General features: G+C 29.6%; 15 protein-coding genes across 20 annotated transcripts in view; 4 read left to right on the forward strand and 11 right to left on the reverse strand.

Annotated features, from left to right (window-relative positions):
• LOC130804865 (bifunctional adenosine 5'-phosphosulfate phosphorylase/adenylylsulfatase HINT4) overlaps nucleotides 1-836 on the forward strand; it is a 16,006-nt gene extending 15,170 nt beyond the window's left edge. For all 5 annotated transcript variants that reach the window (XR_009040065.1, XR_009040064.1, XM_057669492.1 and 2 more), the window contains one exon: nucleotides 477-836. The gene's annotated coding sequence lies outside the window, so the exon portion shown is untranslated. The remainder of the gene's footprint in view (nucleotides 1-476) is intronic.
• A 13,423-nt stretch (nucleotides 837-14,259) lies between these two features.
• Nucleotides 14,260-16,271, forward strand: LOC130804866 (probable aspartyl protease At4g16563). The gene has a single exon (XM_057669495.1). The coding sequence runs from the start codon at nucleotides 14,461-14,463 to the stop codon at nucleotides 15,946-15,948; it is 1,488 nt and encodes a 495-aa protein (XP_057525478.1). The 5' UTR covers nucleotides 14,260-14,460; the 3' UTR covers nucleotides 15,949-16,271.
• A 3,678-nt stretch (nucleotides 16,272-19,949) lies between these two features.
• LOC130804867 (uncharacterized) lies at nucleotides 19,950-25,611 on the forward strand. Of its 2 annotated transcripts, none has more exons than XM_057669497.1 (7): nucleotides 19,950-20,059; nucleotides 22,176-22,262; nucleotides 22,347-22,526; nucleotides 23,400-23,555; nucleotides 24,009-24,062; nucleotides 24,216-24,362; nucleotides 25,168-25,611. In XM_057669497.1, exons 1-7 carry the CDS (start codon nucleotides 20,006-20,008, stop codon nucleotides 25,537-25,539), a joined length of 1,050 nt encoding a protein of 349 aa, XP_057525480.1. In that variant the 5' UTR covers nucleotides 19,950-20,005; the 3' UTR covers nucleotides 25,540-25,611. The 2 variants fall into 2 exon arrangements, with proteins under 2 accessions (XP_057525480.1, XP_057525479.1); XM_057669496.1 differs by lacking the exon at nucleotides 19,950-20,059 and adding an exon at nucleotides 21,186-21,361.
• A 648-nt stretch (nucleotides 25,612-26,259) lies between these two features.
• Nucleotides 26,260-26,943, reverse strand: LOC130804868 (putative lipid-binding protein AIR1B). The gene has a single exon (XM_057669498.1). It carries the CDS (start codon nucleotides 26,860-26,862, stop codon nucleotides 26,488-26,490), a length of 375 nt encoding a protein of 124 aa, XP_057525481.1. The 5' UTR covers nucleotides 26,863-26,943; the 3' UTR covers nucleotides 26,260-26,487.
• Nucleotides 26,944-34,214: 7,271 nt separating this feature from the next.
• Nucleotides 34,215-34,868, reverse strand: LOC130804870 (14 kDa proline-rich protein DC2.15-like). The gene has a single exon (XM_057669499.1). It carries the CDS (start codon nucleotides 34,808-34,810, stop codon nucleotides 34,415-34,417), a length of 396 nt encoding a protein of 131 aa, XP_057525482.1. The 5' UTR covers nucleotides 34,811-34,868; the 3' UTR covers nucleotides 34,215-34,414.
• An 8,145-nt stretch (nucleotides 34,869-43,013) lies between these two features.
• On the reverse strand, nucleotides 43,014-44,133 carry LOC130804871 (14 kDa proline-rich protein DC2.15-like). Its single transcript, XM_057669500.1, has one exon. It carries the CDS (start codon nucleotides 43,977-43,979, stop codon nucleotides 43,332-43,334), a length of 648 nt encoding a protein of 215 aa, XP_057525483.1. The 5' UTR covers nucleotides 43,980-44,133; the 3' UTR covers nucleotides 43,014-43,331.
• A 9,964-nt stretch (nucleotides 44,134-54,097) lies between these two features.
• LOC130804872 (36.4 kDa proline-rich protein) lies at nucleotides 54,098-55,428 on the reverse strand. Its single transcript, XM_057669501.1, has one exon. The coding sequence runs from the start codon at nucleotides 55,172-55,174 to the stop codon at nucleotides 54,362-54,364; it is 813 nt and encodes a 270-aa protein (XP_057525484.1). The 5' UTR covers nucleotides 55,175-55,428; the 3' UTR covers nucleotides 54,098-54,361.
• A 4,760-nt stretch (nucleotides 55,429-60,188) lies between these two features.
• On the reverse strand, nucleotides 60,189-61,062 carry LOC130804873 (14 kDa proline-rich protein DC2.15-like). Its single transcript, XM_057669503.1, has one exon. The coding sequence runs from the start codon at nucleotides 60,943-60,945 to the stop codon at nucleotides 60,457-60,459; it is 489 nt and encodes a 162-aa protein (XP_057525486.1). The 5' UTR covers nucleotides 60,946-61,062; the 3' UTR covers nucleotides 60,189-60,456.
• Nucleotides 61,063-66,252: 5,190 nt separating this feature from the next.
• On the reverse strand, nucleotides 66,253-67,182 carry LOC130804874 (14 kDa proline-rich protein DC2.15-like). The gene has a single exon (XM_057669504.1). The coding sequence runs from the start codon at nucleotides 67,092-67,094 to the stop codon at nucleotides 66,630-66,632; it is 465 nt and encodes a 154-aa protein (XP_057525487.1). The 5' UTR covers nucleotides 67,095-67,182; the 3' UTR covers nucleotides 66,253-66,629.
• A 15,362-nt stretch (nucleotides 67,183-82,544) lies between these two features.
• LOC130804125 (14 kDa proline-rich protein DC2.15-like) lies at nucleotides 82,545-83,235 on the reverse strand. The gene has a single exon (XM_057668456.1). The coding sequence runs from the start codon at nucleotides 83,153-83,155 to the stop codon at nucleotides 82,805-82,807; it is 351 nt and encodes a 116-aa protein (XP_057524439.1). The 5' UTR covers nucleotides 83,156-83,235; the 3' UTR covers nucleotides 82,545-82,804.
• A 5,448-nt stretch (nucleotides 83,236-88,683) lies between these two features.
• On the reverse strand, nucleotides 88,684-94,833 carry LOC130804040 (NADH dehydrogenase [ubiquinone] 1 beta subcomplex subunit 8, mitochondrial). The gene is made up of 4 exons (XM_057668338.1): nucleotides 94,460-94,833; nucleotides 94,265-94,351; nucleotides 94,073-94,168; nucleotides 88,684-88,995 (listed from the first exon to the last, which is right to left on the reverse strand). Exons 1-4 carry the CDS (start codon nucleotides 94,595-94,597, stop codon nucleotides 88,939-88,941), a joined length of 378 nt encoding a protein of 125 aa, XP_057524321.1. The 5' UTR covers nucleotides 94,598-94,833; the 3' UTR covers nucleotides 88,684-88,938.
• Nucleotides 94,834-95,933: 1,100 nt separating this feature from the next.
• LOC130804039 (L-lactate dehydrogenase B-like) lies at nucleotides 95,934-100,127 on the reverse strand. Its single transcript, XM_057668337.1, has 2 exons — nucleotides 99,274-100,127; nucleotides 95,934-96,582 (listed from the first exon to the last, which is right to left on the reverse strand). The coding sequence occupies exons 1-2, from the start codon at nucleotides 99,880-99,882 to the stop codon at nucleotides 96,139-96,141; spliced, it is 1,053 nt and encodes a 350-aa protein (XP_057524320.1). The 5' UTR covers nucleotides 99,883-100,127; the 3' UTR covers nucleotides 95,934-96,138.
• Nucleotides 100,128-103,410: 3,283 nt separating this feature from the next.
• LOC130804136 (uncharacterized) lies at nucleotides 103,411-112,570 on the forward strand. The gene is made up of 5 exons (XM_057668471.1): nucleotides 103,411-103,821; nucleotides 109,481-109,558; nucleotides 109,640-109,724; nucleotides 110,345-110,433; nucleotides 112,084-112,570. Exons 1-5 carry the CDS (start codon nucleotides 103,522-103,524, stop codon nucleotides 112,225-112,227), a joined length of 696 nt encoding a protein of 231 aa, XP_057524454.1. The 5' UTR covers nucleotides 103,411-103,521; the 3' UTR covers nucleotides 112,228-112,570.
• Nucleotides 112,571-115,805: 3,235 nt separating this feature from the next.
• On the reverse strand, nucleotides 115,806-118,234 carry LOC130804200 (uncharacterized). The gene is made up of 4 exons (XM_057668560.1): nucleotides 117,841-118,234; nucleotides 117,314-117,407; nucleotides 116,284-116,339; nucleotides 115,806-116,164 (listed from the first exon to the last, which is right to left on the reverse strand). Exons 1-4 carry the CDS (start codon nucleotides 117,937-117,939, stop codon nucleotides 116,003-116,005), a joined length of 411 nt encoding a protein of 136 aa, XP_057524543.1. The 5' UTR covers nucleotides 117,940-118,234; the 3' UTR covers nucleotides 115,806-116,002.
• A 3,669-nt stretch (nucleotides 118,235-121,903) lies between these two features.
• LOC130804201 (autophagy-related protein 8f) lies at nucleotides 121,904-126,069 on the reverse strand. The gene is made up of 6 exons (XM_057668561.1): nucleotides 125,776-126,069; nucleotides 124,311-124,352; nucleotides 124,151-124,206; nucleotides 123,854-123,906; nucleotides 122,383-122,501; nucleotides 121,904-122,264 (listed from the first exon to the last, which is right to left on the reverse strand). Exons 2-6 carry the CDS (start codon nucleotides 124,345-124,347, stop codon nucleotides 122,170-122,172), a joined length of 360 nt encoding a protein of 119 aa, XP_057524544.1. The 5' UTR covers nucleotides 124,348-124,352; nucleotides 125,776-126,069; the 3' UTR covers nucleotides 121,904-122,169.
• Nucleotides 126,070-144,179: the final 18,110 nt, after the last annotated feature.

Raw genomic sequence — 144,179 nt, forward strand, 5'->3', positions numbered from 1 at the left:
CAAAGCCCGGCCCCGCCTATTAAAATTATTGTAATTCCCATTTATCAATTTATAATAATTAAACTATCATTTATAATAAATAAATTGAAAAAATATTATTAATTTCATTAACATTGTCATTTATAATATTTAAATTATGCATTAATTATGCTATTTACAAAGGCACTTATTGAGCCCTTTTATAGCCCGTTTCATTTTAATTATAGTATAATCCGTTTTCAGTCTGACCCATTTTCGGCCTGGCCCTTACAAAGCCCTTCTAAAAACGGGCTGGATAAAGGTTCAAAATGGGGGCCTGACCTATTGAACACCCCTGCCCTTGATAAAAAGGAATAAGCTTTTAAAACAAATTAATAACTCGTTTTTTTAATTATTCCTTCCTTGGCGTGTTTGTGCTTGATTAATCTTTTGATTATTCTTGCTTTGGCTCTTGAATACATCATGGGTTCTTAAGTATTTGTTTATAATACATGCAGAGAGGCGAGCAGTAGGTGGTAGGAATCGAAACTTTCGTCAAGGATAAGATGCTGAATGTTTGGTAAGCTGCTTACTCGACTTCATAATACTATTTAGTACAACATTAAGTTTGACAAGAAGAGTGGAGGGTGTCTTGCCAATTTACTAATTATAGTCATGGAGAAGTCAAAACTGGTGATTTGTTTATGGGATATTTCTTGGCTACTTTAGAGTTGTCAATGTTCTGGAATCAGTCCTTTTCATTACAATTATTTGAACTGGCTGTAGTATTGTCAAACATCAAGTACAGCTGGTTCTCTCCCTTTTTTTTAATAAAATGAACACTTAATGCATTTATAATATCTATTTTACTCCTACTCTATTAAGTCCTTCCTGAATCCTGATAGTCCTGGTATTTGGCCTGTTAATTGCTTGTTGCAATAGAACATTGTTATGTCCTATGTTACTTGGACTCGGGTACTAATGTTATATATTGGTACGTGTCTAAGTATCGGATATGTCTAAATATTCAATTTTACGTCTAAAATGAAGCGTTTAAGTGCCACAATGTCCGAGGATCAAGGATCGGATACGGGTACGTGAAACAAAATGAAAAGTCCGAGTAACATAGGTTATGTCTATATGTAATTACAATGAAAATTGTAATGCAGAACTTCTTATATACTTATGTACCATTCCCTCCAAGAATGTTGGAGCGCATTTTGGTGATTATAAAAAACACCAATCCGTTTGCTCGAGGTTTCATAGCAAGGACTCCTGTGAGACTAGGCTATGTCAAATGTCTGACTTGGTTATTTTGTGAAAATTTTCGGTATTTTTAGTCTAAATTGAAGTCTCGATAACCTAACATGGGGCCATTAGAGCCACATTTGCTGAATAAAACCAGTTTTTAATACATGTTTTGAGTGTTTTTTTAAAATTTTTTTTTATGGAGATTTCATCCATGCGATTAAATAATGTTTGGATAATACACTTTGTCTAAAGATTAGTAGCAAGGGGAATGATAAGATTAAGAATTGTATTTTTTTTCTTTTGCTGGTGGGTGGTGAATGGTGATCATACATTACTATATTATTTTGTATCATCTTTTTTCATGAATTGATTATGGTTCCTTTACTCTTAGCGGAAAATGCCGCTTTTTTAGCCGAAAGCAGTTGGTATCATTGGCCAAGTAGTTAAATGTTTTATCCATTTTCGCTTTTTAAGATCTCTCATAAAAAGTGATAATGAGGCAAATTCAAAGACTCGACTAGTGAGTCATAAACACGACTAGTTGATTCGATATGGCATATCGAAAGACGCCCAAGTATATACCCCATTTTAGCCGAAAGTGGTTGGTATCATTAGCCAATAATTAGTTAAATTGTTTGTTTCATTGAGTTGCCCCACTTTATAGGAAAGAACCTATACTTCTTTAAGTTAGAACGAGGCAAATTCAAAGAAACTAGCCATTAAGCCGTAATGTAAAGCATGGAGCTCGACCCAAATAGCATACACTAAATAATTTGATACAATGCTTTCGTTCGTAAATACGAGTAGTCGATTCGATATGGGCATATGGAAAGATGCCTAAGTATGTACTCCATTTGGTGCCATCATCAGCAAGTACAATTGTATGAGGCCAGAGGCAAGAAGCCAAGAATGTGGGGTAGGGCAAGTATTGTGGAGTTTTGTAATCATTTGTAGGGTCCCTTATTTTGGAAAATTCCAAAGGTATTTGTATTAATGTTTTGGTTGTGGATTGGGTCAATTTGGGGTCCTTTTCCACATCGACGTGTGACGACTGAATACCTTACCAGCACCAGCCTTATCAATTTTCCTGCTATTTGCTAGCTATATCGCACTTTTATTCTTTATTCATCTGCATTATTTTCGTGGGGGAAATAGATACGTTCATTTAGTCCTTTGCTAATGTGGTCCTTGAAAGATGGGATTGGAGAGACCTTATCTTTAGAGCCATTTTTATTCTTTATTCTCGTCGTAGGAATCTCGCTATCTCGTATGTCTTGAGCCGAAAGACTTTTTGATTGTATCCTTCTTTATGGATATGAGTTATTTTCTTTTATTCTTCCTAGAGCCTGAGCATAGTTTCTATGAGCGGGATACACTGTGTATGGTGATGATCATGATGTTTCCGACTCAAATAGTTTAGGTAGTAAAGCCATATCTAGATAGTAATTATGATGTAGAATTGAATCTCATCTCCTAATATTGAATTGATAATTGATCTTGTATTTCATCTGATATTTTGAATTTACTACATTACATCTCAAAAGTTTTTATTTCAATTTACGTAATACAACAAATATAAAGGGATTAATGAGTTTCCCAAGACTACTTGTTTCCGTTCTATAGCTTTGATAGTACCTTATATCATTTAGAGTTGCACAAAAATGAAGAAAATGGAGAAAGATTGAGAAATAAGTTTTTTTTTTTATTTATCAAATCTCATTATCGTAGAAGGATTCATACTAGTTTTTCCATTTATTCATTTGTTCTTAATGTGAGCTTTTTATGGTCAATGGAACTGCCGCACTAAAAATAAATATTCTTTTATTTATTTAGGATAGCAACAAAGAGAAAGTGAGTTGTTTTTAAAAAAAAATATAAAAATTTAGTAATACTAATGAAGAGAGAGTATGAATCGGTGGAAAAAACTTAAAGAGGGTTAGAATATATGCATAGTTTAAAAAAGCGGTAAATCATTGTAGCAAAATAAAAATGATATAAAATGAGAAAATAATTCAAAATGAAAAGTAATCTCGTTATAATTCAAAATAAAAAGTAATGCTTAATGAGAGTACAGTGCTAGCACAGGGGGTCTGCGAGTGGGGCCACTCATGTACCAATTATTGTTGAGGCCTGAAATGATCCTCCATGGCAGCAAACCAAAAGCATATCCTCCTACTCTTAAGGCTTTTTTTTTTTTTTTTTTTTTTGGTGGAAAGTTGTAATGTTAATCCGATAGAATTCCAAAAAAGCAGAATCTTTGTTAGCTTTGTTGGTTGGTTAGGTGGTCGTAAAAGTGGCAACACTGAAGAATAATTGAACAAAGTTGGTGGCTTGTTTTTGGTTCATGCAAAATAAATCCAATATTCCAACTATTCTTGCAGCTGGAATGATAGTAGTAGGTGTAGCACTGGTTTATGTGCACAATTTAACTAAGGTTTATATAAGCCAAACAAATTTTGTGGATCGTTGATTAGTCCGTGGTCCATCTTGGTAGGCACGGTGTGTGCGGCTCTTCTATCCTATTATTTAAACTTTCAAATTTTGATTGCAAATAGCTTTTTAGTTAGCTTAGCTGGCAAAAATCCTTTGACGGTGCGACTCTAACAAAATTTCGAATTTTTTAAGTGTGTTTTTTAAAATTAAGAAATTAAAATATATTTTTAAAATAAATGTCTTTTAATCCGAGCTAGTGATAAGTCTTATTTGTTGTTAGTAATAACGAACAAAAGTTTAACTGGTCAAAAAAAGTCAACTAACTTGTTCGCTGTTGGTAATAGCGAGCAATGATTCGACGATTTATTTTGACCAACTAAATATTTGTCCGCATTTAATAACAATGAATAATTTCATATCTTAAATTCGAATAAGAAGACGTTTATTACTGATAGTAGATTTACTGGAAGTTTATTTATATACGAAGTATATGGGGGTGTTTGGCAATTGGCTGTTGGTCGTTGACTTTTTAGTTGGCTTGTTTGTCCAACTGAAAATATTGGCTGTTTTTATTGGCTTTTTAAGTTAGTTAAAAAATAGCTGTTTGCGGAGATGTTTTGTAAATTTGAGTATCGGTTGTTGGCTGTTTATTAGACAAAAAGTGGACCAACAAGAAAAAAGCCAACTAGAAAAGCTAGCTGGAACAATTTTTTCATTTTGTCTTAAAAGTCAATATTTCAGCTGTTTTAAAAGCCATTTATCAAGTACTTTTTTTCGTTATATGACCAACCAACAAACCGAAAGCCAAGAATTTTAAAAATCGGAAGAATTTGAAGTAGACCAAATTTGACTGGTGTGGAAGAAGTAGAAGGGAGAGGAGCAAGGGCCCATGAATAGGACAAGGTTAGATTTTTAGCGTCGCCTTACGTGGCACAACCTGACATGCCCGTGCGGCATCCTCTGAATGACCTAACTATTTGGACTCTTGCAGATGCTAGCTGTTTTTTTGTTTTTCTTTCATCAATTTCTTTTTTTGTTTTTTTTTTTGCTTTATCCTTCTTTTTGAAATTTTTTATACAAAATTAAATATTTTTTTGGAATTAAAGGGTTGGTGGGACATGGGAGTGGGACTGTGGGAGGGTGTTGGTGAACCGAGTGGAGTGGAGATATATTAAATTCCCTTCACTTCATATTTTTATGTTAAGTTTAAGCAAACTATGGTTTAAGAGGTTTTTGACCAATAATTGGTTGTTGATACTTGCACTAAACGAATTTTTACACTATTTATTATTTTATAGTAATTTATATATTTCAGCTATTATACGAGAAAAAATAGTCATGTGGGATCTTGTTTTATTCGTCTCATCGCATATTTTCATAATATTAAAATTAAAAATTTTTAGGTGTATAAGTCAAGATATAAACGATCCGAAAAACGCATTGAATTGCGCAAAAGTTTATTTATGCAAGTAATATTGAACGGAGGAAGTACTTGAGAGGAGTGACTAATTTGATTAACTGATTCAACTAGTAGATTTTAAACACATTGAAACAACTTATTATAAAAATAAGTGTTTTTTCAACTAGTTACTTTACCAAATACCAAATTTAGATGATTTACCATCCAAATTTCAACCTTTTATTTATGGTAAAATAAGTTAAAATTGTCTAATAAGTTAAAATTGATTTATTTTGCCAAACACTATTTTAATTTTTTTCATGAAATATGATACTCCCTTGTTCCACAGAATGGAAACCAATTTTTTATGAAGTGTTAAAGCCTACAACTCATAGTCAAAAGTTAATTGAAATGACTGATTTAATTAGTTGCTTATAAATATAATGTTAAGAGAGCTTGTTGTAGATATTTGATGATTTGACCACACAACTGTCATTTTATACCTGCACAAGCTAAAATTAGCAAAATAAATATATTTTGCCAAAAAACCCTATAATATCATTGTTGATTTTAAAAAGATGTGCTTATCTATATTCACACCATTAATAAGATCAGATAAGAAGTAACTATTAAAGAGGAAAACAAGATTGAGACAATAATTGAGGTATAATCTTAATCCGGTTTGGTTGTCATTTTGTGGTTCAAATTGGTGGAGGTCTCACTTTGGCTTCGTCTTTTATGGGGCACTTGGCATGCTCAATTTGGACTAACTTAATCATGTTCATATTAAATAAGAATAATGATTTGACTCCTCCAATGTTTTTTAAAGCTATATTTTTAGAAGTATTTCAATTTATTTTTAGTTTACTTTAATTATTCTATAATATGTACATAATTTTGATTTAGTTTATTCTAATTAAGTTTAATTCTTTCTACTCACTCCTGCTATTCTGATCAAATTTTTTATTTATTTTTTGGCATTTTTTATCAATCATTTTAATTTGCATTATATTCTCAAATCTCAATCTATAAGTCAAAATATAATTAACTGTAGTCTTATTTGATTTTTTTAATGTAAATTATATTATTATTATTTTTTATAATGTTTAACCAAACACAATATTGGAAAATATTTATAATTAAAATAGTGGTTCGAAAAGTTGTGCAAAACAAAATTGTTGAATAAATTACAAGTAAAAGAAAAGAAATGACTATTTGAATAGGAAAAGGATAACAAAAAACATTTGGTTAGTTAGTTGTATTAAATAAATATTTTGTTGATGAAAAGAAGACTTATAGTACATTTTTGGATACCAAGAACTATACTACTTTGAGTACCAAGAACCATACTATTTTGCATCAATTGGAAAAGGTAGGTTTTTAAGGGAATATTAGTAGTAAATGAATTAAGAAATTGAACTGTGCGAATAATATCAAAGGGAAATTGAAATATATGGATGGATGACATTACAAGATTAAAAGCATATGAAATGTATCATTTTTAGATAAGAAAATGGTACAAAATGAGTAAGACAATACAAAAAAGAAAATAGGCAAATTTAATGGGATAAAGGTAGTACAAAATTTGAATTACGCTCCCTTCAACTCAAATCAAATGTCACGGTTTGTTTTTTTTTTTGGCATGTTCATATCAAAATGTTTCATTTGCTTATCTAATAATATTTTATCCTTATTTATACCCTCTTGAAATCCAATTATTTACACAATTGAATATATATACATATATATATATATATATATATATATATATATATATATATATATATATATATATATATATATATATATATATATATATATATATATATATATATATATATATATATATATATATATATATATATATATATATATATATATATATATATATATATATATATATATATATATATATATATATATATATATATATATATATATATATATATATATATATACACTAATAGGAGATTGAGACGATACACAGGGTTGAAGTAAATGATAGAGAAATATAGGTACCAATAAATTGACAAGAATTGAACCCAGTCCAAATTAAATGAACATTAATACTTTATATTATTTTATTTTTATTGTCAGATTAAAAATTATATGTAAAAATTGCATGTAATAATTAGTCCTATAGTTTTTTTGCAAATAATTACCTCTGTAAGTAGAGGTTTTCCTATGGGTGCAGTAACCTTTAACTTAAAGAAATTTTAACCATGTTAATCAATATATAATTTTTATTAAGGCTTTTAAGAAAAAAGTAGACTCAAAATATAAAAATTGACTGAAATATAGTCGGTCGAGACTCAATACTAATGTGAAATATTAAAGTTGACAAATTAAAGAAAAAAAAATTCAAACGGTGGTACTTAATTTTATTATGGTTTGATTTGAATTTTTTTTAAAAAATTTGATTTTTATTGAAATAAGTATTAGTTTAAATTTTCGAAATGATACTTTTGGTTAAACATCAAAATTTAGAGCTGTTGTGCATCGTGCATGCATAGCTCTTCTTTGTAGGATGAAGTAAAACGTACGTCCCTTGAAGATTTATAGTCTTTGATAATAATTTTTAGATTATAACTAATTATATTAAAATGACATATTAAATTATAAATCGAATTTTATTTTAGTTGAAGCGATTATTTTTCTTATGTAAAGTTTTGAGTTTCACTTACCCCTTCAATTCCTTCAATTATCTACCATTTAATAAAAAGACTAATTAAATCATACGCACTTCTTAATTGTGTGAGGTTATACATTGTATTTGCTATTAGGGGCTAATTAGAAATGACATTTATTAGTGATATCAAATATGTTTATGGTATCGGTAAAAAAGTTAAGATTGCTTACATCCGCTTCAAAACTCATTTTAAATAAAAATTACTTAATGATACTGGAATAATATAATGGAATGTAGAGAGTAGCAGACTTGAAGGAACTTGATAATTAATTTAACCAACCTACCGAGACTTAATTACTTTTCGTCGTTTCTTGCTGTACTGGTTGCTTGAGCTGATATTGACACCTTCTTAGAGTTTTTTTTTTCTTTTTTTCTTTTTTTATTTTTGTATAGGCAGATGGTAGGAAGATGAGTAAAAAAAAATCAAAAAAAAGTTGTACTTAGCGTTTTAACTGAGACACGATACTTCATTCTCTTTGTTTATGAAATACTCCCTTAATTCCTCTTAAAAAAAGCATTATATAACTCAAAAAACTTTTAGATATATAAATACTATAATAAAATTAACTTTTTGTGACATTAGATTTAGTGGCATTAAAAAAATGCCAATGATTCAAATTTTTAATGTAATAATTATTGGTTTTTATTTTAAGTTTCACTATAAAGTAATTTATCGACACTTCATTTGGTCTTTAGTGACATATGTAATTGTTACTAAAATCTATAATGTTATTTGTGAAAAATGTAACTAAATCTTATATCACAAAAAACTTTAGTATTATTTTTTATAATATATCTCACTAAAAACAAATTATGTTGTAATGAAATTATACTATATTTTTTCGTGGGGATAGAGGTAGACTTTTAAGAAGTCTTTTCTATTTTTTAGGTATCAAACATGGCGGTCGTTGGGTGATTAGACATAGCTTTTTTGGTGTTTACATAAGTGATTCTAAGTCAATGTTTTAGACCTAAAACAATTTCAATGAAATAATTGTCTTAACTTCTTGATTGAGATTTGAGAGGTTGGAACTTGGGAAGTGTTAATTGTATGCATGCTCCTGCTCTGTAATTCCTTAGAGGTTGGCTTATTAATGCTCTAACTCCTAAGTAGGTTTGCGTGAGGGCTCAATTTTAATTTTTTACAGTATTAATTTAAATTATTACTAATAAATTCAAAATATTTGTACTTGTTACTTGTACTTCAATTCATATGAACCTAATACTTGTGTTAATGATAAAGTTAACAAGTATGATCAATTTTACCTTGTTATATAGAAGTATACAATCAATTCGATGCTAAACTTTTAATCGAGTCAATATTATATCATTATTAATATTCTCTTTAATTTTATTTTTCTAAATAATTATAAGCCGATAGTCGTTGAATAGCTGAGGATTTTACGATTTACCTCTATAATTATATTACGATTTTCATTACCTATAAAAGAAATTAATTCCTGTTCTCTTTATATGTAGACAGTGCATCAAGAAATTGACCAAACAATAAAAAATAAATTTATATCTTGATTCTTTTAAGATTGACCTCGGAGATAGTAACCTCTTGTGTAAAACGAGGGATTTGTACATGATTTTGAAGTATTGGAACAGTGACTAATTTTAATTATTGAAGGGTGCAAATGATAATACAATTATGTGTGGGTGTCAAGTTGTAGACTCAAGGGTATGTACCTATGAGTTATCACAATATCTTCCCATAATTATCTTTGTGGCTCGTTTTGCTCAAAGGAAAAAATAAAAGGCAAATACAAAATTAATGGTCAAATTGACAAGGAAAGTCATATGTGGCAACCTTAAGACCTAAGCGTTCTTAACTTAAACCATCATTATCCCCAAAACTTTGTTTACCCACTAGTTAAATACTAATCTAAGGTATTATTGAAGATATAATTAAAAGTTATATTTATTTATAATTCATCAACTATTAATTAAAAGCATATTTAATTAATTATAAATCAATTATTAATTGTCACTTCAAACGAGTTAATTATGGATAGTCCAATGTAACCAATTTCATCATTATCCTGTTATTGTTATTGGCCAATAAAATAATGTTAACCATTTTTATCTCGAAACTCAAACACAAATAGAGTTATTGATGGCCAGTTATTACCTCCTATTATAGAACCAATTATGTAGTACCAAGTTTGACATAAAATAGCATGATACTAGGTGATTGCCTGTGCTAAGTACGGGTTATTTAATACTTTTACATAAATAAATAAAAAAATATCAAAAAATATGAATAAGATATAAAAAATTAATATTGGTATGCAATTTGAAATATAGGTTTGTGTACCATAATATATATATTACGACGGAAAATAAGATTAAACGATATATAAACTTAGTGAAATGGATACATTTATAAGAACTTTTATCAACTATAAATATTGAACCACTTTTTTTAGAAATATTGTATGTTAAAGTATAAATATTGTTATAATCATCACATATTAAAATTTTTAGTTTTTGCCTATTTTTGACCTATAAAACAACCACATATGATCTATCACGTATTAATAAATATTAGATATCGCCCATCTCTAAGCATGACTTATTTCGCCTCAATTTGAATAAAGAAATCTATTTTACCAGCTAAATAAAACATCAATAATAAAAGAATATACATCAATCAAAACTGCCAATAAATCAAATCCAAGCAATTCATATTCATAATTTAAATTTAATTATTTAATTAATAGTTAATAAAATTTAAACTTAGTATAAAACCCATAGAAAAATATCAATTAAATATATTTGGTGTTGTTACTTGAAATTTAATGTTTAAAATGTCCTTCATTCATTGTTAATTAACTTGGATTGGAAAAAATTTAGTTTTTAAGAAAATGCATTAATTTAAGATTTTTATTAGAAAAAGTGATATTTAATATTTGTAAAGAATATAACATATGTGATATTTTATATTTCCTTACATGCATATACTATTACTCAATGTAAATAAGATAATATATTTATTATACAATAAATGTTTAAATTTAATAAAACGATGGTAACAATCAATTTCCCAAAAGATTTAATATAAATTTCCTTACATGCATATACTATTACTCAATGTAAATAAGATAATATATTTATTATACAATAAATGTTTAAATTTAATAAAACGATGGTAACAATCAATTTCCCAAAAGATTTAATATAAGAAAATTATAATAAATAAAGATACTCCTTTTATATTAATAAATCTACATCTAGTGTCTGTCTTAAAAGGGAGCATGAGGGGCCTGTGTCCCGGGCCCATAAAAAGTTAGAAATAAAAAGTTAGAAAAACAATGGTTTTAATATTTAATAGTTAGGGGCCCATAATAGTATTTTTAGTAATTAGGAGCCTATAACAAATATTTTACACCAAGCTTCTGAAATCTCAAGGTCAGCCCTAGTTACTTTCACAAAACTTATGCTAAAAACACAAAAATTAGAGTATATATTGTAAAAAAAAAATTATTTGTAATATATTGACTTTTTGTAGCTAAATTCTTTTGCCGCATGTGTCTACGGTATCATCTAATTTTTGCTCCAAGTTCTATTAGGAGATGATTAACCTATATTAATCTAATTAACTTTATTCTCAGGTTTCACCTAGTCTTCCTATCTTATTATTATCCACTTATTTGAAAATCACAAAATAGAAAAACCATTATAAATGTAACGCAATTATACCAATTTTTAAGAAAATAAAAATATTTGATATGGTGCAATTAAATAAATAATGACAGTGAGAGTAACATTACAAAAACTTTGAAGTTTCATTAATAATAAGAAATGTATTTCAATGACAGTGGAAGTAAAACATAACACAATTATATAAGCCCACCAAATATTCTATAGAAAATTTCAAAAAATTCAACTTTATATTAAAAGAGCACACTCATAAACCCTAAATAAATTAGGAAAAAACATAAGATTTAAAAATCTATCAAAAAGACTCCAATTTAAATGAAAAAGGGCTCTAAATTTTGTTAAGACTTATTTTGGATATCTCATATCTCCCGTAAGTAGTAGTGTCTCCCTTTTTGACTTCTTATAATCAACTTGAACAAATTTGTTAAACTAAAAAAAGAAAGAAAGAGATCCATATTTGATCAATCAAAATAATAACAATAAAAAGCAATTAAAATCTAATTTTCTAAATAAATCATTCACATGGAAAGAAGAAAATATGATATCAAAATCAATAAATAAAAAAATTCAAGAAAAGAAAAGAGATAAAAATGTACTAATGCATGGGATATGGCCCATTCATCGAAATTGATTACATGTTTTACTTCTCTCTTTCGTTAGAATTAAATAAACCAAAAAAATCTACAGAGAAAGATAATCAAAATAAAAAAACTCAATTTTTAGAAATGAAAATAGAAGAAAGATAGAAAAATTTTATTAGAAAAAGATAGAAGTAATCTTCCACCAAAAGCTGCAATGATCTTCAAAAAATGTGAGAATTAGTTTAGTGAGATAGAAAAACTCAATAATATTACAGTAATTAATGTCTTAAATGTAGGGATTATTATAGTAGATAATCTAGTATTAAAGACTATTTCAGGTAATAGCGTATTCAGTACTCTAATTATTAGGTGTAAACTAAACTCATAAGAAAGTGACATGTGTTCTTAGGTGGTCTCTGTTTTAGTATTAGATATAGATAGATTCACCTTTTACACTATTTACAATAAAGTTCGATGCCAAATGTTGGTTTAAAACATTATTTAATTACATTTTATTTAATTTATCTCATCACCTAATTTTATGACATTAATTTTTATAATTTTTAAATATATGAAATGAAAACATTTACTTTCAAAATTAAGGGCATTAAAAATTAAGAAACTTCAAATTTTTTTATGTGGGTGACTCTTGAGCAAAATTCGCAATTGTTCATCGCGTTGACCGTGACAAATTTTATTTAAAACTTGTTGAATCTAATAGAAAAGTAAATTTTTTTATATTTTAAATTTATATTGAACTTATTAACTTTTTAAATATTCATTTTGATTATAGTTATCAATTTAGTGTGTCGTAATCATAAATTTTATAATTAGAGTTTAAGAATGGATAAAAGACGGCAGATCAATATTAGAAGAGGTTGCAGACTTACAAGTTACAACCAATAAGACCCTCATTTTTTAAAAAACCTGCATATGACAATAAAAACAAGATAAGACAAGGCACATAGCATGATATGATAAATATAAAAGCTAAACCCAAGAAATTATATAGTCTAAGAAAAATGAAAAAGCCCAAACAGTATAAAGATAGCAATTGATAGTTTTTAGTTAGTACACCAATAAGGCCTCTCCAACTAATATTATTTATAGTCAAGTTTTTAAAAAGATTAAAACTTTGTATGTCGTTCCTAAATGTGTACTCTCCCACGTTTCTAAGATCTACCACTTCTTTTCCATCAACCCTAATATTCATCATCCTTCTTACAAGTGGTTAGTAGTCTTTATTATTTGTATAATAATTAATACTTTCTCCTATTCAATTTATTTAATTTATCCCATTTGCTTTATAATTATTATTTATTAATCATTTTTAATTTATATTTTAATTTTAATTTATAAGTTAAAATATAATTAAATGAAATTTTGTTTTATTCGTCTCAATGTAAGTATTATTAATATATAACTAAAAATATTAGTTATTAAGTAATGTTTTAATAAGTGTAAAAAAGTAAATGAAATAAATAGGTTAAATAGAAGGCAGTAATATTATTATGATGCTATTGAGTATTCACCAATTAAAAAAGTAAAGCGTTGTTATCTGAAACTGAGACTCAAACACAAACAGAGTTCCCAGTTACCACCTCCTGTAAAACCAACCACATTGTACCAAGTTTATAGCAATATTACCCCACATTTCTGTCTGCCATCCACTTATACGGAATGTCTCGTTTTTTCCATTTCTTTTTTTTTTTTTCGTTAAAGATATGCCTTTCAAATTTCACCATTGTAATCTGTACTACTTTACTTAAAATGCTATTGCTAAATATCTCATTGTTGTAATTGTTCATATCACTCTACCCCTTTTAAAAAATAATTCCTCTTTGTTTCTTAAAGCAGTTGTGTTGTTTTGAGGTGTTTTTTTAAAAAAAACTTTTTAATTATATTATAAATTTTAGATAAAAATAGTCTTATTTATTTTATTTTAATATCTTAATAATGTTTATAGTCTTTATATACTTTCCACTAACTTCATTTTAACATTTTTATATTTCTTACATTTTCCACTAATTATAAAAAACATTTATTCAATAATTGTGGTTCGCATATTTTTTTCAATAACTTTCTTTTAAAATTTTTTTTAATATTTATAATCTATACTTTTCTCACTAAATTTATTATTCAATAAAATAATATATTTACTATTTAAAATATTTTATTTTTTTTAATTCTCATAAATATTTGTTATGAAAAGATTGAAAACTTTAAGGATTGAAAAATATACCTCTTTAAAAAAAAATATTTCCTGTGAGATATATACTCGTACTCATAACTCCTATTATGAACACCAAATAGCTTACTTAGTTCATAAATCTACGAGAAACTTCCATCCTATTTCAACCTTTTTCTTCCCCTTCCTTTAAAACCCCGTCTTCAAGACTCCAAACTCCAAACTCCAAACACACCACAAACTCAAACCATCTATCTTCTAAAACCAATACGCTGTTTTTCCCCCTTCTAAATCAATGTCTTCCTACAAACTCATACAACTACTTCTACTATCTATAATCATCTCTTTATCAATTACAATTACCCAAATAACAGCAAAACAACACCTATATCTCCCCATGACTCACTCCCTTTCAAACTCAAAATTCAAATCCTCCCACCACCTCTTAAAATCCACCACCACAATCTCCACAAAACGACACCGTCGCAACACCAACCAACAAGTCTCCCTCCCTCTTACACCTGGCAGTGACTACACACTTTCCTTCACTCTCAACTCTCAAACTCTCTCTGTTTATATGGACACAGGAAGCGACGTCGTTTGGTTCCCCTGCTCCCCCTTCGAGTGTATACTCTGTGAAGGAAAATACCAACCTGGTACTCTCACCTCTCTGAACGTCTCCAAATCATCTCTCATCTCGTGCAAGTCACGTGCGTGTTCCACTGCTCATTCTTCTCTCTCCTCTTCAGACCTCTGTGCTATGGCCAAATGCCCACTTGAAGATATCGAAACTTCGGATTGTTCTTCCTATTCTTGCCCTTCTTTTTACTATGCTTATGGGGATGGAAGTTTAATTGCTAAACTTCATAAAGATAACTTAAAAATGCCCTCAAATTCAAATAAAAACCCATTAATTTTAAAAGATTTTACATTTGGGTGTGCTCATTCAACATTAGGAGAACCAATTGGGGTTGCTGGGTTTGGTAGAGGTTCTCTTTCTCTTCCTGCACAATTAGCTAATTTATCCCCTGATTTAGGGAACCAATTTTCTTATTGTTTAGTTTCTCACTCCTTTGACTCTGCTAAACTTAAACACCCAAGTCCACTTATTCTTGGAAAATACAACAAAAGAGATGATTTTTTTGATGAAATTAATGATTCTAAGTTTGTGTATACACCCATGTTGGATAACCCAAAACATCCTTATTTCTATTCTGTTGGGTTAGAAGCAGTTTCTGTTGGGAATAAGAGAATTACAGCACCTGTGAATTTAAGGAGAGTTGATAATCATGGAAACGGCGGCGTTGTGGTGGATAGTGGGACCACTTATACTATGTTGCCAACAAGGTTTTATAACTCGGTGGCTGTTGAGTTGGATCGGCGAGTTGGGAAGGTGTTTAAGCGAGATATGGAGACTGAGTCAACAACTGGGTTGAGTCCGTGTTATAGGTTGCATGGTGGGAAAGGGAGTTTGGGGATGGTAGTGCCGAGTTTGGTGTTACATTTTGGAGGGAATAATAATAAATCTAGTGTGGTTCTTCCTAGGAGGAATTATTTTTATGAGTTTTTGGACGGTGGGGATGAGATCAAGAAAGGGAAGAAAGTTGGGTGTTTTATGATGATGGACGGGGGTGATGATGCTGAGAGTGAGAGTGGACCCGGTGCGACACTTGGGAATTATCAACAACAGGGGTTTGAGGTGGTTTATGATTTGGAGGAACGTCGGGTGGGGTTTGCTCGTAGAAAGTGCGCAACTTTGTGGAATAGTCTTAACCAGCACTAATGTGCGCTGGTGGAAATGAAGAGGTAGAATAAGTTTATTTTGGGGGTTGACTTTTGAATATTGGTCAACGGAGGTGTTGACCGCACGTGAGGATATTTTGATAAGGTTAACCACAGTTTGTGCATAGAAGAAAGTACTACTTTAAAACTTTAAATTTAAATATGGTGGTTGAAAGGGGTGTAAAAATTTGGCCTCATTTGTAAGTTGCAAATATAGTTTTTTTTTTGACAATTTTGTTTTTTATTTTTTTTTCTAAAGCTTAATTGTGTAAAATAATAAAAAATATTATGGTATATTTATTGTATTATTAATATTTAAATTTGTACATTTTGGGTGTTTAATAATTTAACTTCACCCCTAGATATGATTATGGGGTGTTTAGTTAAATAGCTTAATGGATAATTTCAGTTTATTTTGGCATAAATAGAGAGTTGAGTGGTTAAATAATCAAATTTTAATGTTTAGTAAATGATCTGGTCAAAACAATTTATTAGTATGAATAAACGGATTTTTAATAAGCTTTTCTTAGAAAATCAGTCAATCAAACCATTTGATAAAATTAACGATTAAATTAACCACTCGAATTTACTATTAATTAGTTAGCTTATCAACTATTAATTACTTGTGAAACACTTCTATGTAAAACTTTGTATTTGCATGAGAAACCGGAGAAAAGGGGGAAAATATGGAGTAGGACAAAAGAGTGAGTTCAAGAGATGAACCATAAGTGGGAAAATGTTAAAGAATAAATGTGAAATATATAAGAAATACAAAGAATAAAATAGATCAAAATGGAGAAAAAGAAAACAAATTAATGAACTAAGATGGACCATTTGACAAATTAAAAGAATAAAACAAATGAGAATTAGGAATGTTTCGCTTGAGGGATTTTAGGAAGGAAATGTGATTTTGTCTCAAAAATAAGTCTAAATTTTTGTTTGTTTAGAGGTAATGAGACTAGAGAATGGGAATAAAATGGAAAAAAATCTCCAAGAAAAATATCTTAGGGGAGGGTAGGTATTTGGGTTGAGACTTTCATTTTAGTTCTTTCTTTCAAGTTCTTACCATGACAAATAAGAGATGAGACTTTTTTATCTTCAATGTTTCAACTTAAAAGTCTCACAAGTTTTATGCCCTTGTGCGAAACACCCCATAAAAGTACTATTACAAAGATTTCAAAAAACTGGTAGTATAATAAAGTATAGATATCAAATGAACTATATTATAGAACAGAATTATTCATTGACTTGTATAGTAAATTAGTCATACACTGAGACTCTCTATATGTTTACTATTGCAAAGATTTGTGCATGTGCTAATGCTCAATGAGCAACCTTCATACACTATGTTTGAGCCATCAATATGCTTGCATGCATGACCTTATTGCTTAATTCGGTACTAATCTAAGATGCTTGTCCGAACGCTTTATTACTCGTATGAGCGCGAGTAGATCTGAAAAAAATGTAGATTACACATATTTCTTTCATTCAAGGCACACTCTTTTTTCTTTTTTTTTTTTAACTTGGTAAGATGAAGATCACGCTAATAATTTGAGGGGAAGGTAAAAAAAATGTCTTAAAAGTGTGCTCACTGCAATTTAGTTTTATATTATTTTAATTCAATTTTGTTGAACTTAATTTATTATTATATTCTCTCTTATTATTCGGTTTAAGTTCATTATAACTTATTAAATTCAATTTTTCTTTTACTTCTATATTTTTTATTATTATTCTTTTTCATTCAACCTAACTATTTTACAAATATTAAGATATAAATTCTTTTACACTCTTATAAGATCTACAAGTTAATTTAAATTTAGATTTTACTTCAGTTGGAGTAAGTATTATCTTTTTCAAGCAAGATCTTGAATTTGAATCTCACTTAATTATCCCTTTCTCTCGACCTACATTATAATCCAAAAAATCTACTAGTAAGCAAAGATTTATAATCATGAAAAGATCAGTGATATAAATGCAAATTAAATCTACAAATAGTCCAATATAGTCTAATTCTAGATGTAACATAAGTATTTTGTGACCAAAATCAAAGGCCCTCTTTTATTAGGGTCCCTTTGGAATCCATATTGTAGGCAATGGACCCAAAGTTGGTACCATTTGCCTTGAAGCCAACTAACAATGTATGTACAAATTTGATTACCTGGATATTGTCCTTCAAAATGTCGCTAGCAAGTTCATAGATATTTGAGCGCCAACAAATATGATAATAGATTCAAATTATTTTACATGATACCATCTTTCTTATAAATTATAGTTTTATATCTTAGAATTTTACAAATATTCAAATGAAATACTTATTTTACAGTTTTAATCACTACAAATCAATTATAATTTTTAAATAAAAATAAGTTAAAATTAGTAAAAATCAAATAGAAATAATAAAAACAGTTGTGAATAATAAAAGTCAATTTCAATCAGCAAAAACCAATTAAATCAGTAAAAATCAGGTGAACTAAACAAGATTTATACTCCTCTTGCACTTTAATTTTATGAGTTCTTATTTTCTCTAATGGAAATTTTTTAATGAAAATTTATTTTTATAAATAATTTTGGCTAAATCAGATACCGATTTTCATCATAGTCCTTTGCAGACCAAGTAACATTCTTTTCTAGATTGGTTATTTTCACCGACATTTTACAACTTCATACTTCTCATAAGAAATATCATACAAACTCTCTTGTATACTCAAAATAACTATACATAGAGATATTTTATTGTGAATGTGAGGGTACCAATTAAACATTGTGCTAAATATTTCTAGTGAAACTTAAGGGCGTTTTAACAAAATAATCTATTAGATAATTTTAGTTTATTTTAATATAAATAGATGATTGAGTAGTCAAATTATTTAAGACTAGTATTTGTAAATTAGGGGCTTGAAACAACTTATTGTTATGAATAAACTGTTTTTGAACAAGCTGCTCTGAACAACGTTTTTAAAATCTTGTCAAAAATAGTTAGACAAATCAACCAATTCAATCAGCTATCAGTTATACGCCATTTGCTAATCAACCCAATATACGCTCTTTTTGCTTAATATAATAAGACGATGGTCTCATGCATGGTAAGACCACTCATTTTAGGTTAACCAATGAATACTTTTATTCTTAAAGTTATTATTACTTATAACTTCACAAAGATCACTTATAAATTATAATCTTAAAGTGACCAATTATAGCATAAGTGATCACTTATAATTTAAAAGTAATCACTTACAATTTTCAAGCAATAATTATAACCTTAATGTGATGACTTACGATTTTAAAGTGATCGCTTATAGTTTTAAAGTGATCAGTTGTAACCTTAAAATAATTATTTACAATTTTAAAGTGATCAATTTGAGAAAATGACTACTTATGAACCCGTTCTCATACTAGATTTACTGTAATATATTTAACGTTATGATTTTTACCAATTCTTTTATCTTGTTTTTGCTTCATTTAATACACATTTTCCCTAAATCCCATGGTCTCAAGGTGTAAATTTTTTGCACGAATTATTTTTTTACGCATAGTTTTCGCCGATGTAGGACAGTATTTTTTCTTGGATGGGTCAACCGGTTAGTTGGGCGGGCTTCGGTAATGGATTATTTCATCTTGTTTTGGGCCTAACTAAGGAAGAATTAATTAATTATTACGGAGCAATTATTTTATTCGATAAGACGGATTTATAGTAACTTTTTAAAACATTTTTTATGAGTGTTTTAAACTACAAAATCTTAATTTTAACATTCAAAATATCATTAAATATGAAACTACTAAAAGTTAGTATTTAAGTCCTAATTAAAGATTATTTCAATGAGATCATCTTAAGAATTTATTTAATCATTGTTATAGAAGTTCTTATAATGCATTTGGTTTTTTTAATTATCTTATAATCTGTTTTAAAAACCCCCATTAATCTTGAACACAATTTCCTTTAAACAACCACACGTTGAAGGTAATCGTTAAAGTTGACTATTAATTTGCAGACATGAAAAAAATTGAGTTTCTTGAACGAGCAACCAAGCTGATCAAACGAGCAACTAATTAAAGTGTTCATGTGTTCAAGTGGCAGGCGAACCTTTGGGGAATCATCTGGTCGAGCAAACAACGTAAGTATTCACACAATAAACTTTGGTTCGAGTAAGCATCTACGAGTAATTGCTTACTGTTGAAAAAAAAGATGCACTTTGTTATTATAATTAGTCTATTAATCCTTTTTAAAACTCACATTGGGATATCACATTCAACCCATTTAAGAATGTAATTACTCCTTGTTGTACCTTAGTTTCAGGATTTTTTCCTTGCAAGGTGTAGTGAACCGTTTGAACACACTATCAGCCACGGTCACGGGGTTGCATGGATACCCCTTGTAACACCTTAGCCCAATAGGACTGACAATGACTATTCATAAAAGTTGTAGAATGATCCCACAGATCAACAGAAGTCTTTTCAGCTCACGTGGAGTTCTTAGCAAATGGACTTTCTTAACTTGAAAAGAAGATGCACCTTATTGTGTGGGTAATGTACAAAATCAGTAATAAATAGAAGCATACAATAATAATAAGAGTCCAATTGAATTAAGTGTAAATATTTAAGTGATAAATTAAAGTGAAAATAGAAAAGCAAATTTACTTAGATAAATGACTAAAGGAATTTGATTGTTAAAGAGGTGGAAAAATTAGTTAGAAAGTAATAAAAATGGATAAAATAACAATTAGTTCCCTCATTTTGGAGTATAAATTTACCTTAGGGGAGGGCAGGGGAATTCTGTTCCTCCAAATGAGGGAAATTATCCTCCTTTTTTGTTCATTTTTTTTAGTTTACTCTCATTCTACCTCTTTTACAATTATTTTAAGTACTTTATCTGCATGATCTCTTATTACTTTATTATATTAATTTGACTTTTTACCTATTAAATATTTACACTCAATTTAAACGAGTCCTAATCGTAATAACATTTAAATTAAGACCTACCACGTGAAAGTTTTGGAAGATAGTTAGTATGAACAAAATCCATACACATTAGTCATTAATAATAAAGGAAAAAGTATGAATGATATCAACAAAAATGTGATGATTTTTGGTAATATATATGCAAATAAGGAAAGAAATATAACATCCCATTAATTAGTTACCATTTAACCTATGTGAAAAAGGAAAGAAATCATGAACAGGAATGGTCTTTGGCTATATATACACACATGAACCATTAGCCTCAGTAACATAACATAAATTTTGTATCATCATAAACACAAAATATGGAATACAAAAGACAGGTTATAGAGCTAATGACTCTCATTTTGGTTTTCTTAGCTACAAATCCAGTGCAATCCTTAAGATTAATATCACCTAGTCATCAAGAAAGAATGCTTGCAAATTCCATTAATAAATCTGTTGTCATGAGTTTTCAGGTAGATATATTTATCTCCCAGATAATTTGAATGTTAAATTTTTATGTTATGTTTGAAAATTATAATTTCATTTGAAAGCTTAAAATTGTCTCATATTTAGTTTTTGACGACGCAAATTAAAAAATTCAAATTTTGATTTCAGTCAATTTCATCATTGCCTTGTTGTAAAATGGTTTAGGTTAAAAATTTGAGAATGACTTCTCAATCTTTATCATTCTCAAATTCATATCATTTATGATTTTATAATTAAAATTTACAATTTGAAATGAAATACTTGTTTCCAAATATAACCATAAAATATACCAAACTTTTTAAAGTGTAGATCATCACTTATAATCATTGTTATTAAAATTAAAATTTTAATATACAATCCTATGATTCCAAGATCCAAAAACAAGTGGGCGATCCAGATCATAGGTAAAATCATAATATTATTAGAACCTTATGATTCTAATTGGAGTAAATTTTAAGAGGAAAAATCATAACACGATTCTAAGATTATACAAACTTACAATCAGATCCCATAAAAATCTTTATTATTAAATTTTCTTAAACGCACATATATTTCAAATATTTCGTCACCATAATTCAAAAAAAATAAATTTCTTTGTTGATATGGCGTTATTGTAAACTAATTTTTTAAAATGAATAATTATAAATAGAAACTAAATGTTTTAGCATAATTAAGTTTATATATAGGATTGTATTACGTTTATGATCCTAAGATTTACCTCTTCAACGATTGCAAGTAGAATCCCTGTTTTATCAACTTTTCTTATTAAATATACTAACATGAAATAATATTTTTGAATAGACAAGTTATGGTGATATATTCGACTGTGTGGAAATTTATAAGCAACCCGCTTTTGATCATCCTCTTCTGAGACATCATTCTATACAGGTAAAATTAATTAGTACAATATTTAATGCTACAATCTCATTTTTGCTAATAGCTCATAATTTATATTTTGTATTTTTTTTGCAGATGGAACCTTCGGTAAACATTACAAAACTTATAAATCGTGCAGAAAAAAAGACAACAACACAGGTTATACCAAATAATGTGGAGTGTCCTTTAGGAAGTGTTCCCATTAAAAGGGTTCCAAAGCAAGATTTGTTACAAACAAAATCCTTAGTCATGGATGGAGACGAAGAACTTGAACAAGTAAGTGATCAATAACCTTCACTACTTCAACTAATTTTTGAGAATCGGCCGAGTCTTGTAACTTTCTTTATGTAAGGTTCTGAGTATAGTTTTCGTTGTCCTTTTTAACTCTCTTTTTTTTCTTTTCAGCCTACTCTGTATTAAAAAAATTAAATATTTAATAAAATTAAATTGATTTTAAGAAGTGACCAATGTTTTTTTTTTTTTTCAAAAATAAGTGTTATGATTATTTTACGAATGACCACACACGGTTTAATTGTCATTGATTACATAATAGTTGAATTTAAAAAAAGTTTCAAATAATTCAAAATTGATAATGAAATTTTACCAAAAATTTAGTTTTATGTGGTGTTAGACAACCAATAGCCAAGTATGTGCCTTCGCGGAGTGGAGTTATCAATCTGAAAATTTATACTCCCAGGCGTATTTCATATTCATATTATTTGTTACATTTAGAATATTTTATACATGAAAATCTAAATTTTAAAAATGATTTTTCATTGATATAAAAAAGTTAAAACATATTCATATGAGATATTGTTAAATTCATTTAAATATAGGAAAAAGTGTTAAAAATTACCTAACAATTTTTTTTTAAAAAAATACTTAATAAAAAAAGTTTTGCTAAAAAATACCTAATAAAATTTTTTCTTTTCCAAAGAGTATCAAGTAACGTTTTCCTTCAGTTGACCGTCAAATATAACGATTGACTAGTCAAAATAAAAAATTCTTCTTCCTCGTCTTCAATTTCTTTTTCAATTTAATTTCGATTTTGATTAAAAATTAATTCGTGTTAGTAAACGGCGATTGGTAAATGGCAACAGTACAAGTAGCTAGAAAAGCTAATACATATTTGTCCATTATATTGTAAAGATCGCAGCTCTTCTAGTGCCCGCAAACATTTCGGAAATTCACGGAAGATTAAATGTCTGGCAACCAAATGCACAAATGAAGCAATTTAGTGCGGCTTATATTTATGCTGCAAGTCAAGATGGATCTGTTAGCAACATTGTGTCTGTCGGTTGGGCTGTAAGTCCTTTTTAATACCTTTATTATTTGTCTCTAGATATGGTGTTAGTGCTATATATTGTCAAAACTTATAGTTTTTTGAGACTGAATTATTAATTATTTGCGTTTATTTATATACTTATATTATCTTTATGTGTAAATTTTGATAAATTTGCGACTATACTTGTATACAATAATATATACATAAGAGTAAAGTTGACTGCATACAAATTCGATAAGGCTTCATCTTAAAACCAATTGTTAGTATGACGAATAATTAATCAAGTTTATATCTTAGTCAACCTTTCTGCTAATTCATAGATGTGAGATCGTATATATGAGTTATTTTCAAGCAAATATATTCGACCCTTTCAATATCACTTAAGTGTGATCCTGTAGTAACGTATGGTAATAAGCTGTTATTTTTACTTGAGTTCAATTGCTAATTCACTTCTCTTTATTTATTTATTTCAGGTGAATACATATGATTATACAGAAAACTATACGCGACTATTTGGATTTTGGACGGTAAGATCACTCGTTATAAAGTATTCATAAAAAACAAACAAATAATGTGATAATAAATTAGTAATAGCAATAATAAAAATATTTACTTAAGTTTAGTTAGTGTTTCTTTTTAGTTTTTGAATTTTCATATTTAATAGAGAAATTATAATGCAGAAAGACAGTGAGAAGACTTCTGGTTGTATTGACGTACGATGTCCAGGGTTTGTACAAGTTAGTCGAAAAATTACTCTTGGGATGAGAATACAAGAAGTTTCAACTTATGACGGACCCCAACATGACATTGTACTTGACTTAGCCCAGGTAACCCAATATCTATCTAAAATTACTATTTTCTTCAATGAAAAGAACAAATATTGAGCGTGTTCGGTATAACTGTTAGTGATTAAAACATTGCTTTAAAAAATATCACTCTTTCAAAAAGCAGTAGTTTATTTTGTAATTAGTGATGCAAATAGCTATTTTTTAGACGTTACACCATAACTTGTAATGTTCTAAAATGATTAGAATTGTTTTAAAATTTTGTTAACAAATATACCATAACCGCTACTTTTATTAAAAATAATAATTTACACAATTAATTTTATTATTTAAATGTCTTTAACAATATAATTATACAAGTACAATTACCACTGCTATACGCAAATAGCTACTTAGACACGTAGAGGCTATCCCACATTTACTTTACGTCGAAGAAGCTTATAATTAAATTGTGAATGCCAAATATTAACAAAAATTATTGTTTTAGTTGTCATATTGACATAACATACTTCATCCCTTCCACTAACCTTCTACATTTGATTTTTTATGCAATTTAATACGTTATTTTTTATCATTTATAAATTTATAACTATACACATTTAAAAATTATAAAAAGTTAACATTAAGAATGCACGCGATTATAAGATTAAAACAAGTCTCATTTACGCGATTATGAGATTAAAACAAGTCTCATTTACTTATATTTTTTCTTACACATTAGGCGCAATATATAAAATTAGCTTCAACAATATATAAATAGTATCAATTACAATAATCTAGCAAGTATTTCAGAACGAAGTAAGTATTAAAACTTTATATGTATTTTTTTTATGATGCTTGGATGTAGGATCATTCAACAAGAAATTGGTGGGTTACGTTCGGAACAGAAAAGGTGGGATACTATCCCAAGGAGCTGTTCACAACCTTAGTTAATGGAGGAACTAGAGGTGGATGGGGAGGTCAAGTTAACACACCACCAAACGAGTCTTATCCAGCATTAGGAAGTGGTCATTTCCCGAATGAAGGATTCCAAAAAAGCTGTTATATAAGTGACATGAAAATGGTTGACATTTCTGGAAAACTAATTGATCCTGACCAGACGAAACTTAAAGAATACAATACAAAACCTGAGTGTTTTAAAGTTTCTTATATTGGATATTCTGATCCTGGTTTAGGAAATCATATGTTTTTAGGTGGGCCCCCTACTTGTAAGCCATAAGATTTCTTGAGAAAATAATGTATTTGATGAATCTATATGTATAAACAAGCTATGAATCGGGTTGAGTCACATGATATTGATTGTGGTCCAATTTAATCGTGTGAGTGTATATATATTGCAAATTTAATCGTCTATACCAGTTTTCTTTCTTTCTCGATTAGAGTTTTCGATCACGTTTTTTTTATGGGTATGAGCTGTCGCTTTTTTTTCTTCAGGCTCTAAATCTTGATAATAGTTTTTTATGAGTAGAATACTCTGGATATAATGATGATGATGGGAAGGGTAGTTGGCTATAGCTATATGCTTTTCAAGTGAAAGTGTGTTTGCTTGCACAAAATTATATGTAATGCATGGATTATTATAGTGGAGCATCAAATTATAAGTATTTTGATTTAGAAGGTGTTTCACAATGCTTTTTAGCTTTTTTAGTTGGCTTTTTAGTTGACTTTTTTTAGCCGATTTAAATTTTGAATGTTTTTGTTATCATTTAAATTAAGTTGAACAATTTTTTAGAGAGAAATTTGATAAAATTACATATTAACGGTTGGTTGTTTATTAAAAAAAGTAGACCAATTAGCTAAAAGTCATTAGCTTTATTTTTGCCAATAAAACTAATTTTTCAACCGGTTAAAAACTCTTTTTATTATATACTACTATATTTTTAGCTTTTTTCACAAATCAACAAATCAAAAATAACACAAATAGGATGAGAATAACAAACATAACAAACACCATCTTTATTAATCTCTTACAAATCACATATCAATGAACACCCGATTAAATCATATAAGAAAGACACAATAAGAAAGACACAATTCAGCAACGTACTCGCCCTCATTTTGTAAGATATAAAAATGAAGGATATATAATGACATAAAAATTAATTAAAACGAACAAACATAAAATAGTGAATTTTTTTAGGAATGAATAATCAAAGATCGAAAATAATTAAGCGTGAGGAGCACATTTGAAGCCGGATGGAAGCTTACAATCACAACGGTTAACAAGAAGAGAAAGATCAACGTGAAGATTAAGCTTAACTATGTCTAATATGTTTGCATGAATTGCCGTGCAAAGGCATGCTGCTGCATCTGCCTTAATTAGATTACCGATTAACTCACAACATTCCTTCTTGGGTGATCCCACACGAAGGTGCACCAGATCAAGCACATCTGCGCATACGCTTAACTTGAGTGTGTCTGGTGGGCACGTTTCGATCGGGGGTGGAATAATGTAAGTTGAAAACCCTACATTGAATAACAAAACTAAGTTCAATGCAAGAAAAAGAGCTGCGCCTGATGACCTAATAATTTTGGTGGCCATTTTAGATATGCTTGATTGGGTGTTTAAATTAAAAGTTGGAAAGAATTATAATATGTTTTGATGTTTGAAAGTTTGGATGAATGTGGTGGTATTTATAGATGGAATTCAGTACGAATATTGTGTTAAACAAATTGATGACAGAGTAGTTTGAGTTGGATATATACTTGTTTTGTATCATGCACCATAGATCGTCACCGATATTCACACTTTCTAAGATCATAACTATTATCACGTCATCATCCAATATATTTTACTCATAGAAGCTATAATTACGCTGTGAAAAGAGGCAATTATCAATCGGGTGATGATAGCAAATATAGTTTATATTATATAGCTTAATTTATTTTTATACAATTTTGAAATTTGCAAACATTTTAAAATTTAACAATCCCAATGATCTGATAATAATATTTTGAAGTCTCAACATTTAGTTAAATATTTTGGTAATTAAATTGGTTATTTAACATAATATCATAACTTAGGTAGTTAGGTCACAAGTTTGTATCCCTTCTATATTCATCCTTACAAGTTAAGTTTTTGATAAACTTCGGAAGACAACTCTCGTATAAAGGAGCGTGATAGATTATATAAAATTTCTTAGCGCCTTAAAGTTTTTGGTAAATTTATTCATTGACAATGGGGTATTTCGCAATTGGTTGTTGGCTTTTTAGTTGGCTTGTTTAACCAGTTGGAAATGTTGGTTGTTTTTAATGTTGGCTTTTAAATTAGCTGAAAAAGCTAGCTATTTGTGGAGATGTTTGGTAAATTTAAGTATTGATTGTTAGCTGTTCATTAGAGAAAAAGTAACAAATAAAAAAACTAGCTGAAACAGCTTTTTCATTTTGTCTTAAAAACCAGCTTTCAGCTGCTTTAAAAGCCATTTACCAAATACATTTTTTGTCTGTTTGATCAACTAACAAACCAAAAGCCAAAAATCAACCAAAAAGCTAAGCAACGGCATTTAGACTCTGGCTGAAAGTACAATGATTTGAAGTAGTCAAAGACAGCATCCATATATACCCATAATTCTAGTTCACATTATGTAAATTATCAGATGAGATGCAACAAAGAAGTATAATTTATAGTAGAGTTTATAACAATTTAATTTGCAATTTGTCAACATTTTCAGAGCTCATATTTGATCTTTTATTCATCACCGCAATTATATAATGCGTGGAGTAATAATTATTTGTACATTTTAATTATAATTATTGCAATTTGCCAACGTTCTAAGATGCCTTCTCCACTGTTTGGTTTCGATTATAATGAGAGATAACAGTCATCTATCTGCATGACTAACCAACATACCATTATTTATAGGAAACAACTACTAGAGTTTAGAAATATATATATATATATATATAAGACAAAATAGTACTCCTTTAACTCTACTTAATTTGCACCCATTTTTATTTGGAATTGATTGACTTATTTTGATTATTTTTTTTATTAGAACTGAATTTCACCACCTTCTTAATTCCTCGACTATACATTAAACTATTTTTTTTTTTAATATTATCAACACAATTTATTCTCTTTATTTATTTAATATTTAACTTTCCAAACTTTTTAAAAAATCACCAATATTCTCCTTTGATTCTTTCTTTTATATTAGGAAAAATTACCTAGAATTATCTAACCTTTTATGATTTTCTTACAATAATCCCACCTATTGATTAACCTTGAATAATCCCAACTTTAAAGGGTATTTACCTAGAGTAAACTTGAGTAACCCGATGACCTGTTATAGTAAGTAATTCACCAAAAGAATAAATTTAAAATTAATTTAAAAATAGAGAAAAATTTTCAAAATTTACTTAAAAAATTCTACATAATAAAAAAATTATAAATTTTTTTGAACAATTTTTAAATTTTTTTTTTGACATTTTATTTTAATTTATCTTTTTATTTTTTTAAAAAAACATGCTATAGCAAGTTATCCGATCACCGGGTTTACTCTAGGAAAATACCCCTTAAAGTTAGAATTAGTCATGGTTAATTAATAGGTGGGATTATTTTAGGAAAATCATGAATAGGTTGGATTATTTTAGGTAATTTTTCCTTTATATTAAATGATATATAATCCTTTGACTTTGTAAATATTATGTTATATATATATATATATATATATATATATATATATATATATATATATATATATATATAGATATATATATATATATATATATATATATATATATATATATATATATATATATATATATATATATAAGTTTGAATTTTATTGTAGTTTATTTATTTTATATTTAGGCTTTTTTTTGGTTGTTAGGATTTTATTCTATTGTAATCCCTTCAATTAAGGGATTTGCTTGTATATTTCACTACAAAAAAAACCTTCATATTGATGACCCAAAATAATCGGAAATCAGTCAATATAGGCTAATATCGACTAATTTTCGACTATTTTAAACTGTCAGAATATATGTAGTCAGTAATTCATTTTAGTAGAAATTAGTAGGAATTTTTGACTAACATCTTATACTTTTTTAAATGATATATTACCCTTAGACTTTGTAAATATATTTTAGTTTGAATATTATTCTAGATTTTTTATGTATCCTATGTAGGAAAAAAGACATTTATTCAATTGTGATCCCCTCAATCATGGAATTCCTGTGTATGTAATTTTTTCATTCGTTCTTAAAAGTATAGTTTTTGATAAACTACAAAGGACGACTCTCGTATAAAAAAACGTGATAGATTATATTAAATTTCTTAGAGCGTTAAATAGTTTTTGTGAAATTTATTCCTTGATAATTTTCAAAAAAAAAGTACAATGATATTAAGTAGTCCAACACACCATCCATATATACTCATATGCTAGTTCCCATTATGCAGTACGATGGCCGGTAAATCATCAAATCAGATGGTAGGAAAAAAGTATAATTTATAGTGCAGTATATAATAATCAGCAATTTGTCAACATTTTAAGAGCTCATATTGAACTGTTACGGAATTGGCCCACTTTTTTACATTGTTTCTTTATTTAAAATGAATCTCACCACCTTCTTAATAATACCTCAATCATACATTTAAACTATTTTTAATATACATTATCAACCCAATTTATTTTCTTTATTTATTTAATATTAAACTTCCCAAACATTTTTAAAAATCACCAATTTTCTCCTTGATTCATTATCATTAATTTCTAGTTTATTGTATAGTTAGGATTTTTTTTATTGGTAGTTAGGATTTTAGTCTATTGTAATCCCTTCAATCAAGGGATTTATTTTATATATCACTACAAAAAAAAAAACTTCTATGCCGATAACGCAAAATAGTTGAAATCAGTCGGAGTAGGTTTAAATCGACTAATTTCGACTATTTTAAACAGTCAGGATAAATATAGTCAATATTATATTTAATAAGAAATTAGTCGGAATTTCTGACTAACATCGTATAGTCGAAATGTAAGTCGAAAATTCCAACTAATGCGTTTGACAGAAAATAGTAGGAAGTTTCTACCTATTTTCTTACTATTTATTAGTAAAAAAAATAGTAGAAAAGAAATTCTTGAATTTCATCCCAAAATGCCAAAAAAGCTGGTTTGAAAAAATAGTCCTTACTAGTTTCCGACTACTTAATATCATATTTTCCGAATATTTATTAGTTGGAAAGTAATAGAACAACATTTTTTTCGAATTTCATTCCAAAATGCCAAAAAAAAATTTAGATAAATTTCCGACCATTTTTACCACTAATAACATGTTGATTGGAGAAAAAAACTTTTTTATTCAAGAATGCCCATACCAACCAAGCAAACCCATATTTAAAACCCGTCTTCAAAACTCAAAAAACGAATCAATTTCAACCTACACATAAAATTACCAAAGTTCAAACCCCCTAACTTCCTACACCAAGGAAATCAAACAGCATATCAACCATTATGACACATATGTTACTTGATTATTCTTGTTGTCTTGCATGCCTTTACCACTACAAATAATAGTGAAAATTATAACATTTAAGGTATCAATATTATGACATTTGTCAATTGAAAATATTTGATGATACTTGTATGAAGTGTCATAAATTATGAGTAATTTCCCATTAAACAAACACTAACCATGGACATGAACACATACACTTATTTGGAGAATTAAATGTTTCAATTTTTTTTTATTTAAATTTTTTTTCAAATATTTATTTTATTCAGTTTTTCGAGTTCTAGTGCATCACGAAAATTTAAAACAAATAGGTACTTTTAACAAAAGAAATAAAAAATGAGTTTCGGGTAAACTTAATTCCAAAAATAAGCGTTTTTATGTCCAAGCCTATAGTCAGGTATGTTCGCGGTTACTAACAGCGAACAAAAATATGGTCAAAAATATTTGTTCGCAGTTAATAACTGCGAACAAAAAAGAACCAATGTCATAATGTTAGATGGGACAAAACATAGAAATCATGTTCTTCGTAATTAGTAACTGTGAACAAATATGACTTCCTTTTGTTAGTCCCATATAACGTTATGACATTTCTCCCTTTTGTTCACAGTTAATAACTACGATCAAACAATTATGACTTTTTTTGACCAATTTTTTTGTTCACTGTTAGTAACTGCAAACATACTTAACCTTATACCCGGACATGGAGTCGCTTATTTTCAGAATTAAGTTTAGCCGAATTTTTTTTTTGTTTTTTATTTTTGTCAAAAGTACTTATTTGTTTCAAATTTTAATGCATCACCTCTGTTTGTGGTCCAGAGTAGAATTTGGGAATAACTTTAATGTGCCCCATAAATGTACTTTGGGCGTCAAATGAGTCCATGGCACAAAGTGTGAAATAATATTCGATCGTGTATCAATATTATTTTTAATAGTGCGGCCTAATTAGACCTATGAAATTCTGATCTCATCGGAAATCGTCATAACATGATAATTTCAATCTGTTAAAAGTCGAAAATACCGGAAAAATTTGTGTCAAATCCAACCTGTTTTTTTTTAAAAAAAGTTTGTCTAACTTTTGACCCATCAAACCAAGAATACCCAATTTTTAACATGTTTTCTTGCATTTTTATAAAAAAAACATTATGTAGTTCTTTTGGAAAAAAAATTATTAAAAAGCAAAAAAAATTAAAAACTTTAACTTGTTTAGTCAAGTCAAATTTAAATATAATTCAACTTGAAATTAGTCTGGTTCAAAAATTATGAGTCACTGTTATAATGCGTACTCATAAAATGCAATAATATACTTTTAATTTTTAGATCATTTTTTCATGGAATAAAACAAGTTTCAATCAAACGACAACTAAGTGTGACAAAAATGACAACAATAATACACAAAAAGAGCAAAACATTTGCTTGTATAAACATTTAACTTAAGTTTTAATGTAAGGTCCTTGGCGGGATTGTGGACATTGTACGTAATTTATTTATACGTGTAGAGGTGGAAGTGCTAGGTTGTATGCAATTACTTCATATTTGATGGTGATAAGTTGATGAGGTTCATTGTAGAGATATCACAAGTGGTACTCCAATTATGGTGAAAATATTTATGATTGAAAAATTATCATAAATAATACAAATTTTCGTTAATTTCTTAATAAAAATATCAAACTTTGATTAACCATAAATAATACTCTCTCCTATTCATCTTAAGTGTCCCATTTGATTTATGTACTCTATCCAATACACTTACTCAGTCCTTAATATATCGAGTTATGTATAATTAAAAATTATAAAAAGTTGATATTAATAATCTTTACATCAAAACGAATCAAATAAGATTCCACATGACTATGTTTTAACTTATAGATTAATAATAAAATGCAATTTAAGAGTGATAGATGAATAGTGTCTCAAAAGTAAATGGGACACCTAAGGTGAATAGGAGGGAGTATCAACTTAGAAGAGTGTTACCTAGAATAATACTCTCTCCTATTCACCCAATGTGTCATATTTGACTTTTCACAAGTTTTTAAGTGGTCAAATGAATCACATGTGAAAGAAAAAATAGAGTGTTTTTAAATTTTAAAGGTATAAAAGTAGGGTTAGTATGTATGAAGATGCGAAAAAGTTAGGTTTAGTAAGGGTAAATTGATAAATTAACATACTCTAAATAAAAATGAGACATTTAGAATGACTTGACCAAATATAGAAATGAGATACTTAGGTTGAATAGAAGGGAGTACAAACTTTTGTTTGAATATTAATTTTACCTTTATTTTTTTGTCAAATATCTACTATAAATAAAAGTTGGTATTATTCTAGATATACACACCAGACACTTCTAAGTTAGTACTCTATTATTTATGGTTAATCAAAGTACAACATTATTATTGGAAAATAAAAAAAGTTTATATTATTCACAGTAATATTTTCATTAATATATGTCTCATGTAGGTCATCATATTCAGTGTATCCCGCTCATAGAAAATTATAATTAGAATCTAGGGAGGAAAGGATGACGGCAACTCATACCCATAAAGAAGAGTGCGGTCAAAGAGTCGCTCGGCTTAAGGAAAATCTTCAAAGAGTGTCGGAAACTGCAATTACTCGAAAAGCGTGCAACTTACACACATGATGGCCATTAACAATAAACAATAAATTAAAAATAAAAATAAAGATAGAATAAAAAAAACATATAAAGAAAGAAATAAAAAAATCAATAAATAAAAATAAAAATAAAAATAAGCATAAAGTTGAATTAAATTTGAATACAGAATACAAAGTCGAAGTATAGGAAAGCTTAAAGCTGAGTCAGCTTTAGGGTTCTAAAATTTTGGTTTTGCGATAGAGGTTTTAAGCATGGTTAGCTTAAGCATTGGCAACTTCAAAGATAACTTGACTTCACAACTGTTAAGCTGTTTTCATCGGCGCTACACTATTCTGATTCTCAGACTAATGTGCATGTAATTGGGGATATTATCTATAATGTAGCTCCTGAATACATTGGATGAACCGTACCTTATTAAAAATTGGAAAAAATTGATGTTGATAATTGATTACATTGTTTTACATTTTTTTGCATTGAAATCCCTAATTTTTTATTTTGTGCTTTTCCTATTAGGATCAAAGGTTTTACCATTATCTTAATTTGGCAATAATATAATAATATAACAGTCCGTTTTGTATGAGACCGTCTTTCCGTGAGACGACCTCATAACAAGAAGCCCATATAAAAGTTTTTATTATTGGACTATTAAACCCAAATATAAGACATATTTTACGGTGAGACGGTATCATACAAGAATTTGTAATTAAAGATTGGTTGCTTAGCCTTGAATTCTCAAATAACAATACCCACACTAATTTTAAGCATCAAGTAATTAATCAAGTGTATTGATTTGAAAGTAGGGTGTTTAATTAAGTAAATGCAAAATTTGAAGATAGATACAAAACAAATAAATTTCCATTCCCATAATCAATAAATCAAACATATTTTTTGAATCAAAAAGAATCATGATACAATCATACAAACAAAAAACCATACACACTTGATTTATTTTCTAACCTCAATTAATATCCCATGCACAAATAAACTGAATCAATCAAGGAAATAAAAAACATAATATGGTTTGTTTGATAACTTAAGGACACTGGAAACCATTAGGAAGTTTGCATCCACAGTAATTAACAAGCAAGCTAAGAGAAACAGGAATATTCAAGTGAATGCCTAAGATATCTGCCTTAATGGCCGTGCATAGACACACAGCGGCTTCTGCGTCAATAAGCCCTTGGACTAGAGGGCAGCAGGGCTCCTTTGGAGGGCTACCAATTGTAAGGTCTACCAAACCATTAAGCACATTTGCACATACCCCTAACTTAAGGGTATCAAGTGTGCATGTCCCTCCAGTTGAAGGGGTGGGCTTTGGCTTGGTTTTGGGCTTCGGGCTTCCGCATTCGCCACAAGCGGAAACGAGTGAGAAGAAGACAAGGTTAAGGACTAGGAAGAGAGCAAGGGATTGGGATAGTTTTGAAGCCATATTAGCTAACTTTCTAACTAAGCAAGTATTTGGTGATGAATAAAATGGTAGGACGGAGATGAAAATTTATAGGTTGCATGGAGAAGGTTAGTGTTAGAGAATATAAGATATTGTGAGGCCTTAACCATCACTCTAAGTTTTTACTTCATGAGTTGGTTTCTTGACATGATATCAAAAGTTAGTGTAATAGGAGGTCACGAGTTTTAATCTCAACCACCCCTTAAATTCAAGTGGAATATTACGCATCAAGTATGAGGTGGGCCTATGGAGTGACGGAGCTACGTTCGAGCACACAGGGTCACGTGCCCCTAGGCATTTTTAAAAAAAAATTCAAAGTAGAATTTTCTATTGGTAAGAGTAAAAGTATAAAATTAATACTAAAGTCTTTTCATGATAAATACTCTCTCATTTTGGTAATTTTGTCATTTATTTATTTATCTCATTTTTTTAATTAAGCCAGTTATTTTATTTTGTTTCATTTCCTTTTATGGTATGTCGTATTTAAAATTTTAGCAAATAAGGGTAAAATAATTGTTAATTTTACAAATGAACCTCTGCCGAAATTTCGTCCATTAGTTGGTGCCGTTGAGACTCCGAACCCTGGATCCGCCACTACTTATGTAGCTATGTTGCATCCAAACTTTTAGTCCAAAAAGCTCGTGCGAGGGGGTGAGTAAGAGAATATAACATATCCTAGGGCTTCAAGAATACGACAATGGTCAAGTGGTGTGATTTAAGAAGATGTTTGAATCTACACCGTCACTATACCATGTGAATGCTACACTGATTTTAGCTGGCGGATCATGTTGAAGGTGGCAAACTCTTGGATTTTTCTCACATATTTGCCTTCTTTTTGTATGCATCTAATTGAATGTTCTGTGAGTTATTTGAACAATTTGCTTATGTATAAGTTAATTTAACTGGAGCCCTAAATTATTTGATTTTTGTCTGCATAATTTATTTGTTAAATCCTCATACTGAATATTAGAATGTTGATTATAGTTATGGGTTAAGTATATATTATTCAGTAGAACTAAAAGTTGAGTACATATTTTAGATTAATTAAGAATAAGAAATCTCGACTATGATAGACTACATCATGTTATTAGCGTATAATAATAAGTATATAGCCATTAATTTGAGTTTTGTGATTTTGTTCAAATTAGAAAAGAGAAATATATATAAGAGGAAAAAGATAAAGCAAGTTATAAGAAAGAAGGTGATACTGATGATGATTTTAATTATGAATAGGTTAAAGATATTTTTTTAATTTATTGGATGATAAAAGTAAGTTTTGGTTTTCAAAATGATCGGGGAATGCCATGGGTGAAGCTACACCCAGGGTTGAGAGATGCATAACAGTCTGATTGCGAAATGATTGAAATTTTTAGAAAAATTATTTTAAATTTTTGTTATTTTAAGACGTTAATATTACAGTAATTCAAGAGATAAGCAAGAAAATAATTTTAACAGAAGAATTTGATCTTACAAGACTTTAGATTTTTTAAATGATGAAATATTTTTTTAAAAAATGATTAAGTTTAAATTATAATTGGAGTACTACCGTTCATGTTCTTTTTTAATAACTAAAGGGGGCTTAGTCTCAAAAGTGATGGTCAAGCCTATTATTTTTATTTAAACAACATTTCAAATAACAGATAACAGAAACATCTTAATAAATAATGGTTATTTGTGAGGTTAATAAATTACTCTTATTTAGTAGAAATATAATAGGGTGAGAGTTTTTTTATTTTAATTTATCTTTTTTAATTTTTTAATTTTAATATTATTTCTTTTATCTTTTTTGGTGATTTACATGGAAATTTTTGTTTAAATAACAATTATTAGTTCAGAACAGATAAAAGTCAATCATAGTACGCATTCAAGGCAAGTAAATGCCCTAAGAAACCCTAATCAATGTAAGTCATGCTAAGCCACTAAAAGCAATTCCATACCATGACAAAGCATTCTATGATTTCTAACTCCAATATTTATATTAGAATTCTCTCTTCATATTCAAAATCTTCATCTAACTTACGTATTGAAGGAACGTTTTTGAGTGTCACCCCATATTATTAACTCCTTTTCCTTTTCTTAAAGCATTGAAAAATCTTTAACCACCTTCAACAATACTAAACTTATTTGGAAAATGTTAAAAATCTTTTACAGAATATTTCTGTCATATTTAAACCAAATCATCTATTTTATAATCTAAACCTTAGTCATAGATTTAAAAAATATCACAATATTCTTCCCAAAAATTTAAAATGTTCTTTTTATTTGAAATTATTTATTTTAATAACAAATATTATTTGATGACAATATTCCGCTTTTACTCTAATCTATAGGAATTATCTTATCTAATCAAATTTTCATATATCCAATGTTATTTAATGACATTATTACATCTATACAATAATCTATAGAATTTGATTTTTTAATATTATTTTGTTCGTCACTAATAATATCTAATATGTTATTATTATTTGTCTTAATACATTCTATCTAAAATTTCAAATGAAAAAGTACCCAGAATAATCTCATTTATAAGTAGTGTTTGTTAAGAATGCATCAAGTTAACCTCCTACCTATACAACAAGTCATTTTGCATAAAAAGTAGAAAAGTTAATATAAATTTAAATTATAAAAAATTGAAAAATTAATAAAAATTAAAATGAGAAATTAAGTAAGTTTATTTTTTGATTTTAACTTTTAATATTTTTGACTTTTTCTTTTTTGAACCAATTAACCTGCAAAAATCGGTCACCATTTAGGTAACAATGTCCTTGGATAAATGACTTTGAAATTGGGATTATTTATGGTTAATCAAAAGTTGGTATTATTATAAAAAAAAAAGTCAATAAAAGATTGGATTATTCTATATAATTTTCCAATTTCAAATTGGAAGACAAAAAAAGATTAGTAATTACTCCCTCCGTCCCATTTAATTTGCAACATTTTCTATTTTCATACGTCTCACTTAATTTGAATTATTTCTATTTTTAGACTATGGCCCACCACTCCCTTTTAATCTCATCCATACATTTTAATTAACTCTCTTTTGATAAATTGAAATTCAAGGCTCCAAAAAGTTGTCTGATTTCATTGAATGAAGGCTAATTTATACATCATATGAGAATAATTCTAGAATATAATTCTATATAAAGAAATCCTAATAATAACCATAATTGAGCCTATAATTGAGGAAAAAGATATTGTAAATATTCCTACAATATTTATCTTCCAAGAATAGGATATCATAATCCCAATAATATCTTAACACCCCCCCTCAAGTTGGAGCAGGTGGAGAAAACATGCCCAACTTGCTTAGTAAGTAGTCAAATTGTGGTTTCCCCAGAGCCTTTGTGAAGATATCAGCAAGCTGTGTATGTGTAGTAACGTATGATGGATCAATGAGGCCGTCAGAAATTGCATCACGAACAAAATGACAGTCTATTTCAATATGTTTTGTTCGTTCATGGAAAACTGGATTACGAGCGATATGCAGGGCCGACTGACTGTCACAAAACAACTTAATAGCCTTAGGGTGATGGACGCCTAAACTCAAAAGAAGGCCCTTTAACCATTTTAACTCACATGTAATAGCCGCCATGGAGCGATATTCTGCTTCTGCGGAGCTGCGCGAAACTGTGGTTTGCTTCTTTGTCTTCCATGATATAGGAGAGTGACCAAGAAAGACTAGCCAACCAGTGAGAGAGCGGCGAGTAATCGGACATGCCGCCCAATCTGAATCACACCACCCTTGCAAACTCAAATCACTATCTGATCGTAATAGAATTCCTTGCCCTGGAGTACCCTTTAAGTATCGGACTACCCTGAGAGCCGCTTCCCAGTGCTCAGACTTGGGCTCTTGCATAAATTGGGATAAGATATGAACTGAGTAGGCCAAGTCTGGCCTAGTGACTGCTAGATATATCAATCTGCCAACAAGCCTTCGATATTTTTCTGGATCAGGGAGAAACATCCCTGTTGCTAAACCAAGTTTATGGTTCTGCTCAATTGGAGACCCAACAGGTTTAGAGCCTAATAAACCTGTTTCAGAGATTATATCCAGAGTGTACTTTCTTTGACAAAGAAATAAACCTGATTTACTTCTGGCAACCTCAATCCCTAAAAAAAATTTTAAAGGACCAAGATCCTTCATATGAAAGCAGTCACTGAGATAGGCCTTAAAAGCCTGTAAATGCACAGAATCGTTCCCTGAAATAATTAGGTCATCAACATAAACCAGGACATTGATTTGTACAGAGCCTTTTGTGTATGTGAATAAAGAATAATCAGAGTACGATTGTAGAAAACCATAGTCCTTCAATGATGAAACAAGTTTTGCAAACCAACATCTAGGCGCTTGTTTTAATCCGTACAAAGATTTACGAAGGCGGCATACCTTGTTTGGATGAGATGATTCGAAACCAGGTGGAAGCTTCATGTAGACCTCTTCATGTAGATCACCATGAAGAAAGGCATTATGAACATCCATCTGATGTAATTCCCAATTTTTTGAAGCAGCAATAGCAAGGAATGCTCTAATAGTGACCATTTTGGCAACGGGAGCAAAGGTTTCTGTATAGTCAATGCCCTCCTTCTGATGATTACCAAACACAACCAATCGGGATTTCAGACGTTCAATACTACCATCAGATTTGTACTTGATTCTATAGACCCATTGACAGCCTAGGGCCTTCTTACCCGGTGGGAGATCCTCCATTGTCCACGTTTCATTTTTCTCAAGGGCTTGTATTTCATCACACATGGATTTTCGCCAAGACGTATCTGTCATGGCTTCCTTGAAAGACCTAGGCTCTTTGCTGGAAATAATGGCTGCAATAAAATTTTTGTAATGCGAAGAAAAACTGTTACAATTTATATAGTGTGCTATTGGATAAGGAGTACCTGAGGGATGGTTTGGAGACGAGATGTTAGAAGCGGAGGTAGATGGACTTGTAGCCACAACTGTATGAATAACCGGATCAAGAATAAAATCCCGAAATTTCACCGATGGAATTTTAGTCCTAAGCCCACGACCCAATTCCGAATTTTGAGTATCACCATGCTGTTGATTTGGGTTGGTATTAGAAGTATTTATGGTGCTATTTTGAGAGGTAGGCTGTGTTAGGGAGTTATGTGGCGGTTGTTGAAGATTGGGCAGGGGTGCAGAGATGGACTGTTGACCAGCGCTTGGTGGGAAAACAGTGTGCTGATCTGAAATTTCGTCGCTGATGGCAGCGTCTTGATCAGCATCCACTGGATGTCCGTTGGCGTGGTCTGGTTGGGTTTGGTGTGTTTCTGCAGCACTGGTGTGCGGATAAGTGCTGTAATCATCATCAAAACAGTCCATGAAATCGTAATCAACATGGTCACGTATAGGTACAATATTATTTGGGTCTATGTTGGTGGAAATCGGGTCATAAAAAGGGAAAATCTCTTCAAAAAAAGTAACATCACGAGACACAATAAATTTCTTTAAGTCTAAATCAAATAGTCTCCAACCTTTCTGTCCGAAGGGATAACCCACAAAAATACACTTTCGACTTCTGCTGGCAAATTTGTCGCCTTTGCAATCTTTATTGTGAGCAAAACAAAGGCAACCAAAGGTACGTATGATTTCATAAGACGGTTGGGTATTAAAGAGAATTTCATAAGGAGTTTTATTTTGAAGAATTGGAGAAGGTGTTCTATTAATGAGATGAGCAGCGGCTAAAACACTTTCGCCCCAAAAATATATTGGCAAATTTGCCTGAAATCTCAAAGCCCTTCCTACATTAAGAATGTGTTTATGTTTCCTTTCTACCCGACCGTTTTGTTGAGGAGTCCCAACACAAGACCTTTGGAACAAAATACCAGTAGCATTGAAGAAATCAAGCAAGCAATTAAATTCAGTGCCATTGTCACTTTGAACTATTTTAATAGTCTGAGAAAATTGCCTATCAACCATAGCAACAAATGACATAAACATATGGAAAACTTCAGTTTTATCAAGCAATAAATAAATCCATACGGCACGGGAAAAATCATCCACAATAGTCAAAAAATATCGAGCTCCACAAGAGGAGGGATGTCTATACGATCCCCATAAATCACAATGTACCTTTTCAAAAATCCTAGAGGCTCGGTTTTCACTTAAACTAAATTTATTTCTAGGATGTTTAGCACGAAAACATGTTTCACAGGCTTTATTTAAGCTTCCCTTACAGTCACTAGCAGGAGGGAGGAGCTTCACTACCCGTTCCGATGGATGTCCCATTCTTTTGTGCCACAATTCCAATGTTGAAGAGACAGCATTAACAGAAATATTTCGAACTGGATCCACACCATCGAAGTAAAAAAGTCCGTTCCGCCTAACACTCGTTCCAATCACCTCCCTCGACTGGTCCTGTATAGTACACGAAGAGGAGTTAAATTGTACAGTACATTGATTTTCATCAATTAATTGCGATACAGAAATTAAATTGCAGCGTAATTCCGGAACAAATAAAACGTTTTTAAGTATTATGGCATTTGTTAATTGAATAGAGCCTTGTTTTGTGGCTGTCAAGGATTTCCCATCAGGAAGTGTTACTGGACAGACCACATTGTGAACATCCAAGAACCAAGAATCGTTACAGGTAACGTGGCGCGATGCTCCGGTGTCGATAATCCACATAGTATGATCAAACTCACCATTCAACCTGTCATCTGGTATTTTGATATTACCAACAAAATTTGCAAGCGCCTTCCATTGATCGGCCGAGAAGGCAGAGGAAGATGGTGTGGAAACTGACCCACGATCTTCTGCCACAGCATTAGCACGCACAGGGATATTACCTTTGCCAGAGGGAGGTGGTTTGCCACGACTTGCTCCACCACCTTGCGACTTGGGCGCATAAGGCCACCATTCGGGATAACCAATAAGCTCAAAGCATCCTGATACAGCGTGACCCCGTTTCTTGCAATGTGTACAGAAGCGATTATACTTTTCTGCTTTGTCCTTATGAACGTCAGAATAGCTTGACTTACCAGTACTAGTAGTACGAACCGCGAAGCCAACGATATCAGAGGGTTTGTCTTCTTGGGTAGTTTTCGCAATGCGTACCCGTTCATCTTGAGCAATTATTTGATATGCTCTATCAAGAGAAGGTAATGGATCTTGGGAAAGAATGTTAGCACGAGCTTGGGCATAATACTCGGTATAAAGACCCATTAAAAATTGATGCAACCTCGTGTTGTCTTGCCTTTTCTCGTGTTCCATTCCGGCAGTGCAGGAAGCACAACAAGAGCACGTTATTAAAGGTTCATAATTGGCAAGTTCTTCCCACAAAGCTGTTAATTTACCAAAGTACGTGGCAACGGACATCGTTTTGGATTGTTCACAGCGAGAAATTGAGGTTTTTAATTGCTGAATGCGAGGACCGTTCACCACACGAAAACGAGCCTTCAAAGTATCCCAAAGACGCTTTGCATCTTTGTATTTCGAGAGTGTCTGCTTGACCTCAGAATTAATAGTGTTCATAAGCCATGAAATCAACATGGCATGTATGGTGTTCCAATCTTCTTGAGTGCAAGGAAAAACTGGCGACGTGATTTTTCCGTTTAAGAAACCAAATTTACGTCGGGCTTCCAAGGCTGTTTGAATATCGCTTGCCCATTCATCGTAATTATCACCATTCAATCGAGTTGGGGTGATGAAATCGCCAGGACGATCATGGGGACCAAGGTAAAAAGGAGATGTGTTATCCATACGGGGAGGAGGTGGTGCAGTTTCTGTGTTATCGCCAGCCATGGATAACTACTGTGTTTGTAAGTTTCTGTTTTTTTTTTTTTTTTTTTTTTTTTTTTTTGATTTTCCTAAGCGTCTGATACCATGATAAATTGAAATTCAAGGCTCCAAAAAGTTGTCTGATTTCATTGAATGAAGGCTAATTTATACATCATATGAGAATAATTCTAGAATATAATTCTATATAAAGAAATCCTAATAATAACCATAATTGAGCCTATAATTGAGGAAAAAGATATTGTAAATATTCCTACAATATTTATCTTCCAAGAATAGGATATCATAATCCCAATAATATCTTAACATCTTTTAATTTCATCTACACAATTCATTCTCTCTCTTCAATTTATTACCATTATTCATCTTTTTCTTAAAAAATAAATACTTTTTATTTGATGCAAATCATATAAGACAGAGGAAGTAGGTAACTTAGCATAGAACAAAACTAAAATATTAAGAGCAAAACAATAATCAAATGAATGTCCATCAAACATAATATTCTTAGCAAGGTAAATTAAGACAGTTTACCTTACATTACAAATCAAAGAAGACTATAATCAATTAATTATGATTAAGCCTCAGAATAAGAAAAAAGTACGTAGTTATTCCAAATAACTACACCATAACAACAAATAGGAAAAAAAATATATAATCAATGGGTATTAGAAATCAACAGTCACCACTAATTAAAGCACACTCCCATACTTATTTTTGACGTCAATTTGGCACGGTTTGAAGACTTAATTAAGGACACTGGAAACCACGAGGAACTTGGCGACCACAGTAATTAACGAGCAAGCTAAGAGACACCGGAATGTTCAAGTTGATACCCAATATGTTTGCTTTTATGGCGGTGCAAAGGCAGACAGCCACCTCGGCGTCGACCAGCCCGCCGAGAAGTGGGCAACAAGGTGTTACTGGTGGAGCTCCTAAGGTCACGTTTAACAAACCATTAAGTACATTTGCACATACTCCTAATTTAAGGGCATCCATTGGACAACTTCCTCCAACTCCCGGGCCGCCACCGCCAAAAACAGGGCCACCACCTCCAACCACCGGACCACCACCTCCTATGATTGGGACACCGCCGCCAATGATTGGGACACCACCGCCACCGCCACCGCCAACGACCGGCCCACCACCTCCGATGATGGGGATGCCTCCGCCGGTAGATGGAGTACTTCCGGAACCAGGGTAACGACCACCACCCCTGCTACCACTACCTGGGTATGGTGTGGGCCTTGTTCCGGGCTTGTGTTTGGGCTTAGGCTTGTGTTTAGGCCTGGTGTATGGGCTACCACCTCCACATTCTCCGCAAGCGGAAACCAGGGAGAAAAAGAGAAGGTTAAGGAGAAGAAGAAGGGCTAGCGTTTTGGACAACAAAGTTGCCATTTTTGATCTCTACTAATAAATTGATTTTTAATTAGTTAGAGAAGTTGTTTAAGTGTTATGGGATGAAAAAAATGGGGTTAAAGAGTGCTGAGTTTTATAGGTTTTATGCATGGGAGATAAGAACTTATAAGGACAATGAAGGATTGTACGTAGTAGTTGATAAAAAAATGTAAGGATTGCATCTTTACCATGTGAACGTACATAGGGAAAAACTACATTTCAAAATAGGGAAAACTATTTGTATCTTGTGACTAATTGCTGGACTTTATGTACAAATTGCTTAGTTAATTCTTCAATATTATAATTTATACTCCCTCTTCTCCATCACAACACTCATTTATTTCGGCATTATTCAACAAATGTGAACTTAGTGTGAATGTGTATGAATTTTATTGTTATTCATTTTTATAATTTTTATTATGTACAGTTAAATCATTATATTGACAAGTGCACAAAAACAAAATAAGACACATGTGAGTCTAAGCATACGTAATAAAAGATTTATAAAATAGATTAAACAGTTGAAATAAATAATAGAATTTATTATTATTAATTGGAGGACGTACTACATTTGTAATTACTGTAGTATTCAATAAAATTAAGTTCTTACATATTTTCTTCGGTTTGAATTAGTTGCATTTTTATGGATGTTAAAATTAAGAAAAGTTAGTTTTAATGAATTTTTGTCTATTTTACCCTCCATTAAATGAAAGTGACAAGTGAAAATTAAATAGAGGTAAAATAAAAAATTATTAAATAAAAATAAAAATTACAAATATTGTAAAAGAGCCAAAAAATAATAAGTGCAAATATTATGTTACAACAAAGTGAATTACGGCAAATTATCATGAGAAAACAATATTGTCTAACAAATGGATCGGAGAGGCATATATACGTACAAGCACTAGGTAAATAGTCAGATTCAGGCTTGTGCTTAGTCACCGACTTAGCTGATACAGTATGAAATTAATAATATATCAGGGATATTCGAGTTAACCAAGAAATAATCCAACTTCAAATTTCCAGAAAACGCACACAAATTTCTAGATTCTTTAATACTTTCTCTGTTTAAATTACTTATAACATTTGCATAGTAATACTATTCATAATGCTTTTATTTACGTAATATTTATTAATGTATAAGAAATAATATAGTCACGTAGAATCTTATTTGATTCATCTTAAAATATGATTTTTTTAAATATATGTTTCATAATATTTTATCATAAGGAAATAAAGATAATTCGTATCAAATTATGTTTATTTAAATAACGTGTAAAAATTAATATTGCCAATAAATTAAAATGGAAAAGTATCAACTCAGTCGAATATTGAGGCTATGGCTATTAGAAATTTGAATAACATAATTGTTTTTTATGTGTTTATTCTTTTATTATAGGATGATAAACAAAGAAGTACTTAAAATCAAACTCAAAATTTTACTTGAAAACGTACGTAAACTGTCCTGATAGAATTAAATCAAAGAGAAAGAGGAGGAATTTTGAAAAACTGATATTAAATGAAGAGAGAGAATAAATTACGTTGATGAAAATTAAAAAAGTTGAAATGTATAGACGAGATTAAAAAAAGTGATAAGTCATTGTCTAAAAATAGAATTGATACAAATTAAGTGGTACTGATCAAAGTGGAAAGTGTTTCAAATTCAATGGGACGAAGGGAGCATTTATTTTAACTGAGACAAGAATTAATTTTTTATTTTACTTTTATTGCTTTAATAATATGTTTGATTGTGTATATTATATTGATATGAATGAATTAAAAGGAAAGTTTTCGTTGTATTAAAAAAATATGTATATAAGTTTGATAAAATTAATGGAAAAATAAAATTTTAAAGTCTCACTTTTACCGTATTCAAGAATAAAAATACCCAATCTTTAAATATCGCCACCCTTTTCATTTTATCGCCACCCCCATCCAAATGAAATTACGAATTTGCCCCTGATTTTAAAAAAATTACAATTTTACCACTCTCTACAAATTTCTTATTTATAATAATAATAATAATAATAATAATAATAATAATAACAACAACAATAATAATAATAATTAACTTTTTTATATTCTTCAAAAAGAATATAAATAAAATTAATAATAATAATAATTAAAAAAAATTAAAATTAATAATTATTATTCAAAAAGAAAAAAAAAATTGAATCGCCCAGAATCGGGCGATTGGACCCCGGTTCAATCGCCACTTTTTGGGCGATTGAACCGGGGTCCAATCGCCACTTTTTGGGCGATTGAACCAGGGTCCAATCGCCCGATTCTGGGCGATTTAATTTTTTTTTCTTTTTGAATAATAATTATTAATTTTAATTTTATTATTATTATTATTATTATTATTATTATTATTATTATTATTATTATTATTATTGTTATTATTATTATTATTATTATTATTACTGTTATTATTATTAATTTTATTTATATTCTTTTTGAAGAATATAAAAAAGTTAATTATTATTATTATTATTGTTGTTATTGATATTATTATTATTATTATTATTATTATTATTATTATTATTATATAAATAAGAAATTTGTAGGGAGTGGTAATTTTGTAATTTTTTAAAAATCAGAGGCAAATTCGTAATTTCATTTGGAGGGGAGTGGCGATAAAATAAAAAGGGTGACGATATTTAATAACTCCCTAAAAATATCACCTTTTGATTATATAGACATGATTTATGGCTATTTGATACAACTTATAAGGAAAATCCAAAGATCATAAGTCAACTAACAAGCTCTTAAAAAAGTCGGTTACCAATGCAAACTAGGCTAGCTAGAGGTTATTTGTAGTAGTTTGACATAAGAGTCAAAACATTTTTAGTTACAAATATTAGTGTTTGATAAATAGTATTTGAATTAACGTTTAGCGTTTTAAATACCGTTTTATAAAAGCGTGTTACGTGTACATTGTTTGTTCTTTTCTAATTCCACAATTTTATGTTTTAATGTAATCAAATGCGTTATTTCAAAAAAAAAAGCGCTATTTCAATTTGTCACATTTAGATTTATGTATAACTAAAAATCAAAAAAAATATTAATTTATGAGAATATATATTTAGATGGATTGAAAAAAATCCTACTGAACTATATTTTTTCTTATAAATTAATTACAAAACACAAAATGATAAGATTATGTAATTAATCATGATTATTGTACAAATGGGGAAACAAAAAGGATCCAAAGAAGTAACTATATAAATTTATTTTTTCAAAAAACTAAATTATTATCATTATACTCATGCTTATTAAGTAAATTTGTATATGGAAAGTGATATAAAGTAATATATCGTACCCTTGAAAAGAAGGATATGCCTAATAAGACTTTCGTACGATGAGCGGACTTGTAAATACAAACAAAGGCAAGACAATATAAGAAAAGACACGTAGTAAGATAAGACATGGCAAGACACGTATTATGACTAAATACATACAACAAAAATAATATTCCATAACTCCAAGGCCATAAGGCTAAAAACATAAAGTGAAGAAAAAAAAATCATCAAAGTCTAAACAAAAACAAGGCAAAAGTAACCATTAATGGTCGAAGACACAAACTTGGCATCTCCGGTTAGCTTTTTTTCTAGGTAAGTCCTTAAATAGATGCAACGCATTTATTACATTTCTAATTTGCGTCTCTTGTGTTTTTTATACCTATCACAACTCTTTATTTTCATCAATCATGATGTTATCTGGCCATCGATAGTACAACTCCTAACTTTTTTTCCAATACAAAATACCAAGAACTTACAAATAACCTTAAAACAAATAAATAATAGTTTATATTTACCCTACTACTCCCTCAACTAACAACTACTCTCAAACTTACCTTTTCATAACAAGCGCAATATCCTTTCATATTCAACTAAAAAACTTAATTAAAAGTAACAATTTAAATAATGAGAATTAAAAATGATTATATATATACAATAAAGTATTGGTAAAAAAATAATACATACTCAAAACCTAAAAGGATTAATAGAATTACCACAATGTACAATGTACTGTCTCTTGATAGTTGTTTTGCAATTTGCATCCAACAGAGTCACGGGTAATTTAACACCAGTTTTTGCATGATTTTAGTACTCATTATATAAAGATGAAATTGCAGAGTAAAAAGTGATGACTGAATTCTAAATTGTTAGCGGACGTTATTATTGGTCCCAATCGCAGCTGTATCTATTTGCTAATACGAGTATCCACTCACATTCAGTCCAAAAATATACGGAGTACAAAATTAGACCAATTTTTTAAGAAACGTTTTTGTTTATTAAAATATAGTTAAAATAAAAAATAATGATAAACTGATTAAATTTGAGACCATCTCTTACAAGAAATTGTAAAAATATAGAGATATAAATATTAAAATACTACATTGTCCCTTTAAGTTGTCATGTTGACTATTTTTTAGAGCTTTTTTTATTAAATTAATAAGACAAATTCAACGAGACTAAAAAATACAATTCACTCGGTCATAGCCGTTTAATAAATTACAAATAGAAATCTTTCTTTTATAGCCATTTTTTGTTGGAAAAAATTAAAGAAAGTAAGTATGAGAGAGTAATAAACGTAAAACTAATAATTATCTAATTAAAACTAATAATAATAATTATCTTTCTTTTATAGAAATCAAAAAACGTAAAACTACTACATTATTTTTTTTGTTGTTGTTAATGAAAAGTAGTTAGAAAGGGATCTAAATACAGTTGTAAATAACTAAATTTACTAAAATTAAGCTACTGACTTGACTTAGTGCTACCGTGGAAAGTTAAATAACTCAATAACCCACCACTACTAATAATTATCTAATTAAAATAACTCCTAAATAATACTCCCTCCAATTCACATCAATTGTTTAGTTTTTTGACACTATTCATCGATCACTCCTAATTTGTATTTTAGTAGTAATCTAGACGTCAACTGTAGTAAAGTGGGATCTTGTTACATTTGTCTAAATGTAAAATTTATTAATTTTAAATTTTTATAATTTTTAATTATCCATAATTAGAGATATTTGAAATCGAATTAGTGTATTGAATAGTATAAAAAACTAAATAAGACAATTAATATAAATCGGAGGGAGTAGCTATCTTAATTTTAAATCAAATCTCAAACATTTTTTTTTATCAAAACCTTATATATAAAGCCATAAAATATGGCATTTGGCAATATGAATATAAGTGATGGAGGGACGAGAGAATGTTGTGATGAGAAATGTTGTAGGAGACATTAAAGATACATACGGTTGAAAGGACTTTAAAAAATTGAAAGTGGTAAAGCCAGATAGTTACCCTTGAGTTATGGAGATGCCTAAGGCTAATTAGAGTTACTTAGACAACTAATTTATTCAACAAAATTTGGAGAAACAAAAAGATGCTCAACCTACATTTTCAATTATTTCTTTTGTAATTCATTAATCTTGCATTGTTTTAACATTTTGATTTGCTAATTAATGTTATACATGCTTCATTTATCCATTTTTTAAAGTAATTTTCTTAGTTATTTTATTAAGAGAACATATGAGACTGATTGATGTATTAAATTTTTTAAAAAAGTTTAGATTGTTTTTCTAATAATGCAATAATTATAAAATTTTGTTAACTATTCTTGTGATAGTTGTTTCTGCTGAAAGAAGATTTTTATAATTAAACTTGTTGAAGTCTTATATGCTATCTACCATGTTACAAGATAGGCTTAATGTACTAGCGTTGATAGCTTCTGGAAAATGGTGTGTTGGAGACCATCCAATATGAATATTTGGTTAATGAGCTTGCTTCAAAAAGTTTTAGATGGATGGCTTTTTTCAAGTACAAAGTTACTATTAACTTGAATTGTATTAGAGTATACTTTACGTACAATTACAATAAAGTAATATAGGTTTTTAATATAAATTTTTTTGTTCTTTTTTATTGGCACAGTTTTAAAATTAGACCAGATCCTCCAATTTGTTTAAGAGTTAAGACAACCCTGCCTCAAAAACTTAAGTGAGACCGAGTTATTATTGTATGAAGGTCGAACTTAGTTTGCCCTAAAAATATTATTGAATATGTTGTATACTTGTATATATATTTGTCATTTACCTATCACACAAAATATTTAACTATGCGTTTAAATCTCAATATTAAACTATTGATGATTAGAATTTTAATAAGGATATAACCGATGTGAAATTTTATTTAACCGCAAGCACACGGTGTACGTGTAGATGTGGGTCGAGCACAAAAAAGTTAGGACAAGAAACTTGCTAATTTTGATTAATTATATTGCTAAAAGAAGAAACATATGTGGTTGGTTGTTTTCTAACAACTACAACTGCGATAAGAAATATGGATTAAACTATATGATAAAGAGACCTAGCATGTCGGGAATCCCCTAAAGTCTTGTATGATTAAATTTTCATTAGTGTCTATGAAATGTCGGATTGATTACGTGGTTAAACATGATCTTGTTGATCTCAAACTCTCGCTCTGTTGATTAATTATTAGATTTTTAGGCCCTACTAATTCAATTCTCACACGCTAGTTTTATTAAACGAATAAATAAGAATTTAACTAAAGTTTACTCGAAAGCAAAGTCGATCCTAATCTCACACGCTAGTTTTATTGACTAGTCCGACAAAGCATATTTAATTTAGGGTTATTAGCACAATTCAACTATTTTAATTCTAATTTCATAGACACTTTCAATCATCAGATCATACTTGACTAATAGGTTCAAACCCTAACCCTAGAAAATAAATCTACTCACTATTCATGGTGGAAACAATGAACACAAACCCTAGAATGAAACTGAGCATGATAAAAGATGATAATAATGAAATTTGCAAGGAAAAACAATAAATAAAATATGAATGACACAAATCCAAGAGACCAAAATATGAAGAACAATACTACTTTTAATAAATGATAATTTCTAGGAAAAACAATTAAAGTTTAACAAGGAAAGATTAAACTAATACAAATTTGATAAAGAAAGACTAAAATACTGATAAGAAAGTAAATTAAAGACAAGAAATTAAAAGCTTACAAATATTGAAAATGGAGCTCCGTTGAGAAAGGTGATGAAGGAAGGAGAAAGAAGGGGTTTTTCAATCTCCCCCCTCATGCTCCTTCTTAAGGAGGCTTCCTCTAATTGCCCCTTATTAACCACTAAATAAACCCTAAGAAATTAATTAAGAAAAAAGATAAAAGAAAATGTTACAAAATTAAAGTATTGAAAAATAGGCTGCACGGATTCTAGAAGAAAAAGCCTAATCAGCGGCCTCTTCCACGACCACTCAACCGAGTCGGCTTTTTTGGCTGATAATTTCAGAAAATTTCAAACGATCGTTATTTCTTTCTCGGTTATCGGAATTTGGCATATAATATACCGTTGGAAATCTCTTGAAGTCTAGTTTCCAATGCCGCAAACCTTGCATTAATGCAATATTCCTATCAAAATTATGACCAAAAGAGTAGACATGTATCAAATTTCACCTCATAACTTTTGCCTTATAAACACACTTTTACTCTTTTGCTCATTTTCTTTGTAGAACATCACCACCCGAGCTAAAATCCCCTTAGTAAACTCCGTAATCATTAAAACAATAAGAATTATGCTTAAAACAATCAAAACCATTCAAAATCAACATGAATAACCAAAACGAGTAAAGTAGCATAAATCTTTAAAATAAGCACGAAATTATTAACAACGACCATCATTAAGAAGTATAAAAAAATATAAATAAGTGCAAATAATTACACTTATCAATAACCAACATTAAACTTTTATTTTTTTAAATTAAACCACTACATTAAAGTTAAAAAGCTTTCTCAATATCAAGTTACTTAAGCTCAATGAAGCAAACAAGACAATATTAAAAAAAGTTCCATCATTGATGGGTGGGCCATTATCAGAAGTACAAGGCAGATAGGGTTTGGGCATTTGTAGCACAGTGCAGTCCGTGAATCTTGAGTTGGAATTAGTGGAAGCATGTAAATCAGTGGATCACGTGGACTAAATCAAACGTCTATGAATACTTCATCAGATCAATACGTCTATAAAAAGCATAACACCAAATATTAATCATATTTATATGTATCATTATTGTTCTTCTAACCACTTTTGTCATGGCTCATTCTGCCGTTAGTTAGTCATCCATCTCTAGACATTTCATAAATCTCTTAGAGTAATATACTTTGACAAATGATTAATAGTCCCAAATCACACAACTAATATATGGGTAACAAATTGATATCTTAACTCAAATGTAGTTAATAAAGTTGTTGACATAAATTAATGTTTATAATAACTAAATTATATAGAGTTTGATTATATGAGGAAAAAAAATCCTAAATATCTATCGTGGTTGGCTAGCTTAACATCTCTTTACAGACTGTATGTAGTTTTACAAACTATGCAAATAATTGTGCATAAGTTTTACAAGCAAAGATTGTGTTTGGAAACAAGTAATTCATTTAAGATTGTAGATTTCAATTTTAAAATCATAAAGGAAGAAATTGAGAATGATCGATAAGTTTAGGAAAATTATTCTCAAATTCTCAATCTTACCTATTTTCATAACAATGATGAAATTGACTCAAATTCAGAATTAAATTTCATTGATTTGAATCAATTATAGATTTTCAAAGCAAAAATTTGTAACATTCCATGAACAATCAAGATATTGATTTGAATTAGATGCATTACGGTAAAGGAGAAATTGGTAATCTCTTACTATAACTTATAAAACACTTCTTGATGATCAGACATTAGTGTCATATAATTGCCAGATCATATTCCCACTTGCCAGCATCATGCATATGAAGATTGTTTGACGAGTCATTAAACAATTAATTATTGTATAATCAATCATAAAACTATTCCCTCCCGTGAACCATGTAACTTTGTCATATCTTAAACAGCATTTAGTGTTATTAAATTATGTGCGCTTAAAATTATTAATATTTTTTGTCTACTATAAGAAAGATACTTGAGCCTGAGGGTGTGTTAACTGCTATATTTAGTAGTTATCAATTATCAACTTTTCTTAAATAATAACATTACGTGGGAGATAGGGTGGTGAGACGGTCAGTATTCCAGTAATGCAAATACCATATTATATTAATTATTATACTCTTTTATCACCTTAAATTTGCCTCACATAGAGTTTAAGAAATTGGTTTAGATAGTTTTTTTACTTTATTTTGTGAAAAGAGAGTGTAAAACTGTGTTAAAGTAATAGGGTATGTCTCAAAATAATAATGAGGCAAATTAATTGGGATGGGCTAAAGTAAAAAGTGGGTCTACTGGAGAGAAACCGATGGACTATATGGCACTTAGGAATAATTAACATGGGTTGGATTTAATTAGATTCCAACTAAGACCTATTAATTTTTGGTGAACATATAGACATGGACTCTTGGGGCCTAAAAATTTTGAACTAGAATTAATACGGACCTGATAGGTCAGATACGTGAAGGGTCTTAAATGTATCCTCAATGGGTATTACTTTAATAATTCATACGTAAATTTTTTTATACATATTTTAAACATTTCATTAATATTAAAATGTGTTGTCATGTTGTACATATCTAAGTTGAGTCCTAATAAACATAAAAATAGGTTTAGAGCGTATTTAAATTTTGTTTTGGATTGTGTAATAGGTCATGTCTATAAAGGTCATGTCTAAAACGAATCAGGATCTTAAATGAGTCCAAAGAGAAGGACTAGATTGGATTTGGGTTTAAAGACCCTAGACCCAAACCCATTATTTTTATGGACCTGAACCTAGATCCAGATCACATTTCTTTACAAAATTACTTTTAAACTTAAATTTATTCTAATTACATAATGGAATTCGATAAATTTAATATCCTTAATTTTTTTTTAATAGTATTGAATGAAAATCAAATATGAAAAGTTGATATAAAGTAGTATATTATAGCTAAATATAGGGCAAGGGGATATGAGAGAGGTCAAGAGGGTATGGGGCCAACCGATTAATTTTTGGCGGGTAAGATCTATTTGCTAAAGTTTAATGTGACGCAGTTGCTTGAAAATAATCATCAAAGAATTACTTATATGGAGGAAGTAATAAAAGATATATTTCATGCATAAAATAATATTAAAAAAAATTAGAAAAAAAAAAAAAAAAACTTCCGACATCCACATCCTTAGCCATGAACTAATAACTAATTTGATAAAAGCACAAGTTGCTACAAGCAACTAAGAACCACTAGTAGTTAACATTAACAAATTCCACAACATAAAAAAGGTACAATAATGTCTAAGCACACTTTTTTCTCCCTCGTTAGGAGATGATCATAACCCAACATTGATAATACACAATTATCTTAAGATTTCAACTAAAATGATTAAGAGATTGGAGGACAAACAAAACCAGGAGGTGGGGTCAAGCCACAAGTAGCAAGAACAGTGAGAGCTAAGGGAATATATATATTCAAGTTAAGAAGCTTTAGCCTTATTGCTGTGCAAAGACATAATGCTGCTTCTAACTCAAGCAACCCTTGAAGTACAGGACAACATACATTCTTCACTGGATCTCCTAACCCTATATGCACCAATCCTCCTAGCACATCTAAGCATAACCCTAGTTTTAGGGCATCAATTGGACATGTTTTTATTGGTGTAATTGGTGGTGGGGTTATTATCCCTCCTCCAGGCGGACCGCCCCCACCACCTTTCGGAGGAGGATAGTATCCTCCTCCGCCATGACTACCACCACCACCTTTCCCTGGCGGAGTGTAACCTCCTCCGCCATGACTACCACCTGGGGAACCAGGTGTTCCTGGAGTACCAGGTGTTCCTGGTGAACCAGGAGCACCCGGTGCACCTGGAGCTCCAGGAGGACTAGGGACATAAGGAGGAGTAACTATCACCGGAGGAGGTGTTATCACCGGAGGGGTCGGAACAATTATTGGTGGCATTACTATAGGAGGCACGACAACCACAGGTGGCATACCACCATGATGAGGCGGTCCCTTTCCTTTACCTCCACCATGATGAGACGGCGGCTTACCGCCATGATGAGAAGGAGGACGAGGAGAAGGCTTAGAAGGAGGGTGGTGAGGTTTGTCACAATATCCACAAGCATAAATGGGTGGCAATGAGATAACCATGCAAAACATGTAGATAAAAAACAAAGCTATAAATTTTGTTTCTCCCATGATATTTAATTTTAATTAGCTAGGGCATACAATCTTCCTTGAGACATAGAAATATAAATCATGGGGAATTTATAGGTAAATAGTTAAAGAGGAACCCGTGACTTAAAAATGTTGTGAATTGCATGCAAATGAACAATGTAGAAACACGTTATGGAAAATTTTCAAAGACTAACACGTAGGTGTAAGTTCCTGAAAATGTGTACGAAAATTGATAGTGGAGGACACTTAAGCTTTTTTTGGGGATTGAGAGGACACTTAAGGTTTCATGGAGATAGAAATGTGTAAAAATAAGAGTTATTGAATGTGATTTTTGCTTCCTCTTGCTAAGTTCGATGTTGAATGTTACAATCCGTGACTTTGGCTTCATCAATAAAACATTACAATCCGTGATACAAAATCAAAGCTTAGATTTCAGATTTTGTCAGTTTTGATTTACGTTTGCACAAATTTTCATGGCTATAAAAGTACTACCTCGGTTTTATCATATTAACACTGATTTTTTTGAGACAATATGTTATAATCGAGCTCAAGTATTTTAGATAAGAATAAAAATTGTGCTAATTAAAGAAGATAAAAGTGGATAAATTTGTTTGATACAAGAGAAAGTGGAAGAAATGTGAATAGATAAATGTGGGGATGAAACAAAATAAAAATATAAAATAGGATAAATAGATGAAAAGAAAAATATAAAATTAAGGTAGAAATATATGAATAAGTTGAAAAGATAAATAAAAAGACAAAATGTAAAAAAAATAAAATTATATGAGACGAATCAAAATGAAAAATATAACAAAATCTGAGAGTACTACTACATTTCACAAAAATTCATATTGTGAGGCAATTAAGCATGAATTAAGTGTGATGATTCGGACATTAATGTTTGACTAATCGTTTAAGAGAACAGAACACAAAATATAAGTCAGGGATAGAAGATAATCCACAAATTCGAATACTTGCTTGAACAATGTAATTTCATGGGTTTTGTTTGTTGTTGTATTAGAAGAAATGGTCACACATTAGCCTACTTAGTTGGTAGATGGGAAATGGAGTTAGCCAATGAAAAGATTTGTATGGATTATTTCCTTTAAGGTCTTCAAACCTTGACTAAACTTGATTTATACTAATTGTCAGATTTATCTCAAACAAAATGTAATTGTCCGATTCACTGCACAATGAGTATTCTAATTTTCATAAATTTTTAAGATAGCAAATGATAAAATCTGTTTTTCTAATTAAATTTGCAATTTGAAAAGGTTGATTGAAAAAATGATTAAAAAAAATAGTGCTTAATTCTACATCGGAAACAAGTAGACGAGTTAGTTAAAATTAGATATCAAAGATGTCAAGAAACCATCTCAAATAAAAATCTAAGGTAGTGGTTGAAGCTCTAATTTCTAAATATATTTTATAATAAGTTTATCGGTTTTACCAAAATAATTATAAAAGATAATTTATTGTCACTCTCTTTTATCCAACATATGTATCCTATAGCTAGCCTCTCGAATACTAATATACTATCAATCATTCACTGTTAATATATATTTTATTTATAATATATAAGTTAAAATATATATAGCTAAGTTGGATCTTGTATAATTTGTGTTAATGTAAATTTCATTAAAATATTTTATTTAGGAAAAATTACCTAAAATAATCTAACTTTTTCATGATTTTCCTACAATAATCTCACCTATTGATTAACTATGAATAATCCCAACTTTAGAAGGTACTGCCCTAGAGTAAACCCGGTAACCCGATGACTTGTTATAGCAAGTTTTATTTTTTTAAAAAAAGATAAATTAAAATAAAAAGTCAAAAAAATTTGTGAAAAAAATATTTTAAAAAATTTATGATTTTTTTAATTATTTAAAATTTATTATGTGAATTTCAAAATTTTTCTCTAATTTTACATTAATTTTCAATTTACTTTTTTTGGTGAATTACCTACTATAGCAGGTCATTTAGTTACCACAACTCTAGGAAAATAACATTAAAGTTAGATTATTTATGGTTAATCATTAGGTGGGATTATTATAGAAAAATCATGAAAATGTTAAATTAAGGTGATTTTTTTTTTTATAAATTTTTTATGTGTAATTGGAGAGATATTTTTAATTGAAAATTACACTGATAGAGTGAAAAAAAGTAAACGCAAAATGGAAAGGAGTATTAATAACATTAAAATACAGCTTTTGACAAAAAAACACCAATTTTTTATGACGATTCTTAAATATCGCCACCCTTTTCATTTTATTCTCACCCTTGCCTTAATAAGTTACGAATTTGCCCCTGAACTTAAAATTTTTTATATATACTCCAACCTCACTAAATAACACCCTTATCACAAAAAAAATCATTGAGGTAATTTTCATTCAAATTTAATTAAATTTAATTTTTAAGAAAATAAATAAATAAATAAATAAAAGTGAGTCGCTGTGCGACTCACTTTATTTTTTTATTTTTATTTATTTGGAAATAATATACTTAATAATAATAATAATAATAATAATAATAATAATAATAATAATATTATTATTATTATTATTTTTTTTTTGTTATTATTGTTGATGTTATTCTTATTATTGTTCTTAGTTTTTTTTAAATATTAATATTATTATTATTATTATTGTTTTTAATTTTTTTAAAATATTATTATTATTATTATTATTATTATTATTATTATTATTATTATTATTATTATTATTATTATCATTATTATTATTATTATTATTATTATTATTATTATTATTATTATTATTATTATTATTGTTATTATTATTATTATTATTGTTGTTATTATTGTTGACGTTATTATTGTTATTGTTCTTAGTTTTTTTTAAATATTAATATTATTATTGTTATTTTTTAATTGTTTTTAAATATTATTATTATTATTATTATTATTATTATTATTATTATTATTATTATTAAATTTTTATTTTTCTTTTAAAAATTAATTTTAATTTATTTTTTAAAATATTATTATTATTATTATTATTATTATTATTATTATTATTATTATTATTATTATTGTGATTATTATTATTATTATTATTATTATTATTATTATTATTATTATTATTATTATTATTATTATTGTTAATTTAGAAAATTAATTACAATAATAATAATAATAATAATAATAATAATAATAATAATAATAATAATAATAATAATAATAAATATTTTGTTAAATTATATTTGTTGATAATGATTAGTTAAATATTTTTGTTGTTAAATTATATTTTTTGATAATGAGTAGTTTAATATGTTAATTAATTATTGTCTTTTGTTCGTGTGGTTAATTTAACGTAACGTTTGATTATTTTTATGTATTAATAATAGTTAATTAAATTATCAAAATTGTAGTAAATGGGTGGTAATCAAAGGAAAGGAAAGAGTATTTTTAATTTAGGCACTTGCTGAGCGGTAACAATTTTAGGCCTACCCTACTCAGAGGGGACCCTCATGAGAGGGGGGTTACGGGTTCTGTTAGGAGGGCTAGGCAGGTTGAGGCTGCCAGACACAGTGAGGCCCAACGGTCGGGTACGCTGCACCAAGTGCGCACTCGGTTTGATGACCAGGCTAGCCTCCAGAGTAGTTGGGGGGTTTCTAGTGATGATGATGATGAGTATCAAGGCTCTGTTTATCGCCCAGTGGATTGGACTGTTGTCCGCGGGCACAACAGTAAATTCACGCGTGCCGGCCCTAGTTCTGCATGCGCATCTAAGCATGCCGGAGATAGTCACGTTGATAATGAGCCGCCACGGGGGAGCAAGCGCTCACAGTCCGCTAGAACAGACTGATTGATCACATCGCCCCAGCCCGGAGGGCCCACTGATACGCGCTTGATACTCAGCTATGGGGGGCACATAGCTAAAGTTATTTTTTAAGTGATAATAGTGTTATTAAGTGAGATTTATGTTTGTTAAACAAATTTAAAATTTAAAGGCATTTTCGTCATTTTATTGAAGTAGGAGCGACGATAAATAAAAAGGGTGGCAATCAATAACAATCCTTTTTTATTTCGTCCTATTAACGAATATCATTTCGAAAGGCTATGTTTGTCAGACAAGGAGGGTCTAGTAGTGCCAACAGGTACTAGCTTTATTCTCTAAACACAGATCCCCCTATCCCCAAATCCTGTTTTGGCATAATTAATTATTAGTTAGTCCTACTATTGTTACTGTAGTATTGACTGTTACGATTATTAACGAGGAATCTAGCTAAATTATGGTTATTTAAGAGAATTGTAAATCATCACTATTATTTAAGAGAATTGTAAATCATCTGGCCTAATTTTATAGGGGGATTTTTGGCATTTTGTTTTATCTTTTTCTTATTATATATATTTTATTATTTTGTCTTTTTTTTATGGTGATTTATAAATCACAGTTATTAATTACGATATTCTTGATAATTAATTACATATATTCCAAAGATTTAATTAGGTTTAGACTTTAAAGTCTTATTTTGATTAGGGTTTAGTTAAAAGATCTATATAAATTCCTCTTAGTCAATTGATTTGTGTTCTGTATTTGACTGCTCGTCTCTCTTCTACTTATTAATAAAATTTGTTTTCTTTGCTTGAGGGCGTAGCTAACACATTATTAATGAATAACGTTAAATTTATTGTAATATTTATTGTTTTCTATGATCATTCTGTTTAATTCAAATCATTTGTATTTGGCTACATGCTCGGATTATTTTCATACTAAATTCAATTGTAATTCTCATCTAGGTCATATTTGATCCAACTAGCTGATCCCACTAAGACAAGATATACAAAGACAAATCACCAGCTGAGCATCTCCAACATGCAATGTGGCATTTTTTTAGTTTTTTTTTTTGGGGGGTGGGGGCTATAGCCCATAAAGGTCCTTCTCAAATGTCGTATAATAGTCTTTCTAATCTGTTTTTTTAAATTTGTTATAAAAAGTGATATATGTTTTCTTTTATAATATATTATTTTCAGTAGTAAATTCAAGACAAAAGAGTAGATGTAGCTAGTGAACAACTTAAGTTATTAACTGTTGGATACATAGATAATTATTAACTCCAAATTCAACTCCAATAAAATAAATCAATACATTCAAAAGAAGTTCAATTAATTCTTTTGGCGAAAACATTACATCAATCAGTAGATAATGATATTGATTACATTAAATAACAAATCAAAAAGATCAGTAAATTAGCCGTGAGCATACGTACATTCTTCACTCATACACCAAAAAGAAATTACAAAATAATCAATAAAACTTCTTTTAAAAAGATGTCTTTAATTAATAAGGACACTGGAAGCCAGAGGGCACCCCTTTGCCACAGTAGTTAAGTAATAAGGTCAAAGACAGAGGAACATTAAGATTAATGCCTAAGACATTAGCCTTAATGGCAGTGCAAAGGCAAATAGCAGCCTCTAGGTCTACTAACCCTTCAATTAGAGGGCAACATGGAGTTTTAGGTGGGGTACCTATAACTAGATGGATTAAGTCATCTAACACATTAGCACACACTCCCAACTTTAGGGCATCAATTGGGCACTTTCCTACACTTGGTGGTACAACCGGTGTTGTGGGTGTCGACGGGCTTCCACCATGGTGACCACCATGATGGCCACCACCATGATGGCCGCCATGGTGTCCGCCATGGTGGCCTGATGGTGTTTTGGGTGGTGGAGGGCAAGGGACATAGTTGGAGCTTACTAAAGTGAAGAACACTAGGTTTAGGCATAGGAGGAGGGAAGTTGATGCTAATGCCTTTGAAGTGGCCATCTTAGGAGAACTCTAAAAGTTAAATTACTTTTATTAGATGGGTTTTGATTGGAGAGATTGTGGTGGGAATTAGGGAAGTGTGTTTAGGGTTTATATAGTAAAAAGTATTGATTAAGTTAAGAATAAATAAATACTCTATTGTCCACTAAATTAATTTGTTGTTTATATAGTGGTAGTTGGCGGCGCTTTATCCACGTTTTAGATTACTAAATCCGTCCCTTTTACCCATCGTTTGTTATTGTTCGTTGGATTTAATTATTGCTCTTTACATCCTTCTTTACTTTTATCTTTATTTTTAGTTATTTGTACGTATTATATTTATAAGTTGTAGGTTTCTCTATCTTTGAAGACCTTTCTCGAGCCAAGGGACTCTTTGACCGCACTTTCCTCTATGGATATGAGCTGTCGTCAATCTTTTCTTTTTAGACTTTGATCATAATTCTCTATAAGTGGAATATACTGAATATGATGCTTATGAATTATAGCAAATAAATTGTGTGTCAAAGTAAAATGAAAAGTGCAACAGAGTATAGAGGAGTAAGTAAAATCAAGATAAGTATTTTATATATTTTTTTAATAGTAATCATGTGTGTAGTGGGTTCAATCAATGAGTACTAAGCTGGAATTTTAGTAATTCTTTATTATCATTATTGCTAAGTTGTCAATTCCTATTTGTCTTTGGTCAAGAACTTGAATGAAAAGCCAATGGTTTGAGACAATACTAGCTAGTAAAGCTCAAAATAATGAAACTTCAAGGTCTTATTCTTTGGATATATGTAGTATTTTTATCCTTTATATGCATTGATGATTCATGGAAACAGATCTAGATGAAGTAATATAATTATTATAGATATTAGATCTATTATTAAAATATTTGATTGTTAATATGTAAGGAATTACCAAATCAATAAGTGTCAAAGATTAATTCTTAGCTAAAGTTACCCCTTTTTTTCTTTTTACCTACATTTATACCGAATTCGCAAGAAATTTGAAGTAAATAAGGACAACTAAAACAAATCAAGTTAGTATTATGCTCCAATATTTTTTCTATTTGGACTTTTACTTTCTCTCATTCTTTTTTCGTCTCATATTTTCCATTTTTAAATTTCATAATATTTTCTCATTTAATATCATTCTATTTCAGTAATTAATAGAATTTAAAGATATTATTCCACTTACACTATAATCTATCCCTCTCAATTCATTTTTTATTTTTGTTTATCCAACTGTTTGCGCCTTTTCTTTTTTATCCACAAATTTATTTTTTCTATCTATTTTAATTATTTATTTCTATCATTCACTTTTTTTTTGTCTTATTCTTAAATTCTATTTCAACCTTTTCCACTAAATATCAAGCAAAATACAGCTGGTGAATTTTGAGAGAGACAAATAAAATAATTACTTCCATTTTAATTTAACAATAATTTGCTTTTATTTTATTTAATTAACTTTATACATCCATAAAATTTAATAACATTATTAAACTTTACACTTTATTAATCAAATAATAATTAAAGAATAAAAATGAAATTTCCAAAGTGGAAGTAACAAATAAATTTTATTTAACGTAAGCTATCTTTATTGAATTGGACTAATCAAACCAATAAAGTACTCCTATCAATTACTTTCATTATTTTGCATACTCCTTAATTACTATTTAAGCTAAGCATTTACCACTTAATTACCATGATGAATTACGATTATTACTTTCCACTTTCCAGGCAGTGCTGACTCAAAAAATACAAAAGCTGGACCAGTAAAGGAGTCACAAAGTTTTACTTTTCGTGTAATGTACTAATGTGAGGAAACAGATGGAGAATAGCAAAATCAAAGCAAATATTTACCGAAACTTATTCTACCCACTAGTACTTTTTTCCCTGCTCTTAACTTGCAAATTATTTAGAATAATTTAATATTTTTATAATTTTTTTTATAATAATTTCACTTTTTGATTAATCATGAATAATTTATATTTAGAGGATATTTGCCTAGAGTAGCAATTTTTTTTAGAAAAAAGGTAAACTAAAATAAATTGTTGAAAATAATGTAAAATTAAGATAGAAATCCGTGCAATGAACGAATTTTTAAATATGTTAATATTTAAAAAAAATTAAGACTAATAAATATATTAAATGCCGGTGAATAGTAAAACAATTACATATATGCAAATTGTAATTGGAACAAAAAATTAAATTCAAAGAAAAAAAATAGGTCGTTTATAAAGAGTTATAGATTTTGAAACACCTTTATATACTACATTCTAAGTATAATAACATATTTCACTATCCTTATCGCATATGAAAATTCTCAGCTAGTCACTCTAGAAATGCGACCTAAAATTATCATAGCTAAGATATATACGAAAGTGAGCATATTTGGAAGTATATATATATATATATATATATATATATATATATATATATATATATATATATATATATATATATATATATATATATATATATATATATATATATATATATATATATATATATATATATATGTATGTATATATATATATATATATATATATATATATATGTATGTATATATATATATATATATGTATATATATATATATATGTATGTATATATATATATATGTATGTATATATATATATATATATATATATGTATGTATATATATATATATATATGTATATATATATATATATATGTATATATATATATATATGTATATATATATATATATGTATATATATATATATATATATATATATATATATATATATATATATATATATATATATATATATATATATATATATATATATATATATATATATATATATATATATATATATATATATATATATAATGGCAATTTAATGGCATACCCCAAACTTAAGGGAATTCATTATATTAGGGCAATTAATATTGCTGGTGACTGGTGTTTATGGTAATGTTAGCATCCCTCTGTGGTGGCCACTACCCCCCGGGTCTAAGATTAGAGCCTTAGTGGTTTGTATCATATTAGCTAGGCTGGGGACTTGATCAATACTAAACTATTAAATCTCTCCAGTCATAATCAAAATAGCTAGCAGTTGAGACGATTCATGAATGTATTAATATTCATGAAGCTCTTGACGCCATATTTTAAGTGTTGTTAGAGGTGTTCATTTTGGTCATTAGGATCATTTCAGGTTAAGTGTTTCGGGTCGGTTTGACCTCGGGTTTTGTGTCCATATTGTTTTTTATATAATTGCTAATTAATTTAAAATTCGGGTCAAATCGAGTTCGGTTACAACGTCGGATAAATTTCGGTTCATCAGGTCTGATTTAAACACCTCTAAATGTTGTCAATTAAAAATTAAGTTTGAAGAAGGACAAAGGTGCATGCAAAATATAAGATAAAATTGGATACTTTCTTCATCTCTCTCATTTAGCTTTATTTTCTGTTTTGGCTTGTCCTTATTATAATGCATCCTTCCTATTTTGAAAAATAAACTTATCATTTTCTTTTAATCTAATGCATACAATTTAAGTAATTTTATTATCATTCACAGAACTTGATTTCTATTTTATTAGGAAATATCTACCTTTTTTCTATAAAAAAAATCATTTTCTTTCTGATACTTATTCAAGGTAACATATAATTATATTTTTGAAAAAAAAAGTATATCACTATACATTTACAGAGTTTGGATTGATAAGTTGTAAAGCTTTAAGTTGTACTTTAGCCTTGTGGTGAACATGTCTAAGTTATTGTTTCCTAATTTTAGAAGGGTCCTTCCTATAAGGTTGCCCTATAAATTCTTAGCTTAAGGGTAGATTTTAAATTTTTTTTTTAAGGATATATTGTTCATATATAACAAAAACATTTGTTTTATACGAGAAGAAATTTTAATTTACATATGATTATTTTTCTTTTTTCCAAACCAAGCACACGAGATCAGCACAATATAATATAGAAGTTATGAAACATGCATGTACATGTGCCAAGCCTGGATAAAAGTAAATATTCATCCTCTAAATTTGAGGTCATTTAAATAAAAAAATTGACAAATTTTGCCTACCATTTATTATTACATTTATGATCGATACAAATATATACTACAATCTCACTTAAATACACAAATCAATTTTTTTTGAGAATGATTTTACTTGATTTTGTGTTTTTTATGAAATTGATTGATATCCATTGTAAAACAATATAGTGATCTGATGTACTCGTGTCCTTTTAAATTGAAAGTAACATTTCATTACAAGATAATTTGATTTTTGTAAGATATATTTAATGACATTTAATTTAAATGTCACTAATATTTAAATTTTTAATAGTATATATATTGTGGATTTAATGAAATTTATTAGACCCTTTGGCAGCATAATAAAAACTCCTACTAAAACTTTTTGCGACATAAGATCTAGTGACATTTCTCATAAATGCCACTATAGACTACAGTAACAATAACATATGCCACTAAAGACCAAATAAAGTGTCATTAAATCCCTCTATAGTAGCAATGGCATTTTTATAATGCCATTAAATTTAATATCACGAAATGTTAAATTTAATTCTAGATTTTTTTTCTTATAATATATCACTTTCTAGCAAATTAAAGAAATGTTAAAAATATAGCACTATACATGCGTTTATTCTATTGTGTTATTGCAACGTACTCGGTACTCCTACTTTATAAATTAAAGAAATATAAGCCACACGTATAGTGAGTATTATTGATTACTCCTATGAACGTTATTATGTACATGAACGACGTACAATTATCTTGCAACTCTTAGGAAATATAGGCCAAAAATAAAAAAAGCATTAAATATTCAACTTAGATCGTTTTAATTGGTCGAGAAATAGAGTTGTATGTAAAAATTATATTTAGTGTATTAACTTTTTTTTTATTTTACATATTCTTAAAACATAATATTTCTACTTTAAAATAAACATAATTGAAAATGATAACTTCAATATACAATAAAAAAAACACATATTTTATTTTTATCTTTTAATACTATTAACCAAATACAAGGCATAAGGGTGGTAAACTAAAATTTACAACTAATAAATTTGGTTAGAATTTAGGTTTGGATAGTCCTAGGTCATAGCTCCAATTACTGAAAATATTAAAATTAATTGTATGACATATATATCATAAAAAATGACAACCAAATAATATATGACGATTAAGTTCGCATGCTGAAATGAATATTTATCAATCGTGCAACACTAATAATATTCTAGATGCTACTTAGTACAAGGACTTTTCAACTTCTTAAAACTATATTCTTTCCAAAAAAAAAAAAAAAAAGAAAAAACTTTACAAAATCATATCAAACGACAAAAACATAATGTTATTCAAGAAAACTCGTGTATATATATTACAAACTAAGACTTGACAATCATCAACAGCAGCAATGATCACCTTCAAAAGAAACTCTTGAAAAAAAAAAAGTATTCAAACATGTATAAATCTGTATTACAAATATCTTCATTCACTTTTAACTTATAATCAAGTGTCTCCCGTCAATAGAAACTATGATCAGGATTCATAAAGGGACTATGATCAGAATCCATGAAGGGAAAAAAGACGCCAAACGACAACTATTTAAATATATAATGAAGAATGCGGCCAAAGAATCCACAAACTTAACTGAAATATGGAAATACTAATGATTGATAATAATAATAATAATGCCATAAAAACTGATCAAGGGCATTGGAAGCCAGATGGAACTCCTTTACCACAAAAGTTAAGTAATACACTTAAAGAGACCGGGACATTAAGGTGAATACCCAAAACATTAGCTTTAATGGCAGTACAAAGGCAAAGTGCAGCTTCAAGGTCAGCCAACCCTTGAATTAGAGGGCAGCATGGAGATTTTGGGGGTGTGCCAACTACAGCTCCTAGCAAGTCACCTAACACATTGGCACATACTCCTAACTTAAGGGCATCAATTGGGCACTTAGCTTTTGTTGATGGTGGGTGTACCGGTGTTTTTGGTGTCTTGGGCGTCTTGTGCGGCTTTGGTGGGTGGTGGGTCGGTGTCTTTGGGGTGGATGGTGGTGATGAGCAGCCACAATTGGCATCATAAGTGGAACTCACCATGGTGAAAAATAAAAGGTTAAGGCATAAAAAGATGGCCATTGATGAGAACGGTCGTTGTGAAGCCATCTTAGCTAAGTATAGCCTATTGGTAATAAAGCAAGGTTTGCAATGCTTAAATGACTTGTTTGAGAGATTGTGGTGAGAAATAAATAATTGGTGTTGGGTATTTATAGTGGAGGTTTTAACAAAAAAATTTGGATCAAAAAAGGATTTTTGATACTCAGATTAATATACCCTCCATTCTATATTAAATAAATATCCACAGAGAATATTCACGAGAATAAGAAAAATAAAATATTTTAGATAGTAAATTTAATATTTTATTGAATAATAAATTTGATGGAAGAACAATAGAAATTATATATAATAAAAAAATATTAAAAGAAAGTTAGTGCAACAATTATGGTGACCACAACTATTAAAAAAATATGTACATAAAGATAGAAAATATGTGAACATAAGCAATATAAAAATATTAAAATAAAGTAAGTGGGATATATGAAGTGACCATATGCATTATTAAAATATTAAATGAGAATGAATAAGGTTAATTTTGTCCAAAATTTTTCATATAAATAGAAAGACTTTTTATGGGAACAACAAATAAAATCATCTAAAATGACAAATAAGAACAATTTTAAGGAATAGAAGAGTACACTCTCTATCCTCTTTGATTTGCCTCAATGAGAAAAAGAGTAGTTTTTAAGGATGGTAATAAATGAAGAGAGAGAATTAATTATTTAGATGAAATTAAAATAGACTTAAAATGTATGGATGAAATTAAAGAAAGTAATGAGACATCATCTAAAAATAGAAATAATACAAATTAAATGGGACGGACTAAAATGAAAAATCCTACAAATTTAATGGGACGGTGGGAATATTATTTATTTAGCTATTTATTTCCGTAATAAAATGATGGCCCATGGCCCATGTGATGCTTGGGTTTGATTAAAGGTTCACATGTTGGATTATCTATCTAATCGTTCTTTCTTTGATGATTATTTATGAGCTGTATTTCATATTTGCCATCCTCAAATTCACAAAATACATTCCCTAGACCATTGTTTTCGTGTTTTACTATTTATCAATTCATGTTAATTAATAAGTAAAGTTAGACTAAATTGAGTTTATAATCATAGATGGATCTAGTTTGTAATTTCCGATAGCACGTATTACGGTAAAAAACATATACTGAAACTTTACGTTTATAACAATCTAGCGGTTCAAAATAAAGCCCTGTCTACCCTATACAAGTTAATCAAATATAAGTATGATCCGGCAAATAGCATTGTCATGAAGGCTACTAAACCCACTCATCTTCTTTTGTTTGTTTCTAGTGTTTACCTTTATACACCTAAATCGTAAGTGGAGTTTGTTTGCGATAATACAACAACTAGCTTAGATCTATATATATTACGTAATATCTCGCTCATTTGACGAACCCCCTCAAATCCATAAAGTTCTTAAAAAAATTTATCAACTCAAATTATTCTAACAAAGTAATACGAGCTTCTAGATAATAATGTTGAGTACATGTGTTAACGTATGAGTTGTTGATTTGAGGGCTTTATTTGATGAGCTGGCTTATATAATTTAACTGTTTGTCACACTTTGAGTATTTTAAGGCTTATAATTATAATTTAGCTATAGTTCAGTATGATACGGTTGTCGAATCATAACATATTAATTGAGACTAATATTTTCATATACATGCACATTGGTGACTTGATACTACTGATATAATTTGGACCTCGATCTGCCAATATTATTAATTTCATAAAAAACTATTAACTTTATTTTTACGTCAAATGAAAGTATGAAATTCATTTTAATTTTATTATGATAGAATTTCCGAAGAGTAGATCAATTAGGACCACGTAACATAAGAAAACGTTGAACAAGTTGCATGGTGGGTTTTAAATTTTCGTTTTCTTAAATCTTTGTTTACATTTATATTCTAAATATATGGATTTGGATAAATATCTTTTAGGGGGACAACAAATTACACGTTACAATCAACACCAATCCTTTTACTGTCCATTTCCTATCATGAGGGTAACAAGACAAATTCGGAAAGTTGAATTTAGACGAATTAAGAAGCTATGTAATTTATTCAAGCAATTCATTTTGATTTATATTTTTGTGCAGTTTCTTTTGACATTAGAGGAATATTTGGTGTCGTTTGATATTAAAATCAGAACAAATTAAAAATATCATTTATAAAAATTTTAAGGCAATAGATGTGTAACAATTGGCTAAGATCGATAAGATTTGAAGTACCTTGATGAATAATAACAAATACAATGATCTTAACAACGTTTGAAAGAAATTAAAATGCAAAATTGACACAATGATTTAAGGAGGTTCACCCAATGATGGTTATTAGGGATGGTCATGGGGCGGGTCTGAAGCCGGTTTAGCCAGACCCTGACCCGGACACTTTCAGTTTTTATAGATCCAGAGCCAGATCCGGACCCTAAGGGTCTAAAATTTTCAGACCCAGACCTAGACCCTTCGAATCTGATGGGTCTAGGGTCCTTAATGGGTCTAAAAAAAATCTATTTGATTTGTCACATTTGAACTTTTTGTAAGACATTAGTGTGTTTTACAAATATTAAATACTAATTATATAAATATATATAAATAGAAAAGTCACAAAATAGTAAGAATGTAAGACAATAATACTAATTTTGTACTAATTAGCATATATTTATATATTATAGATATAAATGGAAAATAAATGGGATATTAGAGTGAGGTAGAAGTCAGATTAATAGACAAAAGTCACAAATTACTATAAGACAATTTAATAATTACAAGCGTCTGGGTCCGGGTCGGGGGGCGGGTCCAGAGTCCAAGTCTAGAGGTAGGGTCTGGGTCCGAGTCCGAGTCCGGGTCCGAGGATCCGGGTCCTAATCCTCGGACCCGGACTCCCCAATTATTTTTTAGATCCAGATTCGACTCGGATCCGGTGGGTCTCAAAAAATAAGACTCAATCTCTTAAAACAGGAGCGGATTCGGGGCGCGTCTAACAGGTTTCCTGGACCCATGACCATTCCTAATGGCTACGTCCTTCGTGGTGTATAGTTTCCTGTTTATATTATTTCAATGGAGTAAAAACTTGCTCTTACAAACAAAGTATTACAATTGAGTAAGAGAATATCAAAGACTAGTTTGGGCTTAGGGGTTTGTGTTTGGATGAACAAATGAGCTCCCTATTTATGGGGAGATCACACTAATCAACATTCAATACATTAAAGCTAAGAATTAATAACAATGAAACAGCTGCAAGGACTTGAGGAGTTAAAAACAGCACCCTAAGAATGTCAGAAGGTCCGTCGACCAAAGCGGAGACTCGCTCGGTCGAGCGGCTTTCAGAGGGCATTCTGACAGCTTTGCTCGACCTAGTATAGTAGAGCATCTTTTCGATTTCTTAATTAAGCCTCATAACTCCCATGATTAAGTCCTACTTCATTACCTTCATAACTCATGATAGTCATGAATTAATCCACACTTTAACCACCATTATAAATCACAAACATTAAGTCACAACTTAATACAACCATTCAAGTCATCTATAGGATTTCATCCCAATACTTACACATATGAATGCACACATCAATTGTGCACTCAAGTTACACTATTCTCAACAGAATGAAATCGTAAACCATTTTCATTCGATTTGTTCTGATGTTTTTTTTTTTTGCAATTTTTCTTTTATTCAATATTATCGCATTTAAATACGTGTAGATAGTAAGAATAATAATATTCTAAACTAAAATAACATAAAAAAAAAAGTCTTAGACTAAAATATTTGATTAAATAAATATTTCAAAACTAAAATTATGATAAAAATAAATAAAAATATTATTTTAAAAAAATATTTATAATAATATATTAAAAATAAATATATTATTTAAAAAGAAATAAGATAATCGTAAGGCACATGCCATGACAAGGGAGGTTGTTAAATTCAAAAAAAGGCGATGGATCGGGTGACGAAAGGGTGGCCGGTGGTCATCAACATATGTACGTTGGAGACGGGCCCCTATTTATCGGTCCATGGCTAAGGTGATTTAGTGGAGGTAATATCAAATATCGCTCCTATTTATCAGTGTTTTTGTAGTGTAAAAGCAAACATCCTTTAATGCGTAACTTAGTAAGTGCAATGATTTTTCTTAGACACAAGAATAGAATTCACGAGGAGCATGTAACTATTCGGTATTCCTCCGCATTAATAAAGTGTTATGTTTTTTGTGAGATAATTCAAATGAGTAATAATGGATTCTTTAATATTCTCATTAATATATATGAATTTTCTTATAATTTTGATTGATTGATATTTCATTAAAGGCTAACGTGATGGAAGATCACTGATTTATATTTTAATTTAAGTAAAATATTTAGTATTATATATTAATGAGATATGTGCTATATCATAGGCGGATGTAATATATAACCTTGGGTAGCACATGTTACCCATAATTTGAAATAAAAATTTGAGAGGAAACTTCTTTCTTCGCTCACACATAATTAGAGAAAGTGATAATAATTGTGTTGCGTTATTAATGACGTTTATTTCCCTTTAATATATTATGGTGACATAGTCTTGAAATATATATAGTTTCTCTTATTATGTCCATGTTATTGTTACTTCCTATGCGTGCATGCAGTAGTGCAAGGCATACTTTTGATCTTGCCTCCTATAGTAAGGTAATAACTCTATGTACTACATGCATGATGAATCATATATATATATATATATATATATATATATATATATATATATATATATATATATGTATATATGTTATGAATGCTATGTGTGACTTGAGTGCACAATTAACGTGTGTATTTATGTGTGTGACTCTTGGTTGTTGTGGAATCCAAAAGGGTGTAACTATGTGGAGAGTATTCATGGGAATTATTGGTGCTAATGAAGATTAATGAAGAAGAAGAAAGGACTTGTTTTTGGTAGCTCGATCAGAATTCTGACAGAAGTAGAATGGTCGCTCGACCTACCCGCTCGACCGAGCGAGCCTTATTGGTCGGTCGAGCGGTCAGACAGAAAGATCCAGAATGCAGCTGATGCTCGCTCGACCAAGCGAGCTCCCTGTTCCGGTCGAGCAGATCCTCTGATGTGCATGGGATGCTGTTTTTCGACCTTTCAAGTTCTTGGAGTTATTTTATATTATTCATTACTCTATATTAATACTATATTCAAGTGAGCTATTGACATTCATGTACCTAGTACTATATATAGAGCTCTCATACTCACACATCAAACACATCAAACACAACCCCTAAGGCAAACACATAGCCTTTTGTTTTTATCTCTTACTCAATTGTAATTCTTCATTTGTAAGTGTTGTTTATACATTCTTGATATAATATAAACAGAAACTACACACCACGGAGGACGTAGCCATCATTGGGTGAACCTCCTTAAATTCTTGTGTCTCTTTTGATTAGTTTACATTGTCAAATCTTGTTTTGTTCATTGTTGTTTGTATCGTTCTTAGCATCGTAATGGTTTTGGCAAAAATTTTCAATATATATATATATATATATATATATATATATATATATATATTCGCCACTGTGCTGCATACCTGTATCCACACTTATATAAGCCTAAGTTCGATTATCATTGCTCGAGCTCTCCCTTTTTTCAATAAAAAAAAGCCACTAGTTAGCAATATAGCAGTACTACGCTACTACTGTTATGTCACATGCAACATCGATGTTTATTATGCTCTATCAAAGGAAAACCTTCAAATCTTTTCAATATCACTTAGGGAGTACTTCTATTTAGTAAAAAGAAAATAATAAGTAAAATAGTGTTACTCTTTTTGTTTTCAATTTTTTTTCGTAGATTCTATTGCAAGTTTTAAAATTAAATAATTTTAATTTGTGAATTTTTAAAAATTCTAAAACGTTGATATTTAGAAAATATATATTGAGATGAATCTACAAAAATCACATGAATTTGTTTTTTTATAGATCAATGAGAAATTATAGTCAAAATTTAACACTAAAATTCATAAATTCTATTTAAGAAAAACATATGAAAATGAAAGGAGTCTAAATTAGATAGTGACAGTTAAAATAAAATTAGAAAATTGTCAATAAGTTTATAAATGGTAATGGTTTAATAATTTCGGAGAAGTTTATAAATTAATTTCAAATAAGTTTATTGTTTATATAAGCTATAACAAGGTAAATTATTCTCATATATTTTCAATACTTATTTGAGGTATTTAAACTTTATCAAATATTTTTTTCACTAAAAAAAGTTTAGAATAACCCAAAGATCTCAAATAAGTTTATATCTATTCAATAAATTCAAATTTATAAGTTCATATAAATTCAAATACATAATTTCAAATAAGTGATTTAAAAAGGGGTCTTATGGCTAAATTGTCGCCAAAATTTTGGCCATTAGAAAATAGGTACTTCTATATGTTAGTGAACTATATACTTGATTCTAGCCTCTAATTTTTCAATTCTAGATTTCATATTGCCTTTTTAAAAAATTTGATTCGCGTAGCACATTATTTCAAGCAAGAAAGAAAAAAAATGGAAATAGGATCATGGATTGGCAAATCATGATTGCCTTCTTGATTGTGATTGATGCTTCATTGGGATAACTATATCCTTAAAATATACTATTATGTAAACTTTGAATTTGCTTACTTAAAAATGGCAGAGCATAAATAGACAAATTATTTAAAGATCCTGAATAATTTTAAAAATTATAATATTTTTCTATTAATTTTATATCTTTAAGCACTTAACATATGCTACGTAATTTAATATTAAGGCTCTCAAATTTTTAGAATCTAGTGCGATCTAACATGTTAAACATACTCAAAACCACCCCAGTACTTAAATCATTTTTTTAAAACTTTTTTAGTCATAAGTATTTTGAAATGCTAAATCAATCAAACCGCAACAGTTCACCTTCCATTCACTTGTGTAGAGAGAACTAAGTGCTTTTTGAGAATCACAAATTAAACTAATAATAATATAATTTTCCCCTTTGAAGACATTTATTCGGTTTCAAACCTCATGCACATATTTTATTAAAAAAAAGGATTATAAATCAATTTCCCCATTGTACGTTATACTTCTTCGGTTCTTCAACCAAATCGATTTAGCGTTATTTTTTTATTTGTTAGAATTTTAATTGATTAGTAATTTGATTTTGTATAAATTTGTTAATTAATAATTGTATTTTACAATTTGAAAGAATGGGTATTTCAAAAAAGTGACTTAACGATTTTTTTAAACATCAGTTTAACATTCAAAAAATCACCTGAGTTTTCTTGTTGATAACACTCAACATCAAGATTCATTATATTTAAAACATATACCTCATTTTCTACTCGGCATGAATAATTATCATAATTAAAACGTTAATGAATGTATTTTTTTAATTTATATTATTAACATCATTTGATTTTATTATGGATTCGTCGTCCCTAATTTAAAAGATAGGTAGTTTTATTTTTTAAAAAACATAAGTTAAATTATAATAAAATATCGAAAAAAATGTTCAAAAAATGTTTAAAAAAATTTATGATTTTTTTTATTATTTAAAATTTTTTATGTAAATTTTTAAAATTTTTCTCGAATTTAAATTAATTTTTAATTTACTTTTTGGCAAATTTCCTACTATAGCAGGTCATCAGATTACTCAAGTTAATTTAGGCAAATACCCCATAAAGTAAGAATTATTCATGTTTAATCAATAGATGAGATTATTATAGAAAAATCATAAATAGATTGAATTGTTCTAACTAATTTTTCTAAATTTATATAAATGTAAAAAATAGTGAGAAACAACTCTTACTCCAAAGACTAAAGGCATTAAATTATTTTAAGACTTAGTAAGTTTTTAGTTGTTTAATTTACCACACAAATACTTCAAGTTCATAAACACTAATATGTTCAATGAGTTGCCCTTTATGTAATTTAACGAGCTAAAATTATGCCATTAAAACATTTAATGCGTAAAATTCTATCCAAATTACACGTTTTTCAACATCAACCTTCGGTGTCGGAGTACACTCAATTGGGAATTTGGGATACAATAATCCAACCATTTTTTGGCATCAAACATGCAATTTGGCAATGTCTTCACTTTGACCAGCATAATACTTAAGCTGTGAGCCACTCAAATGACTGAGAAACGGTTATATCCTATGATATTTTATTTTCAAATCTTCTAGTACTTTGCTAGATTACAAGGCCTTTTTATTCAACAATTATAGAAATTGAAGAAGCTTCCTTCTTTTATTTATTTTGAGATCTTAAATAATTTTATCGAAATATTTCATCATTATATTTGGTATATTCAGCTATTATAGCTAGCCAACTATATATAATTAAGATCTGAGAGACAGGGAGAATTAGATGACAACAGTCAACAGATTATATTTATAAATAGAGATAAGAAGGTTGCAACCATTGGCTGATGCACATTATGACAATGGGTAGCATAGGCTACCCATGTTATTTTTTCTTAAAAAAGTAGATTTTTTTTTGTTACCTTGTACTTCCTCCGTTTCACTATACTTGTTTCACTATATATATATATAAAATAAGCTTGAACAATAGATAGTGTCAATAACCGTAATGCAAGAGTATTTTAGAACAGAGGAAGTATTTCACTAAGTCAATCTTTGATTTCGTTGTAACTTTTAACTTTTAACTTTTAACTTTATACGATGCGGTGTGGATGACGTATATCGCCTTCTTTGGCAGTGACATGAGATTATTATTGCGATATTTTACTCACGGGACAATTTAGAGTATTGAAAATTTTTTTGAGTTGTTCTAGTTCATTTACAAATAAGACTCTGCCAGTTTTTTTTATTTGATTTACTTTAACACGTTGGTGTTACCATAATTTTGAGTTCTGAATCCGCCACTGTTTGCAACCCGTTAAACACTTAGGTAGAAAAAGACCAACAAATAAAAGCAAAAAGTCCGGAACACATATACTAATGGCCCGTTTGGTAATCAGTACTAAATGGTAGGAACGAGAATGATTTATAGTGTAAATTTTCATGATATTTATAATGTCATTCCCATTGTAATATGATTTTGAACACAAACAATTCTTTATTGTCACCTAATACCACATGTTCAAATGGTAATGTATTAGAATGAATGTTGAATGAATTTTGTGTAGAAAATAAAATTGGTGAAGGAGTATAACCATGACACTTAAACTTGTCTAAAGATATTCTTATCAAAATACACTAACTTTCCATTATCATTTCCAATATTTAGTATCAGTTACCAAACAAGCAAGTAAAAGTTAAGACAAATAGCAAGATATATAAATTGAACGTCATTTCATGATTTCCACCTCTACAAAGTTTAAAGAGAATGCATTTACGTTGACTTCACCTTTATTATAAAGAGGTTATTTTTGATAAATTATATGAAAAAATTAAAATTAATAAAATTAAATAGTGATAATTTTGGCAGTATATCATCAAATATGTCAACTTATATGCCACTAATAGATTTGCTTATGGATGTCGCTATTACTCCTATTGGTTAGCTTAATTTTGATTCTCATCAGCCGCTTTCATACATAATTTAGGTTTTAGCCTCTGATTTTAATCGCACCCAGATTCAGAATTAGGAGTTTTGCTACAGACGAACTACCAAAATTTTTTTATACGTAATTGAATTATTCTATGTGACCCTACAATAATTGCATTTGTGATTACGAATATACAAAGAGATAAAATAAAATCTCAAATAGTCTCAAGTAGAATATGGGAGGGTCCCTTGCTACCAAATTTGTTCTTGGAGCTCAATTGTATGAACACTAATATTGTAACTTTTATGTAAAATATTAAATATTTTATTTAAGATTTGAATGTTCACATATAATGAATCACGTATTTAAAGATTAGTATCAATATGAACCCGATCGGATCCCAATACAACAAGATTTAAAATTAATTTGATTTGAAAATGATTTAATCTGAAAATAATTCGTTTTGAAAAGTCTTTCTCATCACTCATCATCATCATCATTCTATCCATGTATCTCACTCATAAAAAAATTACGGACAGGGTCTGGAAAGGGAAGGACGGCGGCAACTCAAATAAAATAAATAAGTAGGACCAACTACAAAGTAAAGGAGGAGAACAAAAAAACTAATAATATAAAAAAACGAGAGAAGTAAGATGGCAAGAATATCAAAAGGTAATCTAATAGGACATCAGTAGTCTAAAACATGGATATAACGCCTCCAACTATCCCTATTCTTAGTCAGGCCCTCAAAGAGGTTTAATTCATGTAAGTCAACTTTTATTTGCTCATTCCAAGTTCTTCTGGGTCTTCCTCGACTCCTCTTACCCTCTACTATAATGCTTTCTACGCTTCTCATAGGGGCGGTGAAAATCTTTCTCTACACATGTCCAAAGTCTTTCTCATTGTAGACTGTTTTAGAGATGGGAACAGCAACAAGAGGGGTGGGGTGAATTGTTGTTTTAATAAGTTTAAGAATTTAAGCCTTGTTTTTGCGGAATTAGATAAAAGAAATAAAACTTAAACTTAGAGCGAAAAAATGAAAGAGACAACACAATTTTACGTGGAAACCTTCTAGGCCTAAATAGAATGAAAAACCACGACCCCTCGGGATTTCAAAACTCCACTATGTTTAAGGCAGCTCGTTACAATTACATTAAACACCTTGCTTCACTCGAAGCGTTCTCCACTAGGCCAACTTGTCTCTTTTCAATTGCTTCACTCAAAGCAACTCTCTTAGTTTTATTCCAAGCTAATCTTTTCTCTAGCTTCACTAGAAGCTATCTAATCCTCCCCTAGACTCACCCAAATCTAGTTACAATAATTCACTCAAAAACCCTTTTACAAGGATAAAAATTCTCTAAAGATAAAATCAAAGAGTTGCACAAGAAAATATTATAAGCTAATTGGCAATTTTTGAACAAAATATTTCTTGTTGATTTTTCAAAAATAACGTATGAATTTTCAAGGCTCATACGAATACATTTTTTGAGGAACAACCGAATCCTCTATTTATAGAGTTAAAATCCCTGATAAAAAGGAGGTAAGTACCCACTATTCCCTTATCCCAAATAATAAGGAGAATAATATGGGTCTCAATTAGTAAGGTCAAAACCCACGGTTTCCTTAACAATAGCTATCGTTCCCTTCCCTTTAACTAAAATTAGCTATGGTTCCCTTTTCCAATAATAGGTGCGGTTACCTTTAACTAATAATAGGTGCGGTTCCTCTTTACTAATAATAAGGACGGTTACCTTTAACTAATAATAGCTAAGGATCCCTTTACTAATATTAGCAGCTGTTCCCTTCACTATATTTAGCCATTTTAGTCATTCACTAAATATAGATCCGAAACAAAAGCCTAATAAAAAAGATTTAGAAAATCATACGTTAGGTGGTTAAAAAAAATATTTTGCCAATTAACTTTAATAATTAAATAATGCAACTAATTAATTTTACCAATACATAAACTGAAAATCAGAAAATATAATAAGCAGAATTTCAGCAGACGTATTTTCTTCAGACGCCAGTCTGGGATACTGCACTGTTTTCAAATTTCAGTTTTGTTAGATCATCAAAATTTGGAACAATAGACCTCTTGTCTACATTTGACATCCTAAGCGAAATGCCTTTTTTAACTTCTTTGGATTCCTTTGACGAGTACATGTTCTAAACTAAGTCATAGGTACCATCAACGATCTTTAATCACAACTGGATATCAACTTGCAAACAATCTCTAAAAAATACATTTATTTATATAAAGTGTAGTCATCATCAAAACCTAAGAGAGTCAACACTCATCACTAACAATGTAATAGTGAGAATTTCAAGACATTAGAAACAAGAAGGATGAGCCTCCTAGCACGTCGCACGACACCTTGAGCTAGCTAGATCGCCTGTGTTTACTAGAACAATCATCGAGCAATCTCTTATTTAAGCATACTAGAGACAAAAATTTGAAACAAATAATCAATTTTAATAAAAATAAATAAATTTTGGATAAACTTAATTTAAAAAATAAGCATTTCTATGTCCAAGTCTAAAGGCAGTTATGTTCATAGTTATTAACAGCGAACAAAAAAATTGGTCAAAATTATTTGTTCGCAGTTATTAACTGCAACAATATGTAAGAAGGGACAAAAAAACAAAAAAATGGTTTGTTAGTAGTTAGTAAGTGCAAACAACATGATTTTCATTTTTTGTCCCTTTTAACGTTATGACATTATTTCTCTTTTATTCGCAGTTATTAACTACGAACAAACAATTTTGACTTTTTTTAACTAATTTTTTTGTTCGCTATTAGTAACTGCGAATATACCTGACCTTAGGCTCAAACATGAAGATGCTTATTTTTGGATTTAACTTTACCCGAAATTTATTTTTTAATTTTTTTTTTGTTAAAATTGCTTATTTATTTCAATCTTACACTAGAGACTTGGTCGAGCCCAATAATTTTACTTGTGATTCATATGCTTTGATTAAACCATTAATATGATGGGTAATATGTGACCCAATAGAGCTAAATCAACACCAAGTTGGGCTCGTAAAAGCCCATAATTTAGCACACATGAACAAGGGATGGTCACAGTAGGATTAGAGTCGGAGTCGTAATCATATTTTACCTACTCTATTCTATATTTTTTTAAAGTCTGACAAGGTCTTAGATGGAACTATATCTTTTATCATAGGTTCAAATCAAGAAAATGATGAAATTCTTGAACCATCAAGGTTTGATTTTGTGAATTTTATACCGCATCCACCTCAATTGATCGTACATAGTATAAATACATTGGATAATTGATGAATATGAGTATAAATCTGTTGGGTGGTCGATGGATATGTAGTTATGAATATGTACAATGTGTTTAACTATACAGTCCAAAATATTAGGGACTGAAAAATTAGTTTACATTTATTAATGAAAGTAGTACAACCTAAAATTTTCAAAATTAAATATATGTACTGTGTATAACAAAACTCATATATGTAGATATTAATATGTGTAATGTGTTCGAGTGTACATGACCCTAAAATATAAGGGTCATAAATATTAGTTTATATTAATCTTTTCCGATTTTAAATTCTTAATTTGAACTTTAAATTTTCACAACAATACAAAATGAATAGCTTCTAAATATATTAAGCATTTTACTTGGATTCACCCTCGTTGAAAATACAATAAAATAGAAATAGAATTATTAAATTATTGGAAAATTTACTCAGAATAATCCAACCTATTCACGATTTTTCTACAATAATCCCTACTATCGATTAACCATGAATAATCCGAACTTAGGAGGGTCTTTGCCTTGGGTACACCCGGGTGACCTGCTACCCATTGTAGCAAGTCATTTTGAATATAAAAAAAGATAAATATTTTAAAAAATGAAAAATTTACCCAGAATAATCCAACCTATTTACGATTTTCCTACAATAATCCCAACTATTGAGTAAATGCCAGAAAATTACCTGTTGCACCGGTAAAAACAAGAGCAACAACAGCACAGGTTAAGTGAGTCAATAGTTGGGATTATTCATGGTTAATCGATAGTTGGGATTATTGTAAGAAAATCGTGAATAGGTTGGATTATTCTGGGTAAATTTTCCTAAATTATTTATTTACTAAATTTTAAATGGCATCTTTAGTTAGTTAAAGAAATATATCTATAACTATTAATATGAAATTAGGTTAATAGTCTCTATTATAAATAGAGATCATTCGATGTAGATCAATACACAAAATTACAAGGAATAAAAAATTATTTTTTCAAAATATAAACTTATTTTGTATCTATCATACTAACTAAAATTGTAATATGCCACCTATCACTTGGCTTTATTTGTGTATCTAAGCACCCACAAAGCACCTAAAGAAATACTTATTGCATCAAGAAATGATGATTAGGTGGCTCCATAATATTAATTCTCACAATGATTTGGTATTCTTACCAAATAGAAATAATTAATAAATAAATTACTATACTTAACACAAACTAAATCATTCCATGTACACACCATCAATTGGTTTTATGTAGTCCACTAGCTGGGTCGTTCGTTATATTGTTGAAATTAATTATGTGATATATAATATATCAAGAATTTTAATCAAGTATTATATGCTTTTTTTTTAATTTTATATACTTTTATGACTTTGATTGCTTAACAAAACTGTGGATATCCTTTTTTTTCTTTTGTTTCTAGTTGTTCGGTCCGGTTGAAAATAATTATTTCTTATTTAAAAGTTTAAGATAATGGTTGAGGCTTCAAAATAATATATTATAACACGTTACACGCTTCCTTACATAAGAGCCTTTAGGTTAGAAGTGTGAATACAACATAAGTCATCCTCATACATGGCGCTTAATATTCCACTTTAAATGAGGGGTGATTGAGATACGAACCAATAAATTCTTGTCACGCTAGCTTTGATATATACCATGTCAAAGAATCAACTCAACCAAAAGCTTAAGATAATGATTGAGGCTCCAAAATATCTTATATACTCTAACACATATTCGACGCATGTTATTTTTTATATTATTTATCAACCGCTCTTAATTTGTTATACACTGGCTATAATGATGATGATTCATCAACGACTCTTAATTTGTGTTGTATTCTTAATTCATATGTTAATATATAATTAAGTAGAATTTTGTTGATTTGTCTTAATTTATTTTATTAACATCTATTTTGAATTGGCAAGTGTACAGTACTGAATAGTAAATACCACGCATGTGCTGAAAGAGGGGGAAGTATTATTGTTCTTTATACTGAATTCCATATTTCACTCAATATTTTTTTTCAAAGGTTTAAAATATATATTTTGGAAATGTTAAATATAAATATTTGGTTTTTAATATAATTAGGATTGGCTATGAAGTATATGCATATTGATAAATGTTACGATATTATGGAGACAGTTATTTTTACACCATCTAAGAAACTTTTTTAAAATTATGGATGGATATAAATACCAATAACAGTATGTAAAATGCAAAACGGCATAGAGTCTCACATGCATTCTAAAGAGAATTAACTAAAATTTGGACTGTTAATTTCTGTTTAGGTGTATTATTTCAAATTCTTGTAATTGGTGTATAGGAAGTAAATTTGAATATGTTAGATCTTATGATTTATATTTTACACTTACTATATTATTTTTATTTTCATTATTTGGAGTCTAATTATGAATCATCTACATCAATAAATCTTTGAAACATTCCTTTTTGAAAGTATAATCTTGTTATATTTTTTTATTTGAAAATATATTAAATTTTTAACTTTTTATCATTATTCAAAATTAAAAATAATAATGAAAAATATTAATTTACAGTGTTTTTTTTTAGTCTTATCATTAATAAGGATACAGTAAAATTGTGTATAGTTAACTCTTTAAAATTCTATTTTAAGTGGAAGGCAATTAATAACTTTGAAGTGATGGAAATGAAAAAAAATAATGTCAAATAACTCATGTATAGCACTATAAGACCAATTTCACACAAAGTGTTGTATACCATAGAGGAACATATATAAATAACAAAAACAAACACAAGAACTTTCTCCACTATGAGAACTTATTACACCACATTGAAATCAATCAAACATAAAAGCATTACACACACACTCACACACTTTTTAAGTTTTTGAGGCACATAGCCAAATAAGACAAATTAAATACCAATAAGCTTGATTTGTAATATGTCCTTCTAGTTTAAGGACAAGTGAAACCTTGAGGATATTGGCATCCACATTTATTAAGAAGCAAGCTTAGAGAAACAGGAACATCAAGATGGAGCCCTAACACATTAGCTCTAAGGGCAGTGCATAGACAAACCGCAGCATCGAGATCGGCTAGGTTTTGTAGGAGACTACAACATGGTCGGCTTGGAGGGGTTCCTAAAGTTACCTTAAGCAAACCATTAAGCACATCGGCACATACTTCAAGTTTAAGAGTATCAATAGGGCATGTCCTCGGCGGGTATGTCGCCGATACGACCGAGAAAAATGTTATGTTAAGGGCAAGGAAAAAGATAAGGATTGTGTTGGTGATTTTGGATGCCATTTTTGGAGCAATGGAGTTGGATATTTTACTATGTTTAGTAGGGAAAGTGTATGTACGTATTAATTTACTTGTTATGAAGGTTGATGAGAAATGAAATGAGATTAATGGGTTTTTATAGGCTTATTAGGGCTTGTTTAGTGCAATTTTATTATTATTTTATAAGGTTCAATGGCCCACATTATATGGGCTAAATTTTTATGGCCACACGTCTAAGGGACTAGGATGAATCCACAAAATCTAACGTCATATGTTGCTTGTAACGCTTTAACGGCTTTGACTTTCAAACATTGTATACGTTTACTCTCTTCTAATTGGTGATAATTTTCGGTGGGTTTGCATATTTGTCTTACAAAAAATATTATTCGTTGCAAAACATATAATATTATTTACACCATACATTTATTATATTATATCTGGTCTAGACAGTTATAAGCATGTGATTTGCAAGAAACAAATTTAATTTTTCAGAATATAATAGGGTTTAGTTACATTAAAAAATATCATTTATTTATATTTTTAGTGTAATAATTATTAATTTTTTTAAGTTCTACAAGTGATTTATTAACACTTTATTTGGCCTTTAGTGACACATGTAACTATTACTATAGTCTATATAGTGACATCTATGAGAAATGTCACTAGATTCTATATCACGAAAAGTTTTACTATGATTTTTTATTATGCTACTAAAGGGTTTAATAAATGTCACTAGTATACTATATATACCATTAGAAATTTAAAATAATGACATTTAAATTAAATTAAATGCTACTAAATATATATTCCACAATATTATTATGTAGTGTATAAACAAAAAAAATTAGTAAGTCTTTTAGTAAAAATATCAGCAATATAGTATTAGGAGGAAACAAAAAGAACAAGGAATTCATCATTCTTTAGAATTTACACAAACAAATTGAATGTCAAGTTGAATGTGCATTGCTTTGATTATTATGAACAAGATTATCAAATAAATATACGGCACTTGTATTATCACATTAGATCAAACTAAAGTTGCTTTAAGATTGGACAATGTAACTGAAGCAAAAAATTGTGAATCTAACAAGATTAAGAGACAACATAATCAACAACTCTATACTCTGCTTCTATACTTGATTTAGTAAATTAAGTCTTCTTTAAAAAGACTGTGAGATAAGATTATCCGCATCAACATAAGACAATAAAAAAGAGACAAAAAATTTATATAAATGCTTGCAGGGGGCAGACCATAGTCAATAGTACCTTGAATAATATAATGAAAAATAGAGCGTAAGATAGCCATATATTCAACTATTAAATCACACGTAGAGAGACATACTTGTTGAACATCATATGAAATATCTAATTGATAAAGATCGATATTGAAAAGCACCAGCTAAGCAAACGATATAAGATGACATCCTCATATGGAGCAAACGATATAAGATCGATACTGAAAAGCACCAGCTAAGCAACAATGTAATAGGACATACAATCTAACATGTTTGTACGTGCTGAGATCTCAATGTCGTTTCTTTTGAGAAGGATAATGTCAGAGGAATGAGGAGTCATGGAGATAATAACTAAGTAGACCTAGAATCTCAATTTAGCTATGAATGGATAGAGTCGGGGAAAGCAGTGAGAATATTGTTATCTATATGCATAGACAATAAGATAAGTTGTACGTTTGAGACCCATTACGGTAAAAAATTGTGAATCACCATCCCTATTTTACACTACCTTCCATTATTTGTGTATAAAAGTATTACTCTATCTCCAAAATATTCGACACAAATATTAAAGAGTAGTTTAATTATAAAAAGAACAAGGCAATAAGCCAATAAATTAAAATTGTGTAAATGTATCAAAAAAACTTATGGATAAAACATTTAGAAAACTTATAAGGACCTTTTACGCTAAAAAAATAATAAATGAAAATAAATACTTATCCCTTTCTTTTTTTTTGTCCCACTTGTTTTTTGCAGTTTTCAAAGTATATATTTGAGATTCAATATCTATATAATATATTTTATAAAATATATTTAATAAAATTTTATTTTTTAAGAGTTACAAAAATATATTTTAACATAAAAAAAATCTATGAAAATTATGTAAAAGTTTCTCTCCTACAAAATATTCTAAATTAAAACAATTAAAAATAATATAATAAATACGCAAATTCATGAATAACGCATTACAAAACTTAAATACATCGAGTTATTGAGTATGGTTGTTGGGCACTGAATTTGAAGTTTGAATGGCACGTTCATTTCTCAACGGAAGCAAATTGAGATTAAAAAGTATAAAAAATAAAAAATAAAAAAAAACTTAATCTTCCATTATTTCCAAATCTATCGATTTTCAACACTTATCTTTTTTCCACCATTTTGAATGGAGTCTCGTTCTCTTGATCTTCCATCATTTCCAAATCAATAGATTTAAGTTAATTAGTTAAACTTATTTATAAACATATTTTTGTTGAGTTAAATAATTTAAATAAAATAAATTTATTTTATAGTTCTTTTTACAATATTAATTAGGATTTTAATTTATTTTAATTAAATTAAAATTATTTTTGTTAAACCAAACTAATTATTATTAAATATTGTGTTTTAAACGTGAAGAAAATTGCTATTTGATCGTGGATCCTAACCAAACCGATGTATATAGATATGAAGGTAGAATATTATGTGATCAAGCCTAGCTTTTTAGGACCTAAATTTGAACTATACATTTAACCTAACCTATTTGTTTATGATCATATTTAGTTAAGTTGTTAGTTAATTTTTAAGTTTCTTATATAAACCTAATTAGGAGTAGTTGATAATTTGTATACAATATTTAGTTGTTTGTATACAATAAATTTCTATTCTTTTTAACATCTCTATTGTATTATTTTAAATTATCGATATCACTGATTTTTTTCAGGAATCACAAACATATTTTATGAACACAACGATTAACTTAAGTTTTTCATACAATATATGATTTCCTTTACACAATCATTAACATGGGAGATTCTAAGCATGTTCAACCACACAGAGTTCCGAAAAATTAAAGGTCTTAATATTAAATTACTTAATATATTTTAGATGTTTGAACATACAAAATTATTAAAATTTGTCAATTTTTACTCTACCCTTGACGATTAAAAATTGCAATCAACTATATAAGAAATAGTGTACGTGTAGTATATGTTAACATCAACAAATGTCAAAATCCCACTAATATTTGTATGGGGTGAATGTCACCCAAGTAAACATCTTTATCAAAATCCTATACCAATTTCTGCTGCCCCGATGCAACCCACATTCACACTCCTTTGGACTTTGATTCCTACTCACTAGTCTGATAACTCAACATCAACGTTTTAGTTATCTACAATGTGGTTATATGACTCTTTGAACTAAGGGATTTAAATATTAGTTTATTTTACTTTTGCTTTTGTTTCATTACTTGTGTGTTTTAAGATATTATTATTAATTTATACAACAAAAGTTCAATAAAAGATTGGAAATTGTTTAGAAGAGGTGAATAGAAAGTTTTTTCTTTTGAAAATCATTTCAAAGGTTTGAAACAAGTTTTAAATGAATATTTTATGTGGTAGATTGTATGCCAATAAGTTGAGCAATAATAAATTGGATAATACACATAAAACTGTTGTTAAGGTTTAACTACAAATAACCTAATTTCGACCGATTAAAATTCTCTTAACCTGCTAGGTTTAAACCTCTTTCGTTATTTCAGAGCTATGATCACTATAAAAATATCACTATCTTTTACGCACACATGTTCTTCCTTGAAGAGCAATCTAATTATTCCCTTTTAACAGAAAATAAAACTCAACACTAGAACAAAAATAACACTTTAACAAGTGTTACATTAAGACTTTAATTAAAAGTAGATCTCTTACTTAATACAATGTGAAACCAGACTAAAGTAATAAGAGATGCATAAAGAAGAGCTTGAGTAAATGATGATTAGAAGACTGATTCAAAATTCTTAAACGAACTCTTTATTTTCTAGGAAAGCTTAATTAACCTAATAAGCACATGTTAGACATTAGAGTTATTAATAAATCATCTTTTATAATACTAAACAAGTTATCCAAGATAATTTATTTGATAAATTTACCATAAAAGATAAGATATATTATTTTAATAAAATTAACGTCAATAATTTGAAAAACATTTAAATTTTTTTATTTATTATATTGTTGAAAATTTCGTCATTCAAAAGAAGTTGAGTCTTCATATAACTAATAGAGTTTAAAAGCTAATGTGTATTTTAGGTTCTAATAAGTAATACTCTCTCGGTCTTCATGAGTTTGCCAACATTTTTATTTTGGTTTATATCTTTCATTTTGCAATATTTTTTATTTTCTGTAATGTCATCATTATTTTCTAACTCTTATTCATACATTTTCTTTCACTTTTATTATATCCACATAATTTGATTGTCCCCGGCATTTTTTAGAGCACCATGTAATAGTGTGGTTGCAGAATCCAAATTTCTTATCATTTGAGCATTTCTTATTGGGATAAACAGATACTTTCTCTATTCTATTATATTTGCTATTGATAGTGATATTTATCCACTAAATATGTTACCATCAATAACAAATAGTTCAGAACAGAGAAAGCAAGACAACATCAATCAGCATTCATACATCGATCATCAAATTAATCCTCATTATAGTAGTGGAAACCCCCAAACCACAGATTTATATATATCAAATTCAGCTTCATTAGTGGCAAACAGACGCTACCAAACGCTTCAAGGGTATAAGGATTAAGGCCCATTGTGTTCATCAATAATATAAAAAGATACAAAATAAAATGAAAAAAAAAAATGAAGTTGGGATTTAGGATTTGTTATTTCCCATGTATTTTGTGTTCAGTTCAATACCATAATATTTGTCCATTATTTTCGTTAGATTTTCCAACAACTCTTGATTGAAATTTTCTCACCATGAAATGAATCATTTAATTAGTTCATTTCTTAATTGATTATTCTGATTGTTAATGATTATTTAAGATTATAAGTGATCACTCTAAAATTATAAAAAATAATCATATTAAAAATATTAATAATGACTTTAAGAGTACAAGTGATCATTTTAAAACAATGAACCAGCCCACTAAAAATTGATCAAGACAATCTCATTTGAGAATATGTATAGACTATCGATTAAGCACAGTAGATCAATTCATCCAAGATAGCATATTTATGTGGCCATCTACAATCAATGAGAAAAAAAAACACGATGTTTAGGGATGAGGTACATTCTCATAAAAAATAACTATGACTTTCATAAAAATTTACATTATACAAATCGTAAGCATAACAAACGCATTAAGCATAATAAAATTCTTGTATGAGATGTGGTCTTTCCATGAGACATGCTTTATATTTGGGTTAAATAGCTCAATGATAGAAACTTTTCGCTTATAGGCTTCTTGTTTTGAGATCCTCTTACCGTAAAATGGTCTCATACAAGACGGGCTAAGGAATTTGTTCCCCAGGTAGTTAAATTAGATACACCAAGTAAAGGAAAACCGAAGATGTTGGAATTTTATTATTACTACGCCAATCAGCATCCATTCACAAATCACAACAAAAGGTGGTCTCACATCAACAGAAATGTTGCCAAGAATACCCATATCAAATTTTTGAAACAAAACTTAAAAGGAAAACTAAGCCATTATTTTAAATATTCCAGAAATACAAAAGGAAATGGCATTTGAATGTCCAGGCAATGTAGCTGAATAACATTTGTGATACAATTGTTGGTACACATCCATTTATGGCTCTCCGCCGAGCTCTTCCCTCAAGTTGTCATATGGAAAAACCTTAGGTGTCTGTTCAGTACAAAAATAAGTAACAGTGAGTTAGCTTAGAATGAAATTCTTCAAAATAAATAATATGATATCAACATTGGCAATTGGCATGATGCAAAATGCAATTAACATGAGGAAAGTGATAAATGCAAAATGCAATTAACATGAGGAAAGTGATAAATGCAAAATGCAATTAACATGCGTAATTGGGTAATTGTGGTGATTATTGAGTATATTTGTGCAAGAAATGTGGCTAATACAATTGCAGGGCACTATGGGAAGGAAGAAAGCGGTGTACTAAGAGTTGAAGAATGAAAAGTAGTCACAAAATTATCCTAAGTACAAGGTATACTCGGCTTTGGGAAGTAATGCCCCAAAGCCGAGTCGGCAAAAGTTGCTGGAAAGATGATTCGTGAAATGAAAGAAGCCGACTCGACTGTTCTATCAACAAAGTCACTGCCAACTCGACCGGTAAGGTTCTGGAAAAATGTACTTTCATCAGCCAAGAAAGCTGACTCGGCTCCTGGTCGTGCAAGTGGCCGCTGAGTAGGCGGTTTGGCACTGGAATCATGTGTGGCAGTTTCTTCCCACTACTTCAATAGTTAAATTCGTTCTAGAAAAACTCTCGCAATTGCATAAAAATGCCTATGCGAGATATGTCAATACTGGGGAGAGGAAGTCTTCAAGAAAAATCTATTAGTCCTGATTAGGCTAACCTTCAATGAGAAAATTCTCATATGCAAAGGTTCTAGTTAAATCAATATGCAGCAAGGATTTCCAGAAAGTAGCGCATTTTATGGATGAGATGGGATCATAAGAGATCATGTACGTCATGAAATAAACAATGAATGGAGAAATATCATGTGCATCGCATGTAATGGCAGGAAAGAGTATGGGTTAACCAACCAGCAGATTGAGAAGTCAATTGTAACTACAACATATGAAAAACCATTTGCTGTACTGATGACTGATGTTAATAACTTCAGGATTTTTTTAGATACCTCCATACCTAATACTGATGAGTGATGAGCTAATAGAGAATGGAAATAGAAAATAGTTATGATTTACATATTAACTGGAAATTAGAGGACTTAAATTAGAACTTCAGGTGACGAAGTTCATCTTGTCATGATACTAGCCTATTTGGTCTTCTAGAAATGAGTGAAAGCTTTCTCTAGGGGTTTTGTATTCATCTGTGTCCTGGATATACACTTATAACAATGTGGCTAGGAAATAGTGAGTACGGAGTAGCATGGAAGGCCTACTGACTTCATAGTAAGCATTCTAAAATGTGCTAGCCAGGACGCTTATTCCTTACTTGTCCCAATGCAAATGATCCTTCTGGTGTACACTTGTGCACCTATGAAATGATAAGAATGATTTCTTTGGAATGTGAAAAACTTCCTAGTTGATAATATTGAAAGCATGGAATACTTTAGTTGACTTAAATGCCCAAACCAAACCTTGATCAGTGAGACAGCTCAACCTAATTCGTGTATAAATTGCAATTTGGCAAAAATTAGACCATAATGGCCTAAAGTTTGCTTGGTTCAGTTTGGAATCTACAGAGGAATTAGTAAATCAGGTAACCACTGAAAGGTTACCAATTTTGTAGAACGAAGGACATGAAATGCTATGACAAGTTATAGCTATGGGCAAGCTAGGTAAACATCCTAGGATCACAATGGAAATCGAACTAGCATTTTGCCAATGACATCGAAATGATAAAGAAAATTGCAGCTGAGACTTTAGTCCTACAGAATGGTAATTTGGTCGACCTAGGTCACATGATCACTAGTATCATTGCAAATTGCAAATCGAAAAAAGCAAATTATGGTCTATTTAAGGCTTTTGTGAGGTCATTTTGAGCAAATCGTGAATTCAAAAAGTAAACTAGCTTGCGAATCAAGTTGCACACTTACACTGTTGACGACTCCCCAGATTTTTTTAAAATGTATCCAGAATTACTCATCATAATTGATTAATGGTCCAAAGCCTCACGAGTTCTTCAGATGTGCTGCAAGGCTCTTCAGTTCTTGCAATTGGTGAGAAAACATTGTTTGAGTGATATTTTGGTCATATAACGTAGATATTCCGTAAATACTCGAGTTGAAAGGTCATCCGCGTTATTGTTAGGTCAAGAAAAGAATTCAGATATTTAACCCATTTCAAGAGTCTTGCAATGGGTTTTATTTTTTAAGAGTGCATGCAAAAAAAATCATCATTTGTCCCACTTCACCAAAGTGACGGTGAACGTGAAAGACTATTCTAAAAGACTCATTGTAAGACTTGCATTTTTCAGACCCTATGGCTCAAGAGATCTCCAAATAGGATTAACATGATGCAAGATAGGCATGGTAATCTACTCATTGAGCCTACACAATTCCATCATGCTGCTATAGAATTTACAGTCAAATGAAATGCTGCGCTGCAATATTCAGAACAGGATAAGGGTCATAATGGTTAAGAAAACGGAACCATGTCTTTCTACTAATCAACAAGGTTAGCTAATGTGGGTTGAATTATGTGACATTGGGCATGGTTGTTTGTCACTAGATGGGTTAGGGAATTTGTAGGAAGACAGGCTACGTGGGGTTAAATTCACAAACAAAATATTGGATTGCAAATGGAACCAAAACGATTTGGGGAATTATGATTTTATTTGAAAATATAGAATTGACTGAAATTTAGTGTTTGACAAAAAAATTCCTTCGATAACGACTTCTCATGCCTTGTCGTTCTCAAATTCTTCATTTATCATTTCATAATTGAAATCCACAGTTTGAAATGAATTATGTGTTCCCAAACATGACCATAAGAAGATTACAAATAAAGATCAAGGCCCATAGAGATCGCATTTCATTTTTTATGTAAAAAAAACCACATGAGCTCATTTGGAGGAGCTAAGGCTAGCATTGGTATACGCAACACCAGAAACTGTGGGTATTGGATAGGGGACTCATAGTGCAAAAATAAGGTTACAACAACACATCGTAAACATATCATAAAGCAGTTAGAGTTTTCCACGGTCAATGCGCCTAAACATCTGCATTAACCACAAAATTCATTTCGCAACCACTATTATGACTGTGACTGAAACTTTATTTTTGCACTATAATATGGTATACGTTAGTTAGAGAGAGTGTTCTAGAACAAAATAAAGTTAGAGAGGGAATAACTAATATAAAGGAAAGGGGGAAAAATGAGGAGAGCATCACACATTTAGCATACACAAATAGTGAGTTCCATACTCATGTCCTAGGAGAGTGCAAGCCTCTTGAATGTTTGTATTTATATCTTTCATCGTAACACTTTGGATTAAACACGTTACATTTACATTTCATCTGATACACATCAATTTAACATTTTTCCTATTTACTAGTAACAATGTTGTTTTCAACAATTCCTCACTGACATGGTTGGGAATCTTGTTACAGTATGAAGCAAGTTGGATGATAAGGGAGAAAAGGGAAAGAAGGATATTGGGTTGGAAGGGGAAAAAAAGAAAGTTGCGGAGCAGCAATTAAAAGACTAAGAAAAAACTTTAATTATTGATCAAGTTAATGGAATAGAGGTTGCACAACATTTGGCCAACACAGAAAATCACACGTAGTCAAACTGCAATTTAGCGATTCAGGTGCAACAATTTCCAATTTTTGGTTTGGGTCATATAGAATGTAGAGTTAAGTCCTTCAAGATATGCATCCTTATGAGTGTTTTTCATAAACTTGTAAACCATAATGAGATGATGAATATCCCAATAGTGAGATCATTGTAGTGATCATAACGTAACGATTGATCTTAGGCTTCTAGAGGTGAATTCAAATTAGTTGAGTCTCTAGTGTGATGTCTAGTAAAGGTAAAACCAAATACACTTGAGTCAAACACATTTAGTGGTCATAGGTTTACGGGAAATTGTAATTTAGGATCGAAGTTCAGAAAAAAGAGAGCATTACCCTAGTTAGATTAGGTTTATACTTTATAATAGTGGTGAATTGGCCTAAATGGCTAATTTTATTTAAAATCAATGGAATTTAAAGTCCCAAGTGGTTTAATTGCTTTTTCCTCGCCCGAAACTAAAACTTGTAAACAGATTGTTTATATTACTACCCTTAAATATATATAATTGTTTATAACAGAAAAATTATAAAATATTTTTTGATATTAAGAAAATGTACATTAAGATAAATCAAACGAGATTTATTTGGCTACATTTTAACTTATAGATTATTAATAAAAATTATAAAATGTACATTAAAATAAATCAAGCTTTTAGTTACAAAGGAAGTACATACTAAGAACTAGTATTGATCAAAAAAATTTAGCAGTATTGTTGCTTATTTAGGTAATTCTAAGTAATTTTTATTTGGTAAGAGGACCCCTTAATATAGAGGTTTGATTTGTTGCTTAATTCGCTCACATTACTGAAACCTCGCCCCCCTCAAAAATTTCGTCAAGATCCGCCACTGCTTGTTAAACAACCGTCTTTTGCCTCCAATACTACCATGTTCCATCATATAGTCCAGTCCATTAAAGCACAATTTTATTGAACCAAGAATGTATGTTACTATTAACATTGGTCCGCTCAAAGTAAATATTGTAGTATAACCCCAAACTAACCATCATTTCCCTTATGTGAGTAGGATCATTTGTATAACAGTGTCATGTATTGCTAATCAACCTCAAAACATTCAAACTTCAATTTTTGAAAAGTTCTGGTTTTGCTAATGTTCCTAGAACTCAAGTAACGAAAGGTCAATTTTTCTTCTCAAATTAGGAAATTGACAAAAATGTGCTTCCACAAGGAAAAACACAAGTGTCTCCATTGCAAGCATATACCACAATTCAAGAAAACACCACTCCAGTAACTTAATTTCTCTTCGGATGGTTCTAGAACTGGAGTGATCAAGTATCAGCAATCGAGTCCTAGATCACTAAACCAACTATTATCTACCCATATTACGAAAATTGACAAGAAAGCGATTTCACAATTCAATTAAAGATGAACAAATTAAGAATCCCAATCCTAGATCACTAAACCAACTATTAAGAATCACAATTCAATTCAAACCCTAGAAATAGAATAAATTGAACTTACAAAGGGGTACTTAGAAGCTTTATCTCTCCAGACAGCAGCCAATCCAATCGTAGCAAAGAATCCCAATCCTCCACACAACCAAGCTAATGCTTCATACTAAAATCAACCAATGAACCACATATAAAATATCACAATTCAAACCCTAGAACCAAAACCGAACAAAATCAAAATTGATTAAAAGAGGGGCAAAACCTTTCCGACAGTATCGGCGATTCGATCGATGCAAGGTTCAGGAAATGGAGTGCCGTTATCCCATACCAGCTCATCGTTAACCGGAAGCTAAATATTTTCCCAAAATAAAAGAAAAAAAAAAAAACGGTGAGTTCAGATTGTAAATGTATTGGCCAATGGGAGAAAGAAAATGAGATGATATGAGAGAAACACAACTGGCTTGTCGGGGACGATGTGCTTGCCGACGGGGAGACCCATTCCGGCACGTTGACGGAGAGAAGTACCGACCGAACGGGAAACGATGCCGTTTCCGCCTAGTATGTTTGAGGCTACTTTGCTTAGTCTTCCTGCCATTTTTGTTTCTTTCTTTCTCTTTCGTTTGATTTACTAGTCTATATGAAACTCTGAATCGTTCGTATGTTTAATTTGTTTCCCACAGTGAAGGTCTCCTGGGTCAGGGGAGTCCATTGAGCAAAAGCCCCAATATAAGGATCTGGACCATCTGGTTTCAAACTTAAAAATTCCAAAGTGCGTTTAGGGTCCGTTTGATTGTATGCAAATGTTTAACAATGAAACACAAATTTTTGTATGAGACTATCTTGTCGTGAAACGTGTTTCATACTTGGGTTAAATAGCCAAATAATAAAAAAATTTAGCGTAATGGAATTTTTGTATGGGCTCGTCTTCAGTGAGACGGTCTCATACAAAAGGGGCTAGCGTGGTAATTAACCTTGAGCTTACAACTTTTTCATATGGTAGACAAAAATGTTAAGTTTTTGGTTAAACTAAGTACTTATTACGATTGAATTTCGAAATATGTGGTCAATTAGGTGATCAAAACGTTTGTTTTTTTTTTGAAAAAATGTTATTATATTGGGTAAAAATAGCGTAAAGTTAACAAGAAAAAACTTCTATTTTGTCTACCACATGAAAAAGTTAGTAGGTCAAGGTCAGCACTTGTATTTAAAAATACTCTCTCCGTTCCTATTTGTTCTTCCTATTTGGGTATTTCACAAAGATTAAGAAAAAGAGAATCTTTGGTGGTAGTGGGTATTATTTTAATTATATAATAGTGGGAAGTAATGATTGTATTGGAAGTATGAGTTTGTAGTGGGTATTATTTTAATTAAATAGTAGTGTGAAGTAATGATTGTATTGGAAGTATGAGAGAGAAAATAATTATAAATAAAAGAAAATGGATACATTAGAAGAAAAGGGAGATTTTAAGGGGTAAAAGTGAGATAAAAACTTTCTAAAAATAGAATGTATTCTAGAGTGGAAGAACTTTTGAAACTACCCGTTATAGTAATGTGGAAGATCAAAAAGGAACGGAGGGAGTATTTGTCTAACACGTAAAAAATTTGAAAAAATTCAAGATTACACATAAAATTTCTCAAAAATTTACTATTAAAATGTCAAAATTAATTCTAAAGATTTCACCTTTCGCTCCTCCACTTTTAAAAATACAATCTTTGCATTTTCTTCTAAAAATCCCACATTTGTGTTGTCGGGTTATTAGTATGTGACATTATAAAGCTCTCAGATCAAAAGATTCAATTAATATATAACAATAAAATATAGCTTTTGATTAACTCTTTAAAAAAAAACAAATCAATCAAGCCCAACCATTGTTGTGGCCATTCCACTAGGCACTAGACCATCAAAATTATACAAAACGACAAGTCGATAATAAAACAGAAACAATAAAATGTTAAAACTAGATATATAATCATACAACTAGTATTTTGAGAGATCTTTCACGTACAACTTATTAAAACTTAATTAAATAAAAAAATAATAATAAACTTGCTGAATTAGAAATTCTCTCTAAAACTATCTCTCTCTGACGTGAATTTGCGATAATCATAATAATTAATCAAGAAAGGTGAAGTAAACTAAACACCAAGCTGATTTTGCAATTCCAAAATAGTACGAGCACTTTTCTTAAGATGGTTAGTTTCTTCCTCAGTGATTGGAACATTAATGACTCCTAAGACTCCTCCTCTTCCGAGCTGAGCAGGCAAGCTGAGGAATACTTCTCCATCATCAATGTCATGGAACCCCTTAGCTAGAACTGAAACTGGATGAATGCTTCGTTGATCTCGAAGTATGGATCGAGCCAAGCTGGCAACCGAGTAACCAACGGCCCAGGAAGTGTAGCCCTTAAGCTGGATCACCTCGTAGGCACAGTTTATAACTTCCTTGTGGATGTGCGTAAGGGTTTCTTTTTCGTACGCAATTTGTCGCTTCTCTAAGAAGCTCAAAATTGGTACGCCTCCTACGCTTATACTTGACCATAGCGCTACCGAGCTATCTCCGTGTTCTCCAATTATGTATGCCTGTTTTCATTTTTAAGGCATGTATAATATGAATATTGTGATTATAAAGAGGAAAATTGGTGCAATAACTGGTATACCTTCAATGGTTGTATATCGTAATGTAACAAGTGTAGAAGTTTAAATAAACTATAAAAAAATTGCTCTTTACACTGTTCTTATTCATGATATTAGTGTATAAAATTGCTCTTTTCGCAGATTTTCACTGTCCGGTCAAGTCAAGTTAATGTCCTCGAAATTTCTAATTAAAATTATTGAATTTTCAAAATTTTAGTCAATATATGTTGTCATTGTAAAACATTATTTCTCGAATTTATAATTTATATTCCATCTTAAATTTATTTCATTTAAAAATAATTAAAATTAAAGAAAAATTACCTAAAATAATTCAACATTTTCATGATTTTCCTACAATAATTCCACCTATTGATTAACCATAAATAATTCCAACTTTAAGGAGTATTTGCCTAGAGTAAATTTGGGTAACCCAATGACCTGCTATAGTAGGTAATTCACCAAAAAAAATAAACTAAAAAATTAATTTAACATTAGTAGAAAAATTTTTAAATTTACATAAAAAATTCTAAATAATAAAAATATCATAAATTTTTTTTTTAACATGTTTTAACATTTTTTTCGACATTTTATTTTAATTAATTTTTTTTTTATAAATAAAACTTGTTATAGCAAGTCATCCAGTCACCGGATTTACTCTAGAAAAATACCCCTCAAAGTATTGGAATTATTTATAGAAAATCACAAATAAATTGAATTATTCTAGGTAATTTTACCTAAAATTAATTGTTTACTTGAAAAATTAAAGAAATCGCCTGATACACTATACCCAGGCATGATAGACTTGATCATTATACTTCCTTCATTTCAATTCTTTATAATATTTGCTTTTTTACATACTCTAATAAACTAATTGAATTCTTAATATTCCTAATTATGTATAATAAAAAATTATAAAATTTTAATATTAATAATCTTTACTTCGAAACCAATCAAATAAGATTTTACTTGATTATATTTTAACTTATAAATTGAGAATTAATTACAAATTAAAAATGGGAGCGTAAATAGTAGAAATATTACTAATGCTACCGACTAATTTGAAAGAGTACGTATCAAGTAAACTGATAAAGATGCATAGGAACACTCAACCAATTAAATTAAAATGTCTTTGGAATTTGGATGACATAATAGCAATTTGGTTTTGCAACTTTAGTGCACGTGCGCGTCACATGTGTCTCTTACACAACATTCAACCGATAAGTGATGAGTATTGAGTACTGCCCCAAGTCCTACCTCCTAGGGTGGGACTCAAACCCAATAAATTTGGCCACGGTTTCAAACATACGTACAGAATCCAACATTTCTTAGTTTAAAGAATCTGATTGCATTTAAAGAGATTGAAGAAAAGAAAATCGCGACAGAGACAAATAAGAATATGTACATTCTTATTTGTAACTAGTTTTAGAAAAAATCAAATGGTCAAAAAATATCTATCTATCTATACTATATATTAAAATAAAATACAACTGACATAAACAATTCAAAAAATTGATGAGTTGTCACCTTTTCATGAGAATATAAGATGATTAATTTGACCATTATTAAAACCTTTATAGTTGGTACTATAACACATACGATTAAAATTTGAAAAAAAATGTAATAAAAGTTATATGTAATATATATGCACAAATTATTATCTTTGATTTTTAATTTACAAAGCACCATTGATCCATATTTATTTAAAATAACATTCATTCATTTACAAATTAATTATGTTATTTTTAAAAATACTTATAGAAAAAAGTTCACTAAAATACTAATTATATCATAGATACAAATTACAATGGCTCACTGCTTAATCATTATTATAATAACTATAAAAAAATTTAAATTCCAATTTTTATGAATGTAATAAAATGTGTATTAAGAAATAATTAAGATTAAAGTAATATTATGTCGAACCTATTCAATTTATTTGTTTTTTACATCAAAATGAAAAAAAACAGTGCATCGCATGAGAATTATCTAGTTATATTTAATGCTCTAAAAAACATGCACATAGTAAGATTCAAATCTAATAATTCTATAAAATTTATAATAGCTTAACCAACACACATACTAATATCTTTAAATATATAATTTTATATATAAATTTAATACTCTCAATTAACAATGTGTATTTTAATATTATTAATAATATAAAGGCACAAAATGAAGTATAGCCGATAAAAAATTTTGAATTGATCAAGTTGAAAGAATTGGAATAATTAAGCTACACATGATGAATGCAAACAAAATAAGCTATTAATATAAAATTAATGTTACGATTATCATAAGATCAGACTGAAAGTGTTAGGTAAATATTGTGTTTATTGTAAAAGTATTTTTGAATTAGCTCGAAACGTATACAATAAAGCAAATTAACCTCTTTCAATTTAATCAAAGTTAAATTTTCTGATGTAATTTAACTGACATTAATAATGTTATTTAATTTCTTGCGTATTTAAAAAATTCATTATTTTACAACCAAAAGTATGTATTATTACTACCTACAAATACTTCAAAGATCAAACACATAAGGAAGACTGTAAAACGACAACAACAAAGTGTTAAACGGCATTCCTTAAAATATCAGTAAATGCAGAATAATTAATTTAAGAATAGGAAAATTATTACCTGAACATCCTGGGCATTAACATCAAGATGATCAGCAATCAAGAACCGAAACCGGGAAGAATCAAGATTAGTACCCGACCCAATAACCCGATTAGAAGGAAACCCAGACAACTTCCAAGCAATATAAGTCAAAATATCAACAGGATTAGAAACAATCATCAAAATAGCATCAGGAGAGAATTTAACCAAAGGAGGGATAATCTTCTTAAACAAATTAACATTTCTTTGAAGAAGATTAAGTCGGGATTCGCCTGAGATCTGGCGAGCCCCAGCCGTAACAATACAAAGATCAGACGCCACAGTGACGGAATAGTCCGTGGATGCGACGATCTTTGTGCGGGGAAGAAAAGCGGCAGCGTGCTGTAAATCGAGCATCTCCCCGCGAAGTTTGTCGGGGAGAGCGTCGACAAGAGCAAGCTCGTCGGCTAAATCTTGTGTAAGGAGAGTTTGAGCAATGGCCATTCCGACATTGCCGGTGCCAATGATGGAGATTTTAATGTGGCGTTTGGTTGGGGATGGTGGAGCTGCTTGTTGGATTGGTGCGAAGAATGCTCCGGCGATGTCGAGTCCTGCTAATGAAGTGGCTGATGCTTCTTTTTTCATTGCCATTTTTTGATTTGGTTTGATTTGATTGTATGATGATCTTTGATTGAAATATTGGGTTTGATTTGGGGGAAGAAATTGTGGGGTTTTTATAGAAGGATCGGTTTGAATTAGGAAAGGAAATTTTGGAAGTGAATAGTTAAATGGAAGGGATTTTGTTTTTCGTTTTTGGGTAATGGTCAAAGTTAAGAAAGGAATAATGATAAGTTATTATAGCCATGTATAATAAGGTGGTTTAATTGGGAAAACAATGTTGAACGGAGTAGCAAATACTACGCGCTTGTCTGCTGCTGACTTGTTACCCAAGCAAATATTCGAACTTTCTATATGAGAAGTGTCTAATAGAGTATTCAATTTCTTCGTAGATTGTTGAAAATAATATTGAGGTTTTCAATAAAATTAGTCTAGAAATCGAAAGAAAACATAGTAACTAGTAAAAAATGTTAAAACTTACGATAAAGGAGGAAAAAAATAATTATGACAAATAAAATGTATGTATTTATGATATTTAGTAATGTATTAGCTAGCTAGTTAAATCTAGCACGATTGAACGATTTAAGGCTAGAGTATTCATTTTGAGTTATCATATATTGTTCGTCGTATTCTCTTGAAACTAAATTATCAAACGAAACTTACGTGAAAACAATTGTAAAAAAAATAAGGTCATAGATAATGTGTTAAATTGAACTAACCTAAACATAAATTTAAAAACACCATATATATTTCGTAATCCTAGTCATGATTCCTATTTCCTCATAGAGAACATTCCCATACAAAAATTACAAAGTTCAATTATTAAAAAAAAAAATTAAAATTAGTTTAACGTCATTATAGTGAAAATTAAAATTTGTCCCACTTTAAGAACACATATCACTTTTTTTAAAATAATGAACTCAATTCTTATTTATCCCTTTTTTTTTCTTTAATTTTTCTTGTTTACCTTGTATTTTTTAGTTTCATTATACTTGTTATATTTGACTTGTTACGTAATTAAATTTGTTAGTTTGATTATTTATATATTGAATTATACAAATCTAAAAATTGTAAAAAGCTAATATTTTAAAAGTATGCAACTAGACGATTCATACAATATCCTACTTGATTTTTTTTTACACATTAGCCGCAATATATAAAATATATGTCATATAATTAGTGCCGGAATATATAAAATATATGTCATATATTTAGTGCCGCACTTATCGTAAAAGGAGAAAGATCAATTGAATGGTATTACCGTATTAGCTAATTTTATAAATCTAAACTATGTGCCATTTTCCAGCTATCAAAAACCAGCTTCATGATCAGCCTGCCATATATCCAAAGCCTTTATATTGGGGAGCTACCTTTCCTTGTCAAACTACTGGTATTGGACGAAAATCCTCATGAATAGGCTGCTTAAGCTTCATAGTGTTATCTTTTAATTGTAATAAAATCAAAAAGAAAATAATTATTTTTTTAGTTAATTAGATTTTGCTAAAAGTTAGCAAATATAATTACTTTGTTAATTTATAGTTTAAATAGAAGAACTATACAAATAAAAAATAAAAGAGAAAGAGTTCGTGTAGAAGATTATAGAAGCTATCTTAATACTATTTGTACATGATTTGTGGTTTTGTTTTAGGAAGAATAAACCAATATTCAAATTTTGTGTATATATATATAAGGGATGAAAAATAAATCAAAAATATCAATAAAAAATTGACAAACAATCTTCTAAAATAAATGGATTAAAAAAAATTATTGCAAAGTCAAAAAAATGAAGTTTTTAGTTTATTCATTGTCTTGTGTTCATGACCACATTGGCCAAGCCTTATAAATTCGAATTTATAAGACAATATTATGGTGAGAAATGTCAATATAATAAGTATAAATTTAAAAATATAATAGAGTAAGTTTTTAATATTCAAAGTGTGGGTTTAAATATCCAAAATGATGTGTTAAACCCAAAATAACTAAAAATGGGCATTTTATATACAAAAAATAAATGTTTCAATTAGTTGCACTATATAACCCACAATGTTAAATGAGATTTTGTGTATATATTCCTGCTTGAATTATAAATTATTGAGAAAGACGATTTCTTTAAGAGATTATCCCTTTGGATCGGTTCAAAAACAAATTAAATCTAATTCACACAAGAAATAAAAACTTTCAAAATAAAAAACACATACTTCTCTTCTTATGAAGTTATTTATAATTTTCTTATTTTAAGCCTTAACTTTTCTTCATCACTCATGAAATATACGCCATTTTCTTCCATAAGTCTTGATCTATTTCTTCAATTAGTTGTTTATTATTCAATCTAAATTTACATGTAATGTTTATTCTATTCATTTTGAATTTTAAAAATGTTTTATCATAATGATTAATACATGTGTTTATAGAACATGCATATTTTTATATAGGTTAAATTAGGTATTTACAAATGTTAAAGTTGGTGTTTATGCATGATAAATGTAGTAGGTGTTTTATGTTATATGCAATTGGTGTTTACAATTGTTAAAGTAGGTGTTTATGATATATGAATTAGGTCTTTATGGTATATAAAGAACGTGTTATTATTTATGGTATAATGAAGTAGGTGTTTACAAGTGCTTAAGTGTTTATGGTATATGAAGTACTTTGTTAATAGTATATGGAGTAGGGTTTTATGTTATATGGAGTAAGGATTTATAGCGTATGAAGCAAGTATTTACGGTATATTAAATAGGTGTTTATTATATTTATAAAGTAGGTGTTTTGGTGTATAAAAATAGGCGCTTAAATGTGCTTAAGTAGGTGTATGATATTCAAAAACTAATTTGAGAGCAGTTTTAGTAAAAGGAGGTTTGAGTGATGGAGTAGATTCATTATCTTGGAAACCATACATTATTTTCAAAAGGCACAAATTTTCAAATCAACGGTTACATAATTGAGACCATCTCTATTGAGTTGATCCAATGTACATTTACGGTCCGTTTGGTAGGTGGTAATAAATGGTGGTAATGGAAATGAAAAATTAGTGTAATTTTAGTTGAAAAATCTCTAACCTTTATGGTCATGCTTGTTCAACTTCAATCATTTCATTTTCTTCATGAAATTCATTCCAATGCATTACCTTTGGGAGATGTGGTATAGGTGGTAATGAAAATTTATAAACGAAAAAACTTTTTTGTGATCAAAGTTTCATTACCATGGAAATGATATGAAACTTTTGATGAAATTTTACACTATAAATCATCCCCATTACCACCATTTAATACCATTAACCAAACGAGCCATTAATGTCTTAAGACTTGAAGTGATCACATAATCTTAAAATAATCACTTACAAATTTAAAATAATTATTTTTTATAATTTTTTGATCAATTAAAAAATACAATAATTAAATTGAAGTGCTTAGGATTAAATGTTAACACGACCAACTTTTTTTTAGAAAGTTTATCCAAAGCTTTTTTTTTTTTTTTTTTTTTGTTAATTTTGATAATTTCTTTCACATTTTCCTCACAAGACTTGTTAGCTAGAAATTCTTTACTTTCAAAAGCCAGGCCCAAAAAGTACAACTATCAGGCTTCAAGTTTCCAACAACGTACCTCGCTACGACTGGCGTGCGGATACCTTATCGGCTCTTCCCGGTTCACACGCACAGATAACTCTTCAAAGTTATGGAAGTGGGCAACGAAATGGAGGAGTTGGAAAGAATTCAAACACAAATCCTGAAAAGAGTAGCAGACGTTGAATTTCAACTATCTTCTTCTCTTTCTCTCTATTCCTCTGACCACAACGACGCCGACGCTTCCAATGACGCTACGGTCGAACGTCTCTCCTCAATCCTGCGTTCCAATGGTGTCAAGGATTTCACTTTCAAGGTTGTTCCCTCCGATTATTATGATCGTCCTCTTGAATTCAGAAGAGACATTCTTTCTGCACCTTCCATTCATCATCTTTGCAAAAGTATTGTTTTGGTATGTCTTTCCTTTTGAATCAATAATAATTTTTTCTGGCATTTTTAGTTGATTTTTGCTTATTTTTTCAAGGATGCAGATAAATATTAGTCAGTGTGGTATGGATTTGTATTGGTTGGTGTATGTTAAGCGTATAATACGGTGATTGTTCTAATTTTGATTTTTTCTTTTCTTTTTTTGGTTAAGTTTGGTTTTAAAACTTGCTTTGCAATTAGAATCTGGTTTTTTGGTATAGAAACTTTTTTGGTTATAGGATAGTCCGGGGAGGGATCAATGAGAATCGAATTCAAGTCTCCTGAGGAATATGTACTTGCCACCACGGAGGCTAGACAATTTGGTTAGGTTGACGTGAGTTATTGATGAAAGTACTAGAATGAAGAGTATGTTTGGACAAAAAAAGATGAATATTAAGAGGATGGGAGGGAAGTTTGATGAGTTTTAAGTTCAAATCTCTCAATAGTAAGAAAGATTTGTTTCTCACAAAATTGGAATGGTGTCGACCCACCAATCTTCTCCCCTCCCCATATGCTATCTAGATGGAGGAAAATCCATCTCTTCATGACTCTAGTTTCTAGAATCCAAACAAAACATAAATTTTTCAGTCGACTTTGAGAAAGCACATGTGCTGATATGTGGCCTGGAAACCGTTATTTCAGCTCATTGGTCTTTAGGTTGAGCCTTGAGGATTGAAATTGCTATTTGCACTTGAAGAACTTGTAATAGTTGCAAACACCCCTCCTTTTCTTCAGTATCTTTCCTAGGGAAGTAAGCTCGATATTGTTGTGTTGTAAATGAGATGAGCCTAGCTAGACTTAATATATAAGTTTAAAAATTCAGAAAGAGCAAATCGATATTAGAATGTTGTAGTTCTAAACAAGGTTCATCTCACAAGTCATAGCCTGAGTTCAACTTGACCTTGACATTTTTTTATTGATATCTCATGTTGAGATCAATATACAAGTATGCTCATTAAGCAAAAATGTCCACGCTTTAGAGGAGGAATTCATCATGTAAGTTGTCTATTGAAATTTGATTCAATAATCACTGTTGATTGAACCTTGAGTGGTAGCATAACCGGTTGAGCTCTGGGATTATATCCTAGAGATTACATGTTCAAATCCCTTTAGGGCCACTATAAGTTTTCCTGATTGTTAACTTCAGGGTCTCAAGGAATAGTTGGTGTGCGCAAGCTGATCCAAATACCCGAGTTGACAAAAAAATCACCGTTGAATGTTGATATGGAAGCTTGAATATGTATTGGATGAATGAAAAAAGATGTATGGAAGAGTTTAAAGTGTATGAAAAGTGTTGTCTTTAGCCGTCGTGTTGTCTACTTGATTTAGCAAAGGAACTGCTCCAACAAGTGAAGGATTATCTAAAACCAAGCTTGAATGATTTTGGTTTATTCACGATTTTGCATATGGTGTTGTTACTTGTCACAATTACTTATTGTGTCTAGGTGAGAATTGTTGAGTGGTGACTGGAGGCGTGAATGCGTATCGAGTAAATGAGGAAGATATATGAAGGAGTCTAGTGTGTATGAAAGTGTAGTGATGTTGCTTGTTTCCATGCTCTTTTTTCAAATAAGCTATGGAATTACCAAGTGCTTCTAGACTAGTGTTGCTAGTATGCTTGGATGAGCACAACCTTTGCTTGTTCATTCATGCACCTTGTTACTAGACGTTCGACCTTGCTTTAAGTGCTCGGTTGAGTACACCTTGTGTTCGAATGAAGATGATGCCCTTATTTTGTGTGAAGATAGAAATAAATCGATTCATTTCTTGCTAAACTTAGGTTTAACACCACAAGAGAGGAAATTTGTAGAGAGATTGGAGAACTGAAACTAGGACTTTGAGTGAGAGTTCTCTCTAGGAATCCTTGTCACCTTGTGCACTTGTGAATAATTAGTAAGATATTCTTTTTATGTGACCTTTAGTAACTTTTACAATTATCATTACAATTGAGTTTTTTGTTTGGGTGTATTTTGTAGCATTCAAGTGAATTTGCTTGAAAGATTTTCTCACTTCTCAAATTTGTGTGTTCTTGCGCTTCATCTTTAACCTTAATTTCTTTATTAATTTTTCAATTGTTCATCTTCATGAGCTATAATCCTAATCATCTATCATATTCTCTAGGTTAGCCCATGGGCTGCTCTTTTTTTATCGCATAATGGCATATTTGCATCTTGATTATTTTTTGTAAAAGTTTGTTATTTGCCCATTCACATTATCATAAATGTGTATGTTCTTATATTTTCCTCCAAAAATGGAATTTTTTTCTCTCGCAGTTTCTCGAACAAACTGCCTTGAGAAAGGGGAAGAACTGTTCAAGTACATGTATATTCAAGAGCCTATTATAGTAGTTGATTGGGTTTTTAAGTTTTAACTCTTCCCTTCTTGCAATAGAGTTACCCCAATTTAATCGTGATGCTTTTACTAATTCCTAAGGATGATGTTTACTATACTAAACAAAATGCCTCCTGCCCAAAACCACAGTTTGGCTTCAGATTGACTTGAATTCTAAGTATCAAGGTGCTTCCTTCCCATAGCTTGTAAGATGGGCACCTTAAAAGTTCAAGGGCTCATCATTTGAGACAAGTTTAAGAAATAGGGTAAAGAGGAGATTCTTAGCTTTGGTTTGATCTCTTTTCTCTAATACGTGGTATAAACTTAAGTTAGCTTGAAATATAATACTCGCCTGACCAGGGGGTGTGTATATATTTTTTCTCAAATAATTTAGTAGATAATTTCTAGTCTTACTTAACCAACAAAAACTCTTTTCTATTAAAAATATCGACTTGAAAAGATCTTGTTAGCTTCCCCCTTTTGTTCTAAGTCATTACCCCAAGTCATTGTTTCTCGATGTGTTGACCGGCATAATTGATTTAGCACATTGACGTCCAAACCGATTGATGCTATCTTTTGTAGTTTATGTAATGAAAAGCATTAAAGAGTGAAAATTTAGGAGCCTCTTGAAAATTGCTTAGAATCTCAAATAAGTCTCTTTGTGAGCTATATCAAGACTTATTTCTTAAAGAAAATTATATTAGTGGAGCAAAAAAGGTACAACAATAAAGATGAGACGTCCAAAAAAAAAATTAAACACAAGCTATTACAAGAACTCCAATCGTTCTCGCATTAAACATTAAAAGAATAATGCTCAAAAAACTGATAGCTTTAACCCATAAAGTTTCTAGGAATTCCGCCTTGTTTCAAATGATATCCAACGATGGAAATCAATCACAAAAGATTATTTGTTTCTTTCTAGCCAAATCGACCGTAAGATCGCAAAACTTCCACACGCATTAAATGCTTAAGGTCTCCCTTATACCCTTGATCACGATAGAAGGTATAAAGAAAGTCATGTATGATTATGTTTTTTGAGTGGCAACATTTGTCCCAAAAAGTTTTCTCAAAAGTGGACCAAAAAAATTGATACGAAAAAAGCAGTCATGAACTATGGAAAGGCAATGAGAAAACACAAATTCTTAAATGAGACGGTCTCATGGTGAGACTATTTATATTGGGCTCACCCATGTGTATATAGTGTGTTAAAGTGATTATGTGCAATTTTAAAGTGATCAATTGTAGAAATGGGCTAATTAGAAGGGTCCATCTCATGGTGAGACGATCTCATACAAGACTACCATACTGGAAGGTAGGGAGAAATACCAGCCAACAACATTCAGCCTTGCTATCCAGTATGACTTGACTATTTAGCATAGATTTTTGATTCTAGAAACAGACTGATCATGGTCCAGTCATGAATTATGTAATTAATTACACAGGCACAAGAAAAGTGGCTAGGGATTTCTGTAAAAACTCTACCTCGTTGAGTTTATAATAAGAAAGTTTTTATCCCTATTCTAGTCCATTGTCCAATGAAATCATCAACTTAGGCCAAGCATTTGACAATTAACCTGTAATCAAGTATCAACCATCCTATCACAGCCATCACTCAAATTTTAAGGCATCCCTATTTTTGACTCCTAAAGTTTCCTTCAATATATAAACAAGTTTACCCTTAATAAATTTTTTTGTCTCCCATGCACACATCTAATGCAAGCACGGGAATGTAGATTTGCTAACCATAATTGACAATGTGAAGAATTCCCTAAAATTTTAATGTGAATGCTTCGGTGGATGTGTGGGCAAACCTTGAGTGATAGAGTTCGAAATGAAGATATAAGAAAAGGTTTAAGAGTTGAAAATATATAGGAAAGATGAATGAAAATCGTTTAGGATGATTTGGGTATTAATGAACTGGTAAAGTTTGAAAGACTCAAAAAAGAGAGCGAGGAAGACCGAAGATAACTTGGAAGACATGAGTGGAAAAAGATATGAAGGATCTAGAATTATAAATTGAGATGGTAGACAATCAAAATGAATGAAGAAGAAAAATACATATGGACGACTATTGGAATTGATATATTGGTGCATGTAACCAACCCAAATTTTTTGGATTAAGGCTCTGGCATTGTTTGTTGTTGTACAAACTTTTGGAGATCCTGTGCATTTTGGCCTTGCTTATGTGGGTCATCTTTAATCATTTTGAGCCATCAGTGACATACCACATCTGTCATTTGTTATCCAACAATAAACTGTTTTGCAGCTAATACTTGAGTTTTGCCTTGCTGGTTAATGGTACTTTGGAAATTTTTATGAACCTATCCTCTTTCTCTTGCGAAGTGCAAGTTCTATATTTCCATACTAGAACTTATTTGTGGTCCATCTGTTCCAATTATATTGGCAAGGGAGATCAAGCTGAAGGAATTTAAGCAAAATGGTGTGTCCTCTCCAGTCAAACAAAGAAAAACGGCCTCGTTAAGAATATAGTTGAGCTTCTTTACCTGAATGTTGGATGGAAAAATGATTTTTCTAGAAGTCGTACGTATGGTACTCAACAAATTGAAGGCAATGGGATATCCCTGGTTGGTTATAGATGGACATTTTATATTGTTTAACAGAGACAGCCTTGTTGTTATCTAGCTGCATGCTTTCTCATCTACAGAAGGTTATCATTTGTAGAGGCATAAGGAAAATTTTAAACTTGATGCTTGTGTTGATGAAAAACCTTCTTTGGAGTGATATATGATTTCAGTAAAGACTATATTGTTGACAATCAGCTGCTTTCATATTCTAGCTCGTACCTGTCCATTTTAGAGTCACTGGCTCTTCTAAGTAAAGGGTTATTCCACTTGAGGAAATATGCACACACATTTTTATACATCAACAATTGCTTGTTCTATTTTGTTTTTTGGGAAAGGGGGGGGTGTGGGAGAGGGGTGGTGAAATTGCTTTGTTGGTACTTTCATCTAGCACAAAAGATCCTTTTGCTGCTAAGTCTGCTACCATAGAGGGAAGCTATGGATGCCTTGCCACTGCCATTAAAAATAGTACTTTATGTTCCGTAAGGAAGTGTAAATTCACCTGTTGGGAGATTTGCTTTTTCGTTTTATTTTGAGTTTATTATCAATCGATATCTTTTAAATCCAACTCAGGTAGCTTATTTTTTGTTTTGTCTTGCATATATATGTTGTTCTGATGCACATAGTCAATGTAACCATCTTTTCACTTTTATTCCATTGAGTGGCAGTGCATTTGACTCAAAGTACACTTCTGCTGCTAATAGCTCTCACCAGTTTTGATTTTTTCTTTAGGTGAATACTCAAGCCCAGTCTCATGTTGTTGATTGTAGCAACCGCTACAATTCAAAGTATTATGTTGTTGTTGTACAGGTGCTCATCTGTGTTGACTCCTAATATATCTCTAAAGCGTATGAGTTGGTGGTTCTTTATTCTTATGATTTTTATTTTCAGTATACTGCAAGATTCAATGCCGAAATGGTCAAGAACTACCTATATACACTCAATGAGGGCAAAGTGCCAAAAAAGAAATTCAACCGTAAGTAATTCTTTACTCCAATGTAAATCATTTTATCTTGACTGTAGAAGGGCTCTATTCATTGAACTCAGTTTATTTCACAAAATTTGGTCTCCCTGCAAGATTCTAGATGGCTTGATTTGGAAATGAATTTGTTTTGGTTGCTGACAGTTGAAAACTCTGTTCTGTTACAAGTTTTTTTATGCTTGCATGACCTTTCCTATTGATTCCAACACATACCCAACTCGTAATACTAGAGTTCGACGCATATTTCGGTCAACACTCAACACTCGATTCAAGTGGTGTTGACCCGAACACTAATTTGACGCTCTTTGTTAACGAGTTGAATCGAACTCTACATTGGGGTAATTTAATGTAGTGTGATTAGATAAGAACAAGTTAAGAATTCAGGCTGCAATTTAAATGAACTCTTCCTAATATCAATTTCTTGTGGACACCTAGATTGATATTGGTTTTTCTTAATTCTCTGGAAATAAGTTGTTTTGAGCCAGAAGAATCTTGTTTCCTTTTGCCTTCAGAAATGTGTCAGTTGCAGATATTACGCTTATCATAATGAGTCTGTTTTGGTATGCTCCATTTCACTTTCAATGCTTAATATCTGAATCTTATTTGTTTGGCAGTGAGGCTTGCTCCAGAGGAGATTTCAAACAGCTTAACTGGCTTTGAGCATAATGGTGTTACATGCATTGGCATGAAGACTGACATACCGGTAATTACTGAACTTAAAAGTCTAGAAAGCTTATTTTCAGCTTTTAGTCCTGAATGAAAGTCGTAGGAATTATTTCATCACGGATTAATCATGGTTTCTTAATTACTATATCTCGATTAGTGGTTGTTAATATGTCACTGTCTATTGATTTGCTTTTTAATGCATATCATTTGGCTCAATGATTATTTTACTAAAAAACTGTTCATCATTCCAAAACGTGTGCACTTGGTATCAGCTGGTCTTTCTGATATTTGCATGTGATTTGCTTTCTCTTGCTGCCTGTACCTGCAACAAATAAGCCCAGGAACGTTTTTTGTCTGGGCAAGCAATCAAATTTTGTTGTCCTGTTTATGGTTGTCTGTTTTATTATATGGTAGATATTTATGGGTCCTACGTTTGCCTTGCAATCAATTCATCAGACTATCCTTGGACCTCACCACTTGTGATCTCTTCATGTTGAAGCTGGAACCTATGTTGGAATTTTGAGTTTTAGAACTCGTACTCTGCTGTAATTTGGTCTACTTATCCTGTATGTTTGTGCACAAGCAGTCAAAAGAATCTTTCCAGCTTGTCATGTTTCTGAGTTTTTTTTTCCCTTATGAGAAGTCAGTTTTTTAGCCCAAATCCGCAAGTGTAAATATTGTTGACGAATTGATGTGATAGTCAGTTCACAGAGTATATGCAACTTAAGCTGGAAAAAATTGTGTTATAGTAATATACAACTACCTGATCGTTAACCTTTTAAAAGCTCTGCTGAAAGGGAAGCATGGTTTTTATCTAATATTTTTGCATAGCACTCAGATTTAAACTTTAGTTTGGAAGTCTATAAATTTCTTATCGGAACGTATAGCTTCAGTTCTTAGAGTTGGAATACTTTGAATCATGTGATAAAGATAAATTCTATTACTACTGTGCTATCTCCACATGCATGGTTAAACCATAGTTTCAAGTTGTTGCAGAATCAACTGTAAAAGATGCTGTGCTCACTGTATTACTTGTGAATTATGTGCATTCAAAGTGAAAACTTGAAACATTTTGTACAACAATTGCCTTGATTTCTTTAAAATATTTTCTATCCAGCGATTTGATGGATGATGAATTTTTTTTACACTATGTTTGGATAAGATGAAATGGAGAGAAAGAAAGAGGAGGGATTGTTTTTCCCTCATTTGGATACAATTAGCAGAAGCAAAGATTGTATTCCCATCTTTCCCCTCCCCTTCCTTTCCCTTCGCTTTGTTTCCTTCCAATAATGTTATCCAAACATAGTGTTAATGTTTGTTCATTAATCTGGAAAATAATTCTTGAAATAAACAACCAAAGAAACATGGCAAAGCCTACCTTGAAAAGACCGTCTATTCTCCCCAGGCAAATTGCCGTGAACCTAATATGGAAGTCAACTCTCTGGACTCCGAGTAACTGTGACATGTCGGCTGTCATTGTTAAATAGCCCCTTCCATTTTCTTGTTGTAGTGTGTATTATACGAACTTAGAATCGTAAAATCTTTGCTTCTGCTGTCTGCAGTCACCAACAAGGAGTTAATCTACGTCATTATACTTAGTTTACATAATTTTCCTTTCCTTTCATTGATTTATTCGGTTAAAGCTGCATTGATGTTTTCTTTACTTCCGGCCTGTGTCTGCTCTCAGGTTATATTGGACGAAGCAATTGTAAAGCTTTCCCCAGAGTACTTCTGGTTGGGGGGTGGAGAAGTGTACTTAAAATTGGGGATACAGACATCCGAATTTATCAAATTTGTGAAGCCCTTCATTTTCAGTTGCAGCTCTACTTGATTCTTCAGGATCTAACCAATATCCATTCATTTTCTCGTCTTATTATTTCATGATCTAATACTCAATTTATTGTTTCTTCATTGGAGATACTTGTCGTCGTTTGAACGGTAAAACCCTTCAACTCGTATACACTCTACAGGAAAAAGCATTCATGAAGTAATCACCTCCTTGAGTATACCAACATTTCTATTTTAGTTCATCTATTTTACTGTGTAATATTTTCATTTTGGGAAATATTTCTATCATTTTCTCTAATTTTTATTCGTACATTTTCTTTTACTTTCGTACAGTGTTAACGTTCCTAATTTTTTTAAAAAAAATTTGTGCAATTATATTATGTAGCAAATAGCAATATCTTGGGACATAGGAGGGAGTATCATTTGATTTCAAAATTGTCAAAGATGACAGGTTACAGAATTTGTCCTCCTGAAACATGTTTCTTGTTCCAGTACACACATTGGTTCAAACTTGACAGATTCAGAGTACTTGAACACAATGTTATCAATTTTTCCTACTAAAGTCCAAAGATAAAGATATATGAAATATTGAGAATTTGGTCTTGTTTCAGTCGGAGCAATTATTATTTTTTTCGAATGGGGTCTTGGGATTGAATATCACCTAACCCTCACCTTACCTTAGTCTACCATATAATTAAAAAGAAAAGTTTTATCCAAGACTAATCATGATTTCTTGATTTTTTTTTTTCGGTTTGATTATTTTGCCATCTTTGTTTTCTATAATTTATTGGAACAAATGCTCGTTTTGGCTCCTTTTTTCTTGTTTGTTGGAGAGAAAATTTTGCAACAATCATATTGAATAGACTTTTGAAACTTCTTTATTCATTCCAAAAGCTTTTGCTGAATATGACCTTAAGTAAGCAATCCATATTATCCATCAATTGAATGTTACTATAAAAAGAGAATTTTCAATCTTTTTCTCTTAATTGACAACGGTGAAAAATAATGATATGTTAGTTTGTTTAGAACGGCTATACATATTGGGACAATGCATATTGAATGTCCATGCTTTTTATGTTAATATTGTGTTTGAATAGGAATTTAAATGGAAAAAATGAAAGGAAAAGGTAAAAGAGATGAGAGATTAAAAAAATACTCCCCCTAACGGTCCGTTTGGTAGGTGGTAATAAATAATGATAATTGGAATGAAAACTAGTGTAATTTTAGTTGAAAAATCTCATGTCTACCTTGAAAGCCATGCTTGTCCAACTTCAACAATCTCATTTTCTTCGTAAAATCAATTCCAATGCATTACTATTGGGAAAGGAGGAATTAGGTGGTAATGAAAATTTTTTTGTGATCAAAGTTTCATTACCATGAGAATTACATGAAACTTTTGATGAAATTTATACTATAAATCATTCTTATTACCACCATTTAGTACCATTAACTAAACGGACTGTAAAAGTAGGGTCTATATACCATTTGGAATTCCTCCCTTAAAAGTTGGTATTTAAATAAAGATGAATACACCATTCAAATCTCACCTTTTTTTTTCCCTTCAATCTAAACAAAGATTGGAATAATAGTATAAAACTTTGTCTCAACATGTTTGCTATATATGTAAAAGTTTTACTTTTTGGATGGGTTTGAAGAAAATAAGATGAAAGGTTTAAATGGGTTGATAAGATGAAAATTTATTAATTAAATAGATAAAATAGATTAAAATGATAAATACTTTTTCTGTTTTTTAATAGTTTTTATATTATTATTTTTCACGCTATTTAATGCATAATTTTAGTCTTTAATATCTTTAATGTCTTTATTTTCATATGATCAAAAATTCTAAAAAGTTAATATTATGAAAATATGCAATAAGAAACAAACAAAATTACACCTGAATATGTTTTAGAATATACATAAAGATATATATACGAAATAAAATTAGTTGATAAACAGTAATTGGTAAAGTGACTCTAACAACTACTCCTATTAACTTCCAGGAAGTATAATAAATTAATAGAAACAAAGCAACATTATTTTCTTAGAGAGCAGCTATGTCTGGGGACACCGACCAACCCATGAAAGAGCTTTTAGATACAATTGTGCCACATGGTAGACTTGGGCACAACATAATAACAAATCTTATTATTTATTATTTAAATTTATTTTATATACTATAGCAAATAATAAATATAAAAGATCAATAAAAAAAATTTAATTAAAAAATAACACATTAAATTACGTAATAAAATAAAAAAAATATCAAGTGTGATCCAACGGAAGAAGTACATAAAAAGCAGAGAAATATTCTTATATCCTAGGCAACGTACTCCATGACCATGCACCATTTCACCAAACTAATAAGTTGACCATGTAAAGTACATACGCTCAAGTGTGATCAGTAAAATAAATGAGTTAATTCTAATTACTCTCTTATTCGAACAAAAGCATGGGAATTAATATGCGCATAATCATAATTCCAATACATCTGAGTCAAGTCATACTTGCACCAAGCCACCAAGCACAATAGAAAAAAATGAATATATATAAATAATACACAATTTTAAAAAGTATGATAACGATAATAATTATTAAAATAAAATTCGAACGGTTAGTGGGAGAATGGTAGTTGAGCTCAACTGAAATAGCAGTTATTAACAGATATAACTGCTCCCAGGATCACTCTCATGTAATAAAGAAGAACCGCAAGGACCATACGTCCCAAACATGGCCTCTTGATGTTATTTATTTTGTTTCTTTATATAATATATATTTTCTCTGTTCCAGTATATTTGCTAATTTAATGTGATATTTTAATTATTTATATATTAAACTATAAATATCTAAAAATTATAAAAACTTAGTATTATCAAAGTATGTGATTAGACAATTTAGACAAGATCCCACTTGACTATATTTTTTCAACACATTAGCCACAATATACAAAAATAAGCTTGAACGATGAATAATATCAAAATCGTTATATAGCGAGTATTTCAGAACGAACGAAGTAGTAAACTAGTAATCAAGTAATCATCCACATAAATCTTTTTCTTTAGATACAAAAAGATCGCCTTTTCCGTTACCTTTTGCCTTTTTATCGAGTTGACAGATTTTTTGGTCACGTTCTCTTTTATAAGTATGACTCTAGTCGATTTCCTTCCCTCTTCAGATCCTACTCATTTTTTTTATGGGCGGAATACATTGGGTATGATGATAATGATAAACTTAAGAAAATTTTTTATTATGGACTTAGTCCACAATATTGTAGTGTGCACTAACTTAAAAATATCAAATATTTTATAATGATTGTACTTCATGTTATACTTGTCAAGTGAAAAACATACTATTTTTATCCATTTTAAGGTTGGTGCACATTAAAATACTGTAGACCAAATTCATACAAACATCTCAAAACATAAATATATAGAAACGAAACTATATAGTTCTTAAATTTCAAAATAATTCTCTACATTTATACTTCATATGATATCTACAACATTGATTTGTTTAATGTGATTTGAGATTTTGTACGTAATAATTAACAAATTACTAAAATACAAATTATTTATTTAAAATAGAAATTAATTAAATAACTTTTAAAAGATTTGTATTTTAACACACTCCATAAAACTTAATCATAAAAGTATTACAAAATTATATTTAATCTAAAATGTTATAGTGATAAGCTTAGAAAAACAAACATTGTAAAATTTTCCTTATAGGAATAGAAAATAACCCTAATCAAGTTTACAAGTAAACTTTGTTTAAGATATGAAAACTATAAGATCAATATAATAATTAAGATTTAAGCCTTAATGTTGATTATGGATTGGAAACTTGCGATGTGGCGCAACATAATCCATCACCACTGCGTCTTCAACGCCTTCACCTTCATTTGCATCACTTGCCTTTTTGGCCATTTTATCGTGAGATGACTCAGATTCTAACATTGATCTTTGCTTTCCTATTAAACCCTATCAATAATACAACATAATATTATAAATAAATATAATTTTGTTCATAATATAATTTATGTTTGTAATTATTTTTTAATTTCTAGAAGCTAAGATAATAATATAGTATATATCAATACCTGCTTTTTCATCACTTGGCTTGTGCTCATGTCCAAAGTTGCACTTGATGTGATTTCTGTAAGTTATAAATTAAAATTATTTTACAAAACTAAATCAGTTTATATAAGAGAGCTCACATCTTCAAAATTGTTGTCTTCAATTAATACATAATAAGTCTATTTGAAATTATTCACCATAGCATGGCCCTATCGGATAAAAAATATATAATATATCTTAGGGTTGTAACAATCGATCAGCATAATCTTTTGGTTAAATTGATTTTTTGATATGATATTAGAAGTCAATGTGACCGAAGAATCATTGTTTTGAATCTTATTCAGCTCATGTCAATTAAGATATTTGCTTCTAACCTAAAGGACTCTCGTGTGAAGAAACATGAGATTAGTCAAATGGACCTTCTAAGAAGAAACCTTAACTCTTATAAGAACTACATTAAAAATACAAATATGCTAAGCCATAAGCATGCAAGACACAATTAACAAACTTTTATCAATCTCACTTATCTAATTATTGAGAGTATATTTAGCTCTCTTTTGAGAAAATAATAGCCTCGTCATGTCTTTATAATTATCATATTAAAACGTTTTCACATATAATTAATAAAATTTATAATTGATGTAGGAAGTACAACAAATGAAGGGTTGCACGCGCATGATGAATTGCATGGTCTATATTTAAGATTGGTGGTCCATGGACCAAACACAAAAGTCATCACCCAATAGCTTTCAATTAACGTCACTAATCGAATTTTTTTTTTTTATTACAGGGTTAAGCCGAGGAAAGGTGGGGATTAGATGAGAATCGAATCTAAGACTTTATTTGAAAATATATATGATACTTACTTTCTAATTGAGACAAGACTGAAATCTCAGATATTACTATAGCCAAGTCTTATTATACCATATCACTCTCATAATAATTGATATATAGAAGTAGTTAATACTTTTATGACCTAGTATACACTTATAGATCACTCTTTTGGAACAAATAAATATGTACCACATACTTGTATGTAAGTCTATAACATACCTGAAGATGTTTTAGTGCCCATATTAGTCATAGGAAACCCTTTGATATGATCAACTGTGTCATAAACTAGGTTTGTTTTCTCTGCATCCTGTAACTATATAATAAGAGTAGAAATTAATTACATATTATTATGCATAAAACTAAGTTGATACACATCATTTAACCATGCATTACATATTAGTACAAATAGGGGCGATTTTAAGATACTAATATAAGATGAGTTAAACACTCATTTTTGCATAAGTAACTAAATCAACTCGACAATTATATTTTTGTATTATATGTTATATAATTCAAAATTAATAGATTTTTAATTAAATAATTTCAGTCATGACCCAGGTAGATCATGTATTATATATATATATATATATATATATATATATATATATATATATATATATATATATATATATATATATATATATATATATATATATATATATATATATATATATATATATATATATATATATATATATATATATATATATATGATGCATCATGCATGTAGTACATAGAGTTATTACCTTACTATAGGAGGCAAGATCAAAAGTATGCCTTGCACTACTGCATGCACGCATTGGAAGTAACAATAACATGGACATAATAAGAGAAACTATGGACATGATGATGATGATTTGTAGATGTATCTTTATTATGTGTAACAAAATTTAAGTTGAAAACCTAAAGAAGTTGCAAGCTAGCTAGGGCTTTATTTTTGAGTTTGTTTAGTGTAAGTAGTATTTGTAGTAGTGGATAAGTTTATAGAAGACTATCCTAAATTTGGAGGTTATTTATAAGTACAAGATTTTATAAGAAAAATTTTATAAAAAAACAAAAATATGAAAAAGTGAGAGGGGTTCTTAATTGCAAGAACATGGAAGTGTTTGTGTCATGATGAACCTTGATATTGCCAAATCAATATCTTCAAGGACTACCCTTGTCTCCTTTTCTTGCTAGCACTTTCAACTTTTGTGGGGGCTATATTGTTGCCCCACAACTACTACTATAGTCTATACATGTATGTATGTATGACTGTTTATGTCAAACAAGATACACTAATCTACCTATATTTTCATGGAAATTGATATTACATGGCTACATGCTAAGCTAAGTCAAGAAGAGAAGGATTTTTAAGTATAATGGGATAGATGTCTTTTGATATAGATGATAAATACTTTTGTTATTACTTCCTTTATTTTATTGAATTTTCCATAGTAATATTTTAAATGTCGTAAAAATACTGATTGCCATCTCTTGAAAATTTGATCAACTTGATCACAAGCCATCCTACAACTTATTAGCTTTGAAAAGATTTGGAAAAGATAATGTCCTCAAAAAATTGATATGAAACAACCTACGAAGACTTGTCAACATATATATCAACCTCTTATTGACAAATCGTCAATTATTTATTAATGACTCTTCAATCATACTGCTTTCAAAACAAAACAAAGTTCAAATTAACTAATAACTTGTCAATTTATATATCAATAAGTAGCCAGCATTTTTATTAAAAAAAGACACATTTAAATATCTTAGTAATAAACATGTTGCTTTAATAGTAACGAGTAGACACCTTTATTGTCTTACTTCTATGACTAAACTTTTTAGCTATATTTAAACTATAAATTCTTAAACAACTATATGATATGGCCACTAAATTAGTTGCAATTCAATAATAAAATAATTCCGCCGTTATTATAAGAGCACAGAAAAACAATTATCAATGATAAATAATAAAATAATAATAATAATAATAATTAATTTAGTAGTAACATTAATATTTTTACATCTAAACAGTGAAAACATTTAACTTTTACCACTCATTTTAAACTCAAGTTAGGGTCGTCATCATTATACTCGGTGTATCCCGCTCATAGAAAACTATGGTCAGGGTTTGAGGAGAGAAGAAAGACAACAGGTCATATCCATAAAGAAGAGTGCGGTCAAAGAGTCTCTCGACTCGAGAAAGGTCTTCAAAGAGAGAGAAATATACAACTTACAAATAGAATACGTACAAATAACTAAAAATAAAGATAAAAGTAAAGGAGGTAAAGAGTGATAATTAAAGGCAATGAACAATAACAAACGATGGGTAAATGAGACGGACTTAGTGATCTAAAACGTGGATAAGACGCCACCAACTACTTCTATTCCTAATCAAATCCTTAGAGAGGTGATATTAAGGTCTAAATTATAAATTTTTGCCTTTCAAATTTTGTTACAAATTTCACCGACTACTACTATAGTTTACTATACTAGTATAAAAAGCCAAGAGTATATATATAAAAACAGAGGATAGGGGGCGGTTTGCCCATTTGTTACCCAAGTGGAACACCATTTCTTGTCCTGGTTTTCTAAGATCATAATGTGGGACATATTTGTGTCTCCCTTCTTCCCCCTTTTAATTCAATGCTTCAAAATCTTTCAAATTTATAAGAGTATAAAGCTTAATCTTATTTTCTTGCAGGATTTACTGAGCTAAGTAGCTTTAATGAACCATTTAAGTTCCTTTATTTTTGGAAATTTATGTCCACTAATAGCCTAATAGTCATATTTGCACCATTATCTAGTTAATTAGTCTTACTTACTGTTGATTAGCATGCTAGCCTCTTGTGTTTCCACAAAATATGTACCTTCACGAGTGTGCTATGGGAATTCCCATTGTTGTAGACCAATTGTATAGAATTGAAGCTACATGCAAAGGCTTTTACGATTACATGCATGAATCTTACTGGTCCACCTAAATAAAACCGAATCATTAGTGTTTAGGAGCATCGTAAAAAACAAAGTTGTATTACCGTATTGCGACTGTATTATAAAGGTTTTTGAGTTTACAAGTGAACAAAATAAGGTCACATTAATCGCAAAGTCATCTATATTGGCCGTAAAATTTGTTTCATGATTAGGAGTTCAAGCGGAGGACAAAAAATTAAGCATAAGAAAGTCATAGTATAAAATAAGGTAGTTGTCGTGATTATTGTAATAATATTTACATATCGAATGCAAACATGAGATGTTCTTTGATACGATCCAATATGTGGTTTATTACAAACAAATGATGATAGTGTATCGTGTTAGGTTGGCCAATTTTACCAAACATTAATTAACAGCTTATTTGGGTGTCCACATTTAATGGTGAAAATGCTAATTGTTAATAGAAAGTTTGTATAATTTTATTAGGAAATCTCTTGATAGGTTTAATATTATATAAAAGGACATTGTGTAGTGGTTATGTTTAATTCTATTTCAATTATCTCATTAGCTTCACATAATTCATTCTAATGTGTTACCATTTGGATAATAATGCTAATGAAAAAACTGTGAACAAAAAAATCTTTTTATAAGTTTTATGATCATCATGCCCCATGGAAAGATAAAACATTTCATAAAATTTACAATATAAATTATTCTCTTCACGATCATATAGTACCAACAACTAAACATATCTTACATACCTTAAACAATTAAATTCAAGCACACTTCAGAAATGTACTAACTACCATACAAACCAAGGCGAAGCCACGAGGGGGCTGATAGGGGGCTAGCACCACGGTCTATTTTTGCGCTTTATTTTTTTAGTTTGACTAATATAGATTTTTCAATAATATATTGCTGGAATTGCTTTATATTTTTCTTGTTAATTTACTTTTTTTTGGCTTTACCCTTGATACAAACTCAATCTATTTTAGGAGTAATGTGCTCAAAATGGTATTTTTTTTTTGTCTTTTTAAATTTATCAAACGAGAGATATTATAAGAAGAAATCTCACTTTTAAAAGAAAGCTCAAAATGAATGAGCAAGAACGAAAAGAAATGGAAATAAAGGAAAAGACCCCAAAAGAATGGGGAGTGGGGACGATTATAGGGACAAATTTGTGTGGTCAAAACCGCCAACTTGCTTCCTTGTATGAAATTAGGATCACATTTGGTCACGTTTCCCCCACATGATATAACAATTTTTTTCATAGGATAAACAACTTTTGAAAAATTAATGAACTTACTCAAGTGAGATCTATTAGCTAGTGCCTCTATATAAAAATATTATTCATAAAATAAATATAATTGTACACACTATTCATCATCCCCGTACATTCTTTAACTAGTACTCCATCATTTATATCATCAAATTTTTTTTAAGTTTCCTTCATTTCATAATATTTGCAATATTTACATAATAATATACTATTCATTAACAATTTTATGCACATAATTTCTATTTATATATGAGAAATAGTATAGTCATGTGAATAGTTTTTAAATATATAAGTTTCTCAATGTTTTGTCGAAAAAAAATGTTATGTCGTAACAATTCGTCACATAATCAACCGTAAGCTCACTCGTATAGGCACACCCACGAGGCACTTATATGCTTGAGCCCACAAATCTACAGGTAATAAATATTGACTTGTATACAGACTTGACGAATTAAGTTCACTCTTTCACAAATTAACTTTCACTTTATCATCATACTCGATCATATTCGATACGTCACGCTGATATAAAATTAACTTTTACTTAACTTTTACTTGTCAATAATTTTTAAACTTGAAGAGAGCATAACTTTAATTTAGGAAAAGAAACACAATTGTCTCCTCTTAGAAAAATGATACTTCCAAATCGCATTTAGCCTTCTATATAAAGGGAGAGGAGCTTGAATTCTAAGGGCATGCCACAAAGCTTATGTAACATGATCCTTATTAGAAGTCCTAAAATACAGGTATTTGAGCCATTAGGTCTTCATGGGATGAAATTATTTACATCATATGCACAAAGTTAAAAGGAAAATAACCAAAGCTATGAGGCCAGAAGAAGGGTAAAACTCCATGGGAATTCACCAAGTAACTGATTTATCTACTTAAACCCAAATGTGTTCTCGCCACTGTAAGTCACATAAAGGAACCCATCTTCGTCTTTTTTCTCTTCATATATTGCAGACATGATTGCTCCTGTAAATTCACGGTCACACTGATTTAACGAGAATCATTTTTGTGGTCTCATATTCGATACAATATTAAAGAAAAGAAATCATCGGAAAGTGGAGCGAGTTGCAGAACGAAAGATTACCAGTGGGTGGAAGGACGTTCTCCACGAAAATGAAGATTGCTTTCTCTGCGCTAAGCTTAATCCTTTTCCGAATGACATAAACAAATTGTCCTACAGTCAAGTCAGCCGGGACTAGGTATCTGCGAATGTCATGAATTAGTACTTACATCCATCACCCGGAAGTTTGTAAATCAACTTCGATAGATTAAATCACATCATGAAGTATAAAGCAAGAGAACTAAGTTTAAGACGACGTAATAAGTACACAATGATCAAAAGCTTCATTCATTTATGCAAAAACGTATAAGAGGACATCAAAGCAATTTTTCAAAGGATTATCTACTTATGTAGTGTGTTCACTCTTGTGACGAGATTCGGTCATCTAATGTCTTAGAAAGATGCAAACATCGTAAAGCAGAATACATATGAAAAACCTCAATCAAAAATTTCAACAGATCTCGTCCTGATTATGTAGCTAAAGGAAGGGCCATAGATTGGTGTTATTGATGACAGTGTTCATCTAAAGCAGCATTAGACCACGTAATCCATGTGTTTCAAGAAGGCAACAGCTCAGCTAACTTTTTTGGGTCAAGAAAACATGTCATTGCCAGGTCAATGTTGTAAAGACAGGAAAACAGCTACTAGGACTTAGCAAGGAAACATAATGAATAAAAGAAAGCAAGCAAAGAGTTTATGCCTGACATTGTGATTGTTTCCGTTTAGTCTAGCCTTTAACACTAGTGATTAACCCAGAAGCGCATAGTGTTAAAACAAGGTTGCATCACATCGCATCGGCTGCGTTGTAAAGGTTTTCAAAACAAATAAACCGATATTTTCCGCGTTATAAAGGTGGAAAAACCGCATTCTGGGTTGTTTCAAGGGATATCTTATCATTCGATTGATATTTAGGTCTTACGATAACTACATCACTCCTGAACTGCATCACTGTTCCATTACCGCATTTTTACACTATGCGGAAGCGTCTTTTTCCCCAACTAAACCAAAGTTTGGGCATTTACTACATCAAAGAACAATCTCTTTGGGACACATTAGTTTCTTAATTATGACCATGACATGATATTTCAACAAGACCAATTATTCAAACCATAAAAGTCAGCAACAAAGCACATAAACATGCCGCAACTTCTACCAGTGCATTTGCCCTATCAATATACCATACCAGTTCTCGACAAGGTAAAGTACTACAACAATGCCAAAGGCTTAATCCCGACAATAAGTTATCCTATCCAAATATATGCAGCATTATCAAAGCCAATAACAAAGACTGCCAAAAAATAACAACTGCACAATATCTTGATACACTAAACAAAGGATCAAAAATCTTACTACAACAATGCCAAAGTCTTAATCCCGACAATAAGTTATCCTATCCAAATATATGCAGCATTATCAACGCCAATAAACAAAGACTGCCAAAAAATAATAACTGCACAATATTTTGATACACGAAACAAAAGATCAAAAATCTTACTTCTTCTTGTCTATATTTGGGATATCACTTCTTTCTGCCTTCTCCACAATCACCTTCAAAAAAGTTACGAATAGAGAGTTCAGCTAAGTAATATAGATGATGTTAGATAAAGCCGACACATTTCCAATCATACTCGATATAAATTAATTCTATAATCAATTGAATGACATGTTTCTATCTTAATTCAATCACCATATGCACTACAAAGGGCATGGCAAGAACAAAAAATGTAATCCACAAAGGTCAACGCAAGCAACCGGTAAACATGATCCTATAGGAGACTAAAACTTTTCGTACTGGTATTCTGTCGGGGTATTTCTCCCTGATCCTAGCAGCCTCTGCACGTCTTTTCTCTGATAATAATGAAGGAGAATATTATTTAGAAAGCCAGAAATCAAAATACATCAAACCATCAATAATCAACAAAAAACAAGAATTGAAAACATGAATGACTTACCAAGATCATGTTCTTGCTTGAAGGAGCTCTTTGCCATTTTTTCTGAAATGGACACAATATTTTAGTTTATGCAGCATGTAATAATGTAGGCAAAGTGTACCACCCCTGAATTTCCGACCCCTTATACGAAACCAAAACCGCGGGCCCGAATTTCCTCCCGCCCTTTACGGTTTTAATTCCATATAAGGGGTCGAAAATTCAGGGGTGTTGCACAGAACAACAACAAATCGTAGTTCATAAAATGCAGCGACAAATATCAATTAGTCTATATCCCAACAGAATCAAACACAAATCATGATACTCAAAGAACAAGCCATATCTTCCAAATCTAACACAATCAAAATCAATGAAGAGAAGGAAAAAACAATTCACCAACTTGGTCATGAAGTGCAAACTGAGGAAAAAACTATGTTAAGAGTTTCTGAAATCCATCAAATGAAGGCATGACAAGATACCACCATTATCCAGCGGCCTATTCGACATAACTTAATGCTTATCCTAGAATCTCCCTCTTTTCCATATTTTTCCTCCACCATCTACCCATGTACTCCTATACAACTAAATATTCTAAGAATTGAAATCAGCTGGGTTTATGAATCAAGTTTTATGTTGAACTCAACAAGTTACATATTATCTCTTTTCACAACAAGCCAGAAATTGAAAAAAAAAACCCTAGCTAAGTCAACAACAAGGGCACAAATCCTTTCCAAGAACAAACCAAAATCAATCTGAACACAAAAAATAACATGATATGGAATTACCATCATCATCAATCATACCCGGTGTATCCCGCTGTTAGAAAACTATAACCATACCCAGAGTATAACGATTATCATCATAATACCCTTGTGCAAAATCAGAAAGGTGGGAAATTTACAATCAAGACATCCAAAATCTTCCAATTCATGAACATAGATAACATGATGCCCATTCAACAAAGTTATGCCATTCAAAACCACAAATTTCTACCATTGATCTTCTTGATGTTATTTATCTATAAGGACTAATCCTAAATAGAAAGGAATAAAAAAATCACAAAACTTTAAATGGGTGACAATAATTATGGTGCAGAAAAGAAATAATTAAGCCAACAAGTTACAATCTTTTAAGGCACAGCCAACTGATGTCAAATTCTATACGCAATTAATAAACTTTCCAACAGATACCCACATCTCAAATTCATGAATTACAGGCAAAATCACTTTTTATTTTGGATATTCCGTCAAATTAGACAACTGAATTTAATAAGATCAATTAAACATTAAATTACTAAGCTTTTATATCTAAAACAAAGAAGAATTAACATTAGAAAATAACAGAAGTTATGTCTAATCAAGTGATAACTGAAAACCCATGAATGAATATACAATTATATTGATACCCTAACCCAACAAAGAATAAGCAAAATAAAGCCAAAATTAAGAAAATACTAAAAGTAATAAGAGAATTTAAGATCATCGTATACCTTAAAAGTGGTAGATGATTTGCAGATACAAAAGAGGAACAAATAAAAGAGATGGGAAAGAAGAGGAGGAGAGACAAAATTAATGATGTTTTTGTCAAAGCCTGTTGGGTGGGGGGCTGATTTGAGGATAATGTTAAGATGCTAATGAGTATAAATTATTAGAGTTAATTCTTGATTAGTAGAAGCTGTTGCTATTTTTTAAGGCTATTTTAAGGAGGATATTGATATTGAATGAAGTCGGTCAAGTTCATACGTTTCAAAGGTATGATTGGGCCGCAAGCAATTCATCTCCTCTTCGGTCAGCAACTCATCAATCAGTTTCACAACTTCCCGTGTAAAACGGTGTTAATAATTTCTATTAGACTCGTGTAATTTCTATAAAAATGATTATATATATTTTTATTAAAATAATCAATTATAATAATAAAGTATTTTAATGTAATGATTTATAATTTTAAGTAATTATTAAAGTTTTAGATTATTTTTTTATTACCATTTTACGTTCTAAATACACTAAGGATTTAAATTGTTACTAAAATTAAAAATTGTAGAATCATACTAGAATGATATGATTCTACCGATTTTACATGCGGCTAAAAGTACTCCACAAAAATACTAAATTGGGCCTTAGTCCATCCAAGCAACTAAAATCCTAGACTCTAATTGAGTTATTTGATTTTTAGTAATTAGATTGAAACTCTTAACCATAATATGGGCTCTAGGAGTAGTTTTGTGCGTAGAAGTGGTAATACGGTAGCCCATTTGGTTGCACGTTGGTACTCAAACTCGGTTGACAAGAATGTCTTATGTTTCTCTTTTCTCAAAGTCTTATAACCTTGATTTCCCTTTATGTTTAATATCAACAAGTGCTTTTCAAAAAAAAAATAAATAAATAAACATGATGAATTCTTAGCTTCTTAATCAAAATCTTGCTAACTTAGAGCTGTTTTTATATCTAGATTACAAGTTGAGGCTTAGTTTCATTTGGCGTTACTAATTTATTAATGATAAAATTGATGTTTATAATTGATAATTTTTACATTATTGATTGTGAAAAATAGTTAGAGATCGTGAATAAGATGGAGAGGGAGATAGTGATATTATATTTCACTATATTATTATCAGTGTGCCAATAATAATTTTTGGTATATTTGTAGTCTTGTAGATATTAAAAAATTACTATTTAAAAATAAATTACTAGTCTACAAATTAGAAGGAATTTATAACTCAAAATTCCTTACTACAAAATAACTACATTGTACATTATAGTTGTATGAATCTTTTTTTATTAGTTATAGGGTAATTTAAGAAAATAAGATGAGTAAGTAAAAATTAAATACATAATCGGAAAAATGGCATATTTAGTAATTGAGTCAAAACTCAATTCTCATATTTTTTTTATATTTTTATATATTGTATTCAATTTACCATAATGGCACATCAAAAAAATTTACTTCAGTATTTACTACTATTATTTATAATTTCATATCCTTTTAAAAAAAAAGATAATTAATAATGGAAAGATTAATACTTTTTAAAATTTCTTAAATAAAATATTTTACAAAGTCAAAAAATCAACCAACATACATGAATAATAGTCCAATCATTTGCATCATTAATTATATAGAAGTATAGGATAATAAAGGTATTATTTGGTTCGTTTTAGTTTTCTATTTTATTTTTTAAAACTAGAAACAGTTTTTATTCAGTTTTTTGCAAAATTACTACAGAAAATCAAAAGTTATACCTTGTGCTTTTGTAATTTTGATTTTAGAAAATTTGTCCTTTAGTTGCAAGATAACCACTTATGGATCCTGTACCTAATTGGACTTGCTCCAAACTTGACCCCCAAACCCGACCTTAATGTAAATATTTATGTGAGACCAAATATAATATTTTTATATTAAATTTGACCAATTAAACTATACTCAACATATATTGTGATTATTTTTATTAAATACAGTTAGTCTCTTGAGAGACCGTTTTTCAGGCCCAATCCATTAAAATTTAATGTTTATTCTTACTCTATATTTTTCTTTATGGGCCGACTCAATTAGAGATGATCTCTAAAAAAACTATTTCTTGTAAGAATTTGTATATTAAATAACTCTTAGTACATTGCATCCTTTAAACAGTTGTGGCCTTGTGGGCAACGCAAATTCGCAACCTGTCTGTCTGGGCTTTGAAAAATTGGTGGCCCAAGTAGTGACGATGCTAAACGCTCTGTTATTTTAACTATTCAGTAACGATCCAGCCCATGTTTAGGAGCCCTCATTCAAATAATTTATAGTTTACTTTTAAAATTCAGCCCATCTTGTATGAGACAGACCCTATATAATTAGCTCATTACTTTAATTAATTACTTTAAGATCCTAAGTGATTGTTTTAAGGTTATAAGTAATCACTATAAAACTATAAAAAGTAATTATTTTAAAATTATAAATAATCACTTTAACGTTATAAGTGAGCACTTTAAGATAAAAAATGTATATTAGGCCAGCCCAATAAAGATAGTCTCATTGTGAGACCGTTTCATTTAAGAATTAGTGTTTAAAATTTATAGATCACTAAATTCATAATTATTTACCAAACACAAATTGTTTAGAGCGATTGTTCCACCTTAATACGGGCCCATACAAGCAGCCTATTAATAGAAAACCATAAAAAAAGTGAAGAACAGAAATTAACCTAAATCTAAATATTGAACACCTATAGACCTCACTTTTTAATTGTAGAAACGAAACTTGGGATTAGAATAGTTTGGGTAACTAAGCAGTGATTAGCATATTGTTCCTTCGTCTGAAATGTTATGTCAAAATCATCAATCATAGTTAGTGTCAATAATTGATGCCTAACTTATCTAGATTGGTACCATTTATGATTTGTCTCTTTCCTTATCTGTTTTTCCCACAATGAACTTCAATGTGTGGAGACAAAATTCAAATACTTACTTTTGCTCAAACTCTTTTGTTACGTTGTATGCCCCCACTTAAATTTCCATTCTATTTTTGTAGTATCTCCTATGACAATTGATCCAACTCATACAAGATTATCTGACTTTTTAATAAAATTTAAAGTTGTGAATAAAATATTTGATAGTACTTATTTGTTTTTATTTAGTTGCAGCATTATTTTTTGGCACAAATATTAAGAAATGTCATTGTTAAGTGTATAATGTCTATAATATCTCCAATAATAGTGGGTAAAGAATTGATAATGAATAAAGTGAAAATAAAATAGGGGTAAAATAGAAAATTATTTAATTACTTTTAGCCAGAAAGGGTAATGTTGCAAATATTGTGAAATATCTAAAAGAAAAAATTATTGCAAGTAATTTGGAACAGAGGAAGTATATAATATAAATTGGAAACTTAACAATCAGTTTAAATTTTTAGCATATCTAAAGTTCATACTACAGGTTTAGTGTATTTATTAGCGCTAAGTATGAAAAAAACTAGTGTTGTATTCTCACTACCACAAGAAGCCTCAATCTTAAATATAACCTTATTTAAATTAGTTTCTTCATAATATTAATTATTTATTTGACTGGGCTTATAATGGCTTTTTATTAATTATTCTTTTAATTGGGCTAAATTTTAATTTAGGAGTTTAGTATTTTATATATTAATCATAAGATTATTTAATAATCTCTCATGCTTGATTAGCCTTATTTACGTGCACATGGAAAAGGTATAGAAATAATAAAAAGAAAATTACTTGTGGATTAATTATGTGCAAAATTGACCACTCGTAGCACCTAAAAAATCAAACAAATAATTAATAAATTGACCACTCGTTCCCTAATTTTCTTTTGTTTTTTATACATACATACATACATATATATATATATATATATATATATATATATATATATATATATATATATATATATTAATTTATTATTATATTATATGAGAACCTTATGTGCAAGTGGAGGAAATAAATTGGAACGAAGGATAATTCTGACTTTTGTTCATATGGAACTAGGGCTATTTTATTGATTTTCTTGTGTGTGGATGTGTTTGGTAATTAGTTTTTTATATTGACATTTTAATTGCTTTTGTTTTTGATTTATTTGTCTATTAAAAAAAGTATTTGGTAAATGACATTTAAGATTGCTGAAAAATTAGTTTTAAGTCAAAATAAAAAACTATTTGTATTAGCTTTTTTCATTGACTTTTAACTTTTGCTCTACATCATCTCCAATAAACAGTCAATAATAAACAAGTACTTTTCATATCTAAAACAGCTCAATTCGATCTAGTTCTTTAAAAATTTTCAAGTCAAGCTATTTGTTGCGGGTTAGTTATTTCATATTATGGCCTAGTAAAATATTTAGTTAAGTATAAGTTGATAATAAAAATTAACATTTGAATCAATTTTGATTTGTCATCTAAAATTTAAAAATGTATATTTATATATGATACATAAGCATATAGTTTAGCTTGATTAATTTCAAACTATTTCATAATTCATACAAACTTTTAAAAGTTTTTGTGTAATCCTTTTAAGTATGTGACTACTCTCTTCATGGATTTATTTTTACATAAACATGAATGAAAAAATAACTTGAAAAACACACTAGTCAACTCTCACAATTCAAGACAATTCAATCCGACATTCTTCCAAATTACAACCAATTTGATTTTGAAAATACAAATTTATAGACATAAGTTTCTAACTATACTGCATTATCATGCTTCATAAAGTATTCTGTCACATGGTTCTTAGATGAAACAAAGACATCATATGACATATCCAAATCATGTTTTGCCTTGAAAAAGACCAAATTATACCTAAGCATGTTCCCCTTCGACCTACTCTCACTATTGGCATAAACTTATTACTCCTCATTTTAATCTATTCTTTTTATTTTTTTATAATTTTTTAACAAAAATATATTCTTATTATTTTCTTTGATTTTCATTTATACACTATTTAGTATTTACTATTCAACATAAGTATTTCATTAGACTTTTAACACTATATATCAATCACTCTTAAGTTATATTGTATTTTTAATTTATAAGCTATAACATAGTTATGCTAAATGTTGTTTAATTCGTCTCAATATAAAATTTATTAATATTAATTTTCTATAGTTTTTAATTATAAGAAATTAGAGATATTAACGATATAGATAATACATTCACATATGTGCCCAATTAAATGGTACACTTAAACTGAATACGAGAAAGTATATTTTTTCTGCAATTTTAAATAACTCTACTTATCCATAAATCTTGAGTCAAATTCTCTTATTCCAATATAAGGAATGGAGTGAGTAGTTTGTTATGATTAGCTATTCTTGTAAGAGACAGATTTTCGGTGAAACGACTTTAAGATAAGGAGTTGATATGTTAATAATCTGAATTATTAGACTATTTAACTTATATATAATACACGTCTTATGGTGAAACTATTCCATATAAGAATTCGTATTGTTATGATATTTGACCATATACAGACAAATTTAATAACGTCACCAAGTCACAATTCATTGTGCTCAAAATCTTTTAAAATAGTTTCTCCCATTCATCTTCACGAATTTACATATTAATAAAAGAATAGTAGCTAATTATTTTTTCTTTTTTTTTAAAATAGAATAGTAGCTATCAAATGGTCAAAATCTAATGTGAAAAGAATACATGTTTAGAACCGTAAATGACAAAACCTAACCTAGATTATTAATAACATTCTTTTATGTACGTAGTGAGGAGGACGTACAAATTCATAAACCTAGAAATTTGCTATTAATTAGTTGCACATAATTATGTGGACCTTCTTTCAATGCCCACCTTTTTTCTTGGATACTAATTGAGTGCAAAGTACATCAAACCCTTTACCCTAATCAAGAACCTATCATTCTTTATTTTATAGTATTCTCTCCGTAAATTAATATTTTTTCCATTTAGAATATTTTATTTTGAAAAGAGAATTTTGATTAAAAATTTTTAAGACATATATAAATGATTAAATATATCCATATAAGATCTTGTTAGATTCGTTTTAAAGTATACTTTTTATTATTTATTTTTTATAATTTTTTATGATGCGTATTTAAAGATATTAAGACTCAAAGATTACTTTGAAAACTATACGAAAAGTAAATGAAAAAAACATTGAAAATGAAAAGAGTAATAATTAACATTAATTATGATTTTACCTTTTTTATTTCTATTTGTTGTCATTAATTTTTATTAGTTAAGTTTATTGCAAATATAAAGGGAGAAAATTATAATCACTTGAAATATATGATTGTCCTACAAATGATAGTGTATATCAGATACAATATGACTCATAGTTGGTTTGGAGCCATCATTCATTATTGTTGATGGTAAATTTCAAATTTTTTAGTTTTAAAATTTTTGAATATGATTTGAATAAATATTATACTCTTTATAGTGGAGTTGTTCTACCTATTCATTGGGTTGATTCTACCCATACATTGGGTTTTGATTTCTCTCCTTGTGAGAGTTTGGGGTTATGAATTTTGGTCTTTAGTTGATTTGTTGGTAAACATTAATGCGATAATGCAGCAGATACCAAAATTGCAATTATCATCAACAACATCAAACTCAATTCTATCTCAAGACTACAATAGATTGAAAGACCCCTTGTAGAAGGCTGTATCAAACAACGTTGTGGAAGAGGATATTCAAAATTGTCAGATCTCATAAATAACGATTGTAGTTTTGTTAATTTTGAATTATATTTGGTTAAAATTGTTATGTATTTGCTATTTTTTTTTCTCTTATGTAAATGTCGTATGACTCTTTAATAATGAATAAGGTATTATTCAAAAAAAAAAAATACAATACAAGTCATATAATTTGTACCGTAGTGATTATTTTTGAGATTGATATATTTCTCACAATTTTTTATTTTTAAGGTTTTGTCCTTGCTAATAAGTTCTGCTTGATTAAATCGAGCAAAACTTCAATTTCTTATTTTCAAACTAGTGTTTGTTAATTATGAAGGAGTAATGATAATTAATTTGTATACATGAATTAATGGTAAACAATAATGATAGTTTCTATGAATCATCCAAAAAGACAATGAAGAACATTATAGGGTAGTAGCATAGTATTAGTACGTCTTTGAAATTGACAATGTTTGGTTGTTAACTCTACATGGCGTGAAGATGGACTTTGGCTTAGACTACTTATAAGACAAAGCCATGTTATTATATGTCTAATTGTCTACCACTTAATAGAAGTATTTACTTTCTCTATTCCATCGGATTGATATGATAAAAAACAAATAAAAATAAGAAAGTGATAGACACTAAAATTATAAATGGTATTTAAAAAAGAAAAATTAAAAGAGAAAACGTGTGTAAATAAGAATTAAAAAAAATAATTGAAACATTAACTTAAATTATGTCTAATTGTCTAACCACTTATATTGAAGTATTTACTTCCTCTAAACATCAAATTGATATAATAAAAAATTAAAAAGAAATTAAGAAAGTGATAGAAACACTAAACTAATGTGGATGGTATTCAAAAAAAGAAAAATTAAAAGAAAAAATGTGTGTGAATAAAAATAAAAAAAATAATTAAAACATTAACTAAAATATACTTGTATTTTCATCATGTTATTTTTATTACCTCTAATTCTCCAATGGTGTTTTGTCCTTTTACTTTGTGGGTGGTATGCATTTTCCTAGAACTTAAAAATAATTTATTTCTAATTTATTACTCCTACTATTTATTTAAGTTGACGCGGAACAAAAATTATAAAGGCTTGACTTTTCTTTACATATTAAAAAAAGTTGATACTTTACAAATTTAGTTTCAAAAAACGTAACATAAAATTGATAGTCAAAATTTGAGAAAAAACATACAAATATTTATTAATACTTCTTTACAAATTTACAACTGATGCCATAAACCACTCTTTCTATACTAAGGTGATAAGGACATATATACACTGCTTTGGGGAGATAGATACATTACTATAAATCAGTGAAAAAACAGGAGTTACTTGAGGAATATGTTTAGATAATTAGATGGTTAATAAATAAATAAGAAAACAAGAGTCACAAATTCTCATGGTCATTTTTATTGAGCTGATTTTATGACGACCTTAAATCAATCACTTATAATATTAAAATAATAAATTTAAAAAATAGACAAATTACATATGTTCGTGCATTTGAGCCACTTCAATTAGCATTAAAGTTTTCTTTCAATTTTTTGTTGTTTGAGAACTTCAAAACTAAAACTTAGGACTTCTATATTACTATGTTCTTCTAAAATTGTTACCAATTATAATATATTTTAAAGATAAAAATATTATTATTAGTAGCAATTTGAAAGATATAAAACAAATTTAAATTAAGCACGTCATCTATTAATATGTGACAAAATGTTCAATTCATGGTTGTTGAAAGAGAGTCACTTGCATTGTGAGCCACTTGAATTAGCATAAGGGTTTTCGTTCAATTTTTTTGTTGTTTAAAAACTTTAAAACTAAAACTTAGAACTTTTATATTCCTCTCTCCCTCTTTAAGAACTTCATCTATTCAATATGTGACAAAATGTTTAATTCATGGTTGTTGAGTCTCTATCTACTTGCATTGGTTACTTACAATAGGAGGGAGTTCGATCAATCTGATACTAAAAAAAGAGTGAAAAAAATTGACAAAAGTTTTTTTTGTTACAATTGATTTTCCTTAAATAATTCCCAATAAATCATTATAGAGCAAGTCCAGCTTGATTTGGCAAATGTCCTCCAAAAGGTTTTCTAAGTTGTAAACATGAAGCATTTAATTTGATAGGTCAAATAATAACTTATTCAACAATAATTAGATTGAATCCTAAGGAGAAAAAAAATACATGAAGCATAATTCAAAAAATATTGCACAAAACTTCACATGTGAGGGAGATTTCACATTGTTAAAATAGTGGATTCGTTATAGACTTGTATATAATAGCTGGTAGAGGTGTTAAAAAAAATCCGGTTTGCGAAACCCGTCTCGGATTATCCTGTATCCGATTTAAAAAACCGGATAATTAACCGATTTGTCAAAACCGGGTATTTCGGACCAGTACCCGATTTATAAACCAGGTATTCGAGTCGGATCCGGATATTAATAAAAATTAAAATATTTATTCTTAATATATCTTATATAATTAATATATTATAATCATTTTACCCAAAAAAAAAATAAATATGTTAAAATTCAAAGTAATGTGTTAAATTATATTCTATTATTGTCCTTAAATAATATTTCAAACGGCATATTTCAAACGGCATATTTCAAAATAAGTGTTTTCAATAATTATTAGATTGATAGCATGTTTCATAAAATATCTCATCCGATGATCAGCTCAAGAATTTGACTTATTCTTAAGGTGGTATTGGCAATTAGATTGTAAATTTACTAAAATTATCCTTGACAATTAGAATTTAATTAGGATCACCAAAGTAATAACTAGTTAGTAAAGATAGTGCGTTACTTAGTTTTATCTTATTACTAGTATAAAAACCCGTACAATGCACGAATTTATTATTATAGAATATATAAAAAATATTACTTCATAGAATATGTAAGTATATATTATCGTGATTAAATTTATCGAATACATGATTTTTTTTAAGAAAAAATTAAATATTGAATTTTTAAAATTATTTATCAAATACATGACTTTTTCATTCAATTATATGTAACAAATTCTAAGTTAGTATGAAATTGCTAAAATAAATTACATAAATATTTTTCTAATTTAACTCCAATTTTAAAAAAAATAAAATTCTAAATTAGGTAAATCTATCATATAAACAACTTATGTCCACTAAAATTCTAAACAAGGTAAATCTATCATGTAAACAACTTAGAATTTGAATTTTATATAAAAAATGTTAAAAGAAATAAGGAAAAAAAAAAACACAATTTTAGGAAATAAACAAAACTGGGTCACATTTTTAGATACCGGAAAAAGTGGGTACCCGGATTTTCTGATCCGGGTCGACTCGGTACCCGATTTTGGACACCCCTAATAGCTGGTGTGTAATCCTCCTAATACCATATGGTTTTGAGAAAAAGTGAAACTCATCAAGTGTTGTGTGCAAGTCAACGCTCATTACTCATGGGTTTGTGGGCCCGAGCCCATAGGTGCCCCATGGGTGTGTCCACAGTCCACACTAGTGGGCCCGTGGGGCGCTCATGTAACAAATAGTCACGACATAACATGGTTTCCGAGCCGGAGGTAGTTCTTGGATATGAAGTGGTTCACATAGGAGGGGAAGTGTTGGAAATACTTCACATGTGAGTTGGAAGATTATTCCACGTCGCTAAAACAGTGTATTATAGACTTGTATATAATACTTGGTGTGTAATGTTCTTAATATCATATGATTACACGTGGGTTCGTGGATTCGAGCCCACGGGTGCCCCGTGGGTATGTCTAAACGAGTGAGCCCATGAGATGATCATGTGAAAAATAGTCACGGCCTAACAAAAATTAATCCCTCAAAAAGTTATTGATGAAATAAATTAGAAAACCTATCTCTTACAATTAGAATTAGAATTATTTTTTAAGAACACCATGCATAATTAGTTAATTACAATAAGGCAAAAGCTAAAAAAAACCCTAATATAATTTCTCATTTTCTTAACAATGAAAAAATGATTCCTAATTTTCTATATATTATAGTTTTATTAATTATCAAACGCTGTTCATTGTAGGATCTTTAATTATATTCTTGTCAACTTGTTGAAAATGGAACAAGTATGTATATATATCTAAGTATTATATAAGCAGGGTTAGGCACTAAACCTAAGTACCCTAGGGGATCAGCTATATGATCAATAAATGAATAGACAATCATCCTCTATTAAATTTTGTATTTGTAAAGTTACATTAGGTCAATTACCAATTGAGAAGCAATATACTCCTTTCCTATTCAAGAAACTACACAAAAATTAAGAAATATAAAATATATAAAATGTGTGGTTAAAATTAAAAGAAAAAATAAAAAAAAATAGTGAAAATATTTTCATAAAAGAAAAGTATAGCAATATAAAATAAACGGACTAAAAAGTGTTGCAATTTCTTATTTATAATGGAGGGTGTATCCAAGAAAGTAGGATTAAGATGAAAACATAATAGTAATTGTTCAAATTTATTAAATAAGAGTGGTTAAAGAAGATTAGCTAGGTAGCTGTAAACTCTATTAGAGATATAGCCTACAATACATCCTACATTCCTACTTATGATTGCAATAATGAAAAAGACATGGGTGGTTATAATTCTTTAACAATGTTGACTCTTTTTGTATGAGAATTGAGATACGTCACTCAAACTATGAATTCTTGAAGAATTTAAGGAATGAATAATTATGAGTTTTGGGAAAGAAAGGAAGAAAAAGAAGGGGCAAATTAAAGTGGAGACACCTTGAGTTGGGGAGTCACTTAAGTTGTCAAAAGAAAACTTAGTGCTTAGTAGGTGAACTTGTAACAATGTTAAGGTTGATTAAAATAAGAAAAAATTATCATAAATTATCTATTAATTTTTTTTTAAAAAAATATCTAATAAAAAAACTTTGTCAAAAGATGTCTAATAAAACTTTTTCTTTTCCAAAGAGTACTAACTAATCATTTTCGTTAGTTCACCGTCATCTTTTTGCTTTGACTCACAAATGACTTGCACGTGAGCTTGTTAATTGGCTTAGTTCCACCAAATATTCGAGCTCCTCTCACTCCTTTACCCTTCTTTCCTCTTCTTCCATTGTTCATAATTTTAAACCAAAATATTTAAAGCTTAAATCGACTGCAGTTTGCAGCTAAGGGCATTTAATTAGGAATCAAACCAAAAGATGACGGTCAACTAACAACAGTTGTTAATTGGTACTCTTTGAAAAAGAAAAAATTTCGTTAGGTATTTTTTGGTAAAAATTTTTTATTAGTTATTTTTTAGAAAAAAAAATTTATGTACTTTTTGATAATTTTTTCTTAAAATAATTAATCATGATCAAAATTTTAATTGTTGAGAACTATACATTATAAATGACTCCGTTGATTAATATGTTATATCTCATTGATGTCATGTAAGTAATATGAAATAAAAATTTTGAAATGTTGATTTTAATAATTATTTTAAGAAAAATATTTTGCTAAAAATATTTTTAATTCCGTGAATTCTTTAGTTGCAAAAAATTAGTTTTTAAACGTGTATTTTATGGCTATTACGGGTTCCTAAATCTATAGGATTTTAATTTGACCTATTATTTATATTATCGATTTCACATTGTGTTTTAATTTAATTTAGTTTGAACTTATCCTTTAATCTATTGAATACTAGATGATAACCAACAAGTTTGAATAAATTGTATCTATGGAATTATTCTTTTGATATGAATTTAATTTTAGAGGTGTGTGACTGATAACCTACAGATTGAAAGACAATAAGCGAAGAGTAGTCATTATAAGGGAACTTCATTACCAATTCATTATGCTTTGTCATTTTTAATTTTTACAGCATATTTATGTTTATCTAATTAGATATTTAAATCCACGAATATAGACAGATCTAGTATATAACTTTAGTAGCATATTCTAATTATGATTTTTTTAAAAAAAAAATTAGTTTTGAGAGGAAACTTTAATCTTTACGTATACTTTTTGCATTATTAGATATAGAATTTTTTCTTTCCCTTCACTGTTTCTCTTTCTCAAACACAATTTGCCCTCATCCTTCTCCTCATTCGATCAATTCTCCTTCTTTCTTTCCTCTCGATATTGTGCTTCTCTTCAAATCGATCTCCCCTCCTCAAAGTCAAACCTCAGTCCTCGACTCATGAGTACATAATAATTTTACAATTTATTTATTTATTTTACAATTTATCTATTTGTTTAGTTCAATACATTAATACTATCCATAAATTTAAATTCTAAATCCATTACTATGAATCTGTCATAAACATTTACTTATTCAATCAGTGTCGTGTACTCTATTCAAAACCTTTTTCTATAGTATGACTCCAATATATATTCATAACGATTCTTTAAGTATTAATTAATTAAAGTCAACATTTGTACAAATATAAGGAGATTGTATATGCATCTTGAATGGTCCAAAACAATTTTTAATCCTGTATTTATTATATTGAGTGATGTCCATTCGGCCTTCCCCCCTTCTACAGGGTCCTACATGTTCATCATGACCTTCTCTATTTTTCATACCGAGAGAATTGTCTTTCTTTTTATCCTTTAAATTTAGAGATTGCATCCAAGGAGCAAGGAGCCAATAACTAGCAATAATGCCGAGTACTGTTTTACTACAGTCTTACAATAATAGACTCAATTTATAATCTGAATCGACTCATTCATTTTTTTAAAATAAAGTACTCCATATTAATTTTCTTTGGAAAAATCTAAGGGTAATCTCAAATTTTCGACTTATTCACGAGGAAGATAAAATATTTTTTTTTTTAATTTGTATTGTGATTTCGAACTTTCAACTTTTCCATGTAGTAGACAAAATGTTAAATTCTTTGTTAAATTAAGTACTCAATTCGAACAAATTATTGAAAATTATGCCCATAAAGTGATCGTGATGTTTGTTCTTATTAAAAAACCGTTATGATGGTTAATGGTAACCTAAATTTAACAAAAACTTTAATATTTTGCAATCAAGTGAAAAAGTTAAAAATTTAGGGTTACCATACGAATTAAAAAAATAATTGGTGTTCACGTGAAAAGCCAAAAACTTACAATATGTTTGGATTGAGAGAAATTGAAGTAAAGGAAGGGAAGAGATTTGGAAAAATTGAGAATCTCTTATTTGGATAACAAAAAGAAAGGGAATGATTCAGAGGGGGAGAGATTTGGAGGAAAAATATAGACAAATTTTGTTAAGAAAATAATATATCCTAAGATGGAAAGATTTGGAAGGAAAATACTCATCTTCCTTCCTTTCCCTTCACTTTCCTTCTAATTAAATAAGATGCACTCTCCCTCCTCACCTCTGCCTTTCGTTCCCTTCCCTTTCCCATCCTTAATTTCTTTTCTCTTTTAATTTGCTATCTAAATATATAGTGCAGGGTTACTATGTTGAATTTTCCTTTTCTTTTATTTCATTTATATATCAACTCTATTTTAATGTTATTTATACAATATAATCTCTATTTTTGGTGACCACCAAATTAATTTTACTCCTATTATATTAATTTATAAGTTTGATTAATATGAAAATTTGGTAATTTTATAAATAAAAGAGGGTGAAAAAAAAGTTGTATACTTGTATGTACGACTGATTTTATATTAAATCACTTTTCAGAATGTCTGTAAATGGTAATTGTTATATCATGTATATCAACTTGTTTTTTATGTGACCATCTTACTATGAGACGGGCCCATATAATGAGTCTATTTCTTTAATTGATTACTTTAAGATTGTAAATGATCGTTTAAAGGTTATAAGTAATCACTCTAAGACTATAAAAAGTAATATTTTAAGATTGTAAGTGATCATTTTAACGGTATAAGTGATTAATTTAAGACAAAAAATATATGTTGGACCAGCCCAATAGAGATGGTCTCACCATGAGACCGTCTCATTTAAGAATTAGTGCATGTATATATTCAAGATAAGTCGTGTTCTTACGGCTAGTCTCTCAGGCCCAGCCCATTAAACCTTAACATCCAATTACTGTATCCTTTATCGACACCTACTTACAATATAGTTATTGTTCATCGAAAAAGTACTTAAAGTGCCTATTTATAATATTCTTAATGCTTACCGAAAAATTTAGTCTACTACCTACTTACCATATTCCGAATGCTTACTTACAGTATCTGTAATGCCTACTTACAATGTACTTAATGTCCACTAAGTAAGTAATTAAGTACTTATAATATTCTAAATGCCTACTTACAATATTCTTAATGTCCACCGAAAAACTTTATCTATATTTTTTTGGAATCAGCCTAGTCAGAGATGATCTCTCAAAAGACTAGTCTCTCACGAGAATATGTGGTTTATTAGAGATAATCTAGAAAAATCTTCTACATATAAACTTGGAGTATGATAAAGAAAGGTCTAGATTAATAGATGAATTAACAATTTCATTTTTATAATATGAGTTCTAGAAGTCAATGACTAAAATTGAGGTAGAGAATTCTAGAGCTTATAGACTATTCTAGTTAAATGTATGTAGAAGCTTGTGGAGTAGTCTAGATAACATAGTTTAGCTAACTTAGCACTAGTATAAATAGGGAGTGTCAATTAGTGTGTTGTGTGTTGAAGAGAAACACAATTAAGAGTGAGTTGAAAACACAAAGTGAGAGTAATAGTCAGTGAGTGTGTAAGTTGTAGTCTAAGTGTAAGTGTCCCAAAAATATTGTGTCAAGTGTACGTCCTCTAAATTATAAATTACAAATTCTTATTGAAGTCTCTTTGAGAGACTACCTTCCATGGCCCGACCCAATTTAAAAAAAAAGAAATAAAATGAAAACATGTAATTATGACAGTTAAGGTGTAATTATGTCAGATTAAGGTGTAATTGGAAACTGCAAACCCATCATTGATTTGTTCCCTTGTAATACGCGCCATTTCCCCTTTCTAAAACTGTAATCATCATTTCTTTTAAAAAAAAACTTCCATAATCAGAAACCTCCCATTTGGATCGCTATTTTCCCTTTCATTTCTTCCTCTCGTTTCCTTTCTCCTGTACACTCGTGCATTTCGCCATTTTTTTCAAGCAAAGACATTGTCTAGTTCCTTAATCTACAACCTGGTATAGTTAAATTATAGTTTTTTTCTTTTTTTTTCGCATGCAATTTTGGTTATTTTTTTTTTGTTAATTTTTTTTGCCATTTTTCGCCATTTCAAGTGTTTATTTTATTACTAACCAAATTCTATTCTTTAATGAACTAAAATTCTAAATCTATTTGATTTTAGACATGGGTGATGAACAAACCCCAGCATCTGCAATGGAAAATTTGAGAAGACCAGATCTGACTAAATTGACATTAGATTTATTGTAAATGGCGGGTTATGTTTTTATTTTTTGTAAATTGGGATTTTGCATGTTTATTGTATTTTGGGATACATGGTGAAGTTTAAGATGATGGATTTTATTTTGAAAATTGTTTTTTTTTTTTTAAAAAAAAATATTTAAATCAGAACATAATATGTTAGAAATTGGCTTTAGTGTTTTGTAAGTTGGCATTTAATTCGATATAATATGATAAAATTTTGCTCTTATCTCAATATTATATAAGTTATCATTTAATATAAGTTGGCATTTAATATGTATTATTTGACATTTAATACAATATAAGTTGGCATTAGATCATGTTATTCTAAATGATGTTTTAATCTGTGTAAGTTCGAATTATGTTTATCATAAGTTGAGATTAGGTTATTGTAAGTGATTTTTTATCTGTGCAAATTGGAATTAGGTTATTGTAAGTGATGTTTTAATTTGTGTAAATTGGGATTAAGTTTATTTTAAGTTGACATTATATTTGGTATTAGTTGACATTTAATCCAAAATAAAAGGAAGTTGGGATTAAGTTTATTGTTTGTGATGTTTCAATATATGCAAAGTGGGATTAAGTGAATGTTGTAATTTGTGCAAATTGGTATTAAGCTTATTCTAAATTGACGTTATAACAAAATGCAAAATGGCAAGTTGGGATTAGGTTATTGTAAGTGACATTTTATATGAAATAAATTGGCCTTAGTTTGATGTAAATTGATATTTATTATATTATAAATGCATGTTAAGTATGCTATAATTGTATGATATATATTGTTACAAATATATTGTAAATGCATGTTTAGCGTGATATAAATTGGCATTATATCAGTGTAAATTGCCAATATATATTGTTACAAATATATATGAATATTCATCTACCCAAACTCTGCAGTTTTACATTATGTTGGCTTTTAGTGTACCATAAATTGGCTTTACGTATGATATAAGTTGGCATTAAAATGTAAGAAGTTGGTATTTAAAATGCAAGAAGTTGGTATTTAGTATATAATCAAAAGCATTACCTATAGTTTTGTATCCCGTTAATTTGATTGACCTCACATATTAAACATGCTATTGCTATTTTAAACTCCTCTTCGAAATCTCTAAACAAGCTTGCAGTGTAGATTTCGGACGCATGCTTTTAGAAACCAATTAGCCGTAAGTTAGAGGTTGGTCTTGTGCGAGAACAATAAAACTCAACTTCGATCTCCCATTTCCTCCATCTTTCCACCGTTTCCTTAAATATTTTGTAAAACTGCATTATACTGGTTGTTTTTGTTGCATTAAATCCCAGTGCGTGGTTTGTCGATTCATTACGTTGGGAAGACAAGATTCCAGCTGAGAAAAAGTCCCTACTCAACCTAGTACACCATTTGTATCTTATGTTGTACATTCGATCGAACCATTTGTAGAATTCTTCATTCTCTTGCAATTTATACGTGTTGACCATGTTTGTCCAGCAATGTTCGAACTCAATCTCACTATTACAACCCATTAAGCACTTGTGGAAAGCATGTTTGAAGTCCTTTAAGATTTCGAATCGTGCCACAACATTTTTAAGAAGGTGCCACAAATACAGTCTATGCTTTGAACTTGGAAAAACCTATTCATTAAACTCATATTAGTTTGTATATGATAATATCATAAATTAACATTAAAAATACAGTAAGTTGGTATTTACTATACAATACATTGGTATTAAACTATAATAAGTTGACATTAAAAGTATAGCCATTAGTTTTTTTTTTCAAATTAGGCAATAAAATATATTAAGTTGGTATTTAGAATACAATATACTGGTATTTAAATGTAGAAAGGAATCGTGGTATAACACAGTTCGAGGAATGTGCTAATATACATTTTTGATTGCCTTCGACATTGCATCATCCTGGTCTGTGAATATTAATGTCGGTGATTTGTCGTTCATTACTTTTTTGAAATTAGGCAAGACCCAGTAGAATGATTCAACCTTCTCATCTGCTATAAAAGCATAACCGAACATAACAATGTTCCAATGATTATTTATCCCGACGATAGGACCACATATCAAATTGTATCGATTAGTACGATACGTTGTGTCAAAAATAACGACATCACCATATATTTTATAATCCTCTCTTATCATTCCATCACTCTAAAAAAGTGCCAAAAGTTGTCCTTGTTTATTTAACCTTACCCGGTAAAAAAACTGAGGATCCTTCTCTCCCTCGCGTATTAATTGATGGAATACACTTTCAGCATCTCCACCCTCTATCGTTTTCATCCGTATCCTGTTATCATGGAGAAAAAAACTCACGTTAAAAATAATGCCAAATTATTTAAGTGTAATGCCCACTTAATGTGATCATAAATTCCTTTTACATATCCTTAATACCAACTTACATCATAATGCAAATTTATCAATATAA

This window comes from Amaranthus tricolor, chromosome 17 (assembly GCF_026212465.1).
Source record: "Amaranthus tricolor cultivar Red isolate AtriRed21 chromosome 17, ASM2621246v1, whole genome shotgun sequence".
Taxonomy (NCBI): Eukaryota; Viridiplantae; Streptophyta; class Magnoliopsida; order Caryophyllales; family Amaranthaceae; genus Amaranthus; species Amaranthus tricolor.

What these genes read in the sequence shown, in the direction of transcription:
- LOC130804039 (XM_057668337.1), bottom strand. Translation starts at nt 99,882, where the DNA reads ATGGCAATGAAAAAAGAAGCATCAGCCACTTCATTAGCAGGACTCGAC. An exon ending in TTAATGCCCAGGATGTTCAG is followed by an intron (nt 96,583 to 99,273) that starts GTAATAATTTTC and finishes AAATGAAAACAG; the next exon opens with GCATACATAATTGGAGAACA.
- LOC130804870 (XM_057669499.1), bottom strand. Translation starts at nt 34,810, where the DNA reads ATGGCTTCAAAACTATCCCAATCCCTTGCTCTCTTCCTAGTCCTTAAC.
- LOC130804871 (XM_057669500.1), bottom strand. Translation starts at nt 43,979, where the DNA reads ATGGCAACTTTGTTGTCCAAAACGCTAGCCCTTCTTCTTCTCCTTAAC.
- LOC130804873 (XM_057669503.1), bottom strand. Translation starts at nt 60,945, where the DNA reads ATGGCCACTTCAAAGGCATTAGCATCAACTTCCCTCCTCCTATGCCTA.
- LOC130804040 (XM_057668338.1), bottom strand. Translation starts at nt 94,597, where the DNA reads ATGGCAGGAAGACTAAGCAAAGTAGCCTCAAACATACTAGGCGGAAAC. An exon ending in ACATCGTCCCCGACAAGCCA is followed by an intron (nt 94,352 to 94,459) that starts GTTGTGTTTCTC and finishes GAAAATATTTAG; the next exon opens with CTTCCGGTTAACGATGAGCT. An exon ending in AAGCTTCTAAGTACCCCTTT is followed by an intron (nt 88,996 to 94,072) that starts GTAAGTTCAATT and finishes TGTACTGAACAG; the next exon opens with ACACCTAAGGTTTTTCCATA.
- LOC130804136 (XM_057668471.1), top strand. Translation starts at nt 103,522, where the DNA reads ATGGAAGTGGGCAACGAAATGGAGGAGTTGGAAAGAATTCAAACACAA. An exon ending in ATTATGTTGTTGTTGTACAG is followed by an intron (nt 109,559 to 109,639) that starts GTGCTCATCTGT and finishes TTTTATTTTCAG; the next exon opens with TATACTGCAAGATTCAATGC. An exon ending in GCCAAAAAAGAAATTCAACC is followed by an intron (nt 109,725 to 110,344) that starts GTAAGTAATTCT and finishes TTTGTTTGGCAG; the next exon opens with TGAGGCTTGCTCCAGAGGAG.
- LOC130804868 (XM_057669498.1), bottom strand. Translation starts at nt 26,862, where the DNA reads ATGGCCACCAAAATTATTAGGTCATCAGGCGCAGCTCTTTTTCTTGCA.
- LOC130804866 (XM_057669495.1), top strand. Translation starts at nt 14,461, where the DNA reads ATGTCTTCCTACAAACTCATACAACTACTTCTACTATCTATAATCATC.
- LOC130804867 (XM_057669496.1), top strand. Translation starts at nt 21,209, where the DNA reads ATGGAATACAAAAGACAGGTTATAGAGCTAATGACTCTCATTTTGGTT. An exon ending in GACTATTTGGATTTTGGACG is followed by an intron (nt 24,063 to 24,215) that starts GTAAGATCACTC and finishes ATTATAATGCAG; the next exon opens with AAAGACAGTGAGAAGACTTC. An exon ending in TTGTACTTGACTTAGCCCAG is followed by an intron (nt 24,363 to 25,167) that starts GTAACCCAATAT and finishes GCTTGGATGTAG; the next exon opens with GATCATTCAACAAGAAATTG.
- LOC130804872 (XM_057669501.1), bottom strand. Translation starts at nt 55,174, where the DNA reads ATGGGAGAAACAAAATTTATAGCTTTGTTTTTTATCTACATGTTTTGC.
- LOC130804201 (XM_057668561.1), bottom strand. Translation starts at nt 124,347, where the DNA reads ATGGCAAAGAGCTCCTTCAAGCAAGAACATGATCTTG. An exon ending in CAAGCAAGAACATGATCTTG is followed by an intron (nt 124,207 to 124,310) that starts GTAAGTCATTCA and finishes CATTATTATCAG; the next exon opens with AGAAAAGACGTGCAGAGGCT. An exon ending in AATACCCCGACAGAATACCA is followed by an intron (nt 123,907 to 124,150) that starts GTACGAAAAGTT and finishes ACTTTTTTGAAG; the next exon opens with GTGATTGTGGAGAAGGCAGA.
- LOC130804874 (XM_057669504.1), bottom strand. Translation starts at nt 67,094, where the DNA reads ATGGCTTCACAACGACCGTTCTCATCAATGGCCATCTTTTTATGCCTT.
- LOC130804200 (XM_057668560.1), bottom strand. Translation starts at nt 117,939, where the DNA reads ATGTCCATAGTTTCTCTTATTATGTCCATGTTATTGTTACTTCCAATG. An exon ending in ATCTTGCCTCCTATAGTAAG is followed by an intron (nt 117,408 to 117,840) that starts GTAATAACTCTA and finishes CTTATTATATAG; the next exon opens with TTACAGGATGCAGAGAAAAC. An exon ending in GCCAAGTGATGAAAAAGCAG is followed by an intron (nt 116,165 to 116,283) that starts GTATTGATATAT and finishes TATTATTGATAG; the next exon opens with GGTTTAATAGGAAAGCAAAG.
- LOC130804125 (XM_057668456.1), bottom strand. Translation starts at nt 83,155, where the DNA reads ATGGCATCCAAAATCACCAACACAATCCTTATCTTTTTCCTTGCCCTT.